Here is a 113,879-nt window from a genome sequence, read left to right as displayed (position 1 = left end):
AAAATACCATATAAATACCTGAAACCTTTGAAACCTTGTGCTTAATTTGTACATCTATTTACTAGAATGCTTGGGGCTTGGAGTTGCTTTGGTAAGGGCTCTATTCAGTTGTTTAAAAAAAAAATGAAGGCCAGGGGTTTCTTAAACTTAGACTCCAAGCTTCCATTTTTCCATTCCATTTAGGGGGTTATTTATGGTTGAGTTGTTTTTTCCACAAAAAATTGAGTTTTCTAGATTTTTTTCAGGTAAAAACCCCAGACCCTGGAAATAGCTGGAATACGAAAATACAGCATCTGAAACCTGTTGAGGTCATGTAGGAATCAATGGCAGAGGTCCCATGAGCCTTCATGATGTTTGAGGTTTTTTCAGTGGGTTTTGCAATAAAACGTGATCAATTCGAGTTTTTTCTCCCAAAAACTCGATCAATTTGAGTATTCAAGTCTTTCACCCTGACTACACTGATTCGAGTTTTTTTCCATTCGAATGTTTTCTTAAATTAGAAACCATTCGTGTTGTGAGTTCATTCGAGTTCTAAAAAAGCTCACAGCTCTAAAATTCAACCTTTGATAAATAACCCCCTAAAATTAAAATGATTAGTTTAGTCCCCTGACCACAATTTAACCTCTACATTGCTGGGTCATCAGTTTTCAACCAATGGCTGAGATGCTGAATTATAATGGCATCACCCAAGGTAACGAATAAGAGAAACTTCCATAGTGCCCATCTTTCCATGAGTTTCCAGTGTGTATGCTTCCCCTTTTCACTGTAATTGGATTATTTTGCCACAATATGTTATTATGCGAACTTGGTACAAAAAGTAATAAAAAAAAATATGAATTTTTTTTTTTTCATTTAAATATGATGCTTTCAGGATAATTGGTTTCCTCACACAAATTACTTGTTAGGAGTTAATATTTTATGCAGGATACTGCCTAGGTATATCCATCCACCTATGAGGCTTTAAGATTTTTATTATTTGTGCCATCATTAATATCCTGAAAATTCTTTTCTGATACCCAGTCCAATGGGTCAAAAAAACCTTATGAATCTTCGTGTGTTTTTTTAAAAGGAGCAACATTTAATTGGTGGTTCTGGACAACATTTATGCCTATATCTTGTGGCACTAGAAACTAAGCTGCATTAATCTGTATTGATGGTAATCAATCCTATTGGGTTTATTTCATGTTTAAATGGTTTTTAGCAGACTTAAGGACTGGTGGTTGAAATGGTATATAAAGTGTTGCAGTGTTGCCCATGATAGCCAGTTGCATTATCCGTGTACTAATTACGTGTGTGTGTATATATATATATATATATATATATATATATATATATATATATATATATATATATATATATATATATATATATATATATATATATATATATATATATATATATATATATATATATATATATATATATATATATATATATATATATAAAATCATATAATCAACATAAATGATGAGCCTCATCCAGTGCCAATATATCATCATAGATTCCAATACAATAGTTCATCCGCTTACATCCTCTCTGTATGAAGGCATTTTTTTAACTGTCCACTAGGTGGTAGTAAGCTGCAGCTTGTAGTTGTGGAATGTCAGTCACCTGTATCACTTTGCCTGGCTCTGCCAAGTTTGTCGTCGGCTCCATAAGTGGCAGACAAGTTTTCAATTAATTCTTTTTTTAGTAATCAATTTCAATATGTTTAAGAAAAAATATTGCTGTGGGGCAAGGGTTGTCACCTGCCAGGACTTCAGTTGGACAACCCAGTTTTACTTTGGTCTGTCTGCTTCTACAGGTTACAGAAGTCTGAAACTAAGAGAACTCTGTTGCTGGACTTCCTCCAAATAATGTGTGCCAGTAATTAACACAGAGCTTTCTATGAATGTATATCAAATAAATGTTTTACAATAATAAGATGGGATCAGAGAGCCGTGTGCACAAGAGCTTACACTGTAGGCCAGCCCTCCATTGGTTGCCAGGGGTGTCCGGATGCTCCAGTGGTGTAACTTCAGGGGAACTAGCCAACCTGCAGCACCAATTGCAGGTGGGCCGCAACATTTGTAGGCCATTTGTGATTTCACATGCAGCGTGGGTCACCTACAACCTACTCCCCCACAGATTCTCTATTCCTATGGCCTCCCCACGTACCCAGGATCACTCCCTAGTACATAAAATGGACAGGATCCTAAAGTTCAACCTCTAAGGACTCCGCTTGCTGGAGGGGATGGAAATGCTAAAGATTTTATGGCACACCCAAGGAGCATAGGGCAGGTAGAGTATGGCACAGACAGGGAGCATAGGGCAGGCAGAGTATGGCACACAAAAGGAGCATAGGGCAGGCAGAGTATGGAACACCCAAGGAGAATAACCCAGGCATAGTATGACACACCCAGGGAGCATAGGGCAGGCAGAGTACAACATGCCCAGGGAGCATAGGGCCGGCAGAGTACGGCACACACAAGGAGCATAGGGCAGGCAGAGTACAGCACACCCAGGGAGCATAGGGCAGGCAGAGTATGGCACGCATAGCCAGAGTATGGCAGGCATAGTATGTCACACACGGGTAGCATAGGGAAGGCGGAACAGAGCAGGAGACAGGGAAACATATAAGGACCACTCTAAGATGTACGACATACAGTGACACAGTGCTTGTGCCCCTACAGCAGTTTGTATGAGTGTGGGCAGTTGGTCAATGAGAGTTGTTGGACAGCACTGCTATAAACTATGGTAGTGTTTCTGAAGCAAACACATTAATGCAGGGAAACAGTACATTATATTTTAATTACACTTTCATTTTTTGGTGTTACTGTTCCTTTAAAGAGGTGGTTCATCTTTAAGTTCACTTTTAGTATGTTATAGAATGGCCAGTTCTAAGCAACTCAATTGATCTTCATTTTTTTATAGTTCTTTTTAAGTATTTGCCTTCTTTTTCTGACTCTTTCCAGCTTTCAAATGGGGGTCACTGACCCCGTCTAAAAACAAATGCAAAAATGAATTTATTGTTAATGCTACTTTTTATTATTCATCTTTCTATTCAGACCCTCCCCTATTCCAGTCTCTTACTGAAATCATTGCATGGTTGCTAGGCTAATTTGGACCCTAGTAATCAAATTGCTGAAATTGCAAACTGGAGAGCTGCTGAATACAAAAGCTAAATAACTAAAAAAAAATACAAATAAAATGAAAACCTATTGCAAATTATCTCAATATCACTCTTTACATCATACTAAAAGTTGATTGTGGAAATGAAAGTTACTTTTGTGTAATGCCTGCATGAGTCTCTGCTAATAAAGCACTGTTATACTCTACTCATCCTCGGCTACCCAAAACATAACAAATTGACGACGAGATGGCTCTTCTACCTCTGCAGCAGCCTGCACCTTTTCTTCCAAACCCTGGTGAGCCTACCATACCTTTTACTGCTTGGATCCGTATGTTTGAAAATTACACTATTGCTGCTGACCAAGGGGAGATTTCTGCTGCTAGAAAGCATGCTTTATTATTCACTGCCTGGGAGCAGAAGGACAGCGTATATTCTATACATTACCATTATCTGATGATATCTATGAAACTGCTCTTACTGCTATAAATAGAAAATACTGCTTTTGCTGTTGTTCAACACAACACACTGCAAATCATGTTACATGTCCTGCAAAAGCTAAACGGTGTCGCAAAAATAGGACATTTTGCTAAGATCTGCCGTAGTTCTGCTAAAGATGTTCATTTTTCCGTTTAAATTTGATGCTTTCAGGATAATTGGTTTCCTCACACACATTACATGTTAGGAGTTAATCTTTTATGCAGGATACTGCCTAGGCATATCCATCCACCTATGAGGCTTTAAGATTTTTAGTATTTGTGCCATCATTAATATCCTGAAAATTCTTTTCCAATGGGTCAAAAAAAACCTTATGAATCTTCCTGTGTTTTTTAAAAGGAGCAACATTTAATTGGTGGTTCTGGACAACATTTATATCTTGTAGCCCTAGAATTGCTGCATTAATAAGATGCATTAATCCGTATTGGTGGTAAACAATCCTGTTGGGTTTATTTCACGTTTAAATGTTTTTTTTAGCAGATTTAAGGACTGGTGGTTGAAATGGTATATAAATGCAGTGTTGTCCATGATAACCAGTTGCATTATCCGTGTACTAATTACGTGTATATATGTATATATATATATATATATAGATATATATATAGATATATATATATATATAATCAACATAAATGATAAGCCTCATCCAGTGCCAATATATCTTTATAGATTCCAATACAATAGTTCATCCGCTTACATCCTCTCTGTATGAAGGCATTTTCTTAACTGTCCACTAGGTGGTAGTAAAATAGTGTTCAGGGATTTTTGCACATGAAGGTAACAATGTGATTTGATTGCATTTGTGAGCATTAAACGGACCCCAGATTACTTGAAAGTTCCAGCTGCAGCTTGTAGTTGTGGAATGTCAGTCACCTGTATCGCTCTGCCAAGTTTGTTGACAGCTCCATAAGTGGCAGACAAGTTTTCAATTAATTCTTTTTTTTATTTTCTTTTTTTTTTTCGAACACTGACTAGTAATCAATTTCAATATATGTTTAAGAAAAAGTATTGCTGTGGGGCAAGAGTTGCCACCTGCCAGGACTTCAGTTGGACAACCAGTTTTACTTTAATCTGTCTGCTTCTACAGGTTACAGAAGTCTGAAACTGAGTGTGCCAGTAATTTACACAGAGCTTTCTATGAATGTCCATCAAATAAATGTTTTACAATAATAAGATGGGATCAGAGAGCCGTGTGCACAAGAGCTTACACTGTAGGCCAGCCCTCCATTGGTTGCCAGGGGTGTCCGGATGCTCCAGTGGTGTAACTTCAGGGGAACTAGCCAACCTGCAGCACCAATTGCAGGTGGGCCGCAACGTGCAAAAATTTGTAAGCCATTTGTGATTTCACATGCAGCGCGGGTCACCTACAACCTACTCCCCCACAGATTCTCTATTCCTATGGCCTCCCCACGTACCCAGGATCACTCCTTAGTACATAAAATGGACAGGATCCTAAAGTTCAACCTCTAAGGGCTCCGCTTGCTGAAGGGGATGGAAATGCTAAAGATTTTATGGCACACCCAAGAAGCATAGCAGAGTATGGCACACACAGGGAGCATAGGGCAGGCAGAGTATGGAACACCCAAGGAGAATAACCCAGGCATAGTATGGCACACCCAGAGAGCATAGGGCAGACCGAGTACGGCACACCCAGGGAGCATAGGGCATTCAGAGTATGGCACGCATAGCCAGAGTATGGCAGGCATAGTATGTCACACACACAGGGAGCATAGGGAACCACTCTAAGATGTACGACATACAGTGACACAGTGCTTGGGCCCCTACAGCAGTTTGTATGAGTGTGAACAATGTGGGCAGTTGGTCAATGAGAGTTGTTGGACAGCACTGCTATAAACTATGGTAGTGTTTCTGAAGCAAACACATTAATGCAGGGAAACAGTACATTATATTTTAATTACACTTTCATTTTTTGGTGTTACTGTTTCTTTAAAGGGGTGGTTCATCTTTAAGTTCACTTTTAGTATGTTATGGAATGGCCAGTTCTAAGCAACTCAATTGATCTTCATTTTTTTATAGTTCTTTATAGTTATAGTATTTGCCTTCTTTTTCTGACTCTTTCCAGTTTTCAAATGGGGGTCACTGACCCCATCTAAAAACAAATTCAAAAATGAATTTATTGTTAATGCTACTTTTTATTATTCATCTTTCTATTCAGACCCTCTCCTATTCCAGTCTCTTACTGAAATCATTGCATGGTTGCTAGGCTAATTGGGACCCTAGTAATCAAATTGCTGAAATTGCAAACTGGAGAGCTGCTGAATACAAAAGTTAAATAACTAAAAATAATAAAAAATGAAAACCTATTGCAAATTATCTCAATAGGGACCTATCTGCTACTCACTGTACTTTTTAAAGCAGAACTAAAGTTTAACCAAAGATGTAGGCAACCACAACACTTTAGCAGGAAAGATATGTGGTTCTGAATATGCCCCAGTAGCTCCCCATCTTCTTTTCTGCTGATTCACTGCACATGCTCTGTGCTGCTGTCACTTACTGAGCTTAGGGACCCACTCACAATATACTGAATATTTATACAAATGTTACAATATAAGGCTGATTTGGAAATTCAGTTTATTGGTACATGGCAATTAGCATCAGAATCTAATAATCAGCCCTGTAACATCATCTTATATTACAGACCAACCTCATTTTCTGCTTGATAATTTGCGACAACCCCTAAGCTGAGCTTCTCAACAGCTGCTCAGAGCCCACTGAGCATGTGAGTGTCGCAGACACTTTCCAAGAAGGTGATCCCCTGTGACAAGTTTGAAGTCCTGTATCTTTGATGCTATTGATAAGCTTAGGCTGGTACAATAAGTTCAGTATATAAAAAATGGCATTTTTAGCCATATTCTGTTTTAGGGTTTAGTTCTCCTTTAAAGGTCTCCCAAGCTATGGATTCTGTAGCAGACTCAACTTGTGGTGTTTATACAAATGGCCTGTAGATGTCGCTGTGCCTAGACCTATACAGTGCATACTTCCTGGTAGCTTAAAAGTGAAAGTTCCTGTGTAATGGCTGCATGAGAGCCTGCTAATAAAGCACTGTTATACTCTACTCATCCTCGGCTACCCAAAACATAACAAATTGACATTGAGATGGCTCTTCTACCTCTGCAGCAGCCTTTACCTTTTCTTTTAAACTCTGGTGAGCCTAGCATACCTTTTACTGCTTGGATTCGTATGTTTGAAAATGACATTTTTGCTGCTGACCAAGGGGAGATTTCTGCTGCTAGAAAGCATGCTTTACTTATTCACTGCCTGGGAGCAGAGGGACAGTGTATATTCTATACATTACCATTATCTGATGATACTTATGAAACTGCTCTTACTGCTACAAACAACAAGGAAAGCTGGTATATGTGTACAATCTGGCCTAGATTTAATTCAATGAGAAAAACAATTGCAGCTTTCCCCATAGGCTTCCATTGAGTTTTTATAAGATAAAACGTGTTTTCTTGCAGAACTGAATCTGGCAAAAAGACACATCCATCTAATTCAACTATTGGTCTAAATACATTTTAGCTGCTAGATTATCCAGAGGAAGGCAAAAAAGAACCCATTGAAAATATTTCCAATTTGCCTCAAACGGGGAAAATTCTTCCTGACTCTAAGATGGCAACTGGATCAGTCCCTGGATCAAAATTTCAGTTTGCAGCTGCTGACCGGCATTGCGTTCTACAGCCATTTTTATTATCTACAAGGACTTCAAGGTCCTCCCCCATTATGGATTAGTCTAATGTAGTCCCATTAAGGGATTAGCATATTTTTACATCCCAGGTGCATTACATTTATCAACTTTGAATCTCATCTGACAGCCACCAAGATTATCAGCTTGTGCAGATCCTGCTGCAAAGATTTGCATAGCTTTGTGTAATCTGCAAACACTGATACATTACTAACAATGCCTTCCCCCACCCCCAAGTTATTAGTGAACAAATTAAATAAAAGTCACCCCCTTACAGAACCCTGGGTCACCCCACTAAGGCTGAGGGCACATGAAGCTTTGGCTTCTCTGCTCTCAGCCTATTTTTTTGCTCTTTACTTCTTAAAGGAATTAATTGAGAACAATAAGGATTTAATATTTTAAATAACAATAATGTCTGCTCTATGTTTTTAGCAGAAAACAAGGTTACAGTCTATGCACAAAATTAGTAATTTTAAGGTGTTCTTGAAAACACATTTTCTTGAATTTTCTTTCAGTCATTATTGCCTTAGTGTATATTTGCTTTTTGCATCAAGCATTAAATGAGCTAATATTATGGTCACTATTACCCAAGGGTTCTCAGGCCCAGATTTGTGGCGAGGCCACAAAGGCTAGGGCCTAGGGAGGTGAAGTTTTAGGGGCGGCCACGGCATGCTGCCCAGCCGCATTAGGAACTCAGCGTTACTGCGCTCGCATGCGGGGGTGTGCGCGGACCGCAGTGCTAGGACCGCAAGGCCTCGGCCGCTGCGGATGCAAATCTGACCCTGAGGATTGTAGCACAAATTGTAATGTGAAATAGTCATTGAACAAGTTCAAAAACTTTTTTCCATTAACTGTCCTGGCAGTACTGTTGCTAAACTCGGTATCTGGTGAATTGGAACTCCTCTAATTTGTATTATTTTATATTTCCTTTTTGTCAGCCCCTGACTGCTAGCAGAATGCTCTTTTCTGTTCTCATCCAGAGCCTTGTGTCGGCTTCAGAGCAAACACACTCGGCAGATTTCAGCTCGAAATGCAAAATCTCTGGTTTCTTTGCTGAAATCTGCCGAGTGTGTTTGCTCCAGAGCCAACAGAAGGCTTCTGGATGAGAACAGAGAAGAGGATTCTGCTAGCGTCAGGGGTCTGGGCCTAGCCTTCATTAGCAGCTCTCACAGTATCATTCGATTCTCACATGTTCACAAAGCAATATTCAGATAAGGGCTAAACATGTCCCTGGAGTTCAGAACTTAATGGCAGGCACTTTATCAGGGACACAGTGGGGTACATTTAGGAAACCGATACTTCATGCAAATGCATTGCTTTAGGATTTGATTAACCAGTGCCTGGTTCCTTTGTGCACAGCCTGTAAAGGTTTACCCAGTAAAAAGTGGGGAGTGCAAGCATTTGATCATTAAGATTCTTGTATACTTTTTTTAATCTAAGGTGATTACATGATGCTGCTAAACAATTCATTATTTGTCAAGCTTGAAGTAGTGGGACACACCTAAAGCCGTGTAAGCTGGATAGTCGGCTGCCAATTATACCAAAAGGATTATTACGACGCCACCTGCTCCTAAGCAATATATGTACTAATAATGTTGATTTTTCTTTGTATGGGGTTAATGCTCTTTAATCTTCTATGATACCTGTAGCATTAGCAATCCCTGCTGTGGTATTATACTCTATTCATCCTCGGCTACCCAAAACATAACACCTGCCAAAGAAAGTTTTTAGCTGTTCTGTTCTATCAAGGGCTACTATTGCAGCAGAACTAGATCTTAAGGTTTTTACCTCTTAAAGCTGGCCATAGATGTAAAGATTTTTAAAAGATCTTTTGGTTATCGTGAGACCACGATTATCTCGAAATGATTGTTTAAATGTACGATGTGTCCATCAACTAAAAAGACCATTTCAAGCGATATTGCCAGGAAAACTGAGGGTAGCTGCCTGCTTGGCCCTGCAAACATAGATAGATTGCACTGGACGATCAATTTTTATGATGTACGATCGTTCGATTCCCACTAACCTCATGATAATTTGACGGATTGGTCGGATTGCACTGAAATCGACCGATCACCAAAGAAAGATCTTTAAGTCTATGGGGACCTTAAGTTCAAACAAATATAAGACTTACAGCTTTAAAGTACCAATCGTTTGCTATGTGTATTTCTGCTCTGGTGTCAGCTAAGAAGACACTAAACATATTAGCATGGAATGTAATTAAAACTTTGGAAGGGATATATATATATATAGTGAATAAAGTACCCCCTATTGTAAAATATAAGGATATTATAAGTCACAGAGGAGTTCCATGACCATATCAAACCACAAAGTCGAAGGCAGATTGCTTTTATACAGGTCATGGAACTCCAAGGTTACTTTTAATATCCTCATATTTTCCAACAAGGGTTATTTTATTTATTTTAATACACAAGTTTTTGTGAGTCATGTGACAAAAATGACATCACTACTCACCCTTTATAACTGATGACATTACTAGTTACCGTTTATAAGGATATAATTTACAAGATTTTCATATATATATATATATATAGTACCCCATCTAAAATATAAGGATATTATAAGTCACCAATTAGTTTCATGACCATATAAAGACACAAAGCCGAAGGCCGAGGTAACTTCTAATATCCTCATATTTTGCAACAGGGGTACTTTATTATAATACACACGTTTCAGTGAGTCATGTGACAGAAATGACATCACTACTCAGCGTTTATAACTGTTGACATCAGTACCCACCGTTTATAAGGATATCATTTACAAGATATTCATGGCTTTTGTGTATTGTATATATATATATATATATATATATATATATATATATATATATATATATATATATATATATATATATATATATATATATATATATATATATATATATATATATGATGAAGGGATCAGCACACTCATTTGTAGATGAATCAAAACGTGCTTTTATTTAACACAGCATTGTGTCCAACGTTTCGGTCCCACCTGGGGACCTTTATCAAGGATATATATATATATATATATATATATATATATATATATATATATATATATATATATAGATAGATACAGATAGATAGATATATAGATATATATATATATAGATATATATATATATATATATATATATATATATATATATATATATATATATATATAGGCATGGATGGTCAGACGATCAGCTGCTGGGTAAGTAAACTTTGGATCATGTAATTGAATATACATTATTGGAGATGGGTTACAGTTGTGGGCAAGCAGTTTGGATAAGTAACATGGATCAAATAATATTCACTGTCAGTGTCAGAAGTGACAGAGTTGGTGACAGAAGTGAGGGTCCATGGGCATAAAAACAATTATGTTCATTTTTATTTATAACCTGGATTTCAAGATGCAGGTCCTGTGTGTCTGCAGGTTCTTGAGTCAGTTGTGCCAACTGCTTCATCAATACATTTTTTTGTTGCATTCCCCCTCCCCTATCAACATCTCAAAAGGAGATAATGAACAAATCTCTCCCATCTATTAGCTGCAGCCTGTAGGCACTCTTTGTACTGCTGTTTCTTTTATCAGATTCTCCTTCATTGTCAGAACAGGAAGTATCAGGAATATATAAAGTTCTCTAGTTTAAAATTCCTCTAACTTACAGCCATCCTCCTCCTAAAAAAAACAGCGCATCATCATCATCATCACTGAGGTGCAGCTATGGTTGCCACCTTTCCTGGAAAAAAATAATTTCCTATATTTTTATGTTTTTCTCTATATATAACATACAACATTTTTACCGGCCAGGCCGGTAAAATACTGGCCAGGTGGCAACCCTAGGTGCAGCACATCCTGGTAAAAATCCATTAAGCCCTCACTACAACAATTTCTTAGCCACACATGCAATCTATTCCAGGGAGGAAGAAAGTATTCCCTGTAACACAGAGGTAGTGAGTCTAGTGAGCACATTGTTCTGCCTCTTTGGACTCCAGCTGGTGCTGAGAGTGGATGTGCTAGTGAACCTGATTTAGGAGGTCTCCGTAAGAATACTGAGCCTTGAGCTAACTAGTGTAAACTAGTAAGAGCAGCTTTGTGCTCCATCGAGGATAATATAGTGTAGGTTAGTTTTAGAACTGACATCCAACAGACTGTAAGGACTCAAGTGTATTGGATTCAAGAATAGTGAGTAAAATCCCTTGCAACACACTGCAAGAATCCTGATACATAGGGAACAAACACATGTGGTACGAGTACTACCCAACTGTTGATATCATATTATACCATGAATATTTTGTGTATGAATTATTCAATAAATCTGTTCCTGGTTAAGAAACACTGGCACCCAAGATTCATTGTGAAAGTGAATGTGTTGAGTATTACATAAGTTCAGATTAGAGACCCTTCTTCCAAAACTTTTGTGAGGGTCCATCTGAGGTGAGGAAATGCATGTAGCAATGGCTATACCCTTGATGGCAGCTAAAATGGTACCCTGTATCTACAGCTCTTCCTAAATAAAATCACAATGGAAAAATGTCTTCAGTACTGATATGCTTGAGAAATACATTTTGGCATTATTATACAGTGTTCTGCTTGGGAATATTACCAGTAGTGTGGCACAGAACGTGTTATTTGGCTCCAAAACTGCAGACAGGAGAGCACTTGTCTTTAGAAAGTGAAGTTTATTTAGGCATTCCATTGCTGTTACTCATCACTTTTCAGTTTGACTACACAATTACACCTTGTGTGAAAACCAGGCAAAACAACATACTATTGTGGAGGCAGCCGATTAACCCCCAAAACTACCATGGGTCTCTATCAAATCCTAATATTGTGACAAGGTAACTATTTATGAATAGAAAAAAAAAACAATATTATCTAGGAGATATGTTTGTGTTTGGTAAACAATAAGTTGCCTGTTTTAATAATGAGAACAGTTAATGATTCTTGCCTTGTCTAAGGCAGACATTCCCAAACTATGAGGCTGGATCCCTGTAATTGAAAGGAGTAGATATAGGAGGCCCAACCTACTGCGTAGTACTGACTTTCTGTTCCCTTAACAACTGTGGATACAGTACTTAAATGCAGGAGTATGGTTAAAGGAATGGTCATATTCATAAAAGGCATTAACGTTTATGTGCCCTTAAAATACTAACTTTGAGGGTAATTACAAAGCATCAGCAGAGTTAAAGTATTCTACCAAATCACACAATATGTACAAAGTGAGGTATGGGAAACTTTTTTCTGGAGCCTCAATTTTCCATTAAAATAAAAATGATAGGATTTTGATACCCTACCAGACCAATCTAAAACCATATCATTAATTGACATTAATAAATGTTCTTAAATAATTGTAACTATGTTTTATGCAAATGTACCAATCCAATCTTTCCGCTTGTTTCCATATATGCAATACAGGTATGGGATCCGTTATCTGGAAACCCGTTTTCCAGAAAGCTCTGAATTACAGGAAGACCGTATCCCATAGACTACATTTTATCCAAATAATCAGAATTTTTTTAAAATGATTTGCTTTTTCTCTATAATAACAAAACAGTATAGTGTACTTGATTCAAATTAAGATCTAATTAATCCTTATTGGAGGCAAAACCAGCCTATTGGGTTTGTTTAACGTTTAAATGATTTTCTAGCAGCACTAAATGAAAAAGCACTAAGGCAAAAAGCTTACAAAGATCCATTGTCTGGAAAACCCCAGGTCCTGAGCATTCTGGATAACAGGTCCCATGCCTGTAGCTAATATTGAACAGTGTTCATGTTAGAGAAACATATAATGGTTAGTGTCCATGTTGGAACTGCAGGTACTGATCACTGTCCATATGAGTACAAAGGAAAATACTCAGGGGTTTATGGCAAGTAATGCTCCATGTCCACGTTTCATGTATTCCCAACAGTATCAGGAGAAAAAACAAGTGAATATAATATTGAAACATTTTGCATTTAAATCTGTATTCCCATTCTCCAGCAGGAGTCCCTGTAGTTTTTTCATTTTCAACCTGATACCTCCCATTTTCAAGTGGATTTTCCAGTTTATACAGGAGATGCTAGGACAGGTTGAGTCTGCCCCACCTTTGTTGGGTTATAAAACATCTTCCCTGGAGCTTGCTTTCAGTTAGACTTTCTTACTGGCACAGACATGTCATATTTAGCTGCTCCTGGTTTCCAGCCTGCCTACAATCCCGTAAGTAGCCATCTTATTCCCATAATGTGTGACTGCATTGCACTCTCTTTCTCTCTTATTAAGACTTGTCTACAGCTGTCTGCATCTCCAGATGTGTGCATCAGAGACAGCCTTTGACGGCAGAAGATTCTATTTGCATCGTTTGCTTTGGTGTTTTTGTGGAATTGCTTTGAAAAATTTAAAAACAAATATGGCTGTTAATTGGGAATTTCTAATGGTCTACCATTATATTATAGTTACAATTTCTTATCTGTACTGTTTATTATGTCAGTAAACACACAACCCTGATGGACATTGTAGGACTTACTGTATCTACATGCTGAAATGCTACTAAAGAACCACAGGGAGGCCCCAGCTCAGCATTATACAGTACGTCACATGCATTGATACTTTAGGGGTCTTAGTATGGCCACAACTGTGCAGCAATTCCCTTCAACAGATTTGTGCTGCACATGGATAAAATCTATTCTATTCTATATTTGTGGATTATGTAACAAGTATTAAATAGCAAAAACGGGTTTAAATAGGATACCAGAAATAAAAGGTTATGGAAGAACAATGTGGAATGCAGAAAGCCAGACTGCGTGGGCTGTTTCACACATTTCCCCTTTCCTCTTCAGCGCGCAATACAGTATTTTTGGGTGTGTCTCACTTCCACACTTTTAAATCTTGACCAAACGTATTGCCTTATTAGTTGATAAGTCTCAGGCAATGCAGGTTTATTTTGCAAATAATCAAAATACAGTACACTCACTCTAAGGAAAGCAAAAACTGTACCCAAACAAGAGAACATATTTAGGATTTTTTTCTTTTTTTAAAAAAAAATAATTTTATTAAGATTTATTCCCCTTACAAGTTTAGCCTTTTCTTGCCAATTATAAATGAAAACTGGAGAAAATATATATTTTCTATTCTATTTCGCTGAATTTTTTTAAGAGAAGTTGGTTGAGATTACAAAATAAACACGTCCTAACTGGCCTGCCTTGTGCTTTCTGCTTGTCTGCAATTAAATACACATTCTCCGAATTTTAAAATGTGTACTCAATATTGGACATTATTGCACTCTATAAAAAGGGGGTCCCTTTTGCTTCTCCCCTTTTCTAAATTACACATCCCTCGCTTTCCTCCACATCCCTCTACTTGCCTCCATCATACACTGTGGCAGAAAAACATGGTGATTTGTGTCTAAAAAGTGCACTTTGTGCCATGCACTGTGTTCATTAATGAGCCTTAATAGGTCCTGATATACTTAATAGTTAGCTACCTAGTATCAGTGTCAGTAGAGATGTAGCACACTTTTTAGTATGAGTTTGGAGATGGCCACACCCTTTCTCTAGTTCAAATGAATAGGATGCCTTGCATGCCATGGGAACCAGGTGGGAAAAAAGGCTCAATTTATGCATCTTTCAGTAAATGGTATTCTACTAGCACTATCAATAACCATTGTTAGTAGATGCCATGCTTGCATCAGAGATACTCATAAGGTAGAAACTGGTTTCTATCAAAACTGTTTGCTGCATCAAACCAAGTTATACGGCATAGGAAACTAAACTTTTGTTAAACAGTTTTATGGTGGAAAGTTGAGCAGGTACACAGATCCAAGAAATCATTGGAAGCAGTGCAGGGATGCATTTTTCTACTTTTTTACATTTATTTCTGGCCTCCTTGATTCCTTGCAAGTCTCTCTAAAAATATAAATTCACGTTGCCCCATACCAGCCAGCCCCACAGTTTAGGAACCAATGACTTGACACTTGATCAGCAACATAGATCTCCTAAGCATCATCAGTCACTTGGCAATCTATAGATAGACAGACAAATGTGTACATGCACTTAATAATTGTGAAATTCTAGCAAATAAGGTACATTGTGTGTTTTTTGGATTAGAGTAGAACAGGAAAGGGTAGTTTTTCCATATGATCTTTCATCAAAAAAATATTTCTGAATCATTATGAAGAAACTTGCTGAACCTCAGTCTTTGCATGTATGGCATGGAAAGAGATCATGGTTCTGTAACAAGGAGTGCCAAAGGTGCCCCACCCTCCTACCTGCTTTTTTTTCCCTCAAGCACACTCCCAGTCTCTGTTCTAATAGTAGTTAAACCATAATAAAGCCTTAGGTGCTATTGTGCGAGATGAAGAGTCGGGATGAGGCATGTGGGAATGGAAAACTAAATCTCTCTCACTTGCTTGCAATCCCAAACAGAAACCTACAAACCTTTACTGTCCATTAGTCTTCATGACTATGTAGTATGTTTGTCAGGCATGCTTGCTAAGTGTGTACTCACAACTAGAAAAAACAATTTAATATTATAAAAAGCACACCTTACCCTTATATTAGGGACACTTCTATGAGATTGTCTGCATCTGCAGTAAGTAGACGGAATTAATAATTAATATCTGCAGCAAGGGTTCCCCTACTGTGGGGCTGACCCTACAGGGGAGCTCAGCTTGAAGTCTAGGTGGGTTGCGATTTTGAAAGAAGCCTATTTGGTCTCCTTGATGCATCTGAAATGCGAGCTTAAAGGAAAACTATACCCCTGAAAATATATTGCAGAAAACAGCTCATATGTAAAACCCTGCTTCATGTAAATAAACCATTTTCATAATAAAATATTTTTAATTTTATATATTTATAATCATAAATAGAAAATTGCCTTTTTAAGAACTAAAGGTCGCCTATGATTCACGGTGCACACAAACAAACCATACATGTTAGGTCACATGAGCCAATTAACAGGCAAAATTATGTTCCAGTTACAGTTAGAGCTGTAGTATTTCTGGTCAGATGATCTCTGAGGCAGCACACAGAACATCACAAAATGGTGGCTCATGGGAAAAATGTAAAAGGGCAACATTTACCTAAATATATATTCCAGTTTGGTAAGATTATTTAATATGCTACTTAATATGATATAAATCTGTTTTCATTTTGGGGGTAAAATTTTCCTTTCAAAGTCAGTGACAGTGGGATTTGGGGTAAACACCTTTTTGCTCTCCTAACTATGGCTGATTGCCTTATATACAAATATTTTGCTATATCTATCATATTGTTATGGATCACCTAAGGTGGCTCCAAAAAATCTGACGCTAACCTACACTTGTTTGATGAAGAACAATTTAAATGTTTCTTAGAATGAAAATTCTAAAACGTACTAAAAGTTACCTTGAAGGTAAACTACCCTTTAATATAAATAAATAATACTTTTTATATGCCCATGTCTTTAAAACCATTTGTGTTTATTGTCTGCAACCTGAAGAAGGGCTAAAGCTGCTTTTAATGTTTTTGCATAAGAAATGATTGCTTTGTGAACTTTTCATATGTGTTAATAAATAACCCTGCTCTGTGTCTCTTCTAGCCCATCCCTTATACTACAGCATTTGCTGGGGGCCTACGGGTGGGAATGGCGGTGGTCATTCAGGCTGTTGCTCCTAGTTCTAGTAATCGGTAAGATAAAAGCTCAACTTTTCTTCTACTTTATGTTACAAATCTTTCATATCTTCCTTCACTTTTTTTACTCCTCCATCCTCATTCCTTCACTTTTTTTCCTATCCCTTTTATATTTCCTGGCTTACTGCTGCTTTCCTTTTCCTTCTTCCCATGCATTTCCTTTACTACAAGACCCCTTTTTCTGTCTCTTTTCTTCCCCATTGTATATGTTCTCTTATCTCACTGCCTTTCATTTTCTTAACCCTTAGTCATCTCCTCATATTTGGCACTTGTTAGACCCCAGATTATTATAAATTGATATAAAGCACTGTGTAACTTGTTGGTGCTATATACATAAATGATAATGATATTCTATAGTCCCTTGCTGTCCCTTCTGACTACTAAATTCTCCCTCATACCTTATCTTTCACATCTTTGCCCTGACATTCTTTCCTTGCTTCATACCATTTCTTATATGTTTATCTAATTGCCCTTTTTAACTCCCATTGTTATTATTTTCCATCTACTGCTTTTACTTTTCCTCAGTTTTACTTATGGTGCAAGTGCAAACAAACTGTCACACTAGTGTACAGAACAATTTGTTTCATTCACATAATTTTTCTGATGCAAAAAAATAAAAAAATAAAAATAAAAAAAATGTGCAGTGCTATGCTTTCAACAGTGGCGGAACTACCGGGGGAGCAGGCCAGGGGCCCCCTGCAGCCCGCGCGCCACTAAAATGCGGGCCGTATGGAGGGGGGCGGGGGCCCGGCTGCGCGTCACGCACCAGGGCCCGCCCCCCTCTAGTAACATTACTGCCTTTCAAACAAATAGAATGCACAAACACAATGCAATACTTGCACGGATTCGTAACCACACTGCACTCCCATTATACCATTATAGACTCTTTTAGTTGCAGGGATTGTTTTAAACACACAGTATACAAAATGTAGTGAGGACATTGCTCTTTGTCACTGTAGTTGTTCCTATTTCTATATGCCTCCCCACATTCTGTTAATGACATACCAATAAAAGTTCCTATTTCTGCACCGAATCCAAGATTTGGTTTGGGATTCGGCCAAGATTGGCCTTATTCAGCAGGATTTAGATTCAGTCGATTGCAACCGCCTGGTTGCGAATCCAAAATACCATGTGACTTTTCATTACAAAAACAAGGAAGTCGAAAAATTTGAAAACACAGTGTGTGGTTCTCTTTCCACCCTGTTTCCCTAATTTAAATATGTAAATTAGGGTCCAATTCAGTTGGTTATTAGGGCGAATCTTTCACAAATGATTTGGCTGAATCCTAAAATATTGGATTTGGTGCATCCCTACTTATATCTAATCTCACCTTTCATTTTTTACTTGTTACCCTTTACCCCAGGTTTGCTGTGAACTTTTGCACTGGTCAGTATGATGGCTCGGACATTGGCTTCCACCTGAATGCTCGCTATGATGGGCGCGACCGTGTTGTTTTTAATTCCTTTCAGGGTGGGACCTGGGAGAAAGAGGAGATGAAGAGAGACATGCCATTTAAGCTTGGGAAAGTGTTCCTACTAGTCTATGAGATCACCCCAAATAATTATCAGGTTTGACTGATGCTGATACTTACTCTCTAACTTAATTTTTTCAAGTATACAGTATAAAAAAATGTAAAAGTTAGATTTTTAGATAAATCTGTCCCTTCAAATGTAATTTGGTCTATTCTAGGTTACTGTAAATGGATCCCCATTCTATGAGTTTGGTTTTAGGATCCCTCTGCAAAAGATCAACTGGCTTCAGGTGACAGGAGACATCACTGTTCAGGCTCTCTGCATCATTGGGAATGGCCCTGCATCTGGAGCTGGAGGTGCTAAAGGAGCAGTAAGTAGCCCCAGGATGATTGCTCTCTCTCTACCTTTGGGAAGAGATGGAAGAAGCATCACAATTCCCATAGATAAAAGGAAGAGTCGTTTTCCCATCAAGGATAGTTGACAGAACAACCATTTTACACAATTTAATAGCTACAATGATTGACTTGAGTATGAGATATTATATCTATAGTACTGAAAATGTAAATATTTAAATAGTACCTGTTCAGGTTGAGCCATTGACAGCACAGGGTCAACAACAAATAGCAGTTCATTTATTTTATTTTGGGCTGGAATTTTTGGCGTCACCTCTTATAGAAAAAAAAAATTACCATGGAGCTACTGTACCCAAAAATGTCCTTTTTACTGATTCGTTGGTAACTATATTTTCTCTCTTATTTCAGGGTCTCCTCATGTCATCCACACAGGAGAATCTCCCGGTTAGTAAAATAATAGTTAATTGCCTGTGTATAGAGTAGATTGGAGTGGTAACATTTTCTTTTATTACACTCTATTTTTCTCTCCTCATACAGCCTATGTTGGGTCCCCCAATCCTACATCCGGTGAGTCTATTTACCAGTAAATACTTCCTACCTCTTACTAAGGACACTCTCTGGAGATCCTATATTTATATTTGTCTTACTTTACAGATTCTCCCATTCAAAGCAATGATCCCTGGAGGGATGATTCCAAAACGTACAGTGATCATGAAAGGACTTGTGAACTCCAATGCAAAGAAGTAAGCATTGCATAGCTGATACAGAGCTATTCTAGGGAATGGAGGACAAAGTTGAGGCAGAATATATGCTGTGGAATACCGAGAGACTATGCAGAAGATAACCTGTCCTGGGCTGTGCAGCTAGGGTAGTGTAATGTTGTGCAAAAGTAATAGGTTATGTTAGAAGACAGACAGCAGAAAAAACCTGCAGAGGTGTATGTGATGAACGGACATCTGGAAAGTCAGTGTGGTATGTGCAGCTGTGATTCTAAGACTAGAAAAGCTATGTAGCCTAGGAATACTTTGTGTAAAGGGCAAGGCTCTGCCAATCACATGTGGCTACAATATCAGAGCAGCTAACCATGGATAGAGAGAGTGACTTCAGTTTAGGCATAGATGGATGGACTTTGTTTATTTACAACTAGCAGCATGGCTGTTCATGTGCTGTAACACTGGTCAATATTGTACATTAATGTAGTAGCTGTTGGCTGGTGCTATCTAACCCAATAATCAGCAATAGTGAAGACTTTACATCAGTAGTCCAGGACTGACATCACCCAGTCATAATTATGTAATTGTAAATCATCCACAAAGGCCAGTTCCAAAATGAATCTCTGTGCACAGAAATAAAATATTCTGCAAAAATGGGTGTATTCTCCGGGAATAATTCTCTGTTCTTTGTGACGTCCACAGTTTCCAAATAAGCTTCAAAGTTGGATACACAAATGACATTGCCTTGCACATCAACCCTCGTCTCAACAAGAACACGCTGATCAGAAACAGCTTTATCAATGGAACCTGGGGCGAGGAGGAGAAAGATGTGGTCAAGAACCCATTTCATCAGGGCGAGCATTTTGATGTAAGTTCATAAATCATCCCATTTGTGTAAGGCTGCAGCAGATAGTGTAGTATTGAAATTAGAGATTTAACCTTTAAATGCCAGGGTAAATTTAGGTGAAAGGGTTGGCTTAATCATATAAAGTACCTTCATGTTAACAATAAGCAAAGCAAAATTTACTCTATTGCATGCAGCAGCATCATGCTCTATATTCTATACCGCATCCTTTAGAATAGTTCAAAATCTTCTGAAGTATCAAGGTATAGTCTACATACAAGCAAAGGTAGTGTAGCACTACTGAATGGCTAAAGGTCGTGGTGGCTTCATTATAGCATTTTAGTATTTTGATGTTGGTAGACTTCATAGTTTCTTGCATTATCCTAACCTGCCCAAGCATGTCTCACCACCAGATCTCTATACGTAGTGGGGAGAAGCAATATAAAGTCTACGTGAATGGCTATCACTGCTTCAACTATCCTCATCGTCTCACAAATCTGCAGCAAGTGGACACCCTGGAAGCAGATGGGGATATAAAACTCTGCTTTGTACATTTCTGATCTTCTGCCAACACAGCAAGAGTAGTTTGCTATTTCTCCTTCTATCAAAAGTTTATAGAATGCGTCCTGAGTTTCTCAGCTACTGATTTCTCTAAATGCTATTATGTTTTCCCAGCCTACGGAATTCAAATCTGAATATAGTGTATCACTTTAATTTAATTTAAAAAAAAACTCAATACATGTAAGGACTCATTTAAAATGATCCACGCAGTGTGCAACGTGCCAAAAAAGGCCTCAATCGGCCATTTTTTTTTCATTTTGCCTACTGTTTGTGCAATTGTGCAAAACCCAAATCACATCTTGTTGCAGAAAAAAATAGAGCTTTTTTCTTACTTGGCATTCCTCATAGCAGGCCACTTTATGTAATAGTATGTAGGCAGGTTTTATTCAAAATAAAGTTTTTTGAAAACATTGTCATTTATTACTGTTCTATTCTGTTTTATTAAATAGCAGACACAAGTATAATACTTTAATACTTTCAAAACATTTTCCTTTATGGGTTGTTCTTTTACTAGAACTATTTCCAATTTTTAAATGAAGGAAACTGCTTTGGAATTGAAAATGTCTCTCTGCCCTATATATGTGCTTGTATGATTGCATGTGAGGACAAACTTATTAATGTTGATATATCATTTGACAAGCAATGGTTGGCATATTGGAGAAACAGCAGCAGCATGTTTGTCTGATGGGAGGGAGGAGCAACATTTGATCCCTGAAGCAATTTTATCTAAATGAAACAGTAAAACTGGCCATACACTGAAAGATCTGCTTGAGGGCCAAATTATCAGATCACACGATGGTATGCAGGCTGTCAAGTATCTGCATCAATGAGCTGATGTGGTCCTCGCCCTGATGGGATTTTTAAAACTGCCTCATCAACATCATTTCACTGGTGGGGGTACCAAAATGTTAGCTACCCCCCAGTGAAATAAGTTTCCCCCCAGGCTAGTGCTCCTGTTTGGAACAGTACACTAGTATTTTACTTACTTTTTCCCTGCATCCCAACTGGATATTGTTATTCACCCAATGAACTAGTGTAAAACTAGAAAGTTTACCCTACTGCAGGGGTGTCCAAACTTTTTGCAACGAGGGCCAGATTTGGCGAGGTGAAAATGTGTGGGGGCCGACCATTCAGCCTGACATTCTTTGAACCATTAACATCATTTAACTCATTTAAACAAGGAATCGCTTAGCTGTAGCAATAATATTTGGGCACATTCGTGAAATGATTGCCACTTGGTCTATACTGTGTGTGCTGAAGGTGTTAGTAATAGACACATACTGGCACGGAGTGACGCGCCGCTCTTACATACTTCTTTACTTTACTGTACTGGCACGTATCTATTGACACCTTCAGCCCTAGAAGTTTGTGAAGCAGCGCGTCACTCCGTGCCAGTATGTGTCTATTGCGAACACCTTCAGCACATAAGCAGTAGTATAGACCAAGTGGAAGATCATTTCACTATTAATTATTATTAATTTCATGATGGAGGCTGAGGGCCGGTGTAAATTTGAAAACGGGCCGCAATTGGCCCCCGGGCCGGACTTTGGACATGCCTGTCCTACTGTATATGTGCTATAGCCAAAGCCAAAGTGCCAATCACTGCTAGGTATGTTAATGTCAGCACAGCACTTTTTTCATTGGCCAGTGCAGTTTGCTCCAAAAAGGAGCACTGACCCAGGGCAAAACGTAACATTCTATTTCATTAGGGGGTGCATAACATTTTGACACAACCTAGTGGAATAAGTTAAGGACAAGGAAAGCCTATCTGTAGCTTTGTCGTTTTGATTATATTTATTGTGAAAACATTTTACAGAATACAAGTATAAAAAATAATGAAGTGATTTTTCCCATTATAGGAAACATCTCTTTGTCTTTTTTAGCTACCTGTGATGGTCACCCTATGCTGCCAAATACAGGAGATATGCTAGTGGAGTGGATGGGGGTTTGTGGGATGTCGGCAGGGTCTGGATGAATTGTGGGTGAAGGTGTGTCAATATCTTACAGGGAAAGTGAAGCTACTCCATGATTGGTCCTTGCAAGGCACATAATTAGATTACAGTGCACACAAACACCCCTACATAATGGGCCTCCTGCTAACAAAATAGTCTCAACAAAAGAACCACAGGAGGAGGGAATGCACTGTATATTGGTAATCTAATTATCTACCTTGCAAGGACCATACATGGAGGAACTTCAATTTCCCTGTTTGTTCTGTTCTTGTAGTAAGTTAAATCAACTATTATGTCAACTCCCCCCCCCAAACATCATCTCCCATAAAATTAAAGGCCCCCGAGCTTCCAGCTCAGAGGATTTTCCGTCATTCAGTTTTTCATCTAAAGCAATAACACAGCAAGCCAAAAGACTCCCATTCCCCAGTGTTCTTGTGCTTCATTATACCTTTACACCAGGGTTCAGATCGCTATTCTTTTTAGAGCTCAATGAATGCCATATAGGCTATTAATAATAATTAGCCTTTGGTGTTTCATCTTTGCTAGATTAAACAAAGTTGAAAAAGTTGTAATGCTGAAAAGTTGATTCTAATTAGAATATTTAATAATAGATGATGGTCTCCACCTGGCAATAATAGGACATACAGTAGTTTGGTGTCTGAAGTGAAACAGCCAGTCTGGGTGACTAAGGGCCAGATTCAATTCAGTGAGAAAAATGTTTCGTCATGGACGAGATTCAATTTGAGATGCAATTCAATTCAGAAAAACTTATCTCACGGTTTATCACGTGAAAACTCCATTGAAGTCTATGGAAAAAAACTGGAACTGAGTTTGGAGAAAAGTTTTTTTTCCTTGAATTGAATCTCGTCCAGGACTTTTCACGTGATGAACCGCGCAATAACTTTTTTCACTGAATTTAATCTGGCCCTAAGTTGCAGATGAGATTCAATTTTATAAATATACGGTTATGTACTTGTATTTGCATACTATATAGGTTATGTACTCGCTTAATAGAACTACGGATGTCAAATTTGTCACCACCTATATTCTACCATCACATCTTAGTATGGGAGCTTTTTTGAGACAACATACATACAGTGGGATATACAGTATAGACTGTGAGGGGGAGCATTTGCAGCACACGGTGCAGGGGGAATATGTTAGACAGTATCCATTTACAGTAGGAATGACAGAGGATGTATAATTCTGTTAGACAGCCTCTCTTTACAGTAAAACTGTGACACAGTGTCTGCTCAGACTGTGTGAGGTGCAGGGGTTTTCAGTGAGAGATGCGGCATCTGTACATTATTGTGAGTGGTATAGCCCAGTTTGGTGATGTGTTATTTCCTGGGATCCTTAATGGCTTTGCAGATGAGTTGCTATAGAAACCAGAGTGCAGTGCACACAGTATGTGTGTGTGAATGGAGGAACGTCTGTTTGGCCACACACGCTATCTGAAGAGAAGATTCAAGCCAGCACGGTGTGTAAGGTGCGGGGAGAGGGGCCCAGTACATTGCACTATTTAAACAAAGAGAGGCAGGTTATTCACATTACGAGCTCAGATAGAGGGTCCCATGCAGAACATTGTGTTGGGAGAATAACATTCCTGCAACCATTTTATGGAGAGGGCAACAGATTTTGTGCAATTACACCATGGGAACTTCTGACCCTCATGCACAAATTTAAGAGATAGGGAACCACTTTACAGAGGTGTGAGACAAAAAAAAAATACACTATATAGAATGCCATTTAAAGTGGCAGTTCACCTTTGAGTTTATTTTAATATGTTATAGAATTATATAGAATTGTTAGTTATTTTGTTATAGCTTTTTAAATCATGTGCCTTCTTCTTCTGACTCTTTCCAGCATGCAAGTGGAGGTCACTGATTCCATCTAAAAACAAATGATGTAAGGCCACACATTTATTGTTATTGCTACTTGTTATTACTCGTCTTTCCATTCAGCCCCTCTCCTATTCATTTTCCAGTCTCTTATTCAAATCAGTGCATGGTTGCTAGGGGAATTTGGGTTGTAGCAACCAGATTACTAAAATTGCAAATTGAAGAGATGCTGAATACAAACCTAAACAACCTAAAAACCCACAAATGATAAAAAATGCAAACCAATTGCAAATTGTCTCTCTACAGAGTCTACATCATACTCAATGTTAATTTAAAGGTGAACAACCCTTTAATGTCCCATGAGATAGGTATTTCTTTACATTTATCTATGAGATAGGCAATTACATACTGTACCATGCAATACCAAGACACCATACCCAGACAAGAAGTTCCCAATCTATGGGTCTGCAGCCCCCTGTCAGGCCCAAAGCAGTGGATGGGGTTCTCTGCCTGAATGTCGAGAATGCATTTTGAGAGTAAATGTGCCTTTGCTATATTAGTGCAACTGTGATCATGTATTCATATATCTGTAACCTTTCTGTGTTTTTAGGGTTACATGGGTAAAATGAGGGGGCTGTCATAGTTCTACGTTTCTGTCACCCCACATATTTTAATTGTATTTCCACTGCGGCAGCAAACTCCATAATATGGGACTGAGATCCATTATACACTATTATAAAGGATAAGGAACCCTCCCCTTCCTAATATGCCTTGACACAGGGAACCACCAGTGCCATGACAGAAGGATTCCTATACGCTGTCCTATGAATTATCTATAAGATAATTGGACTCCATATTGAACCTAAATTCATTTTGTCATGCCATTTGAAACCATTTGCCATTAGTTAAGGAACCTCATATATTCTGCCATGAGGGAGAGCACTAAGAGAAGCTATAAATATATATGGTGGCATTATACAGACATTCTGTGTGGACTTTGCATTATAAAGGTAACCGCCTATCCTGTAAAAGAGTATATATACAGTGCCCTGAGATGAAACCATTATACAAAGTAAAATACCAATTGCACAGGTAAAAGTGCTTGAATCCCTCATGGATTTAACCAAATCCTGAACTGTCTGAACCCTAATTTGCATATGTAAATCAGGTTAAGGAAGGGGGACATCTATGCCCTTAGTGCGCAGAAATTTTTAACAATTATTATTATTTCCTTGTGACCTAAAGTGACATGATTTTAAGAATCTGAATTCAGTAAAGCTAGGCACTTGGATTCAGTGAAAAAGGCTTGGATTCGGCCAAATCTCAAACCGAATCTGGTATATGTTGCATATTTAATACTGTAACTACCTACGGTATTCAACAACAGAAAACACTAGAAGGGTTGCTTAATAAAGACACTAAGGGGCCTATTTATCATGCTGTGTAAATCAATGGAGAAAAACATCTCCGGTGATATTGGCCATAACAATTACATTTCAAAAGTCACGTCCTACAAGTTACAAAACAAAGGCAAAGATCTGATTGGTTGCTATGAGCAACATCACTGCTGATGTTTGTCTCCAATGTTTTACACAGCATGATATTTAAAAACAAACATGTTGTGGGTTATTGCACATGGGCAAACCTTGGTTCCTTTTATTACATATGGGATTAAAAAGATATCATTCTTTTCAAGACTGCCCATTTCAGTGCACTGCTAGGAGGACTGCCATTGGCTAGATAGCTTTTCATAGGAAGTTTTGGTTGGTATCATTTGGAACTGTAAGACTGTGCACAATGCTGCTGGCTCAGAAAATTTCGAACTGTCCCTGGAGAACTGTGTCTGTTTCTAGGCTGTACAACAGAAACTGAAAATTTAGCATGGGGGTAGACTGAAAGGTACTTCCAGGAGATGCTGATGCATACTGTGCTGTGGGATGACCCTTTTTGTACATTTTTATGCAGATTTGTGAGCCAAGGAACTGGACTACCCAGAGAAAATTCTCACTGTGTATATGAAATATTCCAAACATAAAGGAGATGGGGGTGGCATATGCTGAAGCTACAGAAACACCTGAAAATATTTCAGATGAAGAGAAGACTTCATGTGAATGTACTGAGGGGGAAAGTAAAACTGAAATGAGATCAACACAGCCACCAAAGTTGAGAAAAACCTTTATTCAACTATTCCTAAAGAGTGCTGATCACGAGAGGAATGAGGATATCAAAGGGCAAAAACAAAGAGAGCGTAGAAGCCATGTTTTCAGGTTTCCCTGCCTAAGATCTGCGGAAAAACAAGAGAAATTAAATAGGGCACGAGAGAGGAAAAATGAGAACCATAGTATAGAGCAAAGGGACTGCGGGTCAAATTCTAAAGTACCTCTGCTGAGAAAAATTAGAAAATACATGGTAAAAAGTGAAGGGGAAAGAACATCCAAATTCATAGAAGAGATAACTGACGAGTCCCAGGCATGTGGGAAAGATTTACAAATTAAGACAGTAAGAAAATGCAACATAAAAAGGGAAAGCAAAAAAGAAGCTCTCAAAGGCATTCTACAAAAAAAGAATGAAAATAAATGTGAGGTACTAAAAGGTAGAATGCCAAGAGACTGTTCAGAAAATAAAGGTTTATTGGAGAGAGATAGTGGAATAGATGAGCAAGAGACAAGGTCAGCAGAAAGCACAGATTTGAGGAATACCTTTTTGGAGCAAGAGGGACAGACTGAGTTGGATAAATTCAAGGAAGTAAAATGTTGTCTTAACAAAATGCAGTCAGACAGCAATGAATACTATTCAAATTCCAACCAAAAACGCAAAAACTCACTAAAAATGCATTCAGAGTTTGAAGACTGCAAAATTCAATGTACAGATTTAAAGGAGAAAGATACCCAAATGGGGGTAAGAGAACCTTCCACCCAGGGAGAATTTCATTTTCAGAATAACTTGCAGGAGAATGAGATACCAAAAAAAGAAATGTGTGATAGTGATCAGTTGTTAATCGAAGACAAATTGATATTTAATAACAGTGATAGTAAATCCATCAAAGAAGCAACATGCGAAACAGAGAGACTTATACAATCTAAAGATAAGCAGGCTCAAAGAGGAACATTTGGTCTTACACCACAGGAAACAAAGGATGAGCACAGTCCTCCATATAGTCCCAAAGGCAAGGAGATTATACAAGAGAACGCCTTTAGCAATGAATACCAAAGTATTTCCCAGAGTGGGCATTTAGGGGAATCCAAGAAGAAAACAGGAGATTTATCAGTGTTGACAGATAACAGCAATTTTGCAGAGCTTGAAACAACAGAACCAGATTCCATAGAACATTGTGAAGAAAAAAAATTAGATCCCGACCCGAAGCATTACAGCAATAAAGAACCAAACTCTGACATTTCTCACCATAAGTCATCCCAAAAAGGTGCTTTTGAGGACACAAGGTGGAAAATAATGAGAGAAGAAGTGGAGACCATGGTCCATGTGATGATGAATGAAGCATCCCAAAAGCTGAGTTGCTACATTTCTGAAACCAACAGCACATAATAACATTACTAGATATACCAGTGTTTAGCTCTGCCACAGATACAATTATTTGTTTGTCTTTTGTAATTCTTGTTAGTTTAAACAATCTCCCTACCCTGAAATGCAAAGTGTATATTATAAACCCTGTACAGATAAGCTGCATGGAAACAATAGTGGCACTGCTAAAATAAAGACTGATTAAACCAACCTACAGAAATTGCCTTATTCAAAAGCCAGTCATACCAATACTATGGCAAAGGACTGTGAGAATTTGTTATATCTATACTATGTGAACTCCTAGAATAAAAGATTTCTCACTGCAGCCACTTTAGTGGGCTTGGTGGATGATTCACACCTACATGTTGCTGATGCCCCTCATACTCAAAAAAAAGAATTTAGGAAGTAAAAAAAAAAGGTAAGGGAAGAATAAGAGGACTGAAAGAAGATAACAGGGTAAGGGAGGGTTGGATGGAACCTTAAAGGAGAACTAACCCCTAAAAATGAATATGGCTAGAAATGCCATGTTTTATATACTGAACTTATTGCAACAGCCTAAAGTTTCAGCTTGTCAATAGCAGCAATGATCCAGGATTTTAAACTTGTCACAGGGGGTCACCATCTTGGAAAGTGTCTGCGACACTCACATGCTCAGTGGGCTCTGAGCAGTTGTTGAGAAGCTAAGCTTAGGGGTTGTCGCAAATTATCAAGCAGATAATGAGGTTGGCCTGTAATATAAGCTGATGCTACAGGGCAGATTATAAAATTTGGATGATAGTTGCACTGGTTTCTGAGGTGCCATGTAGTAATTATCCATATTAATTACTAATCAGGCTTATATTGTGACATTTATAGTCTATGTGTACTGTATATTGTCGGTAGAGTCGGTCCCTAAGTTCAGTAAGTGACAGCAGCACAGAGCATGTGCAGTGAATCAGCAGAAAAGAGGATGGGGAGTTACTGGAGCATCTTTGGAGGCACAGATCTTCACTGCTAAGAGACTTTTGTTGCCTTGGGCTTGTACAGAAACCCAAGACATAATGTACAACATTTCTACCTACTTTTTTAGTTAAGCTTTAGTTCTCCTTTAAACATTAAAAAGCTTCTTCTACTAAACACCTCTAAAATGTAGCCCTGACACAATATCCCAGCAGCATCTGGATTTATCATCTTAAAATGTGGATGCTTGAGTAGGCAGAAGAAATTATTTTTGTAACCCTTTCAGGGAGTAGCAGTGGCTCTTTTTAATGTTTGTACTATTGCCCTTTAGAGTAATAAAGAGCTTTAACTGTATTTTATGGGAAATTGCCATATTTTGTCCCCTGCATAACTATGATACTATGGTTTCTGCTTCTGTTACCTGATCTTCCCCTTTATGTTATTATCCTCCAAACATGCTAACCTACTTTTCTCAAAAAATATTTTCATCATTCAATCACATTTTCATTTTTTGAAAACAAAAATGTATCTTGATCCTGTTCAGCGTCTGTTTGAGACAAGTCTCTACTATTTCATTGTTCAATATCTTCTCGCCAAGTTGAAACATAATTATCTACAATCTAGCTTTAGCCCAAAAAAACAGAAAAAGCTAATTTTATCATAATCATAAGTAAAACCTAAAATAATTATACCAACCTACAGAAATTCTATGACAAAGGGCTGAGAGAATTTGTTATATCTATACTGTGTGAACACCTAGGGGCAAATTCACTAACCTCCGAAAATTCGCCAGCGACGGCTTCGCTCACAGTGCAACACTTCGCCAGGCGTAGATTTTCCAGGACAACGCTAATTCACTAAAATCCGAAGTTGCGTCCAGGGCGCTGAACACTGGCAAAGTTGTGCTAGCATTACTGCGCCAAGCGAATCGAAGTTGGCTATCGTTGGCTTATTTGCATACAGCGGAAAGTTCAATGGACGTATATGTTGCAGCAAATATATTTTACTACACAAGCCCGGGAAACCTTAATAAAATAAAATAAAGTTGTTATATTGCCCTACACATGAGCCCAGTGTATAGTTTATGTGCCATATGTTAGGAAATGTAGGGGGGAAGCCGGTTACCCCAAAAAAATGTACACTATTTTTCAGCCCATCACCTTGAAAAAGGAAAAGACGCCAGCGTTTTTTGGGATTTAGAATATTTTTCAACTATATTTTGAGGAACTCCTATCTACTCTTTTGCACTTCACCTGGTCTGAGGTGCCGAAGTCTGGCGCAAGAGATAATGTTCAGTAAAATACGAATCTTAGTGAATTTGCGTATAAGCAAAATTCACTCTGGAGAGCCAAATTAAATTCAGTGTACTTTATTCAGACACAACATGTTTCGGACAGACATGTCCTTCATCAGGTGCAGGATGTTGTGTGGCTGGGACGGTGCCACTGACTCTGTTTGATAGAGCCCTGATGCCTTTGGAGTGAGGGACCACCCGACAAACAATTGAAGTATTTGTGAATTTGCGTAGTTACATCCATTCGCCAGAGAGCAACTTCGCCAGGCGTTAGGGAGCGAAGTTCCGCCAGAGTCTAACGTTTTTTTATCAAATTTTTGCCCGCATTAGTCACTTCGCCCTTTAGCTCCCTAGAATAAATACCTGACCCGCAAGCAATCCGCAACCCGGACCCGCTGACCATCAAGAATCAGGAAGTGCTGTCGTTGTAAATCGGAAGTGACATCATCGGAAGATGGTGTGATCAGGTTTTTACGGGTGACCTGCGTAGGGTTGCCACCTGGCTGGTAAAAATGATGGCTGATCCCAATGTTATTAATAGGGAAAAAAGATTAATATATAGTAAGTTCGGTATTTTTTTCCAGAAAAGGTGGCAACCCTAAACGCACGGGTACCCGACCCGCTGCAGGACTCTAATATGTGTTGCAAAAAGACATTTAGTTGGTGAACATGTCAAAGACTGCAAACTGCAACTTTTTAATTAGTCTTCATTTTCTATTTTTTCTATTGTTTTAATTAGCCTTTTTCTTCTGACCCTTTCCAGCTTTCAAAACGGGGCTCCAATTGTATTGCTATTATTACAGTTTATTACTTGTGCTTCTTTTCAGTCCCTCTCCTATTCCAGCCTCTCCTTCAAACCACTGCCTGGTTCCCAGGTTAATTGGGATTAGCAAAAGATACCTGCTGACATTCCAAACTGGAGAGCTGCTGAACAAAAGGTTAATCAAAAAAACCACAGGAAATAAAAACGGAATTGTCTCAGAATATGAAACTATGAATCATACTGAAAGTTCTGGCAACTCCTTTAATGTATCTAAACAATATCATAGCACATATTAAAGGACATCTTGCGGACAAATACGCGTCCTACACGTCAACACCTGACCCTACAGCATTTACACAACATCACAATTGAGAGTCAAGAGGCGGAAAAATAGTTTCGCGCATGCTCCATAAGTCCTACAATCAGTTACGTATGCGCAGTGAAACGTAATCACGCGTATACACGTCTTTCCCATTGCATTGCACATGCGCATTAAGTTATAGTTGGTGGGCTGGACTAATGCGCGTGCGCAGTAAGTGTTAGTGTGGTCCTATTGCCCGCGCCCTTCCGATTCCGGATCCAGTGGAAAAGACAGCCGGAGATTAGACCGGCGGTTCGGAGAGCCGGAGATCCGGGAGGCCCTTCAATCTTCATAATTGTGAGTGTCTAGGATACATGAGCGGCCTCAGAAAGTAATGAGAGAAAGAGCAATTCATGTTCCCCCGACTGAACACACTCTACTCTCTGGCACCTCTTTATTTCCAGTTTGAGATACTTCATCATCCTTGTGTGCTGGCTTGCCCTCGTGCTCCATCCGAAATTCCACATACGCTTACCCATAGTCCTCTAACTATAAGCCTGTCTACTTTCTCCTTCATTTCTACCATTACATTTGTAAGGTGAAACTCCTTTCATTTCTTTTTCCTGCTTAGCTCCGTGTCCGTATGAGTAGATGCTTCTTGTACTGTATTGTTCTTTTTACTTTTCCATTTGAACTTCTTATTTTCTTGTAGGATTTACACTCTGGGGAATTAATATATGAGGTTAACTGTATTTTTAACAGTGATTTGGTTGGAAATGGTGCTATCTGTGTTGATAGATGCAATGGGGAAACAAGTGATCTATTTCCCAAACAGCAGGCATTCTTCTATCATCACAATTTTGGGCATAGTGTAGATTTCTGTACAAGCATACTAAAAGAATATTGTTGGCTTTGCTAGAGTCATAAGCACTGTGTATATATATATATATATATATATATATATATATATATATATATATTAAATTTTTTGCAAATTGTATCTGCTTTCCTATTTTATTTTGCTTCTATAAGTCGTTTGACCATTATTTTCTCGGTTTGTTCACCATATTCCTTCTTTTTCAAATCCAGACCAGCTGTATGGACTCAGAGCTTCCATCATGGGTAAAATGCTATCCAAGATGTTTGGGAATAAGGAGATGCGAATTTTGATGTTGGGTTTGGATGCTGCCGGGAAGACGACCATTCTTTACAAACTCAAGCTAGGACAGTCAGTCACCACTATCCCAACTGTAGGTTTCAACGTAGAAACTGTTACCTACAAAAACGTGAAATTTAACGTCTGGGATGTAGGTGGCCAGGACAAAATTCGGCCTCTCTGGCGGCATTACTATACTGGAACACAGGGTCTCATCTTTGTTGTCGACTGTGCTGATCGAGATCGAATTGACGAGGCACGTCAGGAACTCCACAGAATTATTAATGACCGAGAGATGCGTGATGCCATCATTCTCATCTTTGCCAATAAACAGGACCTTGCAGATGCCATGAAACCTCATGAGATCCAGGAAAAGCTTGGACTTACCCGCATTAGGGATAGAAACTGGTATGTCCAGCCATCTTGTGCAAATACTGGAGAGGGACTTTATGAAGGTCTCATGTGGTTGACATCGAATTACAAATCCTAAACGTTTTATTCCTATTACCATTCCTTTTTTTTGTACTTTTGATTTGATTTGATTTTTTCTGAAGGCCACTGAAGGACTGCCAGCATAGCTGTGTCTTTTTTTTTTTTTCTTTTTAATTATTTTTTTACATTTGTTGTTCCTAAATGCTCTGCAAAAGGGCCTTGAAGGGGTTATTGGCTTCATCCAAATGTGGTCACTTTTCCCCATCATTGAGATCAAGAAAGGGTAGAAGGTGTAAAACAAATTTTTTTTAAGTTGTGTGCACCTAGCAAAATGGAACAATAACCCTTTGCAGTGTCAGCCTTAACCATCAGTGAGCTAATGTAAAATCAGATGATTGACATTGATGTGCATCGCACATACTTCAGACCTCAATAATGTATCAGACCGTTTTTTACATTCCCTGTGCCCATAAAATGCCCAATGTTTTTTGTGTCATTAATAAGGGATGGAGTAATCAGAGCCTTTTACATTTAGTGCTGCAATATAAGAGTTTCAAACAGTTTATTCCGTCCTGTGGATAATATGAGAGGAATGTACATTCAGTGTAACAGTTGCTGAGTGTTTTGAGGCATAGTGAAATATTTATAATACATTTATTTATGTGCCAGTTCCATCACCCCCTGCAGGTGAACAGGGTGCCTTTAGAGAGCACCTGAAGTTTATAGCTTGTAGGAAAGTAAGTTATCTGTCAGATATAAATCTTGAAAGTACATTTCTGATTTGTCTAAAGCCTCACAGATTCTCCTGTACAGTAGGGAAATTCACAGTGCATCCTAGGTTATGCTGTGACCGTGTGTTTCAGAAGAACTGCTTCCAAAATGGAGTAAAAACCAAATGTGTGCATTGCTGGAGAAAAAGCTCTGGCCAATTTTAATAAGTGTCTTTTTCTCCTTCATCCTTATTGGTGCTATTTAACCTTATTTTTTGTGATGAGAAATCACAAGTTTTATAAAGGTGTGTGGGGCACACAGGATTCTTTCGCAAATTTAACGATTTGCGCATCATACCGATAAGGCACTTTAGTAAGGCTTAGCTCAGTATGTTGCTGCACTGATTTATGTAAAGACTGACATACTAATAAAATGCCTAATTAAGTTAATATACATACAAAGGTTGGTTTATTGATAATCTTAAACACATTCCCCCAACTTTTTTGTTGTTGTTGTTACAGACTTTTTCTGTGGTTTTCATTCTACCTTGCCTCTGAAGAGTCAATGAAAGTATAATGTTCACAATGCGCCAAGCAGTCTGTAATACTGAAATCATGGGATCATTTTATTTTAGGGACTTGCCAATTTCTCATAGACTGCATATTAAACTTTGCACTTCTAATTTAATGTTATTTTTTTGTCATTATTATAGTTTTAGTCTTAGAAATCATGAATTTTTCAAATTAAACTGCTCGTCATTTTAATAAACTAAATTACGTATGAGTGTTTTCACCTTTTAAAGCTGCCTCTCCTATTGCAAAAATAGGACGCTGTCAGCCAGATCAAACTAATAAGGTAATGCTCCCAAAAACACTGTGACCCCTGCAGTTGGTCTAAATAGCTGCTTTATGTGTATTTTGAGAGCACACATCAGCTTTGGGGCCTAAACACTGTGAATGGTAGCATGCTTATCTGACATGGAAAATGCACACTGTATCTTTCTAAATCTCCCCTATTTACCTGTGTTCATGATATATTTAGCCACAATCACAATTAATGTTAAAGGCCTGTGGCTACTGTGCTGACATCACAAAGGAAACTGTGTGTGCCTTTGTGGGAAGTGGAAGCTGTTTTTACTGTGGGCGGGGAGGGGGTTGCATACAGAACTGTTACCAAGTTACAACCTCCACGTAACCATATAGGAAACACATTGAAGCTTACCACACATCAGGCTTATTTGTGGCATTCAGATTGCAAAGGTGTTTTGAAGGAGTTTTCTCTACTGTTGTAATTGTGTATCCAGTTGGGGTTATCTGTCTACAAGACAAGAAGGGGTGGTTCACCTTTAAGCAAACTTTTAGTATGTTATAGAATGGCCAGTTCTAATCAACTTTTCAATTGGTCATTGTTTAATTTTTTATAGTTCCTAAATTATTTGCCATCTTCCATCTTTCTTACTCTTTTTCCAGCTTTTCAATTAGGGTCACTGACCCCCATCTAAAGCTATTGTATGTATTGTTCTTGCTACTTTTCATTTCTCATGTTTCAATCAAGGCCTCTCCTATTCACATTAATTCCTGGTTGCTAGGGTAATGTAGACCCTAGCAGCCAGATTATTGAAATTGCAAACTGGAGAGCTGGAGAATAAAAAGCTTAATAACTGGATAATAAAAAGCTAAATAACACAAAAACCACATAATAAAAAATGAAAACCAATTGCAAATTGACTCAGAATATCACTCTCTACGACATAATAAACGCTTATTTAAAGCTGAACAACCCCTTTAAGGCCAATAAATGCATATGCTTGAGAAAAAACAAAAAAAAAGGTTTTCATTTTTCTCACTGCCATGAAGCTTTTATACCACATAAACAACATATGACTTAACCCACAAAGGAGGATTGTCTGATTCCAACATAAGTTAACAGTTTGCAGAACTGTTGAAGAACAGCTGAGTTGTTTTTACTACTTAAAAATGTTGGTTGAAAAAGCACACTAAAATCGTTTCTAATTCCAAAATTTGCAGGGAAAATATTAGAAGAAAAGTAGTAGTAGTAGAAAAAAAGTAGAACAATTTGTAGAAGAATTCAGTTTATTACACTTGATCGGTTTAAAAACAGATACCCAGCTTTTAGTGTAAATTGTTTGTCTAAGACACTAAGGGGCTATTTATCAAAGGTTGTATTTTAGAGCTTTGTGAGCTTTTTTTAGACCTCAAATGGTTTCTAATTTGAGAAAAAAGGTAAAAAAACTTGAATTGATCGAGTTTTCAAGTGAAACCCACCAAAAAAAACTTGAATATCATGAAGGCTGCAAACATTTTCAAATGGTTCAAGGGACCTCTGCCATTGACTTCTACATGACCTTGACAGGTTTTAAGATTTTGTATATTTGGATTAGAGCTATTTCCAAGTTTGAGGTATACTAAACTATGAAAAATTTGATTTTTTTCATGGAAAAAAACAATGCAACCTTTGATAAATAACACCCTAAGTTTTGCTGGTATAGCTAAGGGGAACTTCTAAACACTGTGCTAGAAGGGCATCACTAATTTAGCTGCCCCAAGTCATGTGATTTGTGCTCTGATAAACTTCAATCACTCTTTACTGCTGTACTGCAAGTTAAGGTGGCCATACACGGGCAATAAAGCTGCCGATATTGGTCGTTTGGACCGATTTGACAGCTTATCTGCCCGTGTATGGGGGCTTCCGACGGGTCTTCCCGATCGATATCTGGCCACGATATCGATCGGGAAGGTTGGATTTTTAACCGACCCGTCGGAGCCCCTTGGCGCATCGTAATTCGATCGTTCGGCCATACGGCTGAACGTTCGAATTACCCCCGATGTAGCCATGCCGTTAGTGGCATATCGGGGAAAGATCCGCTCGTTTGGCGATGTCGCCAAACGAGCGGATCTTTGAGTCTATGGCCACCTTAAAGGGATACTGTCATGGGAAAAAAAAATTTTTTCAAAATGAATCAGTTAATAGTGCTGCTCCAGCAGAATTCTGCACTGAAATCCATTTCTCAAAAGAGCAAACAGATTTTTTTATATTCAATTTTGAAATCTGACACGGGGCTAGACATTTTGTCAATTTCCCAGCTGCCCCATGTCATGTGACTTGTGCCTGCACTTCAGGAGAGAAATGCTTTTTGGCAGGCTGCTGTTTCTCCTTCTCAATGTAACTGAATGTGTCTCAGTGGGACATGGGTTTTTACGATTGAGTGTTGTTCTTAGATCTACCAGGCAGCTGTTATCTTGTGTTAGGGAGCTGTTATCTGGTTACCTTCCCATTGTTCTTTTGTTTGGCTGCTGGGGGGGAAAAGGGAGGGGGTGATATCACTCCAACTTGCAGTACAGCAGTAAAGAGTGATTGAAGTTTATCAGAGCACAAGTCACATGACATGGGGCAGCTGGGAAATTGACAAAATGTCTAGCCCCATGTCAGATTTCAAAATTGAATATAAAAAAATCTGTTTGCTCTTTTGAGAAATGGATTTCAGTGCAGAATTCTGCTGGAGCAGCACTATTAACTGATTCATTTTGAAAAAAAAAATTTTCCCATGACAGTATCCCTTTAAGAGTGATATCTCCCCCCCCCCAGCAGCCAAACAACAGAACAATGGGAAGGTAACCAGATAGCAGCTCCCTAACACAAGATAACAGCAGCCTGGTAGATCTAAGAACAGCACTCAATAGTAAAAACCCATGTCCCACTGAGACACATTCACTTACATTGAGAAGGAAAAACAGCAGCCTGCCAGAAAGCATTTCTCTCCTAAAGTGCAGGTACAAGTCACATGACTGGGGGCAGCTGGGAAATTGACAAAATGTCTAGCCCCATGTCAGATTTCAAAACTGAACATAAAAAAATCTGTTTGCTCTTTTGAGAAATGGATTTCAGTGCAGAATTCTGCTGGAGTAGCACTATTAACTGATGTATTTTGGAAAAAAAAACATGTTTTCCGATGACACTATCCCTTTAACTAGAAGCATTTTGAACACAGGTAGCAGCACAGGTGCATAAAAGGTTTCTGTGTTTTAAATGTATATTCAAACGCACCTCATTCCAAATGAAACTAGAAAATGCAGGAAATTGTCTCTGATGATAAATCCCTACAGAGATTCAGCAGCCACCTTTGTATCACACCTGAAGCCATCAGCATCATCTTGGATGAGGTAATCATAACCTATACTCTTCCAGCATATCAAGAATAAAGTGGAATTTTTCAAACATTGCCATGTGAGCCCTGAGTAACCTGGCCTTCAGACACCCCAAAGTATGTTTTTTCAGACCTGAAGGTCCCTTATATTAGTGCTGTCCAACTTCCGTGGTAGCAAGGGTCGAAACTTTTCTGGCTTGTGTGGTGGAGGGACTATAATGGAAGCCACTGTTGACCACTCCCAGTTTTTAAATCATACCCACTTTTAACCACAAGAACCTTTAAGACCATATCCACATTAACAGTGGTAGCACATGAAAAAACAAAATGGTTGGTGCTCACTGCAGGGATATCAGTCATATGTGAAAAAACTTGATTCATATTAAAACATACCCTTAAATCCATATGCCTCCTCCTCTGTGGATAACACAGCACCCCAACACACGATTAAACACCTTAGGACCACCTAACAACTATTTCCAAATGCTAACAAACACGAATAATAGGGTAGACATAGTACGGCACACACAGGGAGCACAGGAAAGGCTGTGTATGGCACACGGAGGGAGCATAGAGCAGGCAGAGTATGGCACACACAGGGAAGGCAGAATACAGCAGGAGACAGGAAAACCTATCTAAGATGAACAGTTCATACTGTGCTACATACAGTGACACAATGTTGGTGCCCCTCCAGCAGTTTGTATGAGATGTGACCAGGTGAACAATGTGGACACTTTCAGTTTGGGTCTCAGGTGTGAACAGTACAGGGCTTTAGGTTTGTGTACTATAGACAGGGGCGCGCCGCCAATGAGGCGAGCTGAGACGCTCGCCTCAGGCGGCAACGCCGAATCGGTTTCCAGGGGCGGCAAAAAGCCGCTCCTGCACCTTTAAGAGCCGAATTTCCGGTTTTTAAACCGGAAATTCGGCTTTACTAATGCGAGAGAGCGCAATTGCGCTCTCCGCATTAGTGTTCCTGCCTCCCCTCCCGACAAGTAAGTCAGCGAGGGGGGGCGGCATTGCAGGAGCCGCCTCAGGCGGCGCTTAGGTCTGAATCGGCGCTGACTATAGAGGTGTTATGGGTGTAAATAATTCAGGGGGGTTTATAGGTGTGAACAGTGCAGGGGATTACAGTCTAGATTTGAGGAGTAAACAATACAGGGGCCAGTTAATCTCACATTTTAAAGGGGTGGTTCACCTTTAAATTAACTTTTAGTATGTTATAGTATGGCCAATTGGTCTTCATTATTATTATTTTTTTGTGTTTTTTTAATTATTTGCCTTCTTCTGACTCTTTCCAGCTTTCCAATGGGGGTCACTGACTCCATTTAAAAAACAAATACTCTGTAAGGCCACACATTTATTGTTATTGCTACTTTCTACTACTCTGCTTTCTATTGAGGCCTTCTCCTATTCATATTCCAGTCTCTTATATAAATCAGGCCCCCTAGCAACCAGATTGCTGAAATTGAAAACAGTAGAGCTGCTAAATAGTAAAAAATGAAAACTAATTGCAAATTGTCTCGGAATGTCACTCTCTACACCAGGGGTAGACAACCTGCAGCTCCGGAGCCTCATTCGGCTCTTTATTCTGCTTGCTGCGGCTTGGTCTTGCGGCTTTGCCTATCATGTCGTCTATACAGCCCTCACACCTGCTGGTGGCGTCTTGAGTGTGTGACCACGGTAAGCTAACAGCGGTAAGCCGCCAGCAGGTGCAAGTGCTGTATAGACGTCCCAGGAGTGACAGGCAAGAACAAGCCGCAGCAAGATGATTCATCATGGTACTTACCGTGGTCACACACTCAAGACAAGAGAGGGAAGATCAGCATGGAGCTTTAGAAACAGAAGTCACATTAAACTGATGAGAACACTAGCATTTAATAGGGCTATTCAGTGTTTCATTTATTTCAAAGTAGGACTACACACTGCACTTCTGTTTGTTGTATTCTGTTGTTGTAACAGTTCAAATTAAAAAAGGTTAAAACTTTTAAAAGTTTATAAGCTGTGTTGTGTTTTGTGGAATTTTTCAGACAATTTTTCTTTAGTGGAAGAGGGGGCAAATTGGCTCTTTTGTTAGTAAAGGTTGCTGACCCCTGCTCTACACCATACTAAAAGTTAATTTAAAGGTGAACAACTCCTTTAAAGTTTACACAAAGGAAGCAGTCACAGCAGGCAGACTTTCATGTGGGGTGCCACACAAGGGGGAATTGTGGGCCGAATGTAGCCCATGGGCCACCAATTGGACAGCACTGCCTTATATTATACAACTAGTGCTGAGTATAGAAAGGGGATGGCATACTATAGGTTTGCTTTCGGGCTGTCTTTTCTGTCCTACTCTAGGATTGTTTCATAGCTTGCCGGTGTGTACTACCTAAAGGGTGACTATTTTTTTATGCACTAAAATGGTGTCAGTTTAAAAGCACAATTTTTCTGAAAATACAAGGCTTGTGAAATCTCATATGGCAGCAGCCCTCTGATGTTTTGTGAAGTGTCTTAGTGGACCTTTATTATTAACTGGAGTTATCCTTTTTTATAGAGCACCACACAATGTTTTGAAGATATTGTTTATCATCACATTAGTCCCTGCCCTGCTCACAGTCCATTTCACATTCACACATTTAAAACCTGCTTACATGTGTTTGGTGTATGAGACAAAAGCCATATATGAACTACTTGCACAAAGCACCCAGGTGGGAATCAAAATCAGGGCCCTAGTGCTTCAAGGCAGCAGTGCTAATCGTTGTGCTGTCCTGACTGAAATTCTGCAGAACTTGGGATAACTTTGGAATATAGGGACCCATGGGGTTATATAATGAAAGAACATCCAGACCAGAAAAGGGTACACTCCACAGAACCATCAACAAGTGGTATCAACTTTTATTACAGCATAGTTAAGTCTATGCTTGAAATGTTTTGTGTCTTGCATTTACTCATAAGCATACAGAGTGGTAATATTGATTCGATCTGAAGCGACAGGTTCTGGGCTTGTGCCCTCAAGCCATGACTTCTTTTTTTGGTGTACATACATTGAAAATGTCAAATGATTCATGTTGCTTGTCTTTGGAAGTGACTGATACTGCCTACAGTTACACAGTTTGTTATCCATAAACATTCCCAAATATTTCTCAAAGGAGAGTGAAAGGTTACTAAACAGAAATTATCCTAATAATAGTCCATCTTGTTGAAGGTGGTGAAGCCAGTCACTAGTTTTTTTTTCTAGAAATACAGTTTTCCCCCATACTATTTCTGTTTCCCCCACTATGTTCATGCGCTGCCATATTTGTAAGGAAAATAAAGTTCCGTGGATAAAAAATGGTACCTCAAGAAATATGCATACTTGTGGTGAAATGCATACTGGGTCAGCGATTTCACACATACATGTCATACATACAAATCATATACGACACGCCTGTCATCAGAGAATTGAGATTTTGAGCAATGCAATATTGTGCATGAAGTTGGCCCGGGGCTGAAGGGGGGCAGCTAAGTGAGATTTTGGTGACGTCAGCCAGTTGAGGGATTTGCTTTCTAAAGAGAGCACACTTACTAGAGAATGACAGCAAGCAGCCAAGAAGTTAAAGGGGTGGTTCACCTTTAAGTTAACTTTTAGTATATTATAGAATGGCTAATTCTAAGCAACTTTTTAATTGGACTTCATTTTTTCTTTTTTGTAGTTATTGAATGGTTTGCCTTTTTCTTCTGACTCTTTCCAGTTTTTCAAATGAGTCACAAAAAATGCAGGTGCTCTGTAAGGTTACAAATGTATTGTTATTGCTAGTTTTTAATGCTCATTGTTTTTCATGCCCTCTCCTATTCATATTCCAGTGTTTTATTCCAATCACTGCATGGTTGCTAGGATAAATTGGACCCTAGCAACCAGATTGCTGAAATTGCAAACTGGAGAGCTGTTAAATACAAAGCTATGAAAACCAATTGCAAATGGTCTCAAAATAGCAATCTCTAGTCAGCCCTTTTAATGTTTAGTGTATAATTCACATTTTTTTTGTTGCTACCTTGCATTTACTAAAATTGAACCTCATTTGCCAGTTTGCTGCCCATTGGGAATTTAGTCCTTCCTGGAACTTATAAGGGTTCATCCATCTCACCCTCCTGTTTTGAACTGAGTGCAAGTACATCTATTGAACCCTGGAGATGCAGTGTTTGTGTGCCCAAGGAATTGGGCATGGATGTCATTTAGACTCCAAGCACCAACATAGAAAAAAATTCAGCTCTGTGTCTAATTACCATTGAGTATAGAAAGCTGGTATAGGTATCTTGGACCCCTGCTTCCATCCAAAGCAAAATCAAGTAATGCAAACAAGTATGGGGAAAGAATACCAACAGGCGCAAAAACTGCTGCGCAGGTGCCTTTATTCACCGTCACACAAAATGTTTCGAGCTTAGTAGCTCTTTTTCAAGTGTAAAAGAGCTACTATGCTCGAAACATGTCGTGTGACAGTGAATAAAGGCACCTGTGCTGCAGTTTTTGCGCCTGTTGGTATTCTTTCCCCATAATTACCATTGAGATGTAGGCATAATTGCATGTGCTGTGGCTATATGGCTGCAACTGCATCAGGCACAGCTCCCTCTTGAGGCCAACTTGATTATCACTACCCTGGTTTTATCAAAAGAGCCGAGGTGCGCAGACTTTTTCACCTCATGATCTACTCTTGCTACCTGATGCCATCATGAGATCTACTTTAAGAACTCATAGCAGGATGGCACAGAGGCATTTCCATGTATAAATACCTCCAATAGCCCAATTTGCTGAAATACATTGAAGTCTATGGGCAATTTTAAGCATGACAATTTTTTTCTGCACAAAACAATTTTTTTTCCACACAACATTTATTTTCCGCATGACAATTTTCTCCATGGTCTCAGGAACTTTAAAGTGATCAACTGTTAGACCGCGATCAATGTTTTGGGCACCCCTGGGTTATAGCATTCAGTGACATTCTTGACAATACGTTGCTGTTTATGTTGTGGTAACAGTTTGGAAAAGACCTTGCCTATGTTAGCAAAATAATGCCCATATGCACAGAGCAAGGTCTGTACAGAATGGATTCCAAAATCTCAGTAGAATATACAGTAGGCTGTTATAGCAGCAAAGGGGGGAAGACAACGCTTTACATTAAAGGGACAGTACACATCTTTTCAACATGAGCTCAGTGAATAGGGCTTGTGTTGAACATACTTTTTTGCCTACTGGTTAAATTAAGAAATATCTATGGTTTTGTTATTTCTGGATCTAAAAAGATACAGGCTTTCCTTTCAATGCTACCTGGTTCTGAAGAGCAAAGCTGAAGTTAACACTAATTGCCAGTGCACTAAGGGCCGGATTTACATAACGGCCACCCCTAGGCCCACTGCCGTTCGTCGCCCCAGTCCCCTCTCCTTTATTTGTGCAAATTGTAATCATCTGGACTGGAGCAATGGGGATTGGCACACAGGAAATTTAAAAACAATTGTATCTCCTGAGCATACCCAGTGTTTCTCAATCTCAATCAATGTGGGTGTGGTTGGGCAGCAGGCCGCCCCCTAAAATCCTGCCGCCCTAGGCCTGGTCCTTAGTGGCCTTTCCACAAATCCTGGCCTGAGTGCACTGAGAAGCTCTCTGATAATGAGCTGCTCAACTGCTGTTGAGCTATATTTGTTCAAACGCAGATAGGGACCTCTGAACAAACTGCCTGTTGTATGAAGCTTGATGGCACACAGGGAGATTTGTAGGCCACAGTAAAAATGTACCACCGCAGGTGACAAATCTCCCCACGGCTTTAGGATGGTGGCAGATGGAGATATTAGTTGCCCAGCGACACATCTTCTCTACTGTGGACGACTAATCTCCCCGAAATGCCTTCCCACTGGCAAGAATACAAATCGCCGGCTGAATGGCATACGAATGGCTTTGGATTTCCAAAGTTGCCTTGTGAGGTAACTTCAGGCGACTTTGGAAATCCGAAGTGATCATTTGCCATCCTGCCAGTGATTCGTATTCTTTCCCAGCACGAAAGCATTTTGGGGAGATTAGTCGCCCGAAGTAGTGAAGATTTGTGCCACCACCCTTAATGTAAATCCCTGGTGGGAAAGAATATGTTTTTCTTCATTTTCCAAAGTTGTACAACATTTCCTTTAAATGAAACTTCAAGTGACTTTGGAACGATGAAGCAATGCATATGTTTTCCCACCAGCAATTTACATTATAGCCAGTGGGTAAGCGTTTTCATTATAATGGCACAAAATATGGAAAAGTAATATAAATTCAACACAAGTTCTATTTATTGTTCTCTTTTTATCAAAGCCCCCCCACATCACCTTCTCTCTGTGGAGACAAAAATCGGATGAAATGCGACATGCAGCACTGCAGTGTGCTTCAAAATGGTTTCGTTTCTATAGAGAAGAATGAGTAAAGAACAAATGACCTTACAGAATTGTGGGAGTAAAAAGCAGTGTATATACTTCCTAACGCAAAAAAAAAAAAAAAAAATCAGCTTACTAACAGTTTGTAGGATCTAATGCACTCCCAGGGAATACAAAACATGAATTTTAGTAAGTCAGTTTCCTTTACTGGCACCACGTACGTAACTCCAATTAACTGGTTTTAAATTAATCTACTTAGGGCCCAAAATTAACCAGCACTATCACTGTAATGTTTATTCCAATAGAAATCATTTGCAAAATACTCTGCAGCCCAATGGCGTAACTTGGGTGTGTCGTCCCCTACCTCCCTCTCACAAAATGACCTACTGAGGGGGCCTTGTGCAAACACTCCTAAATTCCCAGGCCCCCAATTCCAGCCTGCTCGCGCTGCACCTACTGGCCCTCACCTTGCACCCAATGTTCCCTCTAATTCCTTCTCAGATATGTGCGCAAAAAACGTCTTTTGTGCACACATTTTCAACTTGTGTGCACAGTTTTTAAAAACTGTGTACTCAGGTCAGAATTGATACAATATTTTGTGTTAACACACAAAATTCTTTGTGTGCAAAATAATTTGCTGTCCTCAAAATTTGTGTGCACGAGCATAAGCACACACCTTAGAGCAGAGGAGCCCAAAAGGTAGATCGGGATCTACCAGTAAACATATAGCTGGTCATCAGTAGATCTCAAGACACTGTCAACAAACAGCTTGTCTATATCATCTTCCTGTTTCATGCTTTTCATTCAGATATTTTTATGCTAAGGTTGCACAAGAAATAGTTGAGTGTTAAACATAGAAATATAAATTCTTTCATAAATCAATATAATATTTAACTATTATTTTCCTTGGAACAGAATGCAAACAATGCTTTTATGAATGTAAATCATAATGGGACATCACTAAAAGTAGACCTCGCATTAGTAAAGTATGAGCACTCCTTCCTTAGAGGGAACATTGCTTGTGCTTCTTTTAAAGGTGCGAGAGGGGCTGGGGAGGGGGAACTACTATGCAGCAGACCCCGTGGTCCGGCCCTCCTTAGGGCAGAGACACACACTCAGATTCAGGGAGATTTAGTTGCCTGACGATAAATCGCCTCTTCTTCGGGGCTCCCCGAACTGCCTCCCGCCGGCTAGAGTCTAAATTGCCAGCGGGATGGCACTCGGAGCGCTTTGTTTTCTGAAGTTGCCCGAAGTTTTCTGGGGCAACTTCGGAAAATGAAGCTCACTGATTGCCATCCCGCCAGCAATTTACATTCTAGCAGGCGGGAGGCACTTCGGGGAGATTAGTTGCCCTGCAGAAAAGGAGATTTGTAGCTGGACGACTTATCTACCCAAATTTGAGCGTTTGTCTCTGCCCTTAGGCCTGCCCCCTGGGACCACAGGATCTGCTGTATAGATAGGTATTCCCAGTGTGGATTCTTCTTAACCCCCTGTGGCACCTCATTGGTGCAGCAGCCCTGGTTACTACACTGCTTCAGCTGTAAACCACCATGGCTTTATTAATAGCTAGCAGAACCCAATTTTACATTTTTAAGGGGACTTGAAAAAATGGTGTAAAATATGTGTAGGGTTACCACCTGGCCAGTACTTTACAGGCCTGGCTTGCAGGGCCGGAACTAGGGGTAGGCAGAAGAGGCAGGTGCCTAGGGTGCAACGATTGGGGGGGCACTGAGCAGCTACCTCTTCTGCCTACCCCTAGACCAGACTTACCTAGCATTGATCGCAAACGAAACAAAAACAAAAAACTTCGAAATTCGAATTCAAAAAGACCAACCAAAATTTAGTTGAATTTTTTTGTGCTCGAATTTGAATCATACGAATTATTGCATTTGATTGAATTTGATTCTAAAAAAACCCATTGATTTTTCAAAGTCCACCAATTGACTCCAAATAGGTTCTAGGAGGTCCCCCATCGGCTAAAACAGCAATTTGGCAGGTTTTAGATGGTGAATGATCAAAGTCGAATTTTTAAAGAGAAAGTACATGATAAATTTCAATATTCACATTTTTTTCAAATTCAAATCAAATTTGGACTATTCCCTAGTCGAAGTATGCAAAAAATAGCATTGAAATTCGATTTTTTTTTCCCAATGGAAAAGTCAACTAGACCTTTGATAAATCTGCCCCTTATTGTTAATGCTCAAAAATGAAAACCAATTGCAAATTGTCCCTGAATATCTCTACCTCATACTAAAAGTTGATTTAAAGGTGAACAACCCCTTTATAATCACGGTATATTTCACTGTAATTCTCTGTACACTTTGGAACGACCAGGCGCCATTACATTCTCCACATAAGATGGAGGCGAACTAACTTGTTCATATCAAACACCAGGCTACAAATCTCGGCGTGCCCACATCAATGGGTAACATAACATGGAGACGTAGCTACAGCAGGGCAAGCCTACATTTGTGAATAATAAAGAGATTTCTCATCCCTGACCAATGAACTTCCGAAACTCTAAAATGGCGTTTTGGGAAGCGAATGAACGTAGGAAAACTGAGAGTGGCATTCATGCTGGCCTATAGGGAGATTGTAAGTGGGCGGGTCTCTATTGGTTTAGCCCCGGCGCCATGTTACAGTGAATTCAGTCCCGGTGGATCTCTGAAGATGGCGGCAGCTGCGGCCATAGGAGGAAGGCCAAATTATTACGGGAACGAAGGTGGCCGGGCCCCGAAGAGACAGAAGACTGACGGAGTTGAGGACAACGTGGCGGCTACAGCGGTGAGAGTTCCTATATTGAAGGCAGTGATGTGCTCAAATACAAAGGCTTCTGTTATTGTGTGTGTAGAGATCAATGCGCTACCATTCCACATCTGTTTAGCCTGGGGATCTTCCCTTGTTACTCGGCCAAGCTCACCGACGCTAATAGTCACTGGGCGGCGATGTGTGGCTTGTTCGGTGGGATCTTGTAGCTCGTGTCTTTGTTATACACATTACTTGACAATGGCTGAGATGAGTGAAGTCGGATTTGGAGATTCCACGGGAATGAGTCTCCTCCGGCCATAGAGGTTCAGGGATGCGCGGTTGCAAAGCGCCGACAAAGTTGCGGAGCCGACCAGGGTTTGGGGGTGATTGTTGCCAGTTGATCAGTGCTGCCCAGAAGAGGCCTAAGCGAATGAAATATGTGCAGCTAGGTAGCGCCCTAAGGATTGGCCTGGGCGTGTAGTAGCACTTTTGCCGCTGGATTTAGAGGCGACACTGTCTAGACAGGGTTAATTCATTGTTCCTCCCGCACCCCGTGCCAGTCCGAGGCTTTCTCTGGCCATATTTACTCACAATAAGGTTATGGCTGTTTGCGAGCATTGCTCTATATACCCCTCCTTATTAGTATTCGAAGGTATCGGAGCTGCTGCCCCATCTCTTTTCCCTGAGCTAGGAAGTGCTTATTTTGGGATGTTACCCCCACACTCCCAGTCCCGCTGCAGTTCTAGTCAGCATTGTCTTCATTCAGATGCAAATGAATTGTGTGACTGGCTGATTTAGGCCAATTCACACATGCACTGCAGCATCTGTTCTTTTATTTTGTAGCCTTAAGGGTAAGGGCACACCTGGAGATTCGGGGAGGTTTAATCGCCCGGCGACTAATCGCCTCTTCTTTGGGGCCACTAATCCCCGAACTGCTTCCGTCTGCTTCAATGAGAAAACGCCAGCGCCAATGTACTTGCGGCGCTTCAATTTCCAAAGTCGAACCAAGTTTCCTCGTGAGGCAACTTCAGAAATCGAAGCACTGTGAGTGCATTGAGCTGGCGTTTTCTCATTACAGCAGACGGAAGGCAGTTCAGGTCGCCCCCAGAAGAGGCGATTAGTCACCAGGCGACTAAATCTGGCCCTGTGCTAGCTCCCCTAAATATATTAAGCACCCCCCATTGAATTCAGTCAATCTGTACAACAGCACCACTATACCAGAGACATGTAAAATCTTTGACTGTGCTATGCAGGCCCAAGTCTGCTGAGGGAGCACTTGGGAGAAGAAAGAAGGATGGTGGATGAGTTATAGGAATGGGTTTGTTTATAGAGGGAATCCCAGTGGAATGGTCATTTCGTTTAACCAACAAGACTTAAAACAAACCATAACTGTATCTAATTCTTTACCAATAGTTTTATGTCCAGCACAAACAATTGAAGTAATGTTGACAAAAGGAAAACTATACCCCTGAACAATGTAGGTCTTTATAAAAAATATACTGTATTGCATAAAACTGCTCACATGTACAACCCTGCTTCATGTAAATAAACCATCTTCATAATATACTTTTTTTTAGTAGTGTGGGCCTATATAGAAATTGTAATTTTAAGATCTAAGGGCAACCCCCCGGGATTGTACAATTCACTGTGCACACAAACAAACCATACATGTTAGGTCACATGAGCCAGTTAACAGACAAAATTTTGTCTTCCACACGTCTTAACTGTTAGAGCTGCATTATTTCTGGTTAGGCAATCTCTGAGGCAGCACACAGACCATCAATATATGGGGGCTCAAGGTAAACAATGTAAAAATATTGTTTAAGAATTCTTTTTTTTTTTTTTTTCTTCTATGTATTCTTTTGTCTTTAATGAGATGTGATCCTGATGATGATGATATACAGAATGACTGCACCAATGATAACCAATGGCTTTCCTCAATAAAGAGTGCTTATTTTCCCTGTCCAAGATCATTAAATTGTCATCCATATATCCAATAAACATTTTGCTTTATTTTTCAGCCTTAAAGGTGTTGTTCACCTTCCAAATACTTTCAGTTCAGTTGTTTTCTGATTCTTCATACTTTTTCAATTACTTTCCATCTTTTTTTTTACTGTTTTTCCAGAATTGAAATACAAAGTTTAATATTCCTCTTCTTTGGTTTTTCAGTTTGGCTGCACAGTAATCCAAGTGCAGATTCTGAACCATTACAGTTTGCTACATTAGTGTATACATATCTCAGCAGCATCTGTGGAGTATTGGCAACTATTTATCAGTTAAAACCTTTAATGAAACCCAGGGCCAAAGATAAGAAATGTATCAACTAAATGTAACAATTGAGAAGTTTCAGCAAACCCCCCTATTTTAGAAAGACACAAGAAGTTGAAAAATTAAACATTAAACTTTAATATTAAAAAAATGTCGCAACTAGAAAGTAACTGAAACTATTTCTGGCAAACAATCTGAAAACTGAACTGAAAAAAGCGTTGGAAGGTGAACAACGCTTTTAAATTTGGTCTCAAGTTTTCACTGCACCCCACTAATACTCTCCTGGCGTTATATTTTTTTCCAGGAAGGATACGATGACCCTCACAAGACCGCGGCCTCTCCGGTGGTCCATGTGAGGGGGCTTATTGACGGGGTTGTGGAGACAGATCTTGCAGAAGCTTTGCAGGAATTTGGAGCAATCAGGTATAGTTATATTTATATGCAGCAGCATGCCAATTTTTTAATGCTGTTCTGTAATTGCAATCTCCTTATGTCTGTTGTAATATCAGAGCTGGCTGTTACTATATTCAAATAAGCTGTTTTGTGAAATGTTAAATCTGGCTTTATTGTATTTTCAGTTATGTCGTGGTAATGCCTAAGAAGAGACAGGCTCTTGTTGAATTTGAGGATATTAATGGTGCATGCAACGCTGTGAACTATGCAGCAGACAACCAAATCTATGTTGCAGGGCATCCAGCGTTTGTAAACTATTCAACTAGCCAAAAGATCTCCCGTCCCACAGATACAGCCGATGATTCCCGGGGGGTTAATAATGTTTTGCTCTTAACTATTCTGAATCCAATCTATTCCATAACTACGGTGAGCTTTTTTTTTTTTTTTTTTTTGCGCATGTTTTTCTACAGCATTTTTGTTCGGTCAGTTAACTTTCAAATTTGCTTTGCAGGATGTGCTGTATACCATCTGTAATCCTTGTGGACCTGTCGAGAGGATTGTTATTTTCAGAAAGAATGGAGTCCAGGCCATGGTGGAATATCCTTTTTACTAATGCCAGTTATGCACTTCCACATTATGCTTTCTGTTTAATGTTTTAATATGCCTACCACCCTCAACTCTAGTGATTTGTCACCCCCCCCTTTAAAATAGTAGTATGGATATGTGTTACTGGGTTAGCTGTCTCTTTAGGTGCCTTTAAAGTTGTGCATAGGTTGGTATGTTTCCTTAACTTGTCTAACATTTGACTCTGTGCAAAGTGCTCAGCGTGCCAAGGCTTCTCTCAATGGGGCTGACATTTACTCTGGATGTTGTACACTAAAGATTGAATATGCCAAGGTAAGTGGCTTTTAAACTGGAGCTTTTATGGAATGTAGAGGCAAAAGCAAAGCCACCTGTCTCACTACTATTTTATCTTCTCAGCCTTCTCGACTGAATGTCTTCAAAAATGACCAGGACACATGGGATTACACAAATCCTGGCTTGAGTGGACAAGGTAATTCACTTGGTTCTGTACTTTTACTCTACATACATTCCCTGTCAGTTAGTCTGCTAAAATGCACAAGTGTCACTTCACACTCTGTAATGCCATCTGCTTGTTTGCTAGTCACGTTTATATGTTCAACAAATAGCCATTGTTTTGGCTTAAAACTCTGTTTGAAAATTTTGCTGTATTAAATTCTTATACCGAATTATTTTGGAACTTTCTTGGTCTATACATGAAGCATGCTGCGCATGGTTCTTGAACTACTTAAGCATTTTAAGGTTTGGTCAGTTTTTGAAACGACTGGTTTTCACCAAATTTTGCAGATGCTCAAAATATCTTCTGCCTGCCCCCAAACAAGTGATGGCATTACATGACAGTCCTAACACATTTCTTTTCCAAGGTACATATTAGTTTCTATGTGCAGGGGCTGGCTCAGTGCTGCCTGAGAATGAAGGTGGTTTCTCAAACTGACCCCAGAGGTGGCGGTCTGGTTTTCATGGGCTTCCCAATTAAGGGACACTTCCCTGCTCCCTCCTGGGGTCCAGAACTGACAGGCCCTTGTCTGCACATTGCTTTAGTAACACACAGTGTAGTGAGACATCATTAGTTCCTTTTGCCCACGAAGAACACTCATCGCAGAAATACCAGACCATCTTCAATGGTCATACATGGAGAACACCACACGATGACCAAGAAACTTGCTGAAACGGGGGCTCCAACACGCTACTGCAGTCATGTTACAAGTACAAAGATCGTTCCAAACACGCCACAGCAGGCATGTTACAAGTACAGAGACTGCCCTCAGCATTTACAGCAAACATGTTACAGAAAAGGGAGCTCATCCATGTCACAGAATCTGAGCGCTACATGCCATAGGAACACAGTAATGTAACAGGCACAGAAGTGGCTCATGCTATGGCAGGCAGAGACTGGGCCGAACATGCTACATCATAAACACCATGAAAGTCTCCAAACCCCCCCACAACAAACAATCTTTCCTCACCATCCTCAAGAAGAGCTGAACATATCTCACTCCCCTTTCAAGACTCAGGATGTGCCACATTGTCCCCCCCCTCCCTTCAGTGTGCGTGGGGCAGACACCAGCTAGCAGCATCTGACAGGAGGCACACTACAAGCGCGAAACATTCACATGGAGTACACAGAACACGGAAAGACACGTTAGCAATACGTGAGCCTTTTTTAAGAATGCCATTTGTTGTTGTTTTTGCCCTTCCGTGTCACTCATGACTACAACCATGTGATGCAGGGTCGCTGCGTGTGTATGGCGGGGCGGCACCTTTCAGAGCTCTGCTTACGCACACATGAGGTATCCAATGGTAAGAAAATAACAGATATGTTGTTATCACAGTGGGACGGCGTCAGTAAGTAAATTTTTCTCAATATTTGTGACCAATTATTCTGTAACCCAAATTTCCGTATTAATGCTTTGTCTTGGTAAATGGCTTAAAGTTGTCTGCTTTTGCTGTTAAGGGTAGTAGTTGACTTTCTTTCTTGGGAGCTGTTAAATCTGTCAAGGTTTTTTCCTAACTTAAATTGATTGCAACCTTCCAAACTGCAAGATCAAAGTTTGCTTCGGGGGAGCTTAATGAGCTTGAATCTGAGATTTACTTTTATTTGTTCTATACTATAAGTCAGTATACAATCCCCATTTAGTCTGTGGAAGTACTACCTGCCCCAATTTCTAAAATTAAAGTGGGAGTCCTCTTTGGTTTAAAAGGGATACTTATTTCCTAGACTTGTTCTGGGGGGGTCTTTATTTGATTATTTTATAACTTTATAGGTGATGCTGCGGGTAACCCAAACAAGAGGCAGAGGAACCCACCACTGTTGGGAGACCATCCTGCGGAGTACGGTAAGAAAGATATTGCAGTCCTCGACATTAGCTTTTCAATCTTGCCCAAGGAAGCAGGATGCTTGTATTGTAGCAGTCTTCGGGATATGAACTGATGGGAATTATTATAACTGAAGTGTTATATGGTAGTAGCAGCAATCTACTGAATTTAAATGAATTGTCTAGTGTAATAATAAAAACTGGGTAAATGAATGTCATGCAAACTATAAAAAAAAAAAAAATGTTTTCAATAGTTAGCCCAAAATGTAATCTATAAAGGCTGGGATGACCAGATATCTAACATAATGTCCAGAACCTACTTCCTGCATTGCAGCTCAGGTTACCGGTCCATAAACCAATCCGTAACTTGAAGGTGGCCATATGGGACATAACTGTTTGATTTTGAATCTGATCTGCATGCTGAAGATCAAAAGCAATTTAATTGAACAGTCCTCTTTTGAGAAACACCAGAAAAACTTTTTTTTTTTTTTTCTCCTCTCTATATATCATGATTTTTAATTTTTACATTATCTATCTGATCCCCTCCCTTATGTTCCTTTATGAGTGGGCTGCGATATTTCCCCTCCCTTATGTTCCTTTATGAGTCGGCTGCCATATTTGTGCAGCAGCAGTCCATTAGAAACTGACAGGCTGAGAAGGGATAGTCCGGTTCAGGAACTTCAAGTAATTACTTACAAAAGCAGCCGTGTCCTTGAAAAGATGTGTATAAAAGATTTAGTATACATTAAAATTTTGAAGAGTAGTTTGTGTCAGTATCACTTTACTTTTTTTGGGACTTTGGTTGTATAGAATTTTTACAGTTCTGATGTCATTTCTGTCACATGACTCATTGGAACGTGTGTATTATAATAAATAAAGTTCCCCCAGTTGCAAAATATGAGGATATTCGAAGTTACCTCGGAGTTCCATGACCTGTATAAAAACACTTCAGTAGGTTGATATTTTCTTATTTGGAGCTGAGGTGGAAGTATACAGCCACACTTAATTTAAAAATCTTTTTTGCAGGAGGTCCTCATGCAGGTTATCATGGGCACTACCATGAGGAGGCATATGGCCCCCCGCCCCCACACTATGAAAGTCGTAGAATGGGCCCCCCTCCTGTTGGTGCTCCTCGGAGGGGCCCATCCCGTTATGCTCCACAATATGGGCATCCTCCACCTCCACCACCAGAATATGCCCCACATGCCGACAGTCCAGTACTGATGGTATATGGTTTAGACCCCTCAAAGTTGAACTGTGATCGAGTCTTTAATATCTTCTGCCTGTATGGTAATTTGGAAAAGGTGAGACATAAACTGATTTTAAACCCGCCTTTAGATAAACAAATCAGTGAATCTGTACTTCATTGTTATGGCCTAATACTATTCCAGGTTAAATTCATGAAGAGTAAACCTGGAGCGGCTATGGTGGAGATGGCTGATGGATATGCTGTTGACCGTGCCGTTACACACCTAAACAACAATTTTATGTTTGGTCAAAAACTAAGTGTTTGGTGAGTGTAAATTTAGATCCTTTTGCCATAAGTAAATGTATTTAGTGCATGTCCCTTTTCAGCGTTTATCCATGTTTTCCTTTCTCAGTGTTTCAAAGCAACAGTCTATTGTGCCTGGACAGTCCTATGGCTTGGAAGATGGTTCCTGCAGTTTTAAAGTCTTCAGTGGGTCCCGTAACAACAGATTTACATCCGCAGAGCAGGCTGCAAAGAACAGAATCCAACAGCCCAGCAGTGTGCTTCACTTCTTCAATGCCCCCCCTGATGTGACAGAGGATAACTTTATTGAGGTGAGCAACATTTGAATCAAAGACTCACAGCTAGCTAGCAGTATTCACTAGTCTTATTAGCTAGGGACTTGTTACATTTCCGTAAGAAAAGTAAAATAATTTAACTGCCCACAACTTGGCTCTCTCCACATTTCCTTTAAATGATGCTAGACTTGATAAATAGTGTTTGCATATCTGGAATGCTTGTGATCTGGGGTATGATTCATTTGCTCTATTAACGCCAATATAGATTTATGGGGCTTGGTAAAGAGAGAGTACAAGTTACTGCTAACAAAAGGTTAAGCACCTTGACATTTTGTGTTTTGTGCTAGTACCATACATATACAAAACAAAAAGGCGCAAAATATACAAAAATAAAGTGCTTGTGGGATGTCAAATTGTTACTGATGTAAGATTTTAGTGAAATACGTGTTCTGGAAAGAGATCTGTTTAGATTTTCTTAACTATGTCCTTTTTCTCTAGATGTGTGATGAACTGGGTGTTAAGAAGCCAGCCTCAATCAAAATTTTCTCTGGAAAAAGTAAGTTTTTGTTTATTTTTTTTTATAAACATTCCTTGTGCTGTTCATTGAAATTAAATATCCATAGACTGCAACACTTAGGGGAAGATTTATCAAAGGTCAATTTTTTTTTTTACTCTAAATTCGAATGTACTCAAATGTTATCTTGTTTAAGAAAAAACTTAAGTCTAAAATTTGAACGAATGTTACTGACCCAAAACTAATCTAATTGAATTTGAATGAAACGCGATTTTCTGTGATTTTCTGTTCCCATGGTCAAGGCGTGATAAATCTCACATTCAAATTTACATTAGAATTGGTGTTTTTAAATTTTAATTTGTGAGTTGACTCAAAGAAACAAAATTGAAAATTCTAATTTACTATTCGAACCATAATAAATCTGCCCCTTATAGTAAGCTTCTTTCACCAGGTTTGTAACGAGATGGTACACTAATCACTTCATCTAATCTAGGACAGATGGGTATTTTACATGTTAATTAGCCATAGTTCCAAGAATATCTAGGACCGTGAATACAGTCACTCTGAATATGACATATACAATATGCCATGACATAGGCTGCATTTAAATGGCTATTTATACCATAGCTGGTCGTCACACCCACAGTTTGAACTAGCCTTAGATTTGCGCTAAAATTATTTTTTTTTTCTTGCAGGTGAGAGAAGCTCTTCTGGACTTCTGGAGTGGGATTCTAAGAGTGAAGCACTGGAGACTCTTGGCTTCATGAATCATTACCAGATGAAAAATCCAAGTGAGTAGAGCACAACATGCTAAACGTCATCAAGCCACACACACATACACAAGTGATCGGCAATAACCGCCCTTTCTTGTTGGAGAAAATTGTGCTGTTTCATCATTCTAATGTAACTATAGCTATTCAAAGTACATTGGTGCTTGAGAAACCAATCAAATGTTCTAATTTATAATAAGCCTTGCATAGATTGATTTGATTTCTAATCCACAAAAGTAGGCTCGAAAGGCTTGCTTATTTTGTTTTGAGATTTACTTAAACTGCATGTTCTATCTGTGAAGCTGTGGTAGTGTTCTGCAGTTCTGGTCTGCAAAGGCCCTTATGTCTTAAATGAGGCAAGAGCTGAGCAGTTTGACTTTCCATGTAGCCTTATCGGTGTTTGATGTTGAGTAATCTAGGAGCTCTACCAGCATATGGCTAGTTTTGGTTCATAGGCTTTTAATACTTACTGTGTATTTTACGTGTTAAAAGTTGTTGATATTATAATTCATAGTTCAGCTTGCTAAAGCACCTTATGTAAAGGTTTTAGGCATGTGCTACCTTCTACACAACCTCATCCAGTAGTGCCAGAACTGTCTTAGATTTCTAAAGTGGAGGAATAAAAAATAGCTCTCTTCTATTGTTAGAAAGCTTGAGACCTTCATTTTTTAAGAAACATATCAAATCATATGTTGGTTAAAAAAAAAAAAAAAAACCTTGTCTAATCTTTTTTTTTTTTCTTGCAGATGGTCCTTACCCATACACTCTAAAACTGTGCTTCTCCACTGCTCAGCATGCCTCCTAACGACCTACCAAAATTCCTAGCCCTGATTGATGTCTAGTATTAGTTGGGTTCCTTGTGGAGCTAGTTTTTATGTTCAGAAATGTCTTCTTTTATTTTTGTTTTGTTTTTTTGCTATGATGTGCTTGCACATATCAATAAAAACATTTGAAAACATTGCTTTGTGCTGTTTCTATAACAAATTTAGCACAGTAAACGATAATAGAATATAAAGAACCTATCCTGCATGATGCTTAGTTTCTTAATAAACTGCTGAAATTGAACACAAAATAGTCAAAGGATGATAACCATTTTGACCCACTTCCTGAAAAAAGGAAATTTAGGTCTTCCCCAAGGATTGTAGTCTATTTGTTCATTGAAATCTAATTTCAGGACAGCATGAGAAGTGCCACTGATGTAACATATGTATTAACATTTTGGCGAAGTAGCATACATAAAATCTGTACAATAAAAGTCTAGGAATATAGTCCCATTTGGAATTATGTATGCACGCCGCAGAGACTTTTATTTCACCCTATAAGGACAATACAGTAAATAAGCTGTGGGATGCACAGGATAAGCAACTTTCAGTTAGTCTTTGTAGCATAGGGGTTTTCATACAACTTGCTTTGTAATTACAAAATATAAATCTGCTTTTATACATGAATTTCATCTTGGATTTGAATCAAGTAAAAGCAGCATATTTTAGGAGAGCTATTGTCCAAAGTACAATGTCTCTGTTTTACAATATTGCTGGATAAACACGGGTATTGTTACCCAGCAAATATCTTTTGAATACACAGTCAGAAAGACAAATTCAACTTCTTTGAGTTGCAAGGCCTGGTACAAAGTAAATTGCCCAGTTGGGTTTTTGTTCATGACAAAAGTTTGCACACATTAGTGCACTCAGCACTTTGTGTTGGGGGTTTTCTATAAACTCTTGTGTAAAAGGGAGCATTCACCTTGTGTGAGAAGCTTTGCCTCGGACTCCTGAACACGTGTCAGGACATTTGGATCATCGTTTGGTTATAGGGAACCTGAAGGTCATACTTTGTGCAAAAAAGTTTTAGGTACTGTATACAACACTGCAGCAGTTTTAAAATATGCCACTTTATGAAAACCACATTTTAAGTAACTGAAAACTTTCCAGATGTTAATAAAAGTGCACAGAAAATAAGTCAATTTATAAAGGGAAGCATGGTATGATTCTGAATTGAGAGCCAGTCGGATGTCTATTGAAATGTCTTCAAGGAAGAAGAAATAAATACAGCCAGTCCAGTTGATTTGACTTCTTGCTATAGATATCCCATGACTTGGATGAATGAGAACCTTCACAGACATACATACTTTATATAGTAAATATATATATATATAATGAGTCCTGTGCTGGAGCACACATTCAAAAGTAACAACTGCCTGGGTGCTGGTTAAAGTCTATAACATATAAAACAATCATAATAAACCGCACTACACAGGTCTTTAACGATGCAAAAAGTGAAAAAGTTTATTCATATAAACGTTTTCACTTTTTGCATCGTTAAAGACCTGTGTAGTGCGGTTTATTATGATTGTTTTATATATATATATATATATTAATTTATAAGGATATTATAAGTTACTGAGGCGTTTCATGACCATATAAAAACATGAGGCTGTTTTTATACGGATCATGAAACTCCAAGGTAACTTAGGATATTCTCATATTTTGCAACTGGGGGTACTTTATTATATTACACAAGTTTCAGCGAGTCATGTGACAGAAATGACGTCACTACTCACCGTTTATAAGGATATAATTTACAAGATATTCATGGCTTTTGTGTATTAATATAATGAATTTTCAGACGCCAACCAACACTGATGGTGATCTGTAAAGTGTAATAATACGTCTTAATGCTAAATGGCAACATAGGATAAGCTGCCATCATTTTATTGGTTCATTAAACTACTTTATAGACCTTCAACCCTATGAAATGTTCTGGAGCCGCCAGTATTCATACCCTGCAGGGGCAAAACATAGCAAACCATTCAGCCACGGGAAATTGAAGTTTGCTGTTGGTAAATGTAGCCCCTTATTTTAAGACAGTGCCTAACTACTCTCTAGACGAAACAGCTAAAAGTGTGGTGTGGCTGATTATAACTTATTCTACTAGGAACAAGAAATGATACCTCAATAAGGAAATAAGACAGAACATTTAGCTTTTCACTCTCTTGATACGCAAATTCACAGCCGTTTCCGTTTGTGTTGAAGGAAACGCAAAGGACAGAGCCAAGTTCAAGTTTCGTGACCCGGAAGTTGTACCGTCACTGTTTTCCTTTACTTCTTTGTCATAGGGTACGGCAAGAACAAAAAAAAAAAGTGCCATTCTCAATATGGCGGCGTTGTATAATTGACAAGGAACGTGCCTTTCGTAAGATGGCGTCGCTGTGTTATTGACCGGGGAGCGTTTGTGAGTGTATTGCAATGGCTTTGACTGTGTTAAGAGGACTAATGAAGAGGGGTAAGCTATCTTGTGGTTTTCATTCCATTGGGACATAATTTAACATATGTCACTTTACACAGGAATTCAGACTTTTCTCCGGTGTTTTCCCTAGATGTTGCTCACTGAGGTAAAATTAGAGGCCACCTTCGTGTTTTACCAATAAAAAAACAAAATCACTGTAATAAGGTCAATGTCATAATGTCATTTATCCAAGAGTAGTGAAACTGTTTGTCAGTCTGGGGTACAATATATATATATATATATATATATATATATAAAGAGCAAAAAAAGCCAGCACAGCTCGTTTAAAAAGTCTTGTTGCCTGGGTGCTAACAGCAAAATAGTAATGTATATCTGGAAGCAGGCGAGCACACACAGGTCTTAATTGAAAAACAAAAGGTGTTTATTAAACAAAAAACTGACGTTTCGGCTAGCACTCTAGCCTTTGAGAAAGGCTAGAGTGCTAGCCGAAACGTCAGTTTTTTGTTTAATAAACACCTTTTGTTTTTCAATTAAGACCTGTGTGTGCTCGCCTGCTTCCAGATATATATATATATATATATATATATATATATATATATATATATATATATATATATATATATATATGTATATATGTGTGTTCAGAATGTGTTTAATCATTTATATAGTTATACAGTTGTACTTTGAGATTTCCACCTCCCCCAGGATTGCTTGCATTCACACTGCCTATCACCATAATTGTACTTTACCCCTCCCACACACAGTTATGTTGCTCTTTATACTTTGCCTTCCACTGAACATTAACTTTAGATCAACCTAATACTAGTAACTGATTCTCTCCCCCACACTGGATTAACCTTAATCCCATCACTCTTTGATTGAGTTTGTTTCTTAGTTGAATTCATGTTTAGTGGGTGAAAAAGCAAGTTTAACACAGAAGTGGTTAGTCATGGCAACGTTTACCTTGTGAAAAATAATCTATGCTTCTGCAAGTAGCAATTCTGAATGTGATCCTAAAGGTCAGTGCTGCTTAAACTAGCTATATTTTGTTCTCCACAGATTTCTCCAGAGCAGCAATAGGACTGCGCAAAATGGCATCCGAGGCAGAGAGTTCCAAATATCAGTATGAGTCACTGAAAGTCGCTCTGGTGCCAAACCACATAATTCATGTGGAGATAAATCGACCAGAAAAAAGGAACGCCATGAACAAGGCATTCTGGAGGTGACGTAGACATTGATAATAGTATTTCTGCCTAGTTGTGCTGTGACAGACCATAAATGTGTACTACCATTGTGATTATTAGGAAGGTGCCATCATATTTCTCACCACTGTACAATAGAAGGGGTGCATGTATATGTATGTATATTTTTATCTGTATAGCGCTCCCTGAGAGCAAAGTACTGTACAGCAAAACAATAAATTAGTTACAATCAAGGGGTCACTGTATTAATAAGTAAAAATAAGTGCATTATTATAAATACAATTCACATAAATATAAAAGATAATTACAATACAGATTAAGTGCTCAGTGTCAAGGAGATAAAAGGAAGGTGAACCCTACCCCATGGGGTTTACAGTCTGAATGGGAGGGTAACACGCGCACAGTTCAGAGGGGTATTAAAGCACTCTAGGTTACAGTGTGACACAGTCATATAAGCATACCTCCCAACATTTAAGAAACGGAAAAAGTGATAAAAAGATTTAGCGTGCGTATCATGGTCATTTTTTTGTCCATGCCCATTTTTGTGACCACACCCCCTAATTACCATGTTCATTTTACATAATTTGGCAGGTTATGAACGTTTGAACATATTTCTGTGTTTTTTGTATGTTATTACAGTTTTGCAAATGAAGGTGAATTGCCCTTTAAGCTGTGAGTCTTCTTTCTTATCTTAACAAACTGTTACAAAAGTGTTAAAGGACCAGTAACATCAAAAAAAATTTTAAAAAAATTCGTTACAATACAACGAAAAAAAACACCAAGACAAATTAAAATTTCAAATTTCAAAGCCTTTATTAAGAAATAACTTACCGAAACTCCACTTCCTGTCCTCTTCAGAAACGGCGATATGGCGACCATCCATAGTGCAGTGCTGGATTTGTCCTCCCTGGATAGCTCCCATAGTCTGACAGCAGGAAGATGGTGCTGGAATGCGGCCCGGCTGGATGAAGAGCTGAAGTTCCCTCACAAAATGGTCTCTACCTCCCCGGCCCCTGGGTGCTTCACATGCAGTTGTCGTTGGCAGTGACCGGGAGCTGAAGACGGAGGTGAAAGGAGGAGTGGTGATAAACCGGAGGAGGAGGAGGGGAGCCGGCTTCTCTCCAGAGCGGGACTTCCGAGCAGCGGCGGGATGCAGATCCGTGCATGACAACGGGCGAGTGCTGCTGCTGCTGCGTGTGAAAAAAGCGTGCGGCTGTCGGTGTGCGCTCGCGTTTGCGCCTCACATAGACACCGGCCCGACACCAGCCGCACGCTCTCAGCAGCAGCAAAGAAATGATCCTCCGTCAAGAGCAGCATCGTACACATTCCAACGGCTCTGGCTCCTTCCCGACTCCCCCGCTCAGCCACAAAGCAGAGACACAGCCCCAGCAGCGAATCCTCCTCACTGTACGCCGCCAAAGTTACATCCCTCGCTCCCATGGAAACTCACGACGGCTCCTCAGTAAACCGACGAGCGCTCAGAGAGATAAAAAAACTTCAGCTCCCGGTCACTGCCAACGACAACTGCATGTGAAGCACCCAGGGGCCGGGGAGGTAGAGACCATTTTGTGAGGGAACTTCAGCTCTTCATCCAGCCGGGCCGCATTCCAGCACCATCTTCCTGCTGTCAGACTATGGGAGCTATCCAGGGAGGACAAATCCAGCACTGCACTATGGATGGTCGCCATATCGCCGTTTCTGAAGAGGACAGGAAGTGGAGTTTCGGTAAGTTATTTCTTAATAAAGGCTTTGAAATTTGAAATTTTAATTTGTCTTGGTGTTTTTTTTCGTTGTATTGTAACGAATTTTTTAAAAAAAATTTTTTGATGTTACTGGTCCTTTAAGTATCTATTCTGGGCTGTCTGCCAAGACAACAAGAAACTTTGTATCTGTTTCTGGCTGTTCAGTGCAGCAGATCAAAGAGAAACTCGGGGCCTAGTACAAATCCGTTACAGCGGGTTGAACTGTCAAAAGCGGGACTGTCCCGCTCAAAATGGGATAGTTGGGAGGTATGTATAAGTATACATTAAGCATACAAAAACTGATCTGTACAAAAGGTAAATAAGGCTCTGCACAACAGAGCTTACACAAAAGTAGGTATAGGGAAATATAAGGTTGTAAATCTGGAAATGTGACATTTGCATTGCAGTTAGCAGCTGGCAGTGGTATATGGTGTATACTGAAGAAATGCTAGGCTAGGCTAGATAGGTTAAGCTTCACAAATGCTCAGTCTGGTAAACTTTTAGGCATACTTTAAATGACTGACCAGCTGTAGGCCAGCCTGCCTGCCTGAAGCCCCTCCAAAAGGATTTGTTCACCTTTAGTCTGTTAAAGGTCTACATAGACTAATTTATATGACATTGTGATTGCTGTAGTGGTTGACAACGTTTTAAATTTTGATATTGTCACAAAATATGTCCATTGTGTTTTTTTCTCTAAGGTTATTTGTTTGTACGATGGCTAAATATTCTTATAGTTATGCACTTAAACATATCTGCATTTACACTTTCAGTCTTTAGATGCAAAAGTAGTTAGGCAAAGTCCAGAAGTCTGGGTGTATAGTGCAACTTGCCTTGAGGACTGTGGGAAATATTACAAAAATTTGGAAATACTGAAGCTAGCTGCTGATAGTTTATCAATTATAAGGATATATTCTACAGTACCGTATATACTCGAGTATAAGCAGAGTTTTTCAGCATCCAAAATGTGCTGAAAAAGTGTACCTCGGCTTATACTCGAGTCAATGTGCACAATCACCCAAAGCGCGCTCATGCAATGTCCTCCTGTGGCCCGCACGGCAGGCATTTTCCCTGTATTACAGTGTTTGTGCTGTAAATGGGCATGCGCCGATACTTGACCTTTCCATTGAGTTTCCAAAGTACGGGCGCCGATGTGTAATTGGTGCAGCTAGGGCCGGATTAAACAGTAATACCGGAGGCTGTTTTCAGGGGCGCATCTCTTTCTCTCTCTCTCACATTCTCCATGTGGCAGCGGCATACAGCTTCCCATGCGCGCTCCTCCCATTGGCATCTATACAATATATCTATGACAATATGTCTAGCCCCATGTCAGATTTCAAAGTCTGTTTGCTCTTTTGAGAAATGGATTTCAGTGCAAAATTCTGCTGGAGCAGTACCATTAACCGATTCTTTTTGAAAAAAAAAAATGTTTTTTCCCATGACAGTATCCCTTTAAGGCCATAACTTAGTTTCCAATGCTTAACCTATTGTCTGTCTTGCAGGGAGATGGTTCTCTGCTTCCAAGCTATTTCTGAAGATGCCAGTTGCCGAGCTGTTGTCATATCTGGAGCTGGGAAAATGTTTACTTCTGGTATGTGTTTCACTTACAAGTAAATATATATTTTGAACATACAAGATCCAATCATTTCAACAGAATATATAGCAAATGCATATTCGTAATCTGAGAGCAAGGGGCTTCCAATATAAGGAAAAAGATGTTTAAATAAAGATTGGATTTTCGTTAAGGGTAAAACTCCATATACACCCACAAACTATTTGCACAATAATAAATCAATCCATAAAGCATATGCACTGGACCCAGCTCAGAGGTACACAGCTCTGTGAACAACAGAACCCTGTACTTAACACCTTAATTGCCATAGGCGAGTATTACAGGACCCTGCTGTGTTTTGCACCCCTTGGTGCTCCTTAGCTTGTGCATCTGACAGAAGCTAGGGGACATAGAAGGTAGAGCCTACATGCAACTTCTTTCAGTACACAAATTTTTTTTTAGCATAGTAAAAGAATAAAGTAATTAACTTTCCGATATACTATAATTCAACTTTTTCAGCTTTAATAGTTATTAGAATGTGTAAATGATGTTGAAAGCAGTTTGTTCCATTCTGTTCTCTGCACTGCTAGTTCTGACCCCTGAAACATAGTAAGTAAGGCTGAAAAAAGACACGCGTCCATCAAGTTCAACCTTTTAGTTTTTTTTTTTTTAATCTGCCTAACTGCTAGTTGATCCAGAAGAAGGCAAAAAACCCATCTGAAGCCTCTCCAATTTGCCTCAGATGGGGAAAAATTCCTTCCTGACTCCAAAATGGCAATCGGACTAGTCCCTGGATCAACTTGTACTATGAGCTCTCCCATAACCCTGTATTTCCCTCACTTGCTAAAAAGCAATCCAGCCCCTTCTTAAAGCTATCTAATGTATCAGCCTGTACAACTGATTCAGGGAGAGAATTCCACATCTTCACAGCTCGCACTGTAAAAAACCCCTTCCGAATATTTAGGCGGAACCTCTTTTCTTCTAATTGGAATGGGTGACCTCGTGTCAGCTGGAAAGACCTACTGGTAAATAAAGCATTAGAGAGATTATTATATGATCCCCTTATATATTTATACATAGTTATCATATCACCCCTTCAGGGCCTCTTCTCCAGCGTGAACATCCCGAATTTGGCCAGTCTTTACTCATAGCTAAGATTTTCCATACATTTTAGCAGCTTAGTTGCCTTCTCTGTACCCTCTCTAATACAATAATGTCCTGTTTGAGTGATGGAGACCAAAACTGTACGGCATATTCTAGATGGGGCCTTACAAGTGCTCTATACAGTGGAAGAATGACCCCCTCCTCCCGTGACTCTATGCCCCTTTAATACAGCTCAAGACCTTATTTGCCCTTGATGCTGCTGACTAGCATTGCTTGCTACAGCCAAGTTTATCATCTACAAGGACTCCAAGGTCCTTTTCCATAATGGATTTGCCTAGTGCAGTCCCATTAAGGGTATAAGTGGCTTGGATATTTTTACATCCCAGGTGCATGACTTTACTTTTATCAACATTGAATCTCATTTGCCACTTAGCTGCCCAGATTGACAGTTTGTCAAGTTCGTGTTGCAAGGATGCCACATCCTGGATGGAATTAATTGGGCTGGATAGTTTTGTGTCATCTACAAACACTGATACATTACTTACAACACCCTCCCCTAAGTCATTAATGAACAAGTTAAATAAAAGTGGACCCAATACCGAGCCCTGAGGGATCCCACTAAGAACCTTACTCCAAGTAGAGAATGTACCATTAACAACCACCCTCTGTACCCGATCCTGTAGCTAGTTTCCTATCCATGTGCAAACTACTTCATTAAGCCCAACAGACCTTAGATTAGAAAGCGGTTGTTTGTAGCAGAAGCTACTGTATGCAAAACATTGAGGGAACTGGAGTCTTGGCTGGAAGAATTCTGGATTTTGCTACATTGTTTAAAGAATCTGAACCAGCAGTTTAATAAGGGACAAACAAATGCTGCTTTCAGTTGCAAATACATTTATAAAAAAACTTTAAAATGAATGTACTCTGTAAGTGTCATCCAGCCTGCTGTGGTGGGTCTAACTCAACTGTGTGCAAGCTGCAAAGTACACAGGGCACGAGCCCAAGGAAACCCTGAGGCAGCATTACTTCCAGGGTTCCTTTGCAAGTTGCCCCAACATGCTGCTGACTTGTCAATGAACAACACAACAATGTTAATCGGAAACCTGGCAAGGTTAGGAAACTTGTGCCTTAACTTGTTCATTATTTGCCAAAGGCAATGCTAATTTGCATCCATATGTAAATTGTGGCATATGCTATATTACAGGCTGCAATTAAAAGCTGCCAAACATTATCCCCCCATCCGTATACATTTATCCCGGATTACAGTAAAATTGTAATTTAACCCAAGTTACCTCACATCCAGCTGTGAACAATGTAAATCTCCAATTTAATTAATACCCCAGTGATTAAATAACAGACTGACTTAAAGGGGTTGTTCCAAACACGTGTTTTCGTTCAGTTGTTTTCAGAATGTTCACTAGACATAGAATTTTGCAGTTACTTTTTATTTTTGACTGTTTTTCCAAAATTGAAGTTCAATGTTCCTGTCTGTTCCAATTTACTTTATTTGATACATTTCTCAGCAGCATCTGTGGAATATTAGCAACTATTGTATAGAGTGTAACTGCTGCTTATAAAGAATAAGTAAATCTTAAAAATAAGTGAATATAAAATGAATGAGGATGCTATTCTAAGCACTTTTGCATAGCACGTTCATTATTTATTTTTGTTAGGTTCCAAGATATTAAGGTATACATGTACTGTTAACATCAATGAATTTTGTTACAACAGCATCACCTGCTGGTCATTTTCAGACTATCCTGACCACCAAGTAGTCAAGGAAGTTGTCAGGAGGCTGTTCTGATGTTCTTTTGCTTAGGAAAAAAATTAGAAACTTTTCTCAAATTCTTTCCTAAGCAGAAGAACATCAGAGTTCTTTTGACAACTTCCTTGACTACTCTACCTTCTACGAATTTCCATTTTCTAATTTTTAACTTCAATGAATTTGAACATGAGTTTTTATTAATTAGATTTAATCAATTACCCTTATGGCACTAGCGAACTAGATTCATTTCTAATAATTTTTATTTAAGGATATCTGGCATTTTACCATGGTGGGTAGAAATTGAATTCATTCAGTCCTGAGCACTTTAATTAACATAAGGGAGACCATTATTGATTTGTAAAATTCTTTATTTAGATAATTCACAATTTACATTCTTAAAAAGCAATCAATTCATAACCATGAATTTAGTAACAATTTATTTTGACGGTTATTCAATACATAAGATATAAGCACAGAGCACTTTTTGTCAATATAGGAGAATCCTTATTGAGACACACAATTAATTTTCCTTTAATCTACCAGTTATAAATATACATGGTTTGATACTATTTGAGTTTATGGGGGAATAATTATTTGGTGGAATGAGTATTAATTTGGAGGTTAATCAGTTGGTTGACCAATTAATTGGCACATTTTACTACAGATACCTTCTTTTATAAAAATAGATTGATCAATTTGCTAATAACTAGGAAATATAAGGTAACCTTTTTCTCTTGTTTTTAAGAATTTGTACATACAGACGTTGTCAGACCCTTATATAACCCATTTCTGATTAATCAAGTGATACTGTAGATAGATCAACATCCAATTTAGAATCTAACAATATCTGTATACTGATAATAACGGAGTGACCGTAGACAGGCAACATATTACTGTACAAGGAATTGTGGCGCAAAGGCAAGCATTATGTACCGCATTCTCCATCAAACCATGTTAACAACAGCTTAATATGAATTATTGTTGATTCTATGGTTCTCACCCTTTTGTTTATCATTAAAATTACACACATGGATTTTTAATGAGGACACAGAGGGCATGATTGTGCATACACACATATTTACATAGGGGAGGAGTAGTGAATCATGCCAGAATAACAGGTGTTTTTTCTGTCTCGGCCTTCCAACTAGAGCGTGTGTTCCTTGGTAATAATACAGTTATAGTTCATATATAGTTCAATAACTATAGGGCATGAACATTTGATGATTTGCACTGTTTTTGCCTGAGTTCAGATTTACAGCTTTCCTGCGTTACCTTGGCTTTGTGTTTTATAACTCCAACCCTGTGAATTTATTATGGGTGTGGAAGTCACACACACTGTATTGTTTCTGTGTCACTGGGGTTTCATATGTGTATGTTTCAGTGGCGAAAATAGCGCCCCTGCAGGACCGCACAGCGGAGGGCCCAGGTCCTGTGGGGAAATGCCCCTAACTTTTTACTTACCCCTCAGTGCAGATTCAGGAATCGCAGTTCATGGCAGCCATCTTACAGGTCTTCGGGGTCTACTTCCGGCGCATCAGCAATTTCCATCCATTTCGGCGCATGTGCAGTTGTGGCGAGCCGGGAAATTGCTCCAACTGCGCATGCACCGCTTTGCTGGTCTGAGTCTCAGATTACCGAAGAGTAAGTAAAAAGTTAGGGGTAATTCCCCGGGGGGTAAATAGGCTGGGGGGGGCGAGAAGGGAGGAAGTACTACGTAGGGTAGGGTTTTTGTAAAATATTGGGCCGAATGGAAGGAGAAAATAGCAGGTACTCAGATCCCACAAACAGGCATGTAAAAGAATGGAGAACTTTATTTAGGCCACAACGTAGATTGGGTTATGATCAGGTGCCTACTGGCACGAAAGGCATAAGGCTATGTGTTAATCTACTTAAATAAAGTTCTTTGTTCTTTTACATGACTGTTTGTGGGGTCTGTGAGTGCCTGCCATTTTCTCCTTTGGTTGGATACCTCCACCTCGAGCTGTAGGTCGGGGGCATGAGCACCCAGGCCCCTCGTATCACTGGTGAGATAACCCTTTTAGGTTTTTAAAATTGGGACTTTTTCTTTGTGCATTATTAATTACAGTGTTACTGGAGGGCGCTATAATGTCTTTTACTTTTTTTTTATTTAAGTGTTTCTGATCCTGTAAAATGTTTGACTTCCTTGTTTGGGTAACAAAAAGTCACTTGATTTTTTGTATTCGGTTTTTCCCGGGCACTTGGATTCGGTTGAATACGAATCCTGCTGAAAAAGGCAGAATCTTGGCGAATCCCAAATCAAATCCGGGAAGTTTTAACCTATAACCTGGTGTTAAGGAATTTCTGTACTATCACTTTTTAATGTCCTTTGTTCAGCCCTGTATTAATTGTAGACATGTTTGGTGTGAGTCATTACAATAAAAACTAGCTTTTATTTAAGGACATTGTTCTTGATGCATAGGAATTGATCTATTTGACTTGGGGAGTGACTTTCTACAACAGCAAGAAGATGACCCAGCACGAATAGCCTGGAACATACGTAAGAAGATCTCTGACTACCAGGAGACTTTCTCAGTCATTGAAAAGGTAGGCCATTGACACTTAAAGGACCATTAACACCATTTTTTTTAATACTTATTTCCCCCCAAATATATAGCTACAGTATAATGATAGGTAAGGCTTACTTCCCCTTGGCTTTTTTTTTTCAAATCTTCAGTTTGAATTTTATATGCAAAGTGCCCTATAGGCGAAAGGCGGCAGCACCTAAGCTTTTTTTTTTTAGTTTGTAGTCCTCTAGACTAGAGGGAGAGATGTAAGAGCCAAACTGTTGCACATGGAGGTTAAATGGATTTATAAACTATGCACGTAACCTCACAACAAATAATCTAACAACATTACTAAAGGTTTTTTCCTTATTTTATGTATCTTGTGTATGCTAACGGCTTAATTTGCTTTTCAGTGCACTAAGCCAGTGATTGCTGCCGTGCATAGTGCCTGCATTGGAGGAGGTGAGTAACTTGCTAGACCCAAGATTATAATAACCATATTGTGAGAGTGAGCTAGGGTGTTACATGAATATTGTGGTAATTATGCCAATAGCTAATATATAATGTGGGGCCAGGGGTAGATTCAGACTTCCTGTAACTTCATGCTGTTGTAAGCTTAAAGTGATACTGACACGTTCCTATAAAAATAGGTGTGTGTCGGTATCAGTAAATAGAAGCTGCACGTGAAATATAATCGTCTAATAGTTCCCCAAAGCCACCTCCAGCCCAGCGAACCTTAGTAACAGTGATACTCCGACACCATTAAATCATCTTGCTGAGTTGCTTCAGTCACGCTGGGCTGGGGGCGGTGTGATCCCTTGATAGGCTAATTACAAATTAAAACAGGACTCGCGCTGCCCCCACCCCCAGCGTGACTGAAACAACTCCGCAAAAAAGGTTGCCATTACTAAGGTTCGCTGGGCTGGGGAAGGCTTTGGCGAGCTTTTAGTTTGCACGGAGCTTCTTTTCACGAATACCAACGCGTTTTTATATAGGAACATGTCAGTATAATTTTAAAGAACAACCCTGTCAACCTTGCCATCCATGTCAACATTTCACATGATTTGGAGCCCGATTGCAGGCCATATTAAAACGATTTTGAATGAGAGTGTTTTTTCAATAAGTTCAAGCCAAACCCAGCTTAAGTAAAATCACTGCTTCCTTTTTGGTCCCAAACATTAACAATACAAGACTGAATCACCCGTCTGCTCCCACCTGTATCTATATTGATGTTTATTCGTAGATTAATCCCAAATACAAGCTATCTCTGTGGCACGTCAACATTTTAAGCCAAAATGGCTTTATAGAAACTTGCTAAAGAATTGTTTTGATATGAAGCCTTGCTCTGTTAGTTCCTGCTAATATTCATTTCAAGTACACTTTGAATGTTGTCCAAAATTGTACTGATGAGGCTGTTGTCTCATCATGTTATTATGCACAAGCTGCATTCATGTTTGACACGGGCTATATAGTAAGCAGCCTCCCTGATTAATCTCCTGTAGTGCAGGCAACTAATCTTTTCTGAATGCTTTCCCACCAATAATAATGGAAATCGCCAGTGGAAAAACATTCAGTATGAGCCACTAAGGTTTAATGATGTTGCCTCACAAAGAAAACGTAAGATGATTTTGGAAAGCTGAAGCATCTTGTATGTGTTCCAACACGTGGTTTACATTATTGCCGGTGGAAAAGCATTCAGGGGAGATTAATCATATCAGTGGCCTAAAGGATGTATTCAGGGCCATGATACTGTACTGACAAAAGTGTATCTGAATTGTTCTTGCAGGAGTTGACCTTATTTCTGCTTGTGATATTCGTTATTGTACCCAGGATGCTTGGTTTCAAGTCAAGGTAATGTCCAGTGGCTTACTGAGCCAAGTAACCCACAACAATTACAGTGACACATTGTTAGTGTTGCAGATGCAGTATAATATTTGCCCATTACTGGATGCTAGAATCCATCTTGATGTTATACAACAGGCAGCATGCTTTTACACATGAAAAGTGTTACAAAACACACACTTTTTCTTTTTTTGATACTTAAGTTCCCTTCCTTCTGTGCCAATTAAAGTTACCAGTTGGTAGGAAAATGGCAATTACATGTTTATCTTTTGTACATATTCATATCATAGAATATAAAGCATTACGCTGTTGCTCTTCTTGTTCTCAGAACTTCCTCATATTCGCATAATAATAAGACTTTATGGGGACATTGCTGCACACAAATGATTCTCTGTGTTTCTTACAGGAGGTGGATCTGGGTCTAGCTGCCGATGTTGGAACACTGCAACGTCTGCCTAAAGTCATAGGGAGTCGAAGGTACTGGGATAGATCTATGGCTGTCGAGTGGGGTTAAAAGAACCTCAAGGACTGGTACACAGATAAAGAATATAATTGGGTGTGGGCTGGTTAGAACTAGCTGTATTTCTTGGGCACGTGAACCCAGATACAATGTTGTTACTGATTAGCTTTTTGACTAGATTGATCACTATTATTTTATTTACAACATGTGCATTGAGAACAATGGTCATCAATAATGCCAACCAATGCACGAGTACTGTTTTCATTTAAAATGACCATTGTTAAAAATATGTTCAGTTTATAGAGCAGTGGCATTGTATAATAATTAAAAATTCACCCAGTGACCAAAAAACTATTATGCGTCTGTGTTAATGTGTAAGATATTGCCCAGTCATGGCATAAAGGTATTTGATATACATTGAGAAAAAGCAGGGCATTCCATCATAAAAGGGTATATTCTATGGGTTTTTTTCCCCTCTTCCCACAGTCTTGTGAATGAACTGGCCTTCACTGCAAGAAAGATGATGTCAGAGGAAGCCAAAACTTGTGGCCTGGTCAGGTACATATTTTTCTTTGTGTAATTGTAACTGTAGAGCACTAGTTTTGCAAAACATAAGTTCAAGCAGCTAGTTATACGCAGGTTAAACCATATCAGAAGTGTACAAATGTGTGATCTCATCTAGTACCAAATATATTTTTTTCAAGAAAATGATTCTGATTTGCAAAGTTCTGCTCAAGGCAGATGTTAAGTACAGGACTGACTTGTGCCAAAGTCTGCTACACTGCATCATATTCTGAAAAGCAGCTTGCTTATTATTACTCTTTATACATATAGTGTCGACACCTTTTTTACAGCAGGAAAGATCCTTCTTGTTTTAAAACAGCAGGAATTCCCTTTCGCAAGTGATGAGATTTGTGCAGGCCAAAGGTCCTTTGCATAGTCACTGCACTCATTATTGTGCAGTATAATACATGTTGTGTTATTAACCCCACACCCATACAGTTTTAACTACTGAATCTGGAACCAGACTCTGCAACTAGATTCACATTGTGTACTTTATTCAAATTACAGTGGTGTGGCTAAGCTTGACCCATTCAGTGTACTGTTTCCATTATAATATTAACCAGATGGATGGACTGATTTATTTTTGTATACTATAGTTCCTAGCTGGGATAACTGTACTGTGACTGTGTTGTTCCTCCGTAGGAATGATTCAGTCCAGCCTTTTTATAGTGTACAGATTTGCAGCTGAATACGTTTAGCTTGCCAGCACCTTTTCTCTGTAGAGAAAATGTCTGTATACTATCCGGCTAAGCTTGATTGCACCTTTACTGCTTTCAGCAGTTAAGAAAACCTATTCCCAAAAACTTTTGGGAAAATGTATTTTGTACATATACTTTGAACATTAGGGCCTATGACCAGGCCCTCTTTATTCCTTGGGCATTCTTTTACTATTTTGTTATTTGGTACTACCCTGCCTTAAATCTGCACCATTCCCAGAGACACATTCCCTGAATATGCAGCTGTTGTGCTTTGCCAACCCACCACGAACACTTAGACCACAGTAAGGAACACAAACCAAGTACACTATAAACTGCATTCACTCCTCCAGTCTTATCGGCAGTGTTGCCTTATTAATGCCTTATAACAATGTATTTGACTCAAAATTTCCCTTTATTAGCCGTGTATTCCCAGATAAGGCTTCACTTCTCAGTGCTGCATTTGAATTAGCCTCTGAGATTGCCAGTAAGAGTCCTGTTGCTGTGCAGGGAACCAAAGTGAATTTGGTGTATGCCCGTGACCACTCTGTACAAGAGAGTCTGGATTTCATGGTGAGCTACCGTCTTTTCTTATTGTATATAAGGTAGAATGAACCATGGATTGTAGAAAAGATGCGTCTAGCATTTTATCCCAAATTCAATTTCAATTCTTTCAGTTATTTACAGCAATCATAGTTCTCTGACCTCTCATAGTTCATTCTTATATTTGTTACAGGCAACTTGGAACATGAGCATGTTGCAATCTCAGGATCTTCTAAAATCTGCCCAGGCTGCCATGGAGAAAAAGACCCCAAAAGATGTGGTGTTTTCTAAGTTGTAGAGTCGAGACCAGCACTTCCTGGTTAAGGATCACACAGATACACAATCCTAAAGGCAGACTAATCAATACATACTCTAAATACTGCTAGAACTCCTGACAGATAGAAAAGGGATTATAAAATAGATTTATATAGGACAGAAACAACAAACCAAATGTACAATAGATTAGGTGGAAACCTAATCAGAAAGGAAACCATAACAATCAGCAGATAAGGAACCTGGTAGAGGAGAGAGAAGGACCTTGCACGACTGTCTGAAAAGAAAATCACTCAGTCTGTTCAAATTTTTCCTATTTTATTGATTTAAATAAATGAAGGGGGAACTGCTAAATGAAGGTATCCGAGTGGTGTGTATGCATTTTAATAAGCAATTTTTATATACTGTAAATCTTGTAATAATATGCAGCACTATGTACAGATCAATTCAAGAAGAATAATTCCCTGCTCCACAGAGCTTGTAGGTGCCTGCAGCATGGGGCATTCAACTAAATTACAGGGGAAATGGGCTTTGCTGCTCCTTTCAAAGGTTACACGAGCAGTCATTTATGGCGAAGTTGGATTCTATGCTGTTAAATATTTTCTGAACAATAAAATATTAATATATCAACTGTTTCTCTGTGCATGTTTTAAGAGATTAATAGACAGAGTTGGACTGGGAGGTTCTGGGCCCACCAGGGCTGCCACATCTGGGACCTGCACCCCCCCAGAACCCCTGTGGATTAGCCTTGAAACTCAGACTTCTCTAGAGACCTATAGTTCTTTTAGAACAATCTTTAGACTTACAGTGGCCTCTATGTCCTCATGGTTTTGGGAAACCTGATTAAAGGAACAGTAACACCAAAAAAATTAATTTATTAAAATATGTGTTTTCCTGCACTGGTACAATTGGTGTGTTTGCTACAGAAACACTACTACAGTTTATATAAACAAGCTGCTGTGTAGCCATGGGGGCTGCCATTCAAAGCACAGGTTACACAGCAGATAAAAGAATGCCACTGTATACTATTACAGAGATTATCTGTTATCCGCTAAGTAACCTGTGCCTTTTCTCCTTTTTCAGCTTGAATGGCTGTCCTCCTGACTACACAGCAGCCTATTCTTATAAAAGATGGTAGTCTTTCTAAAGCATACCCATAACTTTTACTGAAGCAGGGCAATAGTACATGATATTTTAATTACTTTAAAATGCTTTTATTTTTTGGAGTTACTGTGCCTTTAAGGCCATGTCTTGGTAGCATATTTGTTGAAGTGTGAATAAAGAATTTACTATGAAAATTGGCAGAAGAGAACTCAAGTTGTGTTCAGGTGATTTATTGGAGGTCCCTTCAGACCTGCTACAGTCCCTGTCCGTATTTTAAATGAGGGGTGGGTGTGTCCTAATGGTGCTTGCCAGTAGCACAGTAGGCAGGGGAGAGCCAATCACAGCACAGTAGTCACAAAAGCAAAGACAGGCCTAGCTTCTGATTGGTTCCGTGCCAAGTGCCATCGGTTCCCCTGCACAGACTGGAAAAGGAGGCAGCAGGATGTGTAACACATGGGCGGGACTAGTAGGGTTTTTGCAGAAATTTTCAATAAATCAGCCCAAAACACTATTTTTTAAAGCACATTATTTCTATATTTAAAAAAAATATAATGCACTGGCACAATATTGTTTTTCCACATAATGTGTCCTCACATTTTTATCCTTATCAGTGTGGATGGTGATCGTACAATAACCTCTCAACTTTATTTACCAGTAGGTCCTTCCATTTGACAAGAGGGCACCCATTCGGATTAGAAGAAAGGTTCTAATGGAAGATAGCTCATAGTACAAGTTGATCCAGGGACTGGTCCGATTGCCATCTTGGAGTCAGGAAGGAATTTCCCCCCCCCCCCCTGAGGCAAATTGCGAGGCTTCAAATAGTTTTTTTGCCTTCCTCTGGATCAACTAGCAGGCAGTTTATATATAGACCTAAAAGGTTGAACTTTATGGACGTGTGTGTTTTTTTTCAACCTAACTTACTATGTTACTATACAGAATTACTAACTGACTGAATGGACTAAAAAGGAAAGAAAATAAATTGAATTTGTTCTGGAGGCATATGCCATGTTAAGATTAATTGTATTTTGAAATAGCAAATTGTTCTAAACAGCACATGGGAGTTGCTGTATCTTATTTAGCATTTCATAACCCAAGGGGTTCCACAGCGCTATAACAGTAATGATTCGTGCCTTGACATTTCTCCACAGCATTTGACCCCTTCCTCTGATATTTTCGGGCCATTTTTTGTGTCGGTGAGACTGAACATGCTTAGTGAGCTGAGGGGCTGCTGTTTAGAAGCTACGCTTGGAAGTTGTGGGGAATTATAAATACATTGGCCATAGGAGCTGATGCTATTAATCAGTTCTGATGCAAAAGGCACTGGTCTCTGTGCTGCCATGGAATTTAAATAAGAATTCATTAGTAATCAGACTTGTATCATGAACTTTATTTTGTATATTGCAAGTCTGTCTACGTTCGATGGAGAGCTGCTGGGGCCATCTTCAGAGGCACAAATCTTCATTGCTAAGGGTTTTAGTGGCCTGGGTTCTATTTCGGAAGCCCAAACTTAAGTTGTAGCATTTCTTTGTTTAGTTTCAGTTCCCATTTATCCACCCCATGGCTGCACTGATTGCAACATGCATTTATTACAGGTGTCTTTGAATTTGTAAGGGGTCCTGTAAGCTTGCCATGAAAGTATATCTCACACTCGGGCTGATCCAATCGTTTGGCCCTTGGACAAACAATCGGATCACAATTGCTGGTAATGTAGGCCATAAAGACGAGGATCACATTACCCACACAGATGCGGTCCTTGATTCGATCTGGAATATCCACAATGGAATTAGGATTTAACTGGACTTTTTGTGAACTATTATTGTAGATGCAAGAACTGTATATATACCTAGAGGTTTGGGGAGACGTATGTGGTTAAATATATATATATTATAATTCTCATTTATATTAACTGTCCTCTACTCCATCTGCGGCAGAAGAATAATGTACCTATTTTTGTATCATCAATTGACTTAAGTATCTTGACTACATTCCAGCTTCTCTCTGTCACACATGGTTTTATTATAGTAGGTTTAAACTGTGGGGTTTCCTGGTCACTCCTAACTGATAAAGTGATAAGACTATTTGCTTTGCAGCCCAACCCCTACAAAACACACCAAGCTAACTCAAAGGTCACTTGTGATTTATGAGTAATTCTAAAGTTTATTACTTTTCCATGATGAAACTCTGGATCTATGGGAGCCTTTGTACTGCATTGCACTGCCGACATTTATATGCCTGTGCTCAAAAGCAAGCCCTTTTGCCATCTTAGAAAAAAAACAGCATCATTTTATCATTAAATACAGAACAAGATTGCTGAACAGGATTACATGCAGCTAGTGGTGTACAGTAAAGTGCTTTGATCCCTTACCTCAGTTCTACACTGGCATTCCTCCTAATCTGCCATCAGAACCCTTATATTGCCTGCCCCTTTCAGATGCTCCATTTGTTCACTGTGTATCAGAGGGCTCTGCAGCATAGTAGATGCTTAGCATGACAGTGCATTGATATTTTGAAGCTGCTTTACTAGCAAAATTACTTTTGTAACACCATTGATGCCTGTTGGTATTTCTATCCCTGTAGCTATAAATCAGGTTAAACTGAAAACAATGAATACATTTCTATTATGCAGGTTTCTGTTCTCTCACTGAATAATACATGTGTTTAGAATCAATCTTGTAATTGTTCTCTTGGGTCGAAAAAAATATTCTGTTTATTTTGATATAGGAAGGTCACCCAGCTTGTTCCTTTCAGGCTTTTCATTGGAGGTTGAGTGGATACATAAAATTCTTGAATTTGTTAGGGAAATCACCCTAGGAATGGCGCAGGAATTAGGTATAGAGAGGTTAGGCGGGGGTGCAATAAGGCTGTGACCATAAAATCAGACAAATAGGTCCTCTGCACTCAACCCATTATTAGTATATTAAAGGAACAGTAACACCAAAAAATGTAAGTGTTTTAAAGTAATGAAAATATCATGTACTGTTGCCCTGCACTGGTAAAACTGTTCTGTTTGCTTCAGAAACACTACTATAGTTCATATAAACAAGCTGCTGAGTAGCAATGGCGGAAATTGAAAAACGGCTATATGGCACAGGATAAATAATGGATAACAGATAACACCATTAGACAGACAGAGCTTATCTGTTATCTGCAGTGTAACCTGAGCCTTTTCTCCTTTGAATGGCTGCCCCCATTGCTACACAGCAGCTTATTTATATAAACAATAGTAGTTTTTCTTAAGCAAACACACCAGTTTTACCAGTGCAGGGCAACACTGCATTATATTTTCATTACTTTAAAACACTTTTATTTTTTGATGTTACTGTTCCTTTAAGGACATTGAGACATTTTGTGGGCAACCATATTTGGGAGTTTTAACCTTGAAAGCAGCAAGTAAGTTGCAGGTAAAACTTAATCCCTGTGTAAATTGTATAATGAAGCAGAAGAATTCTTAATGAATCAGATGAAAGTGAGTTAAGGGATGATTTTGACGTAGTTGGCCATCTTAAAAATATTGCACTATAAGGACAAACAATCCCTATTTTGTTTAAAGGGAAAGGCCTTTTTTCATACCTTAATGCACAAAATGTCGCATTATTATCTATAAAGGAACAGCAAAAGATTAAAGTGTTTTAAAGTAATTAACATATAATATACTGGGCAAACGGGCAGATTCGGGGACATTTAGTCGACCTGGTGACTAATCGCCTCTTCTGTTAGGGCGGCAATCTGCCCGAACTGCCTTCCGCCTGCTAAAATGAAAAATCCCTGCGCCAATGCACTCGCGGCGGTTCGATATCCGAAGTCGCCCGAAGTTTCCTCGTGAGGCAACTTCGGGCGACTTTGGAAATCGAAGTGCCGCGAGTGCCATTGCGCTGACATTTTCTCATTATAGCAGGCGGAAGGCAGTTCGGGGAGATTGTCACCTCGCAGAAGAGGCGATTAGTCGCTAGGCGACTAAATCTCCCCGAATCTGCCCCTGCCCTTAGCATGCACTGGTAAAAGCTGTGTGTTTGCTTCAGAAAGACCACTATAGATAATATAAACAAGCTGCTGTGTAGCTTTGGGGGCAGTCATTCAAGCCGAAAAAAAGGCTCAGGTTACATAGCACATAACAGATAAGCCCTGTCCAATACAATGCTCTTTTATCCGTTATGTGCTATGTAACACGTGTAACCAGGGATAAAGTGCAGCCACTAGGACCAGACAGCAGGTTGCATGTGATAAGAATATAACTGCTCCAAACCCTTCTTTATGACAGGTAGTAGTGTACACAAAAACTGTTGCGCTCTCTGGTGCAAGAACAAAGTTGTAGCGAATTGCTCAGTGATGGAATAAATAAAGAACAAAGGTCGCTAGAGCAAATCACCCCACCCAGTACCTGTTTGTGTATATAAGCAGAGCTCTGCACCCAGATTACAATCCCAGAAGCACCAAAATGGCTTATGTAGCAGCACCCGGCTATCAGCCTTTTTATAATCCAGTAAGTAGTGGTATTCTTCTACATCTTTTCTGTCTTCAAAGTCTAAACTGCATCCTTCTGTAATAAAAATATTCTGGGCTTTAAATTGTACCTACAGTATGTGTTCCTTATTGTTTTTGTACATTGTCACAAAATGCCTTATCCCTATGGTATCTGTAGTATGGCTTGGTGTTTGTTGCACAGGGCTACCCCATTAATGACCTCTCCCCTACTCTTAACATTGAAATTTTCTCCATATGTGTCATTTTTTATTTTACAGTTTTTTATAGACTACAATGGAAATGACATGGGACTATTACTATACTATATCACTATATATACTATATGATGACTATAGACACCCATTTCTCTTTTTTTTTCCTCTTGTTGCCCTTACACCTTTTCAGATTTCAGTGTTTGCTCAATTTCTTTTCATATGTACATTATTTCTTGTTCTTACAAACCCTCTTCCTTTCCCAGGCCATCCCATTTAGGACTCCTATCCATGGAGGTCTACGTGCTGGGATGTCTGTCTACGTTCAGGGGACTATCCCTAACAACATCACCAGGTATGTATGTGCAGGACCTCTGTAATAAACGGCCAAAATAGGCCTCTCCCCCTGCAATCAAATTTAAAAGAAACACCAGTAATGAAAAACCACTTATTGTGATCAGCTCTCTATTTCTATTATTGCTTGAGCTAAAAAGGAAAACTGGATCTACTCCATGTTTGGCTTTTGTGAGGTGCATAATTATGTTACCCGTCAACAACCCTCTCCCTTGCCCCTTTGTTGTGACTGTTTTGTCTTACAGATAAGCAGAAGTCCATTATGCAGGGAGATTATATGTACACTGCTAATCAAATGATTTCCTTGCAGGGATCAAACATGGAGTAGCTTGAGTTTCCATGTTTGGCTCAAGAAATAACAAAAAAACATACATTGTGATTAAAACAATAAACACAAAGTATGTTAAGCACAAGGCCTATTCATTGCATTTATGTTGGACAAGGGCATATACTGCCCCTTTAAGGGATAGAATGACTTGTTAGGAAGTGGAGAAGCTTTCTTTCTCTCTGTGCAGCCTGCTGATTATGCTGCAGTGCCTCGAAAATGAGGTGTGGGCTAAGACCCTGCTCTCTTTGTCAGTGGGGTCAGGACAGGAGGTCCAAAGAGCATGCTGGGAATGTGTGTTCACTTAAACAAATCTGTGTGTAATAGGCTGCAGGTGCGTGTTTTGTTTTTTTTTAGGGCAGAATACGATTTCAGACAAACTGACTGATCAGGGTTTGGGGTTATGTTACACAGAACTGTTTTGATAATTTGATCCCCATGTCTTTTGGTAAGACAATTATGTGGTGCCAAGTGCATAGAACTTGCCCTGTATGATAATAATGTGAAAGCAGCCATCGTTTGCCTGTTACTTAGCTCAGAACCAGATAGTAGTTGCTTGACAGAAAGATACCAAACGAGTCATTAAAAAAGAGTGAAAAATAAAGATGTTTATGGGTTGGATGGGTCATTCCAGCATGGCAATTGGAGGTCTGTGGCGCAAAAGCAAATGAGCTGAATTGAAAGAAACTCTTCTCTTATCATGGCATTAAAAGTGTTAAACTGTACAGAGGCCATCTTCTCATGTTAATCCTGTCTGCAGGTGTCATAAAAACAGGGGCTATAAATTAATGACTTCTCCTTCAGAGATAAGTCTTATCTAGCTGATATTTCCCTCCATGCTTATCTCTTCTCAGCTTAATTTAACTTTTTATTACTCAGCATGGCACGATACAGCTTTCTCCTGGTTCAACTATTGCAGGAAATATTACATGATATTTCTTGCAATGGTGCACTGCTAAGCCTTCTATATGCTGCCACCTATATAACTAACACTCACATCAATCCTACTGCCCGCTGATCCCTGTTTTTCAAACTAATTTTGAGGCTATGGCCCATGGCTCATTTTGCTTTGTGCTGCTGTGTAGCCATGGGGGCAGCCAGTAAGTCCGTGGAATACAATTAGTTTACTTTTTAACACAGGAAACCTAACCATATTCTACAAAGCTTATCTGATATCTGCTATGCAAGGCAACAGTACATTATATTTTAATTACTTACTTTCATATTTGTTACTGTCACTTTATTATGCTGAATATGTAGAATATTAATGATAAAATTGCTACTTTACTGCAGTGTGAACTGCATCTTAGACAGCAAGCAGTGATATTAGACGTGCTTTTCTTAACCATTGCTGTCTTTATTACTTTTCTCAAATTACAAACTACACTACTGGTATTGGTTAGCTCTTTTGGATTTCTGTGCCATTTTTATCCAGATGATTTTCAGATCTGCCTTTTCACTCCTGTCCTTTCCTCCCTTCTAGCCTGCATCACTGACTGCCAATTTCTGTTGACAGTGATTTCTTCATTTATGTTTTCTCATCTTTCCACATTCCGTATCTGGTCTTCTGCCTGAAATAACAATATGATAACAATATATCCAAGTTCCTAATGTCCTCTGCTTAGCAATTGTTTTGGACTTTGCCATCTCATTAACTCCCAACATCTAGTTGCTCACAAATTCTTGCAGCCATGCAATAAATAGGGCCAATAAAAGTTGCAGACTTTCAAAAGTTCCAGTTGGCAGCTTATTAGCCTGTTAATGGTGCCAGCCAAAGGTCTGCCTGACTGATATCTGGCCTAAAATCAATTGGGTACAGGGTCAGACTGGACCGGCAGAAGACCAGGGAAAAAACCCACCCACCCAGACCCGCTCCCTGAATGTGCTGAATTCACTATTTGGGATTTGGACAAATCCCTGAATCCTTCATACTGTACAAACTAACCAAGCACTCAGCAATGTTGCACCACCATACTGTATATCATCTCATTAATTACCAAATACACCTTTAGATTTAATGTTTTTATAGCTTTGTCCTTGACTATCTAATTCCTGGCTTACCAAATTTTCACTGCACTATTACTGCCAATATCTAGACTGACAGGATCTCTATAACCACACACATCACCCACTGCCTTATATCTCACTCCCCTTCACTTTAGATTGTAAGATCGTGTGAGCAGGACCCTTGCCCTATTGTCTTTTGACATTGCAACAATGTGTGATTCAGTGAGATGTTATTATAGCCATTTATTAACTGTTTTAACTTGTGTACATATCCTCTTTGCACAGTTAAATGCTATGGGAGACGATGGAGCTATTATAAATAATACTTATTTCCTGTCACTGCCTTTTTGTTCTCTCCAGGTTCGCTGTGAATTTTACTTGTGGTCAACATGATGGAGCAGATGTCGCCTGCCACTTTAATCCTCGCTTTGATGGCAAGGACAAAGTTGTGTTTAACAGTATGATTGGGGGCTCCTGGGGTTCTGAGGAGAAAAAAAAGGATTCCTTTCCTTTTCGCAAAGGAAAGAGCTTTGAACTGGCATTCATGATCAACAGCAGCAGCTTTGAGGTGAGGCAGATCTACTGCTAGTATTGTGAGACCTATCTGCTCTATCTGAGATTTACACCAGAGATTCTCAGCTCCCGCTCTCTCCATAGCAGGATTTAGGGTCCTAGGATTCAGTCTACTAGTCTGATGCAAAAAAGAACAACTTTAAACTACTTTTTAAATTGTAATTCTCTTAAAAAACTTGAACTAGTGATTATCATGCAGGGCAGGAATGCAATATGGTGTATAGTCGTCCTTTTCCATGTTAAGCATGGCACACTTATATAGTATAATTAGCTCTGCCAAGTTTTTTCCCCTATAAAAAGACTTAACCCTTCAAATACTTGCACTTGACTTGTGGGTACTACAGAACTTCATACTTATTAAGCAATTTTTTAGCAACGTCATCTTCTTTCACTAGTGGAGTGCTTATATGTTCTTATTGTTACACTGCACGTTTAATTGCTTGGGTGCTGACTATGATAAGCATGTGCTGTCTGGTTGAAAAAAGTTTTGTTTTAGCTGATGCTTTTTTCTCCCTCCCTGCTAGATTACTGTGAATGGCTCTTCCTTCTATAAGTTCAAACATCGTATGCCACTGGAGCGTGTGAACAGTTTGCAAGTCAGTGGGGATGTGTCTGTTCAGGCTCTGACCATTGCTGGAGGTGGTGGTGGTGGTGGAATGGCAGCAGTGAGTATGGGGCTATTTAAAGTATATGATTTGAAAATGCAAAGTAGAATTTCCAAGTGGTAAAGTTCTAGCAACCACATTGTAATGAAATGGAGCCAACCAGTGACTAAATTATTAATTAATTATATTATTAATTATTTTGGAATGCTAGCATGGTTTACTTTGGATTTATCAAAATAGGATAAGCATTGCTTTAAAGGGGGTTTTAAAACAAATACACTTCACTCAGTTGTCGTTGGACTACAAATCCTAGCACACTTAAAAGGGATTTTGTCATGGGAAAACATGTTATTTTACAAAATGCATCCATTTAGAGTGCTCCTCCAGCAGAATCCTGCATTGAAATCCATTTTTCAAAAGAGCAAGCAGATTTTTTAATATTTAATTTTGACATGGGGTTAGACATGTTCTTAGTTTCCAGGTGCCCTCAGCCATGTGACTTGTGTACTCTCATAGGCTTCAGTCACTCTTCACTATTAAATAGTTTTACTCTAACTAAAATCATATATATATATATATATATATATATATATATATATATATATATATATATATATATATATATATATATATATATATATATATATATATATATATATATATAATAATAAAACTGAAATTTGAAAGGGTTATTATTAGTCAAGGCAAATTTTAAATTGGCGACCTACTGGTAATGGGTAAACGTTCAATACATTTGTGTATTGCTGATGGGACTGACATTATCTAAGGCACTTGATTATTGTGTATAAATCATGCCATTTATGTGTTTTTTTACAGGCTCCTATGCCAGCACCCAGCTTTCCACATCCAGGGGTAAGTACTGTAAAACGGATAAGGAAAATAGACTCTGTGGAGGAACAGCAAAATTAAGCGCTTTTGTTTCCAACCAGTAATGATACACAGTTACCAGTCTGCCCATCTGATAAAAGGGCTGAAGTTGAGCCCCTGACCTACTGTAGCTGGTCCTGTGCAATTGCTCTTTTTGCTAATTTATTGTAACACCCTGCTCCCGTTAACAGAGCACTATCAGAGGAAAAGCATGAGTTTACAGGCTGCTTAGTAATAACTGAACCTTGTGTATTACTATGGCAGTATTAGTGGTTAGTAGCGATGAGCAAATTTTGTTTAGCTAAATAGTGAAAACTCACCTAAAGCAGTGAAAGCAACTGGTGTTTTTGTGTGGACTTTTACTGCATTTGAGTCTTAAGCTGGCCATAGACGCAAAGATCTGATTTTCGGACTGTGTGTGGAGAGTCCCAACATTTTTCGTCCGGCGGAGATTGGTCGTTTGGTCGATCGGACAGGTTAAAAGATTTATGTCGGCTGCCGATAATATCTCTGTATGTATTGCCGATCGTACGATTTTCAGAGGGAGAATGTCACTAGCTTTTGTCGGACATAACTATCGTACGATTGCTGTCAGGGGCAGAACATCGACTGATCTGTTCTTTTACTACTTTATTTGATCTGAATGGTTAGTGGCAGGTCGGGAGATGGGAAAGTCCGATCGTATGTTGATTCGTACGATCGGATCTTTGCGTCTGTGGCCAGCTTAAATGTGTTTTTTTCATAGCAACTTTTTTGCACAAAATACATTAGGGAGAAAGTTTAAGGCAGTTTGGCAAAAATATTTACCAATAGTGAAATACGGAATTTACCACAAGCCACTCCTGAAACATTTTGCTCACTACTAGTGGTTAGTGCTTGGCACGAGGAAATATTAGTTAAGAAAAGTTGCTGAGCTGGTAATATTGGCATGGGAAACAAAAATTCAGCAAATCTTTGTACAGCTGATGGCGTTATTTGTCAGACACTCATTTAATCTGCATAAGTCAAACTATTTATGTGTTCTTTACAGGGTCCAATGGCTCCCATGTTCCCAAATCAAGGGGTAAGTACTGCTGCACAAATAGGGTAAATAGGACCTGTGAGGGAATACCATATTTATGTGTTCTTTTGTTTCCAATCAGGGGGTGATGCCATTACCAGTTTACCCAGCTGGCAACTTACCTGTGAGTAAAACAAATGCTTTCCATTTCTGAGATTTCATGTGTGTATATGTTTGTATGTTTGTACTGTATGTATGCATTGTACAGAGTGTATTTGTGTAAATGTATGTTTTTATGGATGCAAGTTGATTTTTATTATTGAAAAATATCTAAAATTGCTGAAGATCACAAACAACAGATAATGTGGATGTGAGATCAGTCGATGGGGTCCAATTGTATCACCATTACCCTTACAACCTCTGCCTTCACATGTCAACTTGATTAGTGGGACTTGGGGGTGTTTTATTTACTAGGGTGACTCAGGTTGGCATAGTTTGTGTGGTCTGTCTCATGAAATACCTCACTATTCATTTTTGGCATAACATAAGAGAGGCTGCATACATAGTCTTATCTTGTGTGAATTAATAATGTCACATTCTTTAATTTACAAATGGTTTGCGTGTGTTGTGTGATGTTGCTCTGTTCTCACTGATCATGTGTCTCAGAAATCGCGTCTCACCATATCATTGCCTAAAACATAGTGTGACAGAGAGCTACACACCTAAATATTCTTTTATTACTCACACTGGGTGCTTGCAGAAAGCCATGGCTGCACATGATGCACACATGTAAAGTGAGGTATTGAACTTCTGCAGATCAAATTTAAATGTAGTATGGGCTACAATGCATACATATTTTAATATTTAATAATTAACCCCAGTACATGGACTGGTCTCTACTCCAGCTGCGTCACCCATTTTTTTCCCTTTACTGTTATCATGTAATGCTTCACAAACTGCAGCACTTTGTAGCATGGTTTGTGACCATTATGTGGCTTCACTTCCATTGCCAGGTTGGATGTCAGTGATTAGCAATCAGTAGTGTCTGCTTTGCTCTCAAGACCAAGGGGGAGATTCCATTGCACATGCACTTGCTCACCAAACACCATCATCCAAACTCAGAACAAGAGTGATACCACCAAACATAGATGCCAGCATCATTATTGAACAGCTCTGTAGTTCAGGAGGTACAATGAAGAAGTCAGGGTGTTGTAGTTGGGGAGAGGTTGGAACCTGTATATTGGGGCTAAAAGAAAAAAAAACTCTGGTGGTGGGGGTCACAGTGCCAGGCAGCTGCCAAGGTAAATTGTTAGTATAAGGATTCTCATTAAACAGCAAACCAGTAGAATTCTTTATAATCCATTTGAATGGTCTGAATTGCATATGAAAGTCCCTTAAAATCTTTTGTAGAGAATAAAAATACATTCTGATACATGCATGCTTGTGCACAGTAATTGCTTTATGGGTATTGTAATACAAGTTACAAAGTTTCCACCAGGACTAGTAACCTTTAGCAGATGCTTGCTTTTGAAAAGGTGATCAGGAAATGCTTCTTGCCAATTGGTTGCTATGGGTTACTAGAGCTCGGGTCACTAATGCAAGCTTTGCAACTTTTATTACATAGTGTGTTAGGCATCTGCTAGTGGACTTGTGCATCATTGTGTAATAAAGCTTATGTATTTTTGTGTATATACACGCACCCTTACGAATTCCTCTCTTGTTTGCAGGTAATGGGAGGACCTGTGTATAACCCAGTGAGTATTTGGACCATTTTCACTCATTCTGCTGACACCATCACCCCCCCCCAACCACCAGTTACCAGACTCCACTTTACTGTCTTGTCTGGTTCAGTGTTTGTTCTCTTTGCTGCCTTAAAGGAGAAGGAAAGGCTTGGTGCACTTGGGGGTGCCAGATGTTAGGCACCCCCAAGTGATTGTATTGACTTAATATGAACAGGTATGATTCAGTTTCCAAAAGTCTTCACTAATTATAGCTGTAGGATTCAGAAGGTGTCTGTGTTACACCTCAGTGCATAATCCAAAGAATAGTGGTTGAATCAAAATAGCTTCAGGCAGTAATTTTAAACTGCAATGTTTTTATTATAGCAGTGTAATCACACTACATGTTTCGGGCATAACCCTTTATCAAGTGTAATGCAAGCAAGGCATTGTGGGAATTAAATACCTTCTTGGGAACAAGACACCACCCCCCACTTAAAGTGCCAGTGTGGAATTATATTTATATAATGATTACACAAACTTAATCCAAAATACAAAAAAATTCAAAAGAATTTAAAAATTCAAAAAATTCTGAAAAATCAGTGTTAGTCTTGAATATTTCATAGTCCATAGTGTCCAAGTCCAAATATCCAAAACCATCAAGAAGACTGCCTCTTTCAGCCTGTTCTTGATTAATAAGACCAAAGAAATAGTCAGAAGAAATAGTCCAAACCATGTCAATTGGTACTGCTATATCATAGCCTACCCAGGGATGTGCAAAGCATGTAGTTATTTGTTATTTATATATAATTCCCACAATGCCTTGCTTGCATTACACTTGATAAAGGGTTATGCCCGAAACATTTAGTGTGCCTACACTGCTATAATAAACACATTGCAGTTTAAAATGACTGCCTGAAACCCAGGGCCAGTGAAAACTGCACCAGCCCGGGGTTATAACAGTGACCACAACGGAGCGACCCACTTCCTTCTTCTTCTGTCTTCAAATTTCCCAGGGCAAATTCATGCGCAGTTGAATGAAATAGCTGACTTTTTAGTTAAAGTTGAGCTTTTCGTTCTACTGCGCATACGCAGCCGCGCGAACAAAAAGGAAGATGGATGAGGATCTCTCTGTGGTGCTCACTGGTATAACCCAAGGCCGGTGCAGTTTTCTGCTGATAGGAGCACTGGCCCGGGATTTCAGGTAAGTCAATACAATCACTTGGGGATGCCTTACATTTCGCACCCCCCAAGTGCCCCAAGCCTTTCCTTCTCCTTTAATTTCTATACAGCATCATGAAATATATTTTGACAATAGCCATGGGAAATGTGTAGGTACCCATGGACCTGTGCCTAGGATGGCAGCTTTAGGGCGGCAGCCCATGGGTATCTTTATGGTAAACAGCCTAAATAAATTCCCCTAGCCCACAGCCACACACTTGCTGCTAAATCCTGCTACAGAGGTGTGTGTGTGTGTTGGGGGGATACGTGCTTTTCCAGCAATGACCAACAGAAGGTTTGGGTTCTAGTCTAGCACCTAGGACAGCAATGGAACTAAATACAGCTCTGCTAATAGTAATAATAAACACCCAGTCACTTTTCAAAAGAAATTACTCCATCTTTATTTAACTTGTCAATATTCTCTCCTAATACTCTTTAAACCTCTTTTCTAGCCAATACCATATTATGGCACCATCCAGGGAGGGATGTCACCAAGAAAGACAGTGATCATAAGAGGGTTTATTCCAGAAGGTGCAGAAAGGTAAGGATTCTCATGATACTGCCTCTATACATTGGAGTTTAATACAGACATCTAATCACATTGTGGCTGGGCCAGTAAATCCTAAGTACAGCGCTTTCCAAAATTTTCCATGGCATAGGCCAGTTAGCCACAATTTCATGTATTTGGAGGCCCACATCCAGCTCACAAGCCTACAGTTTAACAGCCCTGCCCTAGTAAATGAAAGTACTGTACAAATAAATCAGCACACACAAAAATGTATAGAGCTAAATACAGTATAAGCATATAATGAAATAAAAGGATGAGCGTGAAGAAACATTCAAAAGTTGCATGGGGATTCAGTGGTGAGCAGCAGTGGAAATGCTGATTCTCACCCGAGCACTCACTGTCTGTATGGAGTTTGGATTGTCATGTTTGTATATCAACACTAAACTATATGAAGGGAGAAACATTTCACTTCAGCACAATTCTCAAAAAGATTTGAAACTATATGCAAATAATTATGTTCTGCTGTAACTAATAGTCCAAATCCTTTAGGTTCCATATAAACTTTAAGGCGGGATCTTCCAATGATGTTGCTTTGCATTTTAACCCCCGGTTGACTGAGAATTCAGTGGTGAGGAACAGCCGACTTGGAGGCTCCTGGGGACAAGAAGAGAGGCAACTCTCCTACAATCCATTCAGACCTGGACAATATTTTGATGTTTGTATCAGACTACTAAAATCTTCATACCAGCTTTCTTTCCGTTTGCCTTTTCCAGCCTTTGCTTCTCATTTTACTTGTTATTATTCCATTATTATTATTATTATTATTATTATTATTCTATAAAAATAATTATTATTCTTATAGAAATAAAGGTAGAGATTATGATAATAATTAACCTAATGAAAACAAAAGAAAACCAAGAGAGAGGGAATACCACCTGTCCTAATTTGATTGGGTTTATGGGAAGATAAAGTAATTAATTTCTTTCAGTTTCTCATTTTAGCTTCCATATCTCCTTCCATATTTCTGACAGCCTCACCCCCACTTTTTACAGACAGTGCAGATCTGCTTGTTACATGTGTAGAACATTCCTAATTAATATTTGCTGCTGTCCCTTTTCAGATTTCCCTTCGCTGCGGGATGGATCGCTTCACAGTTTTTGTGAATGGGCAGCAATTCTGTGACTTTGCACATCGTTACTCCATGTTACAGATGATTGACAGGATAGAAATTGAAGGGAATGTGGTTATATCTCTGATACAGTTCTAAAATGTCTCCAGGAAGAGATTTGGTATCAAAATAAAATCTGAAGTAACAAATGTGGTCTGAATTTTTCCACCGGGAGGCGCAATTTTAAGGGGAAACAGAGGAAAATGGTTTGTCTGCCTACATTAGGTGGTGGCTCAGCCATATACTGTGCAAATCCTGGCACTAGTTTGGTGGTTTGGTAGGGTTTTTAACAAATGATAAAAGTGGAAGTTATCTGGGGCTGTTTATTTTGCAACTGGGAAGGATATAATGTGTGGAAAGCAAGGGAAGGGGGAAACATAATGACAGGGCAATATTTTTATGAGGGGTACAAATAAAAAGTGGAACTGTTAAAGAAACATTTGTTTAAAAGGTCACTGTACCCTAAACTATTTCTGCTAAATGGTGCTTAGTTTTATGGCATCTCTACATACTAGCTATAAGGAAGCTTAGCAGAACATGGTTAGAGACAGGTCCGGACTGAGAATTAAAATAGGCCCTGACATTACAGGTACACAGAGGCCCAAACAGCCCCCACCAGCCCACTAAATAGTGACTTTCTATGGCACCTTATAGCAGCCCCTCTGGCATTTGCCAGAACCCACAGATTGCCAGGCCTGGTTAGAGATGAAATACACCAGGCTATTTCTAAGCCTACCTATTTATATTAAAGGGATAGTTCACCTTATGATATAGACAAAGATATTCTGAGACAATGTGCAATTGCTCTTCATTTTTATTTAGCCTTTCAGCAGTATATACATGGTATAGCAGCAAGTGAAAATTAAAATCAATGTTCAGTTACCAGGTAATTCAATAAACTGTCAGCAGATGGCGCAATAAATTAGCAGTGTATATTTGAAACATTATAGACGGATATCTCACCCACCCTAGCAATCTACCTAAAAGGTACAATATACGCTACACCTCGACAACAGAATGTGATGCTTATTTATCATTACTGGGCCATTTTACAGCAGTAGTAATCTATAGTAGCCAACCAGCAAATAGCTTAGAATTATTTCTAAATAGTAATAATTTCTCCTATTGCTGCTTTTTTTATATTTTATTATTTTTCTACAAAGTACATTCTGCAAACAGTTTGTTTTCCACCTCTTTCATTTTGCTTTAGTAAGAGCAGCACTGGCAGCCCCAACTGAGCATGCTCCTGGCGTGATGCTTTATTATTCATTCAATGCAACTAGTAATGGGCTGAGTTGTTAGCACTGTTGCCTTGCTGCTCTGCGTGGATTGGGGCTTTCTTCCCATACTCAAGAATACAGAAGCAGGTTAAACGTCTTTTCGATTAAATTGACACAAGTGTATTTGTGCACATTAGAGCCTTTAGATCGTAAGCTCCACTTGGGCAAGGACCAATGTAAATGCTGAATAAGCTTTCATAAAGCACTGCTTAAAGGACAATGCAAGCTCAAAAGCACCCCACTATGCTTGGCCCGTAAAGGTGGCCATACACGGGCCGATAAAAGCTGCCGACAGACCAAGTCAGTAGCTTATTGGCCCGTGTATGGGCTCCCCCAGACCGGGCTTCCCCCAATCAAGATCTGAATTGCATGGGACTAAAAATCCCGTCGGATCATGGCCGCATCTGTTCGTTGATGCGGTCCCGCGATCTGACCACCCGTAAAGCCACCGTTAGGATCTGATCGTTGGGCCCTAGGGCCCACAATCAGATCAGCCCGATATTGCCCACCTCAAGGTGGGCATATCGGGGAGAGATCTGCTCAGTTGGCGACATCGCCAAACGAGCGGATCTCTCCATGTTTGGCCACCTTAAGGCACCTTACAACTCGGGCTCCTCAGACCTCCAATATTCCCCCTTATTTGATCTGCACACCACTTACCAACCCTGCTGCTGGGCTGACTCTGTTGCTTCCCCTCTACTTGTGCACCCCCAACCAATTTTGAGGCAAACGCCTCTTCTACCTTCTCTTAGATCCAACACTGCACCTTTGTTTCAGAAGAAGAAAACTGGATTGAAAAACTGTTTTAAAAGTGATCTTTTTTTTTGGCCAATATTTAGCACAGTGACCTCCAGGCTGAAAACTGTCTGCAAACTGTTATGCAGATAGAGATAAGTGTCCGCTACCATAGAGTTTACAGAAACATTATCCACATTATAATTAACATGTATTTATATAGCGCCAACATATTGCGTAACACTGTTTGTTATAAGCTTTGCACAATGGTGTGACTCGGCAGCTACTTTTGAGCACAGAAAAGACATAAAAATGTTATCTGTTAGAAACTATTTTTTAACATTGTATGTGATCTGTGCATAGTGCGTTTTAGAAATCAGAAATGAGTGCGATCAAGTAATGAAAGACTCTTGCAGAGCCTCCGCAGAGTAAAGAAACATTCATAATGTTCATTTGAGTGGGACCCAAAATCTGCTTTGCATAATGAAAGAAAAGGTAAATCTAAGCAATTTATTTTAGTGGTATTTAATGTTATTTCTAAATGTAATTGCTCCTTTCTCTTCCCTGTTGGTTCTGACTAGCAGAAGCTATAACCAAAGGAAAAAATACTTCTGCTATATTGTTTCAAGAGTCAGTCTGAACCAGAGAACAAATATTGCCAGCAATTGAAATTACATTTAAAATAACTTTAAAATCTTTGAAAAAAAGTTGAGTAGTTTAAAATAAACTTTTATTATTACTTAGAGAGCAATATGCAAAGACAATTGGCTATTCATCTCGAATATTTATTTTCTAGTTTTAAATACACCCTTGGGGTGGGGTTCTCTAGTGAGCCCCAGGTACCCCAGTCCAAAACTGCCTTTGAGTACAATGTAAATCAGTGAGGGTTTATAGACAATAACACTCTGTGTATATTGTGATTATGTATAACAATTATTTTATAGGCTTAAAAAACTTATTTTAAGCCTTATTTTATAGGCTGCCCTCTCTCTGCCCTAGTATTTTCCAAAAAGTATTATAATAAAGAAGTCTTTTATAAGGGTGAAAGATCACACATTGTTGAAAGACCTTCCTTTAGAAGGGTAAAGAATGTGAATAGGATGAATGAGGTGTAAGTGATTGTTGTGTGTTGTAACTGCCCACACACCCTTATACTGACTCAGCAAACTGTTAGAATAAAACATTTAAAATTAAGTTGTGTCTCGTGTCTGTCTATATTTAGTGCTTGTTTGTGCGTGGCTTTGCGAGGCACTGAGGAACAGAGGCATTGTGACAGCACACACCTGTGCCAAAATGCCATGGTGCTCAGGCAACCTGCAGCTACTCAGCATTGTGTAACAACAACACACTGACACAGTTCAATAAAATCAATAAAATAAAAGAGTGAGCAAAAAACTCGATTGAATTCATAGCATTCAGTTCCTTTTTTAGGAAACTACATTATAACACGTTCACGTTTTATAGGACTGAATCTTACAAAAATAAACTGTAACATCAAAAGAGGCTTACAGTGTATTATATATATATATATATATATATATATATATATATATATATATATATAAATTAAACTTGTGAATTTTAATAAAAATTTTAATAAACTCGAAATTTTACCAACTCGAATGTTAGCTTATTAAAAAAATAGAATCGAAAAAAATCAATAAAACAAAAGAGTGAGCAAAAAACTCGATTGAATTCATATTCTAGTCTATCCAATGGGTCTACAAATCGTACTGAAAAAAAATCTTCAGATTTTTGGTGCCTGAATAAATATCCAACATTCGTATTTTGGAAACACAACTTCAAAAATTTGAATTGAAACATTTATACATCAACCCCTAAGAGTATATACTGTATCTCCTTTCTCTGGTATCAAATGGTTTTGTAAAATGTAATAACACTGGAAGTGAGAAAATGAAATGGCATTGAAGCTGGAAATAATAATAAAAGTGTGTGAGAACTACAGGGATTGGAAGGAGAGGTGGTAGAAGGTTTGCAGAATACAAATATTGAAGAATAAATGAAAGGGCAGGGGCTGGTGGGAATGATGGAAGGAATGTGTGTAGGACGCACTAAGGATGCAAAGGAGACAGATAGGAGGTACTGATGTTGGAAAGAGAATGCTAAGGGCTATATTTATAAAAGAGTGAAGTTAGAGATAACCACAGTTGGCTAGAGTGAAATACAGCCTCTCTCCATTCATTTCTAAGGGATTTAAAAAATAAAATAAATATGCCTTTAAAAATCCCATCGAAATGAATAGAGAGAGGCTGTATTTCACCCTTGAGAGAACAGATTTACAGTAAGTGAAATATATTCATGATTTACCGCTCAGTGGCTAGGAGACAGGAAAAGCCACCCAATGTGTCACTGAACAGTAGACCCCACAACCGATGCCATTTGTTTATATTTGTGCTTTACACAGCAGGTGTGAGACTTGGATTTGCCTACCCACAGCAATCACCAAGGAGTCCATATTGAAACTAGGGATGCACAGAATCCAAGATTCAGTTTGGGATTCGGACAGGATTCTGCCTTTTTCAGCAGCAGCGAATCCTTGTGTCTGTCTGAACCGAATCTGAATCCTAATCTGAATCCTACTTTGAATATGCAAATTAGGGGTGGGGAGGGAAAGCACGTAACTTTTTTTAACAAAACAAGTTAACGTTTTCCCCTTATTCCCTTCCTGTCCATAATTTGGTTATGCAAATTAGGATTCAGATCCGGTTCGGTATTCGGCCAAATCTTTCATGAAGGATTTGGGGATTCGGCTGAATCGATAATAGTGGATTTGTGCATCCCTAATTGAAACTAATGTCTATGGAATTTTACAGCAGCCCCCAATCTTGGCCTGGTCTAACATGTTAAGAGGTGGTTAGCTTCCTCCTCCCTATCCGATGCTATATGTAGTGCCATGGTTTAAGAACTATGCAACAAGTCTGAACTGTGTATGCTAGAGCAGGCGCTCAATGAGCTTTCCATCACAGGCAGAGAAGTAAAATAAATGTGTACTCATTTAGTACTAGCAAACAGAGGCAGCCCCCATTTATTTTAATTCTCTGCCTGTAATGGACTGCTCATTGAGCGCCTGCTCCAACGTACACGGTTGATTCTGCTCCCCTAGCTGAACCATCAGGGCACAGCACCTGGGCCTCCTCATGCTCCTCATGATTTTTGGTGAGTTATTGATGCAATTTGCTAAGTATTAGATAAATATGCAGCATGTTTGGTCTAAAAGGGCATAACAGTTGGAAGATACCACTAGGTAATTATACAGTAGCAAGAGAACACATACAATGTAACACAGGGGCACTGAGATCCCACAAAAGAAGCACAGATGGAATAGCTATCATAAACCACAGGGGTAGGATGTTGTTTACCATAAAATACCACTGGGGGAAGTTGTTTAGCAGAGATACTTCTACTAGTTTCTTATGTTAATGCTACTGCATACCTACCAACATATTGTAAAGAGAAAGAGGGACAAAAAGATTTGCCATGCCCATTTTGTGACCACACCCCCTAATTACCATGTTCAATCCATTTTTAGAAAAAGTTATGAAAGTTTGAACACTTTTCTGTGGTTTTTATGTGTTATTACATTTTTGCTAATGAAGGTGAATTGCCCTTTAAGCTATGAGTCTTAAATATCTATTCTGGGCTCTCTGCCAAGAGCCAATTAAGTTAGAAAGCTGTTCAGTGGAACATATCAGTACAAATCCGGGACTGCGGGTTGAGCACAACGGGACAGTTGGGAGGTATGCTACTGGTAACTACTGGTAGAGTATTGTTACTGAAGTGACAATACTCCTGTGATCAGTGTCATACTGGCCCACTGGGATACCAGGAAAAATCCTGGTGGGCCCTCATGCTGCTAAACATTTGGCTTATTTCATGGCCATTCCCTATTTATATGAGAACAAAGAGGCCAAATAGATGGAAAAAAGAGAATAGAGGTTGAGTGAGGAGAGAAAGAAAAATAGTACTAAGAGAGGGCCCCTGGTCTAATATTAATTGGTGGGACCCTGGTCAAAGGTTTTTGGGTGGGCCCCTGGTGTCCCAGTCCGGCACTGCCTGTGATTTGTTGGAAGATGTGATAGATACTAGCTGTATCTTTTCCTCCCAGGATTTGTCAACAGCCACAGGCAAATGGTGGCTTTCTATGTTTATTAAACAGCAACTCCCAGAATTAGTCATAGGTAACACTTGTAGGACAGCTGTTTCAGGGTTTCTCTAACATTTTCAGACAGCACATTTTATTCCACAGACCTGATCCTCACTCACCAGTCCTATGTATAAAAATGTCAAAGGCAGAATTCAGGTTCATTTTCATTTATTCACATCAGTAAAAATGTGTTGGTATATATATATATATATATATATATATATATATATATATATATATATATATATATATATATATATATATATATATATATATATATATATATACGTATATCATTGTATCAAAATTAAATGTAGACTGTACATGAACTTTACAAAGCTAATTCCACAACAGCATCAGAATAAATATGTCAGTGATATTCAGTAAGACACTCATTCTCTTTCTCACTACCTTTCACTGCCTCCATCAACACTGCCAACATCAACACTCATTCTTCCATTACAGCCATCACATAATCAGCGCTTCTTGCATATTTTCAATAAAAATCCCAACACTTACAACAACTGAAAGCATCAAGAGCTAAATTTTCATCCTTACAGCTTGTTTGTATATCTGGACCTGGGACCTGAAGTAACGTTGCCATTAAATCTGATGCAGTGATTGATTCCTCTGGCATTGACGCACTCTTATTCAGTACGTCTGTAATGAGCCCACTGTGGCACCATTCTGACTATGTAGTATCTATTCAGGTTCCACAGTCATATAGTTTTCACAAAGTCTGATTTTATGTAGGGGGTGGACCATTGACATAGGAGAGCATTAAGGACCAAGCAAAACTATGTGAGTAGCAGCGAGGTTGATCCACTGGAAAAACAAGCAGGCAAGTACCAATAAAGAGAATCAGCAGGAAAAGGTAAACCAGACGCTTGATCCAAACCGGGAGGAATGCTGCTTTGCAATGGGAGGATTTGCCTTTACACCCATAATATATTTCATCGCTGGGAATAGAAGAACAAAGCTAATTTTAATATTTCAGCCATTTCCAGTGCCAACTCCCAAACTCCAAAATCAAACAATTATTTTTATTACACTAAATAACACAAAACAAATGACCTGCTCTCCATGAGAATAGAAACCTCTTCTCTGTCACATTTTGCATGTAGCATCAAATTCTGAAAAACAGAGATAAAGAGGAATCATCTGCTTCTGATGCACAGGCCCTGTACATAAACGGATTCTGCAGCACACAACATGGCAGCTTCTTAAATGTGAGAAAAACATGGATGCTAACTTTTAACTTCACGATGATCATAGCATAGCTCTAGTCAAAATTGCATTTACAGGCTGATACACAGTAAAAAAATAAAAACTTACACCACTCAAACCCAATATCAATTAGTTTATTGAATTTAAAAACATATATTGGGCAGAGAAATGTTGCTTGTTGAGCATATATACTTATAAAAAATTGCCATGTGTGTACCTGTGTCCTCTCCATTTGGGACTGACGTCTTCTCTGTGATATACAACTGTTCACCTGGGTGCAGTTAAAAACCTTCAGATCAGCAGCCAGAGACTTGGAGGAATTCTGGGTGATTTTAATCTCTTTTTCAGCTTCCAGTCTATGTGTACTCTTTCTACTATCCGCTAGGTCTGGAATAGGGCAGAGAGGAAAAACAAATAGTGCCCACCCTACCATATTAGACCTTAAACAGTTAGTGATGTTTTATAGGAACCTCAAGACAACATTGTAAGTAAAACACATTGTTAGTAAAACAATGGGGAGACTGAAAAAGTGGGTTTATAAAACTGGCAAGCCATTAAAGGGGAACTATCGTGAAAATGAAAATGTAATATAAGCTTCATCATACTGAAATAAGAAACTTTCTAAATAAAATCAATTAAAAATTCTATACGGTTTCTCTCAGCATCTGTTTCTCTTCATTCTGTCTTCATGCAGCAGTTGGGTGTCAGATATTCATTGACAGTTAGATCCAATATATCTTATAGAGGGGGCTTCCTTTCCTAGCAGATGAATTAGAGCTCATTCAAATAACGGATTCCAGGACAAACAAATTAACTGCCTTTTGCAAAAATTCTGCATGTAGAGAGTCATAGGGGCCGATTCACCAAGGGTTGAATATCGAGGGTTAATTAACCCTCGATATTCAACTGGGAATTAAAATCCTTCAACTTCGAATATCGAAGTCGAAGGAATTTGCGCCAAAAAGTTTGATCAAAGGAATAATCCTTTGATCGAACGATTAAATCCCTCGAATCGAACTATTCGAAAGATTTTAATCCAACGATTGAAGGATTATCCTTCAACCATAGGCTATCATTGAGTTTGGTAGGTTTTAGATGGCAAACTAGGGGGTCGAAGTTTTTTCTTAAAGAGACAGTACTTCAACTATCGAATGGTTGAATAGTCGAACGATTTTTAGTTCGAATCCTTCGATTCGAAGTCGAAGGTCGAAGTAGCCCATTCGAAGTCACGCAAAAAACACTTCGAAATTCGAAGTTTTTTACTTCGAATCCTTCACTTGAAGTTAGTGAATCGGCCCCATAGTGTCTGGTGATTTTAATAGAGTGAGCTCTAATACATCTTCTAGGCAAAAGGAGCCCCCCTATAAGATATATTGGATACCTTTCAATCAGTAGTTTATACACATATAAGCGCAGTGTAGATAGTCCAACCGTCTCTCAGGTGCTCCGTCCATGCACCTGCATATACCAATATAAATTCAAACAGGAGGACAGAAGGACAACATGCAGGATGACTGCCAATGTGCAATTTATTGCTATCCACACGACATGTTTCGGGCATCACATTTTATTTGTCTTACATTGCACTTGTATCTCACACTTGAAAAAGGGCCTGTGACGCCCGAAACATGTCGTGTGGATAGCAATAAATTGCACATTGGCAGTCATCCTGCATGTTGTCCTTCTGTCCTCCTGTTTGAAGATATATTGGATCTAACTGTCAATGAATATCTGACACCCAACTGCTGCATGAAGACAGAATGAAGAGAAACAGATGCTGAGAGAGGAATAGTGAAGATAAACTTGATTATTTCAGAAACAGTACAGAATGTTTAATTAACCATATTTAGAAAGTTTCTTATTTCAGTATGCTGAAGTTTATATTAAATTTTAATTTCAGCGATAGTTCCCCTTTAAGGTTGGGTGTGCGTCAGTCAGGCCAGATGGGAATAAGAACTTAGCTGGGCAGTGGCACCCCTGCCTCCTCTGTGTTGGTACAGTCTTTCATTCACACCATTTACCTCACTTATCAACAATTTTCACAAATATGGCAGCACCCATCTTGCTGCATTTGCTTTCTATGTATTAATAAATAGAGACGTCATAGAGACTGGCAGTACCCCCCAATTGTATGCAACAGTAGAAGGTGGGTGATCACTTTTCCCTGTGCCTAAAAGTCCATCAAACACAAGATGCTAAAATAAGAATGATAGTCGCTACAATAAATAGAGAAAATGCAAATGCCAAAAATACAAATAAGAAAACAAGTGGTCCATTCAAGCACTAACAAACTCAGGGACGTGCCCTCGAGCCATAAATTATTGCTGCATTATGTGAAAAACTTAAAGTATTGCAAGTCTGTCTCTCTTTGCATAGTCAGAATGCAGTTCATCAGTCTTGGCCATGAGAGAGAACACTAAATGTTCATTGGCATAAATAAATGCCAATGTTTGTTCTTGTACCTATTAATAAACTATAGCTATGGTATTATGACTTGAGCAAAGACTGTATTGGTACAAACTGTATTTTGATAACTTCACATGTCTATATCAGTTACTATGAAGGCTTGCCTATAGCCACTGAAATTGAGACCTGGAGCCGGACTACAGGTGTTTTTCAGGTGCTGAGCAAACAATACACTGTTGTAAATGTTGGTGCTAACCTTCCTGCCTGTTCTCCTATGCATTGTCCTACTAAAGCATTGTACGGTCAAGTAGGTGTATTGATCAATATAATCAGTAAACAATTTATTCACCAGTACATGAAGTGTTGGCATCATCTCCATTTTCAAATGTCTCTTGTAGTGAGTTGAATGGCACCTTTACAGAAAATAAAAATTGTTTTGTTACAAACAATGAAACAGGTCAGCCCAAGGCTTCAGACAGGTTACAATGAAATGAGAGTAAGCGTTTACCGATGAAAGGTTAGGTTTTGCTGATGGATCTGTAAATTCTCTCCGGCTGTCAGTTTCTTTCACATCTCTTTTCAAGCTTTGACTGTCCCAGGATGGATTTATAGTATTCATAACATCTCCAAAATGCTCAGTGTCTCCGGCATGATTTGCCTCAGGTCCCAGGCTCCAAAGGACAGAATTTAGGCTGCTCCCAGACTCTCTATGCAAAACCCGCCATGGCACTGCAAAGGAAACAAACAAGTCAGAGTCTGTTACTACAGAAACGACTAAACCCCAAAATAAAATTTTAAAATCTTATAGAAGGACATTGTTACAGTGATTTTCTTATTTTTATATATATAATTGGTTATTATAGCGATTTTTCTAAGTATAGCTCATATTACAGAAGTTACAATGTTTCACCTTCAAGTTAACTTTTATTATGTTACCAAAAGGCCAATTCTAAGCAACTTTTGCAGCTGGTCTTCATTATTTATATTCTATCGTTTTTTAATTATTTGCCTTTTTCTTCTGACTCTCTCCAGTTTTCAAATGGGGGTCACTGACCCCATCATGAAACTAATGTTCTATAAAGCTACACATTTATTGTTATTGCTAATTTTAATTACTCATCTTTCTATTTAGGTCATCTCCTATTCATATTCCAATCTCTAATTCAAATCAATGCATGGTTGCTAGGGTAATTTGGACCCTGGCAACCAGATTGCTAAAACCGCAAACTGAAGAGCTGCTGAATATAAACTGAAATAACTCAAAAAACACAAATATTAAAGAATTAACACCAATTGCAAATTGTCTCAAAATATCACTCTCTACGCCGTATTAAAAGTTAAATTAAAGGTGAACAACCCATTTAACTATTCTGGGCGCTGCACCCCAGACCTATAGGTGTGGGGAATCCAATAGGAGGTACACACCAATATTCACATATAGCAGTGATAAAGGAAAGTCTACTTCACTTAGAAACCTAACGTGATTTGTAGATCCTGACAAATACTCATAGGCATATTCCATATAGACACATGCCTTTGATTACATGTTGGGAGCAGCATGCGAGTCTATTCTGAATTATTACTACAGAAGCTATAAAAGAGGGGAAATGGGTAATAATATTAGAGACCAACACTGAGACAGCAAATAAGCAGAACACAGAAATAAAGCAAGTGGAGTATAAAGTGTATTCACCAGAGTTAGCTGTGTGGAAAGACTCTCCTCCATCAATAGATTCAGATGTCCCAACATCACCCAAAGGGTCCCACTCCAAGTCAACATTTGGTGCCCCCACAGGAGCCTCCTGCTTACAGGCCAGCAGACAAGGGCCAGACAGTTTTAGAGATGGATTCTGAGTTTCCACATCTTCTCTTTCTAGCTCACAGAAAACTTCAGAAGAGCCAAGTGACATGGTTTCCAGGTCATCAACCAGCAAGTTATCTTCAAAAACCTCAAAGGAAACAGGGAGTCTGTGTTCATCTAGTGGGCTTTACTCATACTGGATGCATTGTACTTGTCCTATTAATTCCAATGCCCCAAACAAAAAGAGAGCTAATAATAAGGCCTTCCTTCTACAGTGTATAATTCACTAGTTTTACTTACCAGCTTCGTGCTCACAAGACGTTTTTGGAAGCGGGAAAATCGAATGAATATGTCTTGACAGTAGGAGCCCAACTCCTTCAATTCATTCTCTAAAAATTCAGCATCAAGTTGATCACTTTCTTCTATCAGTTGATCCCCACGCTCAAGGAGTTTATCCATGCGCTTCATAGTACTGCGTACATCTTCCTGAAATTCCTAAAATCATATATATTATGAGAGTTATGAGAGATAAACTGTGTAAAGTTGCGTTAACAATGGGGTGGGTGGAGCTGCAGGTTCCTATGCGAAAATATTCCAACCGATCTGAATTCTTAAGCATTGTAATTATAATTATACTATTTTTAGTCCTATATTTTAAAATATTCTGGACATAAGTTCAATGATAGTTTCCAGCTTCAGGTTTATGAAGCTCCCAAATGTAGTACTGTAACATTTGTTATGATGATGATACACACAGGGACGTATCACAGTGGCAGGGTGTTAGGAAACATCGTAGGCATATTAGTTCTATTAGATGAGCTGTTTTTATTACCAGGGCCAGTGGATGAACAGCATTATGAACAGAGCTAGTGCTTAGTAATCAGTTCTACAGGTTAAGCAGTGGTCCCCGGGCTTACTCTGTTCAAGTCTCCAATTGAGTTCCAGTCTTTGGTCAGGGCCCCTTTAGTATACAAAAATGTCGCAAAAGGAAAACATTGATGTATCTTTCTTTTAGTCATTGTTCCAAGAATATCTAGTAAAGCAAGTAGGTTTCATCCCCAGATGTTACTCTAATTAACTTTTCAGGTGTATCTAACAGAAAATAGGCATCCCTCCCAAATCTACCATATGTTGCCTTCAGGTTTAGCTCTCTGCCACTGTTCCAAGCCATAGACACATTTTGGGAAAGACTACATTGTTACATGAATGGTTGGTTGTATGGCATTAGTAAAAAAATGAGCTGTAGATTGTCAGAGAAAAGATAAGGTGCTTGTAGGATGGTACCAGTTCTAATGTTAGAACTTTAATCTGCATAGTATTGGTTCAGTTATTTATACTACAGAATGAGATGAAGGGTCCATGTCATCAGTAGTAAAAGGTGAGCTGTGCAGGAGAATTATCACTGCTATAACGTGAGCCTATGGTTAGAAATTATTACATTATACAATAATGCTAGTATGAGAGTCACTGATTATATGTTATTAATGTAAGGCGGGGGTTTTCATAGCTTTTTGGCTTACACCAGGGGTGTCCAAACTTTTTGCAACAAGGGCCAGATTTCGTGAGGTGAAAATGTGTGGGGGCCGACCATTCAGCCTGACATTCTTTGAACCATTAACATCATTTAACTCATTTAAACAAGGAATCACATAGCCGTAGCAGTAATATTTGGGCATATTAGTGAAATGATCTGCCACTTTGTCTATACTGCTGCCTGTGTGCTGCAGGTGTTAGTAATAGACACGTACTGGCACGTAGTGACGCACGGCTCTCGCATAAGTATTTCGTTTACTGTACTGGTACGTAAGTACATCTATTCCACCTTCAGCCCTAAAGAAGTATGTGAGAGCGGCGCATCACTATGTGCCAGTACGTGTCTATTACTAACACCTTCAGCACACAGGCAGCAGTATAGACCAAGTGGCAGATCATTTCACTAATGTGCCCAAATATTACTGCTATGGCTACTCGATTCCTGATTGCACTGTGCTGGCAGGCTGCATTATTATTAATTTCATGATGGAGGCTGAGGGCCGGTGTAAATTTGAAAACGGGCCGCATTTGGCCCCCGGGCCTGATTTTGGACATGTCTGGTTTACACCATACTTTGTGAACTAAATCTAATTAAAGTCTCCTTACCCCATTACACTATTAAATAAATATGAAAATATTATATCTACCATTTCATTATCCCATTATAGGCCCATGGGTATCAAATACATTTTGACCCAAATATTCTATAACTTGGGCTCATTTCTCATTTATTGCTGGAAGCTGAACTTTTTGGAGGCAACTGATCTGCTGTTGGGAGACAGTAGCATCCAGGGCAGCCATCAGGGGGGGACAGAGGGGAGAGTTGTAGGGGGCCCCGAGGGTAAGGGGGGCCCGGCCACGCCACACTTACTTGATTAGCCGGGCCCCCCATCTTTCTGAGAGCTGCTGACTTCGTGAAGGCATGGACGTTTAAGGGGCCCTGGCCAACAATTTTCTCATAATGTGTGTGTGTGGGGGGGCCCTGGCCACCAATTTTTTTTTCTCATGTGGGGTCCTAGCCACCAATATTTTTTAATGGGGGGGGTCCTGGCCACAAATGTTTTTTTTTATGGGGGGCCCTGACCACCAATATCTCTTTATTTTTTATTAACATGTGGGAACCCTAGCCACCAATATTTTTTTTGTTTTTTTTTACTGTGTGGTGGGGGGTGGACCTGTGGGGTGGGGAGGGCGGACCTGTAGTTGGGGCTTGAGGTGGGTGCAGCCCAGGGGGCCCAGGAAATTTTGTTGTATGGGGCCCTGCGATTTCTGATGGCGGTCCTGGTAGCATCATAAGTGGATAATCTGGTAATAGGGTGATCTGCTGGTGAAATTGCATCAGTGGCACTGCTAAAACAAAATAAAGACATTTGAAATGGTATGTCTTCCCATTCTAACCTGCAGCCGATGTATTTTCTCAGTAGAATTCCCATTATACATATATTCCACACTGGACAGTCCGAGGTCCATTTCTGTAAGCCAAAGTCTCATCTCCTCCCGGTCTGCATCAAACTCCTCTCTTTGTTGAACTCTTATCTACAGGAAGACAAATGAAGTATGTGAACTTTGTTTTTTGCTGCTGGATTACTTGAACAGAGAAAAGTATTACAGAGCAGTGACGTCTCTCTTATCATCTTGATATTGAGGTACCTTTAGTGCCTGAATCACTTCCTCAGCCTCCTTTTGAACTTTGTCCAAGAACTGGTTGACTTCTTGCATCCTACTGCAAAGGTTATTGGGAAGAAATATCTGGTGAGGTACTTGTGCAAGCTTCCAGTATTTTATGTTCAAGGACTCCAGGTCCAATAGTTTTTCCCGCAATTCCTTTAGCACAACCTATTTGTTAAGGAGAATTTGACAACATTTGTATGGCTATAGCACTGTTAGGTAGACTTTAGAAATAGAAAATTAAAAGAAATAAGAATTTGGAACAGAAATAAAATACATTTTGAATGGCAGTCATGAACACTTGGTATCAGGAGTGGTTTAATAAGAAAAGAGTCAGTATCTTGGCAGTCACTGACCTCATGCCTGCGCAGAGCCAACTTGGCCTCTCTGTGAAGAGCTTGGGATACATCTGGTAAAGATAATGTCATCTGTATTCCTTTTAACCAGTCTTCAAATCGAGACAGATCATCGAGGAACTGTTCACATTGATGCTTGTATTCATCCATTCTTTGGAATGTGGAAAAAAACCTCAAGGTTAGAATAAGCCACAATGTAAAAAATAAATAAATAAAGTAGAATAGCACAATGCTGTTAAGATAAAGGAATGATAGAGGAAAATATTGAACAGTCATTTTACATTACTTACCGGGTCCGGTTCTCCACTGATGCATAACACATTTTACATCCATTAGAATCCATCTGTCTGGCAAGGTGCACAGAGGACAAATGAGGTGCCATAGGCAAAGGTGCATGAGAACAACATGTGAGGGTATTGCTTGACAGTGAAGAAGAAAATTCAACATGACTGGAAAATGTGTGTAAATGTATGAGGTCCTTGTTAGGAATAAAAGATGTAGAGGGAGCCAAAGAGCAAGAGGAACAGTTGTCTGGAGAAGGAGAAGTGTTTCTTGACTGTCCATCAGATAGACAGAAATCAGAGGAAATACATGTAGGTATCGATGTTAAAGGATCAACTGGGGCTACATTGTTACAAGAGTCTTCATATGGATGTTTGTAAAAGCAGGAATGCGAGATACATTGGCTAATTTCTGAAGAAGTGCTCAAACAAGATTCTGAATGAGGATTGGTGTATGTGCTTGGAACCTGGTCAAAAGTTGTGGAGGAGATATTATCTGGATTAGAAGGTACTGCATAACACATAGGACATTGTTCTCCAGGAGATAAGCAAAATGAAGAGATACCAGCTGGGCCATTGTTTGTGGATGTATGAGGAGAGGTGATAGAATGTTGCATGTGATTAGGAGAATTATGATAGAGTGGAAGATAATCAATAGAAATGTCTGAAGGCATATTTAAATCACATGTAGGCACAGGGTGTTCAGACTGACAGTAAGGACTGGGAAAAGAATGACCATTAGAAGAAGGAAAATTAGAGGAACTATACGGACAAAATAAATTGTCTGACAAAGGAGAATCCTCTGGGCAGATAGAATTAGGGACAGAGGGGAGAGATGGGTAGACAGAAGGGGGTTCAAAAGATGAAGAGGGTTGGAAAGGGAGGGGAGCAACAATTGAGGAGCTACAGATGTGAGGTGAGGAACAAGAATAAGAAGGGCAGAGCACCGAGGAAACAGAATCATCCTTCTTGAAGGTGTTGTCTTCTTCTCGCATTACTGCATTTTGTTCCTGTATTACAGGGGAAGAGACAGTCACATAAAGTCTCTGATACACAACACAAACAAAATTCTCTTTCTTATGGAATTGCAAGGTTCAGTTCAAACTCGGTTCCCCATATATTTAAGAATGTTCAAAAGTTTCTGTTTTATGTGCATTTTATTCCTTGTCAAGACATGGATGAGGTCTATTTTTCTTTGGTCTGGGGCACAAGTACTAATGTACCTTTGGATTTCTGTTTCTCTGTGCACAGAGAGGGGTGTGGCCCAAAACAAGTACTAATCGCTTTCACACAAAAATCTTTGTAAGAAAAAAATGTGTTGGTTGCAGTGCCTCACAACGTTGTGGTTGCCTTAGAGCAGGGATCCCCAAACTTTTTTTTTACCTGTGAGCCACATTCAAAAGAATTGGGTAGCAACACAAACATGAAAAATATCCCGGGTGCCAAATAAGGTCTGTGATTGGCTATTTGGCAGTGCCTATGTGGACTGGCAGCCTACAGGAGACTCTGTTTGGCAGTACACCTGGTTTTTATGCAACCAAAACTTGTCTCCAAAACTGGAATTAAAAAATAAGCAACTGTTTTGAGGCCACTAGGAGCAACATCCAAGGGGTCGGTGAGAAACATGTTGCTCGCGAGCCACTGGTTGTGGATCATTGTCTTAGCGGGAAAGTGAATAAAGGCGAAAGAAAGTCATAATTACTTGTTTTCAGCAAACATAAGCACCAATTCAGGGTCTTACAGGTAAGCAATTATAATAAAATTTGGCAATATTTTGGCAGCCCCCCTAGTGATTATTCCTTTCCTTCTCAACTAAGAGCTAAGGAGCGCAAAACTGAAGCCCTTACAATCCATACAGTAAGTTACTTGCATCCCTGACCATTGCAAATGCAAAAGTGTTTATCTGCATCTGACACAATTCAGAGTGCAAATACAAGAAATCCTCTGCACTCAACCCATTATCAATATATTAAGGACATTGAAACATTTTGTGCCTTAAGCTACAAAAAATGCCTTACCTTAAATAAAACAGGGATTGTTTGTCCATATATTGCAATATATTTAAGCTGGCCAACTATGTCAAAGTCATCCCATATCTGGCCAGTCCTACACTCAACTTGCATCTGATGCATTAAGAATTCAATTGCTTCATTATACATTTTACAAAGGAACTAAGTTTTACCTGCAACTTACTTTCAAAGTAAAACTCCTAAACTTGGCTGCCTTTTTATTGGCCCCCAGTGGGATCACCTGACTATAGCTAAAAGAGTGCAGCACTGACAGTTGCAAGACATTAAACCTGCTTAGGGCTAATAGACTGATAGTATTGGGCTAACACATATCATTTGCGTACCCACATCAAGCCTCCAGAATGTCTGCAATTGGCAGGCAAGATGCAGAATGCAACAAAACTGGTGAAAAGCCCTCTTACACTAATGTCATTTCAGCAAACAACAAATTTATCAGAAATCTTACTATATTAAAGCAAGATGACAGATATAATAATAATCATGATGGGACGCATCTCTTGCACCTGTAAATAATGCTGAAATATTGTGAAGAGCTAGAGGCAGCAAACAGGAGACAGTATTAGGAAAGGTTTATGCTGCTTTAAAGTGCATTTTGTCTATGCTGTGTTTAGCTATTGATAGACTGTACATAAATATATACTCACTGGAATGTTATATTCATGCAGATCAGATAAAGGGGTTCACTGGCTGAATTTTCAAATGTCTCCAAGACCTGCGAAGACAGACACATGTTACCCTTAAGGGAGGTATACAGATGAGACTGAAATGGGATTAAAATATTTTGGAAGATTGCCAGTAACTGAACCTATATATATGTACATGGATAGGTATGGTATTCATTATTTAGAAACCCATTATCCAGAAAGTTCTAAATTACATGAAGGCCATTTCTGATTTTAAGCAAATAATTATTTTTTTCTTTTTTTTGTAATAATACAGCAATACTTTGTCATTTATGGTCACAAAACTGCTTGAATCCAAAATATAGGTTAATATAGATTAGTCAGCTACCAGGACTTAAAGGTATATAGAGGTAAATGGCAACTTTGATTTTATGCACCTTGTTAGCAAACTATGTTATTTTCACGAGAGTCTGAAATATATATATTTCTGCAGAGTTGACATCCAAGAAAAGGTGATACATCTATAAATGCGAATGTATCATTGATTAGTAAATAAAAATTGTGCTTTGTTCTGTCTAATGTTTTCCTTGGAGTCTAGTTGCATTGCACAGAAATTGTGTTTTTCATGAGGTCACTCCTCTTTTTCCCCGTCTCCATAAATATGACTCTATTGTCTCATTCATTAAACATGTGTGTCTGCAGGTACACAGCAGGACATAGGCTTGCATGCTGCATATTTAGGAGTCTGTTCTCTTTGTGTACAATAGAAACAGAATAGCATTGTTGTGCTTTGTGCATTATCTTTGTGTAACAGCAAGTTTGTGCAAAAAACGCTGCAGTAGCGCGTCACTGGTATGAATGTATTGATTGTATTCATGTCCCCACTCACCTGAATCTGGGGGAACAGTTTCCAGATGACTACCCCTCTCCCTGAAGCAGTTCACTGAGACACGTGGGGCCAGATATACGTGCACGCAGGTTTCGGTTAAAAAGATAAGGCCAAAGTTCTTTTATTGTTTCCCTGACACCACGCCAAAACAAACAAAAGCTATCTGTGAAGGCTGTTAAACTATCACACTATTGCAAGCCATCTGTCTCACACAGGCTGTACAGCACTCAGTGCTGAGTATACACTCTACAACCTCTAATGTTATACAGTTCATCCTGCCTACAATACAACATACATAAATCAGGGACGCACACACTGTACAACCTACAGCCATCTAGTATTTCACAGTTATATAAAGGCTGTCAGGGGCATTTGGGAGTTGTAATTCAGCAATACCTAAAAGCCTGCAGGTTTGGTATTCCTGCATTGTAATTGCCCCCTCTCTCATCTCTTACTGTGGCCCTGCACTTAATGTAGAATTGCTATCTAATCTGAATTATTAATATTATCCTTCAAAATACAAGCGATCAATACAATGAATCATTTAATTCCATTCACCCTACTGACACTGGGCAATGCAATTGCTTGACGATGCTAATGGTTTTAGTGCCTGCTCTAAAGCAACCACCCATGTAAGGGATAACTGCGTGTAAACTAATAGTAAAAACCATAAATGGTTCTAAAATTGGGGAGAGATGCAGAGCCATGCCATCCCACCTCTTCTTCAGTAAACTGCATCTGCCATTTGGGCATTTCATTCTGTGTGTGCCATCTGTGTCAGTGTGTGATCAAACTTGGAAATTTGCTTTTTTATCACAGGCTCTGCCCTATTCAGCGAGGGTGTATGGAATGCCGGAGGCAGCAGGGTATCAGGAATAGGTAAACTTGGGCTATTGTAACATGAATTGGTGAGGTCACTGTGTCAGAGAAAGTAAAAGAGCTGTTCTCTAATGGGGGTCACAATGTTGTCATATGCCTGGTGAATTACTAAGTACTTTAATGTGTGTGTGTGTGGGGGGGGGGGATATACGTTATAAACTTACATTGCAGAAAAGGTGAAAGTGTGTATGAAATCAGAAGTTGGGGGTGGTCTGTTCTGGAATGGATACGGTCTTCAACAGAGTATACGACCTAAACAAAACGTCAGCATCTCACATTCTTAAAGCAACTTTCGAAAGATCTGAAAACAAAGATTGTTCAGTATCATGGTTTAGGGGAAGGCTACAAAAAGCTATCTCAGAGGTTTAAACTGTCAGTTTTAACTGTAAGCAATGTAATCGGGAAATGAAAGGCCACATGCACAGTTGCTGTAAAACCCAGGTCTGGCAGGCCAAGAAAAATACAGGAGCAGCATATGCGGAGGATTGTGAGAATAGTTACAGACAACCCAAAGATCACCTCCAAAAGACCTGTAAGAACATCTTGCTGCAGATGGTGTATCTGTACATCGTTCTACAATTCAGAGGAATTTGTACAAAGAACATCTGTATGGCAGGGTGATGAGAAAGAAGCCCTTTCTGCACTCACACCACAAACGGAGTCGCTTGCTGCATGCAAAAGCTTATTTAGACAAGCCACAGTCATTTTGGAACAAAGTGCTTTGGACTGATGAGACAAAAATTTTGTTATTTGGTCATAACAAAAAGCGCTTTGCATGGTAGAAGAAGAACATCGTATTCCAAGTAAAACAACTGCTATCTACTGTCAAATTTGGTGGAGGTTCCATCATGCTATGGGGCTAGTTCAGGGACTTGTTAAAATCAAGGGTCGGATGAATTCAACCCAATATCAACAAATTCTTCAGGATAATGTTCAAGCATCAGTCACAAAGTTGAAGTTACGCAGAGGTTGGATATTCCAACAAGACAATGACACTAAACACACTTTGAAATCTACAAAGGCATTTATGCAGAGGGAGAAGTACAATATTCTGGAATGGCCGTCACAGTCCCCCGACTTGAATATCATCTAAATCTATGGGATGGTTTGAAGCAGGCTGTTAAATCACATTTAACTTAAGTTTTGTATAGATGAATGGTCAAAAATACCGCCATTCAGACACTCATCAAAGGCTATAGGAGGTGTCTGGAGGCTGTTACAATTGCAAAAGGAGGCTTGACTAATTATTGATGTCATATCTCTGTTGGGGTGCCCAAATTTATGCACCTGTCAAATTTTCTGTTAATCCAATAAACTTTATGTCACTGCTGAAATACTACTATTTTCATAAGGCATATTATATATTAAAAGGAAGTTGCTACTTTAAAAGCTCAGCCAATGATAAACAAAACTCCAAAGAATAAAGAGGGGTTCCTAAACTTTTTCATATGACTGTAACTGGACAGGAAAGAGAGGCTATATATTCATCAAGAACAATGATTAATAAAGGGCAGGCTTGTACATGTTGCAGAGTCATTGGCCAGTTGCAGAGACCACTGGGCTCTGAATCCTTTGGGCATTCCTGATCCCAACCCATAGGCATTGTATTTCCCTATTAAATGAAGGGAACATCGTTGCTGGCATGGTTCTGCATGGAAGGACAGAAGTCAAAGCACAATTTGTAATATGTAACAGGGTTGGGAAGCAAGTATAGCAATAATCAGCAGGCCAAGCAGGTGATGGGTGGCCAAGGAGGGTAGAGCAGCCCTAGAACATTCAGTATACGACATCATTAAAAACACTTTTTGTACAGAGGGCAAATTCATACACAAATGTATCCATGGTAACCTCAAGAAAAATGTGTCCGCTTGCTCTGTCAGTGCACCATAAATTCTTAGCAAACATTCTGTTTAAATAAAAACAAAAGCAATTACATGGAGGCATGGGAGGGGAGAAATGGACAGTAATAAATGAATCTCCAGCACCAGTCTCTTGACAGATTTGTGGTAGAACCAACTATATTACATCTTATGAAAACACAGGGATATATTTAATTACTAAGGAGAGGCTGCACTATTTTTACTAAATGAACGTGTATTTAATTATTAATTATTTAAAGCACAAGAGAATGTCTGCAGGTCCTCTTCCCTCTGCTCCTAAAATGAAACGTAATAGCTGTGACTGGGGTGTGACAGTTGATGGGTCAGTTTCTATGCACCTGGGTACAAAAGCATTTAGCAGCTGTTAGGCTCTAGTTCACAACATACAAAAAAAACCCCACAATCAACCTAAGGGACTGAATGAACACAAACTGAGTATTTTACATTTACATGCAGAGATAGTATGTAGTGAAGAATATTCAGAACTCTTTTGACGACAGACCCCTTTCAACAAATACAAATATTCCCGTTAGGCCCTTTAATGTTTCATATGGATCTTTGTGCCGAGTACATTGTTTTTAAGATAATTAAGGGGCATTCAGTGCAATGTATGGATATGTAAGGTTACTTCAGCAAAGGAAGCATGAAGGCAGCTCCTACTCACAATAATAAAACATACACAAGTCAATAAAGAAGCACTGCAAGTGTGTATTCAACCAACACTGTGGATTGGCTCACATCTATGGCAAAGAGATGCGCCACAAATAGCCCCATTCTGCTGATTATTATATGGAGACCACGCACAGGCACATTTTTAGGCAACAACAAGAAGTCAATTGCAGTAAAAGGGAGCAGAAAATACTTTGAAAACATTCTGCAAATGAGTGTCAGATTGCACTGGGAATAAGCCATGTGCAGCCAACTGCTATGGGATTTAATGGGGCAACATCTGAAATATCCTGTGGTTTGCTGGTTCATCTTTGCCTGCTCCTCTGCCAGCTCGAATATCACCACTTATTTATAGCTTAATGGCTCCTTATGTTTATGGGAAAACTACATTTACAATATATGCTCACACACACACATACATTTCATTCTGGGTGAATACAGCAAAAGTGCAATATTTAAAGGCCAATAGGTGTACAGTTAATTGAGAAAGTGAATTGCAAGAGCTTAACTGCATGGTGTACACTGTAGCATCAATATTAATACATTGCTCAAAGAATACATTAAATGTAATTCTGCAGTGCAAAGTGCAGGTCTTTTGTAAAAAACATACTCTAAAGTTGCTGACTTCAGAATAACTGCAGTGTGCTCAATAGAGGTGCTAGGTAGGCACACCACTAAGATTCCCACCATTGGCTGATTTTACAATCTTCAGCTTCTTTTTTTTAAAGGGCACCTATTGGGGAACAATTGTTTCTTCCACCAGATGTGCCGTCTAACAGAGTCCAGCATTCTTTTCACAAAACATTATTTTTAATTCTGATAGGTGTCATTTAAGGGCACAAGAAGATATTTATTGAGGATATTATTACAGAACCTAGATATCAGTATAGAAACAAACTTTTATGTCCACTCAATGTGAAAGATTCAAACATCTCAATTCCGCATAAAGAGGGTGTAGAATTTACACAGGACTATTTACTACAGCGAGCAAGCAATACAAGATCCAATTGATAATAAACGACATGGATTTTAATCTTACTAAGAACTACTTCAGGTTCCATGATTGGTACTGCTTACAAATCCAAGGAACCAAGAAGATTCAGATGGCACACACATAGCAAAATGTGCTTAAACTTTGTGATTTATTTGGATCTCTGCACAACGTTTCAGGGGATCAACCCCCTTTATCAAGTGCTCCCCTGAAACGTTGTGCAGAGATCTAAATAAATCACAAAGTTTAAGCACATTTTGCTATGTGTGCCATCTGAATCTTGTGGGTTACTGCTGTATACATGGAACTGTTGAGCAGCAAAGTTCCCAGATAGAGCACCACTGAAACGTGACCCACGGAGTTCGGGTTTTATTAAATTACAAATCCAAGGCACCCATATGGGTGTGAATCTTGCTCCATCATACGCGAATTTCATTATGAATAATTTCAAAAATCAGTTTTATGCATTCCAATAACCTTTTAAGTGAGCAGTTTTATGGATTTGCTGTAAAGCTGACAATTTTTAAAACGTGTCATATACATGTTAAAAATTGCTGAAAAAATGTTGTTTTAAGCACCAAAATAATTCTCTATACAGACTTAAGCCAAATTAGGTTGCAAGTATGGGATCTGTTAACCCAAAAACCTGCTATCCAGAAAGCAGTCATCTCCTATTGATGCCATTTTAATGAAATAATTCAAAATTTCCTTTTTCCTCTGTATTATTAAAACAGTACTTTGTACTTGATTGCTACTATGATATACTGTAATTAATCCTTTCTGGAGGCAAAGCAATCCTACTGGTTTATTTAATGTTTCAATTATTTTTTTAGTAGACAATGAATGGAGATCCAAATTATAGAAAGACCCCTTATCAGGGGGGACATTTTGACATAAAAATGGTTGGTTAAAATGATGTGCATACGTCAAATTCTCAAATGTTTTATACTTTTGACACAAAAACAGTCACACCCACTTTTTTTTAGCAAAAATGTCAATAGATGAAAACGATGTGTTCCATGAATTAGTGGGAGCAATTACTATATTATTATACAATATTTTAAAGACATTTCCCTTTAACGGCATTATTATGATTCCCCCTATGAAACAGTTTCCACCCTCCTAACCAGTATTGC

The 113,879-nt window shown here is 39.1% G+C and overlaps 7 protein-coding genes across 14 annotated transcripts in view; 6 read left to right on the top strand and 1 right to left on the bottom strand.

Annotated features, from left to right (window-relative positions):
* Window positions 1-13,447: 13,447 nt before the first annotated feature.
* Window positions 13,448-21,301, top strand: lgals4.2.L (lectin, galactoside-binding, soluble, 4, gene 2, L homeolog; the record flags this gene model as incomplete). The annotated part of the gene is given in 9 exon segments (NM_001088927.1): window positions 13,448-13,497; window positions 16,855-16,943; window positions 18,310-18,514; window positions 18,636-18,788; window positions 19,180-19,215; window positions 19,309-19,338; window positions 19,426-19,514; window positions 20,187-20,352; window positions 20,742-21,301. Coding segments are annotated over 9 exon segments (960 nt in total). The 3' UTR covers window positions 20,889-21,301.
* A 2,709-nt stretch (window positions 21,302-24,010) lies between these two features.
* Window positions 24,011-28,619, top strand: LOC121397065. 2 transcript variants are annotated; one of them, XM_041572963.1, is made up of 2 exons: window positions 24,011-24,151; window positions 26,648-28,619. In XM_041572963.1, exon 2 carries the CDS (start codon window positions 26,723-26,725, stop codon window positions 28,223-28,225), a length of 1,503 nt encoding a protein of 500 aa, XP_041428897.1. In that variant the 5' UTR covers window positions 24,011-24,151; window positions 26,648-26,722; the 3' UTR covers window positions 28,226-28,619. The 2 variants fall into 2 exon arrangements, with proteins under 2 accessions (XP_041428897.1, XP_041428896.1); XM_041572962.1 differs by having other exon boundaries at window positions 24,011-24,321.
* A 3,077-nt stretch (window positions 28,620-31,696) lies between these two features.
* arf6.L (ADP-ribosylation factor 6 L homeolog) lies at window positions 31,697-34,484 on the top strand. Of its 2 annotated transcripts, none has more exons than XM_018230297.2 (2): window positions 31,697-31,855; window positions 32,588-34,484. In XM_018230297.2, exon 2 carries the CDS (start codon window positions 32,617-32,619, stop codon window positions 33,142-33,144), a length of 528 nt encoding a protein of 175 aa, XP_018085786.1. In that variant the 5' UTR covers window positions 31,697-31,855; window positions 32,588-32,616; the 3' UTR covers window positions 33,145-34,484. The 2 variants fall into 2 exon arrangements, with proteins under 2 accessions (XP_018085786.1, XP_041428895.1); XM_041572961.1 differs by lacking the exon at window positions 31,697-31,855 and adding an exon at window positions 31,903-32,096.
* A 12,461-nt stretch (window positions 34,485-46,945) lies between these two features.
* On the top strand, window positions 46,946-56,634 carry hnrnpl.L (heterogeneous nuclear ribonucleoprotein L L homeolog). Of its 2 annotated transcripts, none has more exons than XR_005963406.1 (13): window positions 46,946-47,103; window positions 49,640-49,758; window positions 49,914-50,154; window positions 50,240-50,325; window positions 50,529-50,625; window positions 50,710-50,782; window positions 52,575-52,646; window positions 53,652-53,929; window positions 54,017-54,138; window positions 54,227-54,428; window positions 54,891-54,948; window positions 55,602-55,763; window positions 55,797-56,489. XR_005963406.1 is itself a non-coding variant. In XM_018230296.2 (13 exons), the coding sequence occupies exons 1-13, from the start codon at window positions 46,990-46,992 to the stop codon at window positions 56,479-56,481; spliced, it is 1,617 nt and encodes a 538-aa protein (XP_018085785.1). In that variant the 5' UTR covers window positions 46,946-46,989; the 3' UTR covers window positions 56,482-56,634. The 2 variants fall into 2 exon arrangements, 1 of the variants encoding a protein (XP_018085785.1); XM_018230296.2 differs by having other exon boundaries at window positions 55,602-55,697; window positions 56,423-56,634.
* Window positions 56,635-58,799: 2,165 nt separating this feature from the next.
* Window positions 58,800-73,816, top strand: ech1.L (enoyl-CoA hydratase 1, peroxisomal L homeolog). 2 transcript variants are annotated; one of them, XM_018228947.2, is made up of 10 exons: window positions 58,800-58,958; window positions 59,982-60,144; window positions 63,366-63,454; window positions 68,725-68,849; window positions 69,223-69,271; window positions 70,596-70,660; window positions 71,058-71,128; window positions 71,598-71,669; window positions 72,793-72,943; window positions 73,107-73,816. In XM_018228947.2, exons 1-10 carry the CDS (start codon window positions 58,922-58,924, stop codon window positions 73,209-73,211), a joined length of 927 nt encoding a protein of 308 aa, XP_018084436.1. In that variant the 5' UTR covers window positions 58,800-58,921; the 3' UTR covers window positions 73,212-73,816.
* Window positions 73,817-78,717: 4,901 nt separating this feature from the next.
* On the top strand, window positions 78,718-89,479 carry lgals4.1.L (lectin, galactoside-binding, soluble, 4, gene 1 L homeolog). The gene is made up of 11 exons (NM_001088735.1): window positions 78,718-78,770; window positions 79,230-79,318; window positions 82,010-82,217; window positions 82,747-82,887; window positions 83,665-83,700; window positions 84,746-84,778; window positions 84,858-84,899; window positions 86,443-86,469; window positions 88,107-88,195; window positions 88,712-88,877; window positions 89,283-89,479. Exons 1-11 carry the CDS (start codon window positions 78,726-78,728, stop codon window positions 89,427-89,429), a joined length of 1,023 nt encoding a protein of 340 aa, NP_001082204.1. The 5' UTR covers window positions 78,718-78,725; the 3' UTR covers window positions 89,430-89,479.
* A 6,755-nt stretch (window positions 89,480-96,234) lies between these two features.
* The window catches only part of LOC108698646, a 26,103-nt gene continuing 8,458 nt past the window's right edge, over window positions 96,235-113,879 (bottom strand). For 2 of the 4 annotated variants that reach the window (XM_018230292.2, XM_018230293.2), the window contains exons 2-13: window positions 107,457-107,524; window positions 104,792-105,792; window positions 104,502-104,652; window positions 104,128-104,313; window positions 103,876-104,013; window positions 101,245-101,439; window positions 100,837-101,092; window positions 99,652-99,872; window positions 99,493-99,556; window positions 96,955-97,124; window positions 96,585-96,643; window positions 96,235-96,469 (exon numbers count right to left, since the gene is read on the bottom strand). In XM_018230292.2, the coding sequence (XP_018085781.1) occupies window positions 96,256-96,469; window positions 96,585-96,643; window positions 96,955-97,124; window positions 99,493-99,556; window positions 99,652-99,872; window positions 100,837-101,092; window positions 101,245-101,439; window positions 103,876-104,013; window positions 104,128-104,313; window positions 104,502-104,652; window positions 104,792-105,777 (2,640 nt within the window). In that variant the 5' untranslated portion in view covers window positions 105,778-105,792; window positions 107,457-107,524 and the 3' untranslated portion in view covers window positions 96,235-96,255. Of the gene's footprint in view, window positions 96,470-96,584; window positions 96,644-96,954; window positions 97,125-99,492; window positions 99,557-99,651; window positions 99,873-100,836; window positions 101,093-101,244; window positions 101,440-103,875; window positions 104,014-104,127; window positions 104,314-104,501; window positions 104,653-104,791; window positions 105,793-107,456; window positions 107,525-108,324; window positions 108,914-109,367; window positions 109,505-113,879 lie in introns of those variants that run through there. The other 2 variants (XM_041572959.1, XM_041572960.1) reach the window with 2 other exon arrangements.

This window comes from Xenopus laevis, chromosome 8L, assembly GCF_017654675.1.
Source record: "Xenopus laevis strain J_2021 chromosome 8L, Xenopus_laevis_v10.1, whole genome shotgun sequence".
Taxonomy (NCBI): Eukaryota; Metazoa; Chordata; class Amphibia; order Anura; family Pipidae; genus Xenopus; species Xenopus laevis.
This window is presented reverse-complemented; position numbering and strand designations above follow the sequence as displayed.

Bases quoted from the DNA above. Each gene is read 5' to 3' on its own strand.
- LOC121397065 (XM_041572963.1), top strand. From the start codon at position 26,723: ATGGGGGTGGCATATGCTGAAGCTACAGAAACACCTGAAAATATTTCA.
- arf6.L (XM_018230297.2), top strand. From the start codon at position 32,617: ATGGGTAAAATGCTATCCAAGATGTTTGGGAATAAGGAGATGCGAATT.
- hnrnpl.L (XM_018230296.2), top strand. From the start codon at position 46,990: ATGGCGGCAGCTGCGGCCATAGGAGGAAGGCCAAATTATTACGGGAAC. The intron at 54,949-55,601 runs GTAAGTTTTTGT...TTTTTCTTGCAG, and splicing joins CAAAATTTTCTCTGGAAAAA to GTGAGAGAAGCTCTTCTGGA. The intron at 55,698-56,422 runs GTGAGTAGAGCA...TTTTTCTTGCAG, and splicing joins TTACCAGATGAAAAATCCAA to ATGGTCCTTACCCATACACT.
- ech1.L (XM_018228947.2), top strand. From the start codon at position 58,922: ATGGCTTTGACTGTGTTAAGAGGACTAATGAAGAGGG. The intron at 70,661-71,057 runs GTAATGTCCAGT...TGTTTCTTACAG, and splicing joins ATGCTTGGTTTCAAGTCAAG to GAGGTGGATCTGGGTCTAGC. The intron at 72,944-73,106 runs GTGAGCTACCGT...TATTTGTTACAG, and splicing joins AAGAGAGTCTGGATTTCATG to GCAACTTGGAACATGAGCAT.
- lgals4.1.L (NM_001088735.1), top strand. From the start codon at position 78,726: ATGGCTTATGTAGCAGCACCCGGCTATCAGCCTTTTTATAATCCA. The intron at 83,701-84,745 runs GTAAGTACTGTA...TGTTCTTTACAG, and splicing joins CCAGCTTTCCACATCCAGGG to GGTCCAATGGCTCCCATGTT. The intron at 84,779-84,857 runs GTAAGTACTGCT...GTTTCCAATCAG, and splicing joins CCATGTTCCCAAATCAAGGG to GGGGTGATGCCATTACCAGT.